The 144,179-nt window shown below is 42.9% G+C and overlaps 1 protein-coding gene across 1 annotated transcript; it reads left to right on the top strand.

The window, feature by feature from the left end:
- The first annotated feature begins 27,361 nt into the window (after positions 1-27,361).
- Positions 27,362-122,718, top strand: HS3ST3A1 (heparan sulfate-glucosamine 3-sulfotransferase 3A1). The gene is made up of 2 exons (XM_032432163.1): positions 27,362-27,960; positions 122,097-122,718. Exons 1-2 carry the CDS (start codon positions 27,362-27,364, stop codon positions 122,716-122,718), a joined length of 1,221 nt encoding a protein of 406 aa, XP_032288054.1.
- The last annotated feature ends 21,461 nt before the right edge of the window (positions 122,719-144,179 follow it).

The raw sequence follows: 144,179 nt of genomic DNA, 5'->3' as shown, positions 1-144,179 counted from the left end.
TAAATAACAATCTTGGGTTAGCTTTTTAGTTGGGCAACCACCTGCTTGGGTTGTATCCCTTTCTTCTCTCCTCCACAGATTCATGCATTTACCTCACTGTGGGTCCTCTGTGGGCAATTCATCTGGGGGCCCTTACTTAAACAATGACATGAATTAGGTAATATTAATTTCTGCTATACACACACACTACACTGGTAAGATCCTTTCAGATCCTCTTCAGTTGCCTCTGAGCATCACTGATCCTGGAGGATTTTAGCCCCTGGTCAGTTGCTAGTTGGAATACATGTGTTCAATACCTCCTTGACATCTTCCTGCCTCTCATTTTGAGCACTAATACCTTCAGGGGGATTTAAAATGATGTTGGCGTAACCTTTACTCTAAAGGAGCTGGCGGCTTCGTGAGTCTAATGCTCAGCCTCTATTTGAATCTAGGCTTTGGCTTGGACTTCTACCACCTATTTCACGGCGTGACTGAAAAGACCCTTCAAGGGGAGTGGTGTCCTAGCACCATCTCAACCCCAGGGGCCCCCACTTCCTGCTCTCTGGGCTGTGACCTTCACCAAGAAGGTCATATACCTTGCATGCATAAAACAACTACAACCAAAGTAGATACGACTCTTTACTACAACTTAGAACACATTCCTTGACAGTCTTTTATTTGGAAGGTTCTGAAATTTTCTTATTAGAAAACAAACAAATACATTTTTTTCTTTTGAGAGAAAACAATAGAGACCTAATGGTTTTATATTCATTCTCACCCTGGGGTGGGAGTTGGGGGGGGGGGCGGAACACATCGTTTGAAAGTTTTTACTTTTGGGAGCTCATTCCAGGGATGCAATGAACAAGGCTCGATTTTGCAGCTGTATTTCATGAAGTGTCATTATCTTTCTGCGAGAGCAAACTAATGGATGGCTGGGAGGAAAGAAACAATTTGGAGGCAATTAATTCTGCTTCAAGTCCCAATTCACCCAATGCTAAATAGCACTTGAATCCTGATTCAAGATTTAGAGCCCAGCAGCCTGTGGAAGTCAGCCGGGGCTTCTCTTCCTCACTCCATTCTGCAAAAAGCCTGCCTTTTGTTTTACTTCCTCTTGGCACTGTGCTTGCGGGCAATTAGATCAGCGATGGGGCTGGTCCTTGTTCAGTTTGCTGGGGCCTCAGGCTGCTTTATGCCCTGATTTATGGCATGAGGGAAGCCTCTGGTAAGCTGGTGCTTGGTACTTGCTCAATTTGTCCCAGCCACAGCAGGACCCATGCTGCCATCTGCTTGTGACACCGGGGACAAAAACACACAAGGCAGGAGCCTATTTTTGTCCTGCTGGGCGATGCTACTGCTCAGTATATGCTCTGCACTGAAAACGGAATACGTGAGCCAAAGATGCTTCATGCACCCCGGAATCATCCTAAATGGGAGCCATGGCCCACGGCTGGCCCGCAGATACCGCTGCCGAGACTCCAAAAGCATTATCTCCCATTTATGATTTATAAACCCAAGGGGAAATGGTTGTGAAGTCAATGCTGCTGAGAGATCAGCCTTCTCCCAGGAGAAAGGTGTCTGCGAGCGGGCCTCCGGGAGCAGCGAGCGGAGTTTGCGGACAAGAAACCAAGCCCAGGTCAACTGGACTCCCTTTGCATCAGTGCCTTCTAAACCCCTTGGCCAGCAAACCTCCGCTTGCTCTGCCTTTATGGTCTCACGCCAGGGACCTCGGGCAACTTAGTCAGCATCTCGGTGCCTCTGGCTTCTCATCCTTATGCTGGGGACGCTGTGAGCATTATGATGGGAAGGTTGTAAACAGTACCTGGCACATCATAAAAGCTCAGTCGATGTTAATGATCATTTCCGTTGTGGTGTTTCCAACTCACACCACCATTAGTAAGCCAAACCAGAAGCGAGGAATCAAGCAAATCCAGGTGGCAGAGCCCTGAGTTGGGGTTTAAATCCGGAGACCCTTGCTTTGCAGCCCCCAACCGAGATCAGTAGGAGATGGATGGTCTTCAACCATGCAGGGGCGATGGCTGATGCTTGCTACTCTAAGTGCCAGGCACGGTACATAGGATTGCTTGTATTAACTCTTGCCAGATGCCAGATGCCACAGCAGCTCTGGGAGGTCGCTGCTGTTTTGATCACTATCTCTGTTCCACTAATGAGGAAACTGGGACATGCAAACACTAAGTAACCTCCCCAAAGTCACGTGGCTAAGAGCCAGAATTCTAAGGCTGACAGACCCGCTCCTCTCCCAGTGACTGCTCTTAACTACGCCTCTACCCACCACTCAGAACTAAGGAAATGTACAGCCCCGGGAGCACAGATGGTCAATCTCGACCTTCTGGAGCTCCTAGCACCCAACTCCTTCATTTTGCAAAGGAGGGGACTGAAGGTGAAGCAGAGTTACTTGGATAAGGCAGTATAAGACAGTGCAATAGGGCAGCCTGGAGGCAGAGAGACTGAGAGTCCCAGCTCATTTAGCCTTTCTAAGTCGCGTCTTGCCGTGCTCCCACATCCTGGTGTCCCACCACGTGCCTGCCTCACAAAGCTGCAGGCAGGGCCATCTGGGATGACAGGCTCGGGCACAGGGAGCGCTCTCTGGTGGTAGGAGCGGCTGTCCTTGCCCCCTCTTATGCAACTGAAGTGGTAAAGCCTGGGGAGTCCAGCTTCAGGATTCTTCCCACTGCTGTCTGCTCTCTGAAGAATAACAGAAGCACAGAAACCAAAACGTAACCAGAGATCTGGGGAAGATCAACCTTGAGTCCACCCTACATGGTTCCCAAACACTCAGAGCCCTGGGTCGCAGAAAGAAGAGAGCTCACATGTAGGAAGAAAGCTCACCTATAGGAAGAGCGCCACCTGTAGGAAGAGAGCTCACCTGTAGGAACAAAGCTCACCTATAGGAAGAGCGCCACCTGTAGGAAGAGCACTCACCTGTAGGATGAGAGCTCACCTGTAGGAAGAGCGCCACCTGTAGGAAGAGCGCCACCTGTAGGAAGAGAGCTCACCTGTAGGAAGAGCGCCACCTATAGGAAGAGCGCCACCTGTAGGAAGAGAGCTCACCTGTAGGAAGAGGGCCACCAGTAGGAAGCACTCTCCCCGATAGCCCAGTCCTGAGTCCAAGTCCTGTCCCCTATTGTGCCTGCGACTTGCAGTCAGAGAAATCAGTGGGCCTCTGGGCATTCACTGACTTGCCTTTCCCAGATCCAGGACTCAGGTTAAATGGGTCCTGGTAATTACCAGATGTCCGTTCTCTTAAGGCTCAGTTCAACTCAGAGTTCATTGCCAGATGCAGGGCTGGGGTTACACAGATGCACAAAGGGAATTTAGAGGGAGATGGGAGGCTGGCAAGTGTCCGATGATCACTCAGGGCCATTGGTGGGGAAGTTCAAGCCCAGCGATGTGGGAATTCAGAGAATAGTGTGGTTAGCACGGTCTGGGGGAAGGGGGAATGACGTCCGGCAAAGTGTTGGGCACTTCATGTATGTGATTTCATGTACTTCTTAAACCATTCCCAAAGAGATGAACACGTTTAAATTAATTTCACAGATAGAGCTTAAATGAAGAAAGTCATGTACTCACAAGGCCCGGGGCTAGAAGTGGGAACTGAGTCTCTATGGAAGCAAGAATCCAAACCTTTAGTATTATATTCACATTGCTTCTGAGCATTTATGAAATACTAGCTGTGTACCAAGTACTCTGTGATGCATGCTGAACATGTTACCTTACATAATCCTCAAAGAACCCTTTTGAAATAGATGTTATTAGTCCCGATTTCTAGTAAGAGGAGGCTTAAGTAACTTGCCCAAGATCATATAAGAAGTAAAAGGGCAGGATTTGAACCTGACTTTGTCTAGCTCCAAAACCTCGGCTCCTTTTACTGCACCCTGATTTTTCCCTATAATTTTTTAACAAACATTTCCAAATTTGATCAGGAGTTTAATGATGCATTGCCATCTATGCAAATGAGCATATTCCTCATAGTCATTACCAGACTTTTCCTTCTTGGGAAGCAAATACTACCTCTCTAACCCTGTACAGATGCCTGATTACATCACTTCCTGGGATAGAGGACTGCCGTGTCAAGTAGCTCGGCGATGCGGTGACCTTCGTGTACCTTTCCTATAAGCACCCCCTCCAATCCCCAGTGAGACTAACCTCCCCTCCACCTGTGTCCTACCTCCCATTAACTAACAGATCCCTGACTTTCAAAGGCAACTCATGTCTTTCCAGATACTGTCTCAGGTTCAGGAACTCCCCCAAACTCTATCTCTGTCTCCAATCTCTCCTTTGACTTTGAGATCTATATATATAACTTCCTATGGAGCAGCGCAGGAGATAAATCTGGACAAAGTACCACAGTGCCACAACTGAAATATGTAGAATGTAGAGTGGAGACGTAAAGACTTAACTGGTTTAGTGATTTTCTGCTGAGGTTAGAGAAAGGTGACAAAGAATGTACCGTCTCATCCTGACTCTGGGAAGAAGCTTCTGGGTCTTTTCTTTAAAGGCAGAAAACACTTATTTGTCAAAGGAGACTTTTTTTTTAATACAAAATCCTTGGGACTCTTCAAAGTTGTTGTTTTTTCCTTTTATCTTTTTATCTCTCACTTTTTTCTTTTTTCTTTTTCTTTTTTTTTTTTTTTTAAGCTCTCTGTTGTATTTGCATTATCAAAACTCTCTCCTTTGGCTCTCTCTCTTTCTCTTTCCTCAACCCAGTAGGTGATGGGACATCAAGAACAACACCAGCCAGATAGGAAGGAAAGCAGATCAGTCCAGAATATCCAAACTGGCCCCGCTCCTCAGTTAGGGTGACCAGTTTGCCCCCGGGGGAGTTTCTCAGTTTTAGAACTACAGGACCTGCTTCCTGGGACACTCCAACAGCCTCAGACACATCAGGATGGTTGGTCGCCCTATCTTACTGAGATGAGAATACACAAGGATCTGGATGTACAATTCATGTAAACACTAAAAGGCTTTTGCCTGGATTTCCTTTGCAATGAGGAGAGTATCTCCGGATCAGAATGCCCCTGGAGGTGTATCAAAGACACCAATGATTGAGCCTGCTCCGGAGTTCGGATTCAGGAGGTCAGGGTAGACAGAGAACCTTCATTCCTGATAAGTGGTCATCTGGTGCTGATGCTGCTGGTCCAGGCACCAGCCTCCAGGAACCACCACTCTCCAGCTCCCAGAACTACCCTGCAGAAAGTGCAGGACTCCTCCAACTGAGATAACGCCGGAACCATCTTGCCACTAAGCCTGACCTTGTACATGCCCACTGAGCCATTTTATTCTTGCTAAAGTCTTTATTGTTCAGAGACAGAGAGTGAGAGCTAGACCCGCAACATCGCCACCATTGATTAATGAGCCCCCTGCCGCCCTTGTGGCTTTGGGAGACTCTGGCATGAAGCTTTTGCCCTCAGAGCCCTCCATTTGGGGGGAAAAGAAAGAAGAGGTCTCTTTAGAAAGGCTTGAGGGTGAAGGCTGGAGGGGCTGGGCAGGGCTACAGCTCACTGGAGAAATACCAACCTGACCCTCTCCAAACCCACAACAAAACCTTTTCTTGAGTGATTAGCCCCAGAGAAAGGTGATTTGTTAAAGCCCTGGGTTCACTGCTTTTGTGTCCTGGGCTTAGGACATCTGGCAGGAGCCAGAGAGCCCTCTGATACTGGGCTTGAGCCCCATTCTCATCCACTGGACTGTGCATCATTGAAACACTGGCTACTCATTCTCATGCTAATCCGTGAACCCGGAGAGCAGATGTGAAACATTTCGTTCTGTTCCTGCTCAGTTGTAAAGAACTAATGCCACTTTTTTTAAAGGCAAGGGCCGAGTTGGGCTGAGAGAGGGGTGAAGGTGAAGGGGGAGAGAGAAAGGAGGGGACCGGGGTGAATTCCAGAAAGACATAAAAGTTTACTTTAACGATGGTCTCTCCTGGTGGGCGAAGCCCTACAGTTTGTGAACTTGGGCCAGATCAACATGAGACGGGAAATGCAAATTACTGTCAAAGGCTTGGGTACCTCCAGCTTGCAGAGTGGGTAATATTTATAGCACGCAGAGACAGAAAGACCTCGAAGGTTCTCCGCAATGTGCTCCCATGAGGCTTTTCCTCTCTGCCTTGCCCCAAAGCTTTATCTTCTGGGGCATGGAGACTTCATTGCCACCCCCAAAGATCTGCTTGACAAACTGCTGGCTCACTTCAATTCTTTTCTATTTAGAGTGCCATTTGAGAATGGAGGCAAGCTTAAGTGGCAGGTGGGAGTGGTTCAAAGGAATATATCTGTATTTCTCTCTGTCTTTCCTCTTCTCTATGGACAGAAAAATATGTATAGATTTATAGAGAGAGGAGCAGATAAATAACTCCTTAAGCTGTCAGGCATTTCATACCGTTATTCCTATGTGCTTCATTGGACCAAAGTGCCTATACTATTGATTACATTGTAAATCTGTTAATGACAACATTGATTCAGTGGAATATCTAGATTTGTTTCCTACACTGTCATCAGAAAAATTCTCAGGGAGAAAGACTTATGATACATTTGCTGATGGCAGACTGTCCCTCTTGCCCAGGATTTGTGGCCTGTTTAATGCATGCCACAGACACAAGCCGACATCTGCAGAGCATGCCAACTCAGAATTGTTTACAGCTCTCACCTGAATGTCCTCTGCACACCGCCCCTTGCATCACTCACTTTAACAGATCCGCTGTGTCAGGAGCCCCTCTGCATGCTAAGTGGCCAGACATCCACCTTCCACCTTTGCACCTTTCTAGAAGTCCCTTAAATCAGTGTTGTCCCAACTTCCCTGGTGATAAAAATAACCCAGAGGGCTTGTGAATCAAAGAACTTCCGCTGAACGTTTTTAGTGGACCTGGGCGGGCAGGGGTTCTAGCTCGTCTAACAAGCGTCCCAGGGGAGTCTGCTCAACAGAAAATTCTGGGTCACATTGCCCACACTCTTTGAGTGCGTTTGTGGACAGCCTCTGGGGTGAGCAGGGGTCTAACCTACAATCTGAGCTGCTCACCCTCCACCCCTTCTCTCGTGATGCTCTCTGTCTACTTTGCGGGTCCGGTGTTTTGGGGATCATCTTTGACCTTTGATACCTTGGGATGCCTGTTTACACTGTAGGGCCCTTCCCTGCAGTTCTTGGCTACTTGTCTCCTGATACCTGGCTCTCTGTTCTTTTTCCTGTAGGCGGCTCTACGATTAGAAGGAGAGGCACAGGGACATTTGGTGATTACGTTTGATCTTCTATTCTCAAGATTTGCTTTTGTTTGTTTCGCATTGTTCAGCTCAAGAAAGGTCTCAGGTGTTTTAAGTTGATTCAGTTCTGGGTGTATCTATTGTAGAGAAGACCTCAAGAACACTAAAGACATAATCAATCTTTCAATTCTTTCTTCTCCGTTTCTTTCGTCTTCTTTCTCATATCTTAAATTATCTTTCTCTTTTCTTCCTGCCACCTTGGAATGACTCCTTGACTTTACTCTCAATTTTCTAATTCTATCTTCTTGAGGGTAAATTTTGTTTTTACTGCTTCTAATGAATTTTAGATTTTTTTTTCACATCTGGGAAGCAATGTCCCAAGGAGAGCCACCACACAGGGAGACCCCAAGAAGGTGGTAATTGGACCACAGTACGACACGGCTGTTGGAGTCACCACCTCATGATTGCTCTGTCCCCGAGTGGGGCCCACACATCAGAGTCCTTCTTTCCTCATGGGGATTGTCTCTCACTAGCCTCCCTCTTGTCTGTACCTGTAAACCAGATACACACACACACACAGATTGCTTCCAAATTTCCAGAATTCTCAGACATTTATAAATATCTAGCCCTACCTCTGGAACAGGTGCATGCTACTTCTCACAGGGCTATTGGGCTCATCTAAACCAGAAGATGTAATGAGGCACCTGTTCAGGGGACCCCAAACATCCATACATAGATCAGGAGGCCCCCTCTTCATCCTGAACTCAAAGAAGATCTCAGAAAGGGGTGTCCGAAAACTTTACCCACTGGTATAGGCAACTCAGCCAAGATGCCCTATGCCCCACTCATTGAAAGAGTTGTCATTTCTTCCTGGACCCTATTCATCAATTATTTCTGCCCATATTTATTCCTACCTGGATGCCATTACTTATGCTATTCCCCTTGCTTGGAAGGCCTCTCTTCTTCCTTCCACCTATCCAAACTCTAAACATTAAAAAAAATATCTATTCAACCCTCAGATTCTTCCAGCCCTCAGGGAGCAACTTCTCTGCATTTCTAATCCTGTATAATTTTTATCACATAATTTGTATTTAATTATATATAATTAAAGTATCATAAAATATCAGTTCAGGTATGTATTTTCATTAGATTCATGAACACTAGAAATTCCATTTTGGTATTCCTTTGGCCAAATTCTATTTCTTTGATGGGCATTTATTTTCTCCCTTTTATTGTTCTGTATTTTTTTTAGATTTACTTATTTATTTATTTGAGAGAGAGAGAAAGAGCAAGCATGTGAGCAGGGGGAAGGGCAGAGGGAAAGGGAGAGAGACAATCCTCAAGCAGACTCCCTGCTGAGCATGGAATCCAATGTGGGGCTCGATCCCAGGACCCTGAGCGGAAATCAAGAGTCAGCCCCTCAACTGACAGAGTCAACCAGGTGTCCCTGTTCTGTATTTTTTTAAACTTCTACACCCAACATGGGGCTCAAACTCACGATTCCGAGATCAAGAGTCACATGCTCCACCAACTGAGCCAGCCAGGCACGCTCTTCCTTTTATTGTCAACGAGCTTTTCAAGTGTCTGTCTTCTGTCCCAAACTAGATTGTAAATTAGTACATCAGGCAGTGAAGACTTACCAAACACCCACCATGTGTTGGGGAAGCGTGGTTAGCAGGGCAGACTTATTATCACTGCCATGGAGTGCATAGTCTTCCAGTTTTCTTCAACTAAAAACCATTGTTTTTTCCAGGAGAATTGCATACTTTAAAGTCTTGTATTCCTGTTGCTAAGATAGCCTCGAAACAAGATATAAAACACACATCCCCTAAGTTTGGCTAGAGGGTGTTCCCATTGCTATGCCTAAAGAGTGAGTAGAGTGAAATGATACTAATTACAATATTTACCATTTATTGAGTGCTTGCTATGAGTCAGGTGCTTTATGAAGCCCTTTATATGTATGAACTCATTTATTGCTCACAATGACTCACTGAGCTGTTAACACACAGACACATTAAGAGTTCTCGTTCTTTCCTTCCCTCTAAATGGATATTTTAGGACTTCACAGTTTTAAATTTTTATTTATTTTATTTTTTTAAAAGATTTTATTTGTTTATTTGACAGAGAGAGAGAGCGAGAGAGGGAACACAAGCAGGTGGAGTGGGAGAGGGAGAAGCAGGCTTCCCACTGAGCAGGGAGCCTGATGCGGGGCTCGATCCCAGGACCCTGGGATCATGACCTGAGCTGAAGGCAGACGCTTAACCGACTGAGCCACCCAGGCACCCCTAGAACTTCACAGCTTTGATAGGCTTCCCAAATATAACTTCTTGATTATTTTCCTCATCATAAGAATCTGCTCTCTTTTTTTTAGGGATCCTGGGCATTGTTTTAAAAGAAATCTATTTCCCTTCCAAAGAAGTATACAAAATGTTATCTCAAAGAACAAAAAGATGTCTAAATTTCTAACACATTTAAAAAAAATAAAGACTTTCCAAGTTTAGCAGTATTATAATTTCTCCCATTTTATTCCCTTCCGTGTTTAAAAGAGTAGCACACACAAGTCAGGGTATTGTCAATGGCAGGAAGGGGAAAAAAGAGGAAAGAGGACCTGAAAAGCTCACCAACATGAATGGTTATTTCCACTTCGCAGGCATGTAGAGGGCGGTGTAATATCATGGAGTGTTTAGGGGCACGGACCCTGGAGCCAGACTGTGGGTTCAAATCCTAACCACCTCCACATCATTTAACCTGCTTGCACCTCAGTTGCCCTATCTCCAAATGGGACTGATTATTTCACAGCATTGTTAATGAAGATCAAAAGACTTGATATGTGTGAAGAATCTAGAACAGACTTATGTAAACGTAAATTACTCTTTTATATAATCCCTCAGTTCCTCATCTGTAAAATGGGGATGTTAGATATTCAGTAAAAGGAGGTGGCTGTCCTTGACTCTTCTATCTTGCATTGTCCTTCCCCCTCCAACCTCTGCATCTCACGTCTATATTATTTTTATTCATAGCACTCATTCAATATTTGAACTTATTTATTTCTTGTCTTGTTTTAAATCTTTCTTCATACCACCTCTTTGGTGAAAGCCAGAACTGCCCATCATGTTCATCATTACTCCATTCTTGGGACCTCATGTGTGTAAGGCACATGATAAATGCTGGCTAAATAAACAAAATAATAATAATAATAATAATAATAACTACTGTTATTGATATAGATGCACAGGACTAAAGGACTCGTGTAGATTTTCATATATTTAACTGTTTTTTGTATTAAAAGAAGTTTTTGACATTTCCACGAGGATGATCGTCCCAAATATCTTACACTCTAGCACAACGTTGGCATGCCTTTTTGTCTTAAAATTCAACAATTCATAATGTATGCATTCTTCTGTAAATAGGTCTTATTAACATAAAATATGTCTTAAACATCTGTTCTTATACCTCTGTACTTTAATAATAATGATCTACTTTTAATCATGGAGTATTGATGACAAAGGGACTCATGAAGGGGGACTTAATCATGGTCATGGATAGATTTTAGATTAAATAGAAAAATCTAGCTTTGCTTTCAAGAGATTATTGGCCAGTCATTATACCTACCAAGAAATCTAAGTAGAAGTTTTCCTTAAAAGTCTCCTGACTTCTGACTTCGGCAGTCACTAGGAGGCAGAGGACCATGGGAAGGAGAGAATGTACGAAGGAAATAAATGGAAGACATTCCAGTTTTAAATTTATTCCCTGCGGAGAAAATACTATTTGGCATTGAATAGTGTCGATTCAGTGACAATTTGTTTCATTGGTCCTTTTTTGGTCTCATTATGCCCCAAATTTCTATAATGTCACATTGAATTTGATCAATAGTAGCATTTGAACCAGTTGATCCGAATGATCATTCTTAAAAAAAGCTCTTTGTCCACCTTATCATGCTAAGCTCATTTTCCTCCAACCCCACTGGTTCTTTCTTTGCACATTTCTTTTTGGACTCCCCTTTCTTTTCCCAGTCTTTATGGGAAACACCATATGGAACATCTACAGTCTCAGAGCTTGGTATTCTTCATTTTTTAATTTATGCTCTTTCTTCGGGCCATGATTAAATATACTTCCATTGTTTTAACTATATTCAATAAGCTAGTGGCTTCCATATTTATATCTTCAGTCCCAACTTCTCCATTGAGCTCCAGATTTGTGTCTATTTGACATCTCCATGTGGACGTCCAATGAGCATCTCAAACTTAGCAAGACCAAAACGCTACTCTTGATTCTTGCTTCCAAGCCATTACGGAATCTGTGTTTCCCCATTTATGTAAGTAAAACAATCATTCTCTGAGTTGCTTAGGCCAAAGACCTAGAAGCTAGCCTTGATTCCTCTCTTTCCCTTGTGCCCCACATCGAATCCATCATCAGATCCCATTGGCTGTATCTCCAAAAAACATTTCAATGTCTTCTCTTATTAGTTCCTTCACCAGTAGCACCCCACTCCACAGAACATGATTTCTGTCCTGGAGAAGTGTAAGAGTCTCCTCATTGGTATTCATATGCTTTCTCTTGTCCCCCCAGACTTTATTCACCATGCATCACTAGAGTAATCTTTTAAATATGTAAATAGTATCATATTACTTTTACTGAAAATCCCTCAATGGTTTTCTTATCACACCTAGAATAACCTCCAAACTCTTCCCTGTCATAAAAGATGCTAAATGATCTAACCCATACCTTCAATGTCATATGTGTTCAATGAATGAATGAGTAAGTAAATAAATAAATGAATAAATAAAAGCAACAGAGTTGATGGTTATGATTGGGGGCTCTGGTATTAGATTACCTGTGGTCATATTTTGGGTCCACCAACTAATAGTTACGGGATCTGTTAGATTTAACTCTCTAAGGACTGATTTTGATTTTAGTGATAGAAACTAGCTGAAATCAAAAAAGAATTTATTAGCTTGGTAAATCAGGAAATTCAAGGGATTCTTCTGGCTTCAAGTATATTTGGTTATAGGTACTCAGATGGTATCATTAGGAATTTTCTCTTCTTTGCCATAAACCACCACAGATACCTCATTATTGTCTTCAAACTCAGAAAATGGGAGTTGTACTTCTCAGTTGCCTTTCTGAACAAAAGAAATAAATGCACAGAGCTCCCGGCATGCTTAATAAAAGGGGGGCATGAAACACGGGTGCACTAAATAAGAATTAGAATTATAAAGAGATATCATGCTTTTTAAAATTATAATTGAATGCATATACAATTTGAATAACTTGATAAATAGAATAATCTTAGTGTGCTTTTCATGTTTATTACACAAATATCATACAGATAAAGCATGAATACATTATCACAAAAAGAAATCACACCATTAAGTACAGCAAGAGAAAGAATGTCTCTTTTCTACATTTCTTTGCTTGCATTCTTCTTAAAAATAACCACTTTCAGGAGTTGGGTGTTTATCGTTTCCCCCACGGATACATTTACAAATGTATGGATTTATGCTTTCTGTGTTTTATGGAAAAATTCACACGTGAGTTAATATTATCCATACCACCCTGAAACGTACTTTTTCGCTTAAGCAAATGAGTTGATGATAAATCTAGTGTTGACATATGGATCTATCTCATCCAATGTTACAGCCTTAGAGTGCTTCTCTGGAAGGTCTGCCTTTTAAAGTATTTAACTACTTCTCCGTTGATGGACATTCAGGATGTTAACAATTTTGTTATTACAAACAGCATGGAAATCGAGCATCTCTGTCTATGCATCTTTGGATACAAATGCAAATATTTATTTAGAATAAATTCCTGGAAGGATTTATCATTTCTGTTTTGATAGAGGGTGGCAACTTGCCTTCATAGAAGTCAACACCAATATAGTTTTCACTCTGCAAATTGGATGAGGCCACCTCATAATTCATTCCATGCATTTCACTGCTCCCCAACAGCAATCTCTACTCTTCATTGATCAGAAGAGTCAAGGAGAGAAAGCTGCCCCCTCAGTTGTACTCCCTCCTGACTTGGGAATATTTGTAAAAATTCTCAGGATTATGTCCATTCACCAGGATGGTTTCTGGGGATTGAAAGGCAGAGATAGGAGCAGAATCAAGCTTTATCCCCCTGCTCTGCTCTAAATGAATCAGGTTTCCTCTCTTTTTCTTTCTTTCTCTTTTTAATTGATGAATTTTGGAATGGGAGAGAGGTAGGTTGTTTCTTCATTTTTACTCATTTCTGCAGGTATTGGGAAAGAGATTTTCTGTGAAGACATTTCAATTTTTTAAAAGATTTTTATTTTATTTATTTGAGTGAGAGAGCACAGAGGGAAAGGGAGAAGCAGATTCCCCACTGAGCAGGGAGCCCAATGAGGGGCTCGATCCCAGGACCCCGGGATCATGACCTGAGCTGAAGGCAGACGCCCAACCAACTGAGCCACCCAGGTGCCCCTTAATTTTACTTTTTAAAAAGGGTTTTTCAGGGGCGCCTGGGTGGCTCAGTTGGTTAAGCGACTGACTCTTGATTTCAGCTCAGGTCATGATCTCAGGATCCTGGGATCAAGCCCTGAGTTGGGCTCCTGCTCAGTGTGGAGTCTGCTTGAGATTCTCTCTCTCCCTCTGCTCCCCCCCACCAAATAAATAAAGCAAGTCTTAAAAAGAGTAAAAAGGGTCTTTGTAGATGGTTCCTTGGTCAACCATTTTACCTACAGATATTGCTTCTTCTTTTAATGCAATTAAGTATTGATCTGTCCTGATGGTTCAAAGCAGGTTAAACCAAACGTCATTACTGATATTCAGCAGTTTCGTAACCCACGATTTTATATCTGACAAATCTTTAAGAATCTCTGTTTTTCTGCCTATGCTTTTCTCTGTAGTTTGGCCACTGATGGGAGTCAGGAGCTGTTGCCAGGTGAGGTGGGCTGGTCCCACAGCAAGCAGTGTGGCTGGAGGAGGCAGAGGAAGAAGGTTGAGCATCATTTCCCGTCTCATCACCGTGATGAATTGCCCTTCACTTTTTGAACCCACTTGTTGACTGTGGCATTGGGACCACAATGGGTCTCACCTCTGAAACAATTTTTCCCACACTCTTTTGGACTGCGCTTGGCTCCACATAACTTATCTATTTTTCTGTCTTGCTTTGGTGCATTCTGCAACATTTCTGGTCTCCTTGTTACATTTTTTTCCTTTTCTTTCCCCCCTGTAAGGTAATTGATTCACTTTGAGTGGGTGAAAACATGGATGAGTGTACTGTTTACCATCTTGATCTCATTTCTCATGAATGATTTTAAGGAATCATTACTAATTCAAAAAATGCTAGAAATTCTGACTATAACAACCATGAAGAAAAGTTTTAATTGTCATTGTGTACCCTTTTCTATTAGGCTCCAGAGCTGAATTGCCATATGGATAATTTTGATATTACTCTCAAGAAATATCTAACCCATAAATTATTTATACTCTTGCAGACCACTTAAAAAATATAGAAAGTTTTCATGTCATTTTAGAAAGCCAGCTCACTCATACTAAAAACACCTGACAAAAATTGAACACAAAAAAATTCTGGCTTATTTAAAAAAAAATTTTTTTTAAGATTTTATTTATTGGGGTGCCTGGGTAGCTCAGTCAGTTAAGTGTCTGCCTTTAGCTCAGGTCATGATCCCAGGATCCTGGGATCGAGTTCCCGTGGGAGGCTCCTTGTTCAGTGGGGAACATGCTTCTCCCTCTCCCTTTGTCCCTTTCTCCCACTCGTGCTCACTTGTGCTCTCTCTTTCTCAAATAAATAATAAAGTCTTTAAAAGGAAAGAAAAAAGAACTAAAACTGCCTTAAAAAATCTACAAATGCAAGCAAATAAAACCTTAGCAAAAAACAAACAATAGCAAAATAAAATAATAATAGCAATACCAAGGCGGCCAATGTGAGTACACTTCAATATTAAAACAAATTGATGTACCATGCATGTTACTAGATCATAAATAAATAAATAAATAAATAAATAAATAAATAAATAAAACAAAGCAGGACAACCCCCACCCCCAAGTATCTCAGTATCAGTAAAGGGCCTTAAACAAAATCCAAACCATTTACAATGAATGTGTATTTTTAATACTAGAAATAAAGTTAGCTAATCCTTTAGTGAGATGAAGAATCCATAGTGGAAAAAAAGACAAATGCCATACTTAATAATCAAACTATAGAAGCATTTCATTAATAAAAGCAGAAGAAAGATGTCTGATATTTTTACTATTATTTCACATTATTCTTACAGTTTTTAAAAATTTTTTTAAAGATTTAGTTAATTAGTTAATTAATTAATTTAGAGAGAGAAAGAGGGAGAGAGCAAGGGGAGGGGCTGAGGAAGAGAATCTCAAGCAGACTCCACACGGAGCCCTATGGGGGCTTGATCCCATGACTCATGAGATCATAACCTGAGCTGAAATCAGGAGTCAGACACTCAACCGGATGAGCCACCCAGGTGCACTGTATTCTTACAGTTTTAACCAATGCAACCTGGCAAGAAAAATGAATGGGTTAGATTTTTGGGAAAGAGGATTTAATAATTATTATCAACTAGAAATGAGGTAATTGTCTACTGAAAACATGGAAAGTAATAGGTGTGCCCAGTAAAGGTGCCAGTTACTGAATATATTTGGAAAAGTTCATAGCCTGCTTAGATTCAGGGGAAAAAAGTCATGAAAATATCATGGGGGAAAGATTCATTCACAGAACAATCATTCATCTAAATCACTTACGATCAACCACAGCAAACAATGCAGGAATTTTATGAAAGCAATGAAAAATTTTCCTGTGTCATGCAAAAGAATAAGGCATTCCATGTTCCTTGAAAGGGTTATAATGTATCATATTACAAATATGTGAATTCCCCCCCCCCCCCCGCCCGTAGCAATCAATAAATGTAATGATAGACCAATAAAAATGTAAACAGCATGTTTTGGAGGTGACTGACCTAAGAAGCCTAAAATTGGGGGGAGAATAAATATGTGAGAATAATCAAGACATCTGAAATGATAGCGTTTGGAGTCTTTGAGTGAAAGTATATAATAAATACTATGACAATATCATGGGGTTCTGATGACAGTGACAGATCCTTGGACCAAAATAAAATGTCCCAGCACAGATTCAAGTATGTATCAATTTAAATACAAGATAAATGTGTCTTTTCAAGTCCCGGGGGGTGGGGGTGGGGCGGGAAGAATAGGTATTAGGAAAACTAGTTCATCATTTGGAGAAAAAAAAGTTAGATGGTTACGTTATTACAAACAGAGAAATTGATTAGGTAAGAAGTGCTCTCAGAGGATCTCTTTCTTGGCAACTCTCCCTAGTTTTGCTCTTGCTACCCATCTATGAACAAAAACAAAGAGACGTAATCATATACAAGCAAAGAAGGGACTGTTTTGGAAATCACTATACAGCCATGTCTAAAAATATTATTTTGTCCTGTGTAAAGGGTCTTAAAAAGTCACGTTCTTATATAGGCTGGGATGTGAGTTATTCTAAGTCCTTTAACAGAGTGACACTTGTGTCAGAGGTCAAGCTATAAAAAGCGTAGAGGTGAGCTTGGGCATCTAGTGTTTAACTAGTAAAAATAAGCATTTTCTTTGCAATTCCAGCTAATATTATTCCAGCAGTTAAAGGGCAGGATGCTAACGAGAAGAGGCGATCAGATAGATGGATGAGATGCTCCTTTACCTCCAGGGAAGTGACATTGGCAAAATCCGTCTCTGTTTCTCATCTTCTCTCTCTCTCTCTCTTCCTCTCCTACATCCCTTTCTTCCTTCCTTCTCTCTCTCCCCCTTCCTCTTTCCCTCTCTCTTCCCTTTCGCTTCCTGGAAATACTGCAAAAATTACGGAGGTGATCAGAGACTCAAGAAGATCAACTTCCGGTCTTGGAAAATGAGGATGAGAATGAGCAGAAGCTCCCAGAGGAGAAAGCCTGTAGGAGTTCTACCACTTGAGGACGTTTCTAGGACACCTACAGGTGTGAACAAGATGCAGCAACGCCCTTCTGAGCTACGCAACTTAGGGCATGTTTCACCATCTTCTTTGAGCCTCAACTTCTCCATCTGTCAAATAGGAATAATATGGGAGAACTAAGGGAAAGCCTGGTTGTGAGTCACTTAACACAGGGTAAGAGCTCATCAGTATTAGTTATTATTATTAAGCCAATTGCATTGACGCATGTCTGTTGTGGTTTGAATTGTGTCCTCCTGAAAGACATGTTCAAGTCCTAATCCTTAATTCCTGTGAATGTGATCTTCTTTAAAAATAGGGTCTTTACAGTTGTGATTAATATTATGGAGGGAGTGTGGCTTTGCTGACAGCTTGATTTCAAACTTTTAATCTCCAGAACGAGGAGCAAATAACTTTCTGTTGTTGAAAGCCACCCAGTTCGTGGCCATTTGTTATGGTAGCCCTAGAAAAATCATACAGTGTGCAATAGTCAATCTTGTGCTTTTAGTTGCTTAGTGATACGACTGCAGAAGCTATATTATTGTGTAGAAAATAATAATCAGAACTAAAAAGAAAGGGAAAAACCTTCTGCAGAAAGATGTGCCATCCATGGGTGTTTTAAGCCATGCCTTCTAGGGTCTCATGAGAAAACCAAGAGTAGGGATCTATACCTACCTCCGTGAGTGCAGCAAGGACAAAAATCTCTTGCTGGGAAGTCAGGCCAAAGAAAACTTTCTTGTGCTTTTGAAAACTGAACTGAGTTTCCATTCAAGCGCCCGTGTTCCTAAGTGGTAGAAATGTACTCTCAGTCTATTCTCTGTAATGTCAAGGTCACTTCCTGTTCACCTGCCCCCGAAACCCTTACCAATCTCTCGGCTCCCACCCGGTGTCTCCTGTTTGGTCTTAGAGTGCCAAGACATCATAGAGAATCTGGGCTTTGCCATTGTTACCCACCCCCGGGGGCAACTGATGAGCCGCCCTTTTGCCCTACCTGTCACTAGTCCTTCCAGTCAAGGTCATATTTTATGCCTTGTTCTAGATGGCCAGGCTTCTCCAGATTCCACTCCCTCCTCCAGACCCTGCTCCCTCTGTTACTCTGGGCCCTTCTCCAAGCCTCTAGAGCTTTGGAGAGACCCCTAAAGAGTTGTCGTGGGTGCTTCGTGAAAAAGAGCACTACAGCCCTTGTGAATCCTCCTTTGCTCTCAGATTCTCTCAGGCTCAGTCTATGTCTCTCCCCCAGCTCCTGCTGAATGGATGCCTTGGAGTGGAAGGGACAGGACATGGGCTTCTGCTCAGAAAGCACCAGCACACCACTCTCTTCCTTTCCCTCTGATTTATCCCCCTCTCTTACAACACAAAGAAAAAATATAGATCTCCTATATAGGTGGGGAAGCAAGGAAACTCACCCAGACTCCCCTTATGTTTCAGATGTATTATTTATATCCTATATCCTTCTCAAGTTCCCTCAAAAGATTAACTTAATTTTTACCTGCTACAAAAGTGTGTGTCATCTTTAAAATAAAAGAAAGCACTGATATTACAATCAAACAAAAAAAAAATTATGGACTCAGTGTCTTCTATGTTGAGAAAAGAAACTGAGGACAAGTAAAATAATCACATAACCCTCCATGAGCCAACTTATAACTCTACGTCACTTATTTAAATAGGTCCTGTTTTTCAACAAACATTTGTTTCTTCCGATGCTTTGCCAGGATGGTCAGCCTACTGCAAAAATGTCTCTTGACTCTTTTGCATGCTAATTCAGTTTTTGATAGGGTGTATTTCAAAACCTGCACCCCTTTCTTTTCACATGGGATAGAATCTGAAATAATTGAGCCAGAACAGAAGCAAGAAGAAGCTCGGGGAAATCTTTATGTAATGATCAATCTTCCCCGTTATTTTTGGCCAAATCAATAATTCATGAAAATTACCATTTGTCAGGTCCTTAGTTAAAACCCCATCCCTTGGGGGCGGTGGGCCCCTGGAGAAATAATAGAACAAAGGAAATCCCAGATACTTCATGAAATGTCCTCCACCTGGTCTCGAAGTAAACCAAACCCTCACTATAGGCAGCTGAGGCCCCAGTATGTTCACAAAACATGTGTCCTCCCAGGTTCCTGACAATAACAAGCCCTATACAGTTTAGGATTATATTTCTGGATCCATGTGCCTCAGAACAATGAATGTTACTAGATAGGACACGGGTAAAGGGAGTCCATGGTCCAAAAGGCTTGAAAACGTGGGATTAAGCAAAATCTAACTGTCTTCTTTACTGAAAAGTCATCTCAGAGACTATAATATGCTAATATTTAACAGGAATGCTCAAGACTTCTTCATATTGCCCTGTAATAATTTCTGTTTGTTTGTTTCTCAATCTGGAACAACCACCATGGTCCTCTCCAGCAAAACTCAAATTCCTTCTTCAACAGGGTCCTTCTAAATTCCACTTACTTTGGGAATTCCTGGTCATCTCTCTATCTGATTTGAATTCTCAGTAACTCACAGCTTGGAAATCATGAATTGTTAGTCATCATCTCACTTGGATTGGGAAAACCATTTTTCCCCCAGTAGGAGATGAATGAGGACCACATCTGATTTAGAGGATAATTGAGAGTCCCTATGACCTCCTTTCAAGCCTGCCTCACCGTTTGCTGACCACTGACTCGAGACCAAGACCATTACTTCAGTTCTGAATGGGACTTGACCCAGCTTCCATTCTGGCTACCCACCCCACCCCATCTCTCCAGTCCTGCTGGCACATCTCCAGATCAATTTAGAGCGAGAAACCAGCCTGCCTGACTGCAGAGATAGAGGGAAAAGCCAACTGGCAAACAAACACCAGACCAGCAATGGAAGGACAAACTGAATGGCAATACTTGGAGTGGATTCTGACTTCTGCTTCTCTTTCATCTGCTGCATCTACTCTATCATGTTTCTTGCTTTGTGAGATACTTTAGATTTTCTCTTCCTCTTTGTACCCCCTACCGACACTGCAGTTTGGGATTCTATGATTTTACGGCTGCTATTTATTTAATTACAGTTTCTTCACCACGTTGTCTGCTTCAAGCTTTTCTAACTTATCCGGCATTCTGTTCTCAAAGTCATTTTCTAAAATGCTACATTTATTAGTCCTGGGGCTGAGAACAAGAAATCGGGCACTTACTTGAATTTGAGGTCTGAAGATCCTGGACTTTCTTTTCTTCTTCTTCTTTTTTTTTTTTTGTCTCTTTGTTTTTGTCTGTTTTGATTAGAAGTAAGTCCAAGTTTGTGGGACCAGGTAGTTTTATATCCCAAACAGGGCTGTGTCAACCTTCTATTCTCTCGATACGGTTGTGATTGAAATATGTTCTGAGAAGCAAAAGGTTTCCATTCGTGAATGGTAAAGCTTTTAAAAACTATATTGGAATGATGCGCACATATAAGTCCAAGCAACAGATATTTTTGTTGCATAAGAGTCATTGATTATTGGGTTTCAAAAGCAAGCCTTCCTATATTATAGTAAAAAGAAATAGTAAAGTGTTAAACCTCTCATCAGGCAAATACAAAGACGATTTAAAATGTCCGGATTAGCTTATTGTGTCTGAGCTACACTTTCTGGAGTAGGCTCGGTGGCGACCAGTGGCTGGTGTGTGGGGGCGGAAGAGCAGGGACAATCAGACATCTGGTAGGTCTCACCTGGTGAGCACACTCAGTATAGGCTGGGGTCATTAATAAGATCACTGGTGGGTGGTCAGGTGGCAAGAAATTCCATAGGGTGGAATAAGAAATGACATCTGATGCTCTTGAGACAAGACATGCTGCCTAAAATCTCAAAGAACATTGGACATAACAGAATTTAATCCAGTGTGGAGATGAATCAAACTTGGGCTCAGACTAAGTTTCCTGGAACTGATCTCTCTCCCTGGCTCACCTGCGTATTCCTGTGTTGACTTTCTCCTCAGGCAGGTTTCTCCCTCACAGAATAAAGTATGGCGGCCAGCAGCTCAGGCTTATCTCCTGCCCACATAGAGCAAGGGTGCAGATTTCCAGTAATCCCAGCACAGTCCTGTCCTTGAACCTCTGGGTCTGGCTTATTTACTTGCAGTTTGGAAAATCAGATGCTACCCAGATTGGAAGACAGATTACTCTGACATCAAGAAAGTCAAGGGGTGAGTTTAGTTGTATTGAGATTTTTATGGCATGAGTGTAAGAAGGAGTTTTTGCCTGGAGGAAAACCCAGGTGCTGTTTTTAGACAAAGGGCAGACAAACATTGTAGGTAACCACTGCCTTCCTATCTCAGGTCTGAATTATCAGAGGTGCTTTCTGGTCCTTCCCAGGACCTCACACATGTCACAGGCAAACTTCGTTCTGGAGACTTTCAGCACCCATATAAGTGCCCTTGACATTGATCAAGTGCTTTGTCCCCAAAACACTGTCTTGCCTTCTGACAGGAAATTGTCACCATGAATTACAAAGTTGCAATGACTATCATGCAGATGATGTCTCCTGGAATGAATCAAGGTGGGTAGAACCTATATATTCAAAGTATGGCCGGCGGCTGATATTCCTTTGGTCCTCACATTGCCCTTTCTGATGAATAGGGGCATTTTTCGAGGCTTTTTTTGACCAAAGTTGATCCTTTGGGGACTTCAAGATAATTCCTAGATGCAAAATGTCTGATGCAAGTCTTGAGAGGGAGAGAACTGAGGGTAACAGCATGGGATGAGAACACGAAGAGAAAAGGAACATGGCTTATTTGGTGACGTCATTCTCAGGAAGGGTGAGTCCCTCAAAGAAAAGACAAGAGGTATGTCGTTAAATGGAGACTAGCATAATGCAGAAGCTTAAGACAAGTTATTAAAATCACACTTCTGCTTCTAGGAAACTTTCTAAAGATAATAGACTAATAGAAACGCTTTTTTGGGGCTAAAATCAGTCTAAATAAAGATTTGGTCACAGTTATTAATTAAACATTTATTGGCTGCCCGTTGTGACTGCCACATTGGTACTTACACTGCGTGATCCAAAATATCATGCTCCTGCCCCAACCAGTTCCTCAGGACCCATTTTGAAATCTACCACCTCCACCAAGCCCCCCTCCAAATTTCTAGTTAATTGTTGATCGTCACAATCAATGACTCCGTTCTAGGAGCAATCGGTCACTGAGCTGGCATCCCGCCTTCTAGTCTTGACCCTACCGAGAAAGCTTTTTTGGGAGGAAGTCTTCCTAAGAAAGCAAGTATTTTCCTGTTGATCTCCACAGATGTCTGATAAAAGTAGACTCTCAAGAAAATCACACAAGGCCCTCAGCAACTAGTTCCTGCTTTCTTCTCTATCGTCATTTCTGTGTTACTTCTGGTTCCCTCCAATGGCTTCCCCAGGCCAAGCCCACGCTTCATTCATGCCGAAACACAAACAGTTTACAACACACAGCGCCCTGTCTGGACTTGACTTTGCTGTGAGGTACTCTCAGACTGGAATGCCCAGCTCCATTCTTCCTTGCGGTCATTAGTTCATCCACAGATCTTTATTGGGCATCTCCTTGCACCAGGTGATGCTACTGAGCAATGGTCTTGGGCTCTGTGGAGTGCTCATAGTCTAAGGGGGAGGCGTAGCATAAGCATGCACTGGTAACATTACAAACCCTCATAAAATCTGGAGGGAAAACTACTGGGGCCTCGGAGAATCTGTGCCAGGAGATTTGCTCAAAGCAGGGGCGGGGGATGGACATGGAAGGCATCCTTGAAGATGTGTTGTTCCAGCTGATAGCCGAAGGGTGAAGGGGATGCGTGTTATAGGTAGAGACACCAGAGACCTTGAGACAGGAAGGGGAGGGCGTAACCAAGCACTGACAATGAATCTGGGGAATGTGTAGCACAACGTCTGGTACTTGAGTTGAATACAATGCAAATTTGCATTCTAAGGACTGTGTGCGTGTTTTGTCGCATTAAGATTATAAACTCCTAAGGCTCCTGTTTCCCCGTTTGTGGGACATACTCTGCCTTCCTGGATCCACTTTATCCCCTGTTCCTGCCCCAGGAAGAGGCTGACCTTCATCTATTACATCACTGGGCTCCTGGGGTCTCTGGCTTCCATGTTGGTGTGGCCAGTGGGATTGGAAGGATAAGGAAGGAGGGCTGGGAGTGAGGGACAGGCAGAGAAGGAATAGGGCAATGGAGGGCCATAGGGAGGGCTTCTGGGGTAAGGGGAGGTAAAAAAAAAAAAAAAAAAGGTCCAGTGAAGCACCCAAATTCATTGAGCAGAACCATTCATGGGTCCCTTATTATAGGTGGCCAAAGGATGCTCTCTGTATTCTCCACACTGCCAAAAAGTCTTAGTATTTTTAAACAATTATCTCTATCTATCTCATATATACTGACATCCACCTCTCTCTCTATATAGAGAGAACTCTCTATCTCTATATAGAGAGAAATTATGTATATAACATTATACAGAAGTACATATAAATAACATAGATTATATGTAAATAACTAGCCAATATATTAATCATGGTCATCTCTGGGCAATAAAAATGGAAATTTAGGTTATGTTTTATTCTTTATACTTTATTGTGTATCACATTTTTAAAATAGCACGAATTCTTGCTTCTGGGGCAGGTAGGAGAAGGGCACTTGTAAAGATATTCCTCACTCTAAAATGTAAACCCTCTGTGGGTGGTGCATGAGAGAAGATAAACGATCTCTGTACAGTAGAGCAAATGGGTTTATGGGATCCACGGCTGGGAAAAGCCTGAGGGTAGGACACTGGGTGGGGATGGTGGAGCAGGAGTGGGTACCCACTAGGGAGAGAGAAGAAGAAGCTGGAAGTCACCAAACATCAACGTCACCTATTCACCCCTGAATACAAGACCAGCTTTATGGTAGCAAGAACTCTTCCCGGCAGAACCTTATCACTTTTAAGGATAACATGGAAGGACAGGAGAAAAGGGAGAAGTAAGAAGAAATTGCAGCAAAGTCCACTGTGCTCCTTGGTATTTTCATGACCACTGTTCCTCTTTGAAAGCACCCATTTAATAATGATTAGCTGCAATTGTTCTCCATTCTAATAAATGCATCTGAGTGGATCAAAGACAAAGCATATTCTAACCAGTTGTGGAGAATGACTCTCGCTAATGTTATCCAGAGACTTTAATCAGTCTTCTCGGTGTTTTTCTCAGGATCAGACATAATGCCACATACCTCTCCCCTGCTGTTGTGCCAAGAATTTTTCTTTTCCTGACTCTTAGCCTGAGACATTACACTTCTTTTGTAAATAACCCCCCCCCACCATGAGTTATCCTGATTAGACACTGACAGATACACCTCTCTCACCAAAAATAACATCCCCATTGATGCTGTCCAGCGTGGCAGCCACTAGCCACCTGTGGATATTGAGTATCTGAAATGTGGCCAGCCCCAATAAAGATGTGCTGCGAAGGTAAAATACACAGCAGATTTCGAAGCCTTGATACGAAAAGAAAGAACATAAAGTGACCTCGATCATTTTTATATTGACTACATGCTAAAGTCACATTTTTTAGATATGCCAGAGATATCATTAACATTGATTTCACCTGCTTCTTTTTACCTTTTTCAAGGTGGCTGTTAGAAATTTTAAAGTTGCCTTTAAGGCTTGTATTTGTGGCTCAGAATTTATTTGGGATGTGCACAGCTGCCCTAGACATTGTGAATGATCCTAAAACCATGTCTCCTACACAGTGTAGGTCTTTAACCCCTGCCTAAAGAAAATACCTATGTTTGAAATGTGAAAGCATAAATGCATGATCTTGTAACCTGTTGGAGCTAGAAGGGAAAGTGGAGATCATTTTTCCCAGGAGGAAACCAAGGCATGTTTATTGGCATTTATGAGACTGCATAGGCTTTCAGCCTCACTTCAAAATGGTCTTTGTTTTTATGTATTCCTTCTGCAAATCAGACTGAAATATCTAGAGAAAAACTTCAAAATATATTAAAGCTCAAGACAGTATTAACACCGAACTGGTTTGTCGATATCCAATTTTAGGACACAAAGAGACAGCAGACCTTGGCAGGCCTCGCTGTTCATCCTTGTAAAAGTTCATTGCTTTAAAGCATCAGAAGCTCAGGAGCTCTTGGCAGCTTTGTAGAAGAGGGTGGGATTGGTACTTCATAAACATAAAACCGTGTCTAGCAAAGGCACAAATACACCAGCTCCACCCACGCACAGAGTTAGAATCACCAGATGCTCTTTAGAAGGGTCTACCAGTAGGACTCCCCTGACGTCCACTTCCACGGTCAAATAGAGCACAGAGCGCAGGAAGGCAGGCGAGAAGAAGGTTGGGAAGTCCCAGCAGTGGGCATCTTGTGAGGCACAGGGCAGCATCTACACTGGGCCCAGCAAGCTGCCAGTGTCACTTACACGGGTTGGTGCGGAGCGGTCAGCCTCCCGCCCACATTGCCAGGCGTCCTGCTGAGACAAGGAAGCTAAGAAATCAGCAACAAATCGAAACGGAATAAAAAACCACCCCATGCGGGGTCCACGGGCCACCTCCCTCCATTAAACAGCAAGGTGATTTGTATCCTTTCCTGACCTACTCTCGGAGGAGCGCGTGAAGAGGATATAGGGTCGGGGGGCGGGGGGGCAAGAGAAAGAGGAAACCGCTGTTTAGGGAAGGCTATTTAACTCCTTTACCGAGACGCGTGCGCACACGCGCGCGCGCACACACACACACACACACACACTCCACCACAAGCAACATAAAAAAATTCCTTCATCAAAAACTGCTTATAGGGATGTGGAATCGGAACTGATTTTTTTCTAAAACTCCTGATTTCTCTCCTTGGTTCCTTTATTGGGTCATTTCCTAAGAAGTTGTTCCTTTCTCGGTCCTGGGGAACTCTCGATCATCCCAAACTAATACAAGGCAGAACAGACACAAGGAAAGACAAAATAAAATACTGCCGAGGGGCGAAAGGGCTGGGCTCCCGGGCCGCCGCGGACAGTGGAGTAGGTGCAAGTCGGAGCCGCGGGGAGGAATCCAGTTCGCCCCAGACAAACGGGGGCGTGGCGTGCAGCGGGTACCGGCGACTGCAGCCGACAAAACTTCCAAAGGGCCCGGGAGGTGGCAGGGGGCGGGGCGGGGGGGCAGGATGGAGCGGCAGAGGCGGGAGCGGGGGCTCGGAGGGAGTCGGGGCTGAGCCGAGGCTGCGAGGTGGCTCGGGTGGAAGTCAGGCCCCCGGGGATCCGGCCGGCCCTAGCTGTCAGTCAGACTACCCCGGAGCCCCCGCAGACCCCCCGCTCGCCGGAAAGGGGGCGAGGCAGCGGCGGGGCAGGGAGGGCGGAGTGGGGAAGGGGCGTCGCCCCGGTCGCCCCCGCCCTCTCCGATGTCATTGGGCCGACGCGGCGGGGTCCGCGCCACCTTTTCTCCATCCCACCCCGTCCGCCCCACTGTGCTCGTCCGGGGTCTGGTGCGGCCCGGGCCGTTGACGTCACCGCCAAGTTTGCTGCCCTCCGCGCCCCACGTGTGGCGGCGGCGACGGCCCGGAGACGGCGGGGGAGCGTCTGCGAGCGCAGTGGCGCGGCCGCTGACAGGTCCCGCGCAGCCCGGCTCCGGCACGCCGCTCCCAGGTGGGGACCGAGGGCAGTTTGGAGCAGTCGGGCGCGCTCGAAGAGGTGTGCACGGCCCACCGCGGGCCTCTGGTTGCCGCTGGGGCGGAGAGAGTCGGTGGGACCTCGTAGCCGGGCGCAGAGGGCGCGCCCCGGCGGCCACGGGCACGAAGGAAGGCACTGTCGCTCGCCGCTGTCCGCAGCGCACGGAGCTCCGCGGCCCGGGAGCCTCGAGTCCCCTCCGCGGGACCGAGCGAGGGATGCACGATCGCTGAGCGGGGATCCGCGCCGAGAGGCCGCTCGGGGCCGGGGCTGAGACGCACGCCTCCGCCTCCGCCGCCGCCGCCAGGACCCCCGTTCCGGGCGACTTTCAGGGAACCGGGGCGCCGAGCGCGACCCCAAGGCTCAGGACTCGGGCGAGTCTAAGACGATGGTTTCTTAAGCACGGCACCACGACCCCCTCCCGCCCCCTCGACCGGAGGCAGGGATCTCGCGCAGAGGCGCCGGGGGCTCCGTGGCCCCGGCGCAGCTCGCACGGCCGCAGGGACGCACGGGCGATGCGGGGCCCCCCGCAGGAGGTCGCGGCACCTGGCGGAGTCCCGGCCTAGCATGGCCCGCGCGCGGCCCGCCGTCGCCTCCGGCTAGGATGGCCCCTCCGGGCCCGGCCGGCGCCCACCCCACCTCCGCCGAGCCGCTGTCCCGCAGCATCTTCCGGAAGTTCTTGCTGATGCTCTGCTCTCTGCTCACGTCCCTGTACGTCTTCTACTGCCTGGCCGAGCGCTGCCAGACCCTGGCGGGCCCCGTGGTGCTGCCGTCGGGCGGCGGCGACGAGGCGGGGGCCCCGGGGCGAGGCGCCCTGGCCGGAGGCCCGAGGGAGCTGGCGGTGTGGCCCGCCGCGGCGCACAGGAAGCGCCTCCTGCAGCTGCGGCCGTGGCGGAGACTCCGGCCGCCCGCGCCGCGCCACGACGGCGAGGAGGCGGCCTGGGAAGAGGAGTCCCCCGGTCTGGCCGGCGGTCCCGGCGGCTCCGGGGCCGGGAGCAGCGTGGCCGAGGCCCCGCCGGGGACCCTGGCCCTGCTGCTGGACGAAGGCAGCAAGCAGCTGCCGCAGGCCATCATCATCGGCGTGAAGAAGGGCGGCACGCGGGCTCTGCTGGAGTTCCTGCGCGTGCACCCCGACGTGCGCGCCGTGGGCGCCGAGCCCCACTTCTTCGACCGCAGCTACGACAAGGGCCTCGCCTGGTACCGGTGAGCTGGCGCAGGGCACGGCCGGGGGGTGGGGGTGGTGGTGGGGGGGGCAGCCGAAGGGCGGGGTGCGCGGGTTGGGGGGGCCCCCAGCTCCCCTCCTCCCGGTTTCCTGCAGTGACTGCTCTTGAGTTGAGGGGTCTTGTTCCCCACTGTGCCTTCTGCTTCCAGGGAAGTGGGTGTCGGGGGAGGCGGTGGGAGGGAAATTTTGGCCTTCACGATTTTTTCTTTAGTCTTTGGGATTTCCTTTTCCTCACACGGCCAATCCCATCTTTTTCTCCTGCTCCATGAAAGTAGCCCTGTTGTTAGCTAAAGGGGGGGTGGGGGGAAGTACCTCCTACGTGAGAAACCTGTTCGTCGATTATTAGCCTTGCAGCCTAGTCCATGCGTTCCCCAGAGCGCCTGTTTCTATTTCTTCTTTATCTGCTGAACCATCCCCCCAGGGCTCCTGCAGTCTTTGCCATCAAGTATTCATTTACCTTGACCTTTTGCCAGATCCTTGTCCTAGGTGGTAAGTAATATCGAGACTCAGTAAAAGTGTCAAGAACCAGAGTCTAGGTAGTTGGGAAATACGTGTTCGAGCAAGTGCCAGCAACCAGACAATGCGCTCTAAGGAAGGGCTTCCTGGATAATAACTTTTGTTTGTGGTGAGGAATGAGTTTTGGAAAGTGTTTGCTAAATTTAAAGGGAATGGTACCTTGTGTTTTTGGCCTGGCTGAAACTTTCCTAAAGGTCTTCAAACAATTCTCTTCACACACGAGTTAGGCAATTTTTTCTTCTTTAAAAGAAGAAAAGGGGGAAAAATAGGGACACTTGGTTACATTGTGAAAAAGCCTCCTAATAAAAGTTTAGGAAACAAGTCTGATTTCGGTTCTTAATCTTAAATTTGCCAGACTTCTCAAATTTAGACCACCTTTAATAATGGAATCAGCCAAACTCCAATAAATCCTGGTGTCACCTGGATTTTATTTGCCATAAAATATTGGCCTGTTTTCTTTTCTCTGAGAACAACCAAAAGTCATGTGGCCAGAATTTTCATTTTAGAAAGTTTTATCTTGTTCATTAAGTATGCATTCTCTTCGTTATTTTAACAGAAAGAACATTACAAAAGTGACAGCACAATTTAGATGTATTTCAAAAGTCCTCTAAATAAATAATTCATCTCCCAAGCAGAAATGAACATGATCTGACAAATTTATTTACTTGAGGCTCGTCAGGTACACCCTCAGATTGATTTCGGGAGCCGAATTTACAGTAAGCCAACTTAAGAGAAAACATTTGGTCCTAAAAGTCAAGTTCAAACATTAAACACTTTTAAAACAGTAACTTTCCATTTGTTGGAAAAAAAACAAACAACCTTCCCTTAATATAGAATATATATCATTTAAAATCATCAGCCACTTAAAAAAATCGCCTTGTGTTTCTGTCATTTATGTTGTATCCTCTGGGAAGTTCTTATAAAAATGACCTGTTGAATCTGAAAACAACAGGTCCTTCTTTTTAAGCACAAAGGCAGCTCTGTTTTTTCCATCAAGGACACAAGAAAGAAGTGATTAAAGACCCCTAAAACTCTTATCTATAGCAGTTTGCATTGAATTGGGCCTCATATAGTGCTGTAAGGGAACACATTTCAAGGCAACTTCACGAAAGGTCCAAGACAACGTTTGGCTCTGAGGTGCCATTAAATACGGTGAAATATTTAGTACTAAAACCCTTTATTTTCATTTTGCCGTATAGTTCTTATTTCCACAAAGTACGATTGTTTCTTCTTATTCCAGAAATGAGTATTTGAGGGCGCAGGATATCTACAGACTTGGATCTTATTTTCCGTGAGCCTTTGTAAGCTCACGGAAGAGAAGGAAGGTTTTAAGGTAACTAGAAACAGTACTAACAAAAAAAAAAAAAAGAAGAAGAAGAAAGGAAAGAGTCAAACTTTTAGGTCACTCTCTCTTTTGGAAACGAGATGCACGCTGTAAAGTAAATTTCTCCTCAGATTGTTTATTCCAGCAGAGGAGTGCTATAAAACAATTTATGGTGGTTACAAAAATAACTACACGGTAGACTTCATGGTTTGGTGAATTTAATTTTCTAAGTGTCGAAGCAATGTCTTTGTTTCACCATTTGCAATGGTTTTTATTGGATGCATAAATTTCAGTTTAACTCAATTACATATAAAACTTATTTAAAAAAAAAGACCTCCACCTATGCAGGCTGGATTATGCGATTATTTAATGAAATGTTGCTACAGTTCTCTTTCATCTTGGCTCTGAACTTGGGAGTTTGATGTTTGTGAGACAGACCGAAGACTGACTATGAAAAAAAAATCTCTTGCACGGAATACTACTTAACCTATATTAAGTGCACGTTACTGCTTGTGTTTAGCCAATATTTACAACTAGGGATTCGGTGAGACCTTCCTGAGTCAACCTTAAATTTGTAAGAGAGGATTTCTACCACATACTGCTGACTCCCCCAGCTCCCCCCCCAACATGAACAGAAAGAAAACTCCAGTGTTTGCACCCTGAAGTGAATTATGGAAGAAAAAAATGTGTAAAATATTTTTTAGATGCTCATTGACATGGGAAAATCCTATATGTCCAGCCGTGTTTTTTGCCCCGTGAAATCTCACAGATGACCATAATAGTTCACTGTGGCAGTGCCCCCTACTGTCCAGACGAAGGGAGAAGTGTGTTGTTGTTAGCAAATAGGAAAATGCCATGGAGAGTGAGTTTGAGAATGAAAACAACCAGGAGACCATGGTTGGGATGTTTCGGTAAATTTCCCTCACTGGGAGAAAACATAATTGCACCCCACCCCCCACCACTAGTATAATCAATTTCTTCATTTGAACAGATTTGTAGTGAAAACAAGAAAGTGAGTGTTTTCAAAATCTCTTAAGAAAGGAAGTTACTCTCAATTGTTTTAAAATGTCCTAATATTCTTAGAACAAATGAAAAAGGGCAGGTGTTTGATTCCAGGAAATTTGTTAATGATAATAGAGGATGCTTGAGTGGAGTCTTCTGCATGTGAAACTCCACCCTGATGGAGTTTTAAAAAAAACATTCCACATTACTTAATTTAGCAAACGCGATAGCAGGACAACAAATGTCTGTGGCTTGTGTGTCATGGGAAAGCAAAGCTTCGCGATGAACAGTCTGCGTTTCCATTATATGGGTGGGGGGTTCCTAAAGGAAAGTAGGGAATTGTCGCATTTGCTTTAAAACTCTGGAAAATCTTTTCTGGAAGTCAAATGCCTTTGTTGTAGTACAAGAGCAGGTGAGCTCAGAATTGAATAAGAAGGCCCCTCTCTCCCTGTGTATTTCTGCGCCAACAAGAAGGTGTGTTGGGGTGGTTTTTTTTTTTTTTCTGTAAGACAAAAGATACCTATTTATAAAGTATTGAAGATACACGTGTACACGCACATATATATGTATGTATAACACTTTATTTTCTGTAACATTTCCGTCTCATCTCGAATTTTGGGGCAAGATAGTAAGTGTTCCACGTTTCTAAAAGTGCCAGCACATTTCTTTCCTACGTTATGATATGTTTTCTTTAGCAATACTGGATAATTTGAGTGGAGAAGAGTATCATTAAATTATTTTACTCGATAGCATCCAAGAAGGTCAAAGATCACTCAGCTTGGAGTTGAGGAGTTGGTTCTCTGCCCCTCTCCTCCCCACCCCAGCTGCATCCAAATTTAAAACTTTCTGGCCTTTACCGATCATTGCCTTGTTTTCCAAGTCTACTGAAGAGGCAGACGGAACAGAGGAACTTTCGGTTCCTATCAGGAGAAACCGGCCTTTCTTAGCAGCTGGGAGCAGCTGCAGAGTACCTCCATGTGCAGTTTCCCACCCTCCTGAGCCACAAGCTCTTTCTGCACGAAGGGGTGGAAATGAAATTCGAGCCAAGGGAGCTGCAGAGTTTGGCCACCCATGCAAGGTCATAGGGACTGAAGTCCAGGGAGAGTTCCTCTGTCCTTAGAGCAGAGTTAAGAACAGTGGGAAGGGATGTGGGATAGGAGGAAAGCGGGCAGAAGTTGCTTTGGACCACGAGTCCAGGGTGCTTGTCTACAGGGGGAGAGGGTGCAATTTCTCTTATGCATAGAGTTCCCAGGGGCTCTTTGGGACTATACACTCTCTATCCACGGAGAGACTGCAAACAGCCCCCTCTGAGAAGCCCCAGCGCTGTCATTTTGTTAGCTGAATGTCTCTTCTAGGGGCTCCCAGCAATACCAGTCAGACGGCCTCGTTCCTCTGAGTAGGTGTGTGTGTCCAGGGGTGCGTGCAAGAGCAGAGACACCGAGTAGATGGGCAAAGTGGTGGAATTAGTAACAGGCAAGTTCTTAAAGTGTCTGTCGAACTCTTGAGCACTCTCAGACACCCAGGATATGGAACAGGCTTTGGGACTGGTGAGTCCAGGCATTGAAAACAACAACAAAACCCACGTTTGTTACAGCCTGGAACTGAAATCGCTCGCATGCTCCAGTATTCCTTTATAACAATGAGATTTATCGTGTGCTGATAACGTTTTATGTGAAAGGCATAGCTGTCTCCGAGCGAAAAATCTTCCATAATATTGTGATCTGCCCTTCCCTTAAAAAGAGAACCCTGTGGCCAGAATATTTGTCTCATATACATAAGTCTGTTGATTGGCCAGGAAAGCATATGTTCCAAATCTGTATATCGGAGGGGGTCATGGGAATAAAATAATAAGCCTGTGCAATTAATGACATTAGGCACTAACCTTACATAGACCAGATGCTCACATTGGGAGGGGAAGAGTGTTGCAGAGCAAACAAACCTACTTGATCTAAACAACGAAAGGGCCTCCCATCTCTAAGGGATGCATGTGAACAACTGCAAATTGCAATTACCATCAGTCAAATTGCCCGGTCCTGTTGGGAACTTTTACACACTTAGCACTTTTCCTTGGGGGGGGGGCATCTTCCTCCCCCAAGTCATAGTAACTTGGCTGATAAAGAGCGTCCTCTCTTGGTACGTTTCCCAGTGATACTAGACTCCCCGCTTTTTGAAAATTGATCTCTGCTGAGGTGATGAGTTACTGAGATTTCTTGTGGAAGCTATGCCTTTAATGCGCAATCAGAGTAATATTGTAACCACATAATGTTGCAACTCCCTAGTCCTAAGGTCTTAAAAGTTTGAACAGCACTGTTGCTAATTTGATACAGTTTAAGAATCTCTATGGGGGATCCTGATACAGTTAACAGATAAACTTGGGTGAAACCAGAACTGAAAAATTGAAGAAATGAGGAGTTCAGTAACCTGAAGCATCTTCCCAGTTGTTGGTCTCTGGTGATGCAACTCTTGATTTTTTTTTTTTTTTTTTGCGCATTGTCATGCAGTCAAGACTACCATGCCATCCTGTGATCCCTTGAGGACTGTAGCCCAAACGTTCAGATCTGACCTCTTTCAGAAGCTGTCAGGTGACCGTGAATGTTAAAAAAAAAAAAAAGAAAGAAAAGAGGGAGTGTTCATTAAGAATGAAATTTAGTACTTGCCACAAGGCGTGTGATATTCTTGCATAGTTGAAAAATAGAATCCTTTCCTGCAGACTGTGGAGGGCGACCCACTTTGAAGGTGACGTGTAGTGCCATCTAGTGGGAGGGAGAGTCAGCAAGGGACCCAAGCCAATGAACTTGGAAAAACCTCAGTTATCAGAGAGTGAGTGCTGTCTCAATTAGGGAAAGCGGGGCAGGTCGCCTTCGGTAGCACTTAGAGCGTGGATCGTGTGTTTAGCGTGACCACGCTGTGCTTTTCATCCAGGTCTGAGCTCACTCCTTTTAGGCGGGGAGTTTATTCTTCGGAGAGAAATAAGAGAGACTTGCCTTCACCATAAACCTGGGAAACAAGATATAAATGATTAGGAGGTTTATATTGGAAAGGTGCATGAGTGGAAAGGAACGCCAGATGCCCCAGATTAGTTTCGTTAGTGTGTTTTGCCTCTGTTTCTGAAAGCCAGCTTCGAATGAAAATACTTCCAGATGATTTTATTTCGACAGTAGTGATGCAGGCTTATTCCTTCCCCCGAGTTGTACAGGCTCTGGAGGAGGGTCCCATGATTCCTAACAGGCAGCACACAGACGCCTGTTTATTTTTTTATTTTTAAAAGATTTTATTTATTTATTTGACAGAGAGAGACAGAGAGGGAACACAAGCAGGGGGAGTGGGAGAGGGAGAAGCAGGCTTCCTGCTGAGCAGGGAGCCCGATGCGGGGCTTGATCCCAGGACCCTGGGATCATGACCTGAGCTGAAGGCAGACGCTTAACAACTGAGCCACCCAGGCGCCCCACAGAAGCCTGTTTAACCCCGAATGCACGGAGACGCATTATGAAGATTCCACCCACGAGGGACAGTGTCACGGGAGGCTGCTTTCAGAGTCCCAGCTGGAGAGCCCTTCCTGGGACTGCCGCTCCATGCCTGGGGAGGGTGGGTGGGGGGAGAGGAGTGGTGGTCAGGTGAAAGTTACGCAGGGGGGCAGGGGGAAAATAGGAACATTACAGAGGAGACATTGGCTGGCCCCACTGTAGCCAGGTGATAAGGTTAACACTGCCTTATTATCACGCGGAGATCATGCACCCCTGGGGTATGCTAGTGAGGAGGGCATCTCACCTGTAGGGCGTCCTTCCCTCAAATCGTCTGACCAGCCCAAATGGCAGGGCAGCTGAATAAATCCCTGATCGGTATCCTTAAAACACGTCAAGATCATGAAAAACAAAGAAAGACTGATAAATGGTCACAGATCAGAGACAAGAGACTAATCACTGGTGAGTAAACACGGTGGTGGCACCCTTGATTAGATCCTGATGGAAAAATGGGAATTTGATCACTGTATGAGAGTACAGTTGGATCACTGTATGAGAGTAATGTGACATGCTAACTTTAGGGGAATCTGGGTGGAGGGTCATCTGAGAATTGTCTGCACTTTTTTTTTTGACAGAGAGAGCATGAGCAGGGGGAGGGGCAGAGGGAGAAGCAGACTCCCCGCTGAGCAAGGAGCCCGACAAGGGACTTGATCCCAGGACCCCAGGATCATGACCTGAGCCGAAAGCAGACACTTAACCGATTGAGCCACCCAGGCACTCTTTTGCTATTTGGGTTTTGTTTTTTGGTTTTTTTTTGAACAGTTTTAGTATCTGATATTACTCTAACACCAAAGGAAAAACAGCCGTATCCACAAAGAAGGGAGGAGATGCCTCATGGCATCAGGGGATGAGGGCTCCTACTGAAGGACTCCTCTGCCCACCAGCTCTGTCTCCACCCCCTTCCTTCTTTCCTTCCGAACGCCCCCAGCGCAGGCCTGCCAACTTCCCCTGCCCCTGCCGGCACCTGTTGCTTCCAGACATGCTCATCTTTCCCTCAGCTGACTCCCCAGTAAAATTGGCTCATGGCTCCCCTCCTACTCTCTTGTCCCTGAAACAAACACAGAGACCGTTTCGTTTTTTCTTTTGCTTCTCTTTTTTTATGGCTGGCGCATGTAACGTGAAGACGGTATAAAAAGTTACCCACCCTGACCGAATCCTACTCGTGCTGGAGAGCCGAAACTTCGATGATGCCAAGGACAGGTTTTTGAGAACACAAAGAACTGCGGTTAGGGGTCAGAGGCAAATCAGTCGTGGGCTTCTGGCTTTTTGGCTACAAGACGGGAGGAGCTGTTGTCGGGTGGGGAAGCTGGTTATGGGGTGGAATGATTGCTCTTTGTGGCTGAGGTCCAGCACAGCCCAGATCTTCTCAGCCAGCTTACCTATTCTGTCTGCTCACTAGACCTGGTGCTTTCACCTTTGTTTTATTAGACACTGTGGCTTATGAGACCAGAGCAAAACAGACGCGGACTGATCACAGGGTTCAAGAATAAGGAAGGACCAGAGAAAATCCAACTTCTAGAACACTGGATAACCAGGACCTGGGCACCCAGGGTGGTTCTTCCCGCTAGGGCTGCTGAGCCCCGGATGCCCACGTCATTAGATTCAGGCGTCCCGTCTGGGGGGCACCCTGGCATTTTCTGCTTCTGTTTTTAAATACACAGTTGTGCATCTGAGATTCTGGTTTACCAGAGTAATGAAAATCTCCCTTGAAACATTTCCTTTGATATTTTTAACAACTGTAAAAATAGTGCTATCCACATTACATCTTTACTTAAAACAAAACCGCGCATACTGCATCTGGAGACGCAGAGAACTTAGTGTTGCCTTTTCATCATTATTCCCTTATCTTGATTGGATCAGTTTTTTTTTTGTTTTTTTTTTTTAGAGACAGAGTGGCGGGTGGTGGGAAGGGGCAGAAGGAGAGGGAGAGAGAGAATCTTAAGCAGATTCCACGCCCAGCACAGAGCGCAGAGCCCAAGCAGGGGGCTCCATCTCACGACCTTGCGACCATGACCTGAGCCCAAATCAAGAGTCCACACTTAACCAACTGAGCCACCCCGGTGCCCCATTGATTGGATTAGTTTTATGAACCTGTTTTGTGTGAAGGACCCGCTACTAATGCTTACGTAGATAAGAGAATTTCTGTGATTTAATACCATTCCCTACTTGGCTGTTTGGCATCTTTCCATCTTAGTTGCTCTACGCTTTTCTTCATGCATTTTGAAACTTTTTTAGAAATAGCAGAATATTTGAACCCTGAAGTGGACATTTGATGAAATATATCATCTTAGTCTCTATTTCAATTATTTCTGCTCTGCTCTTTGTTATTTCCTTTCTTCTCCTAACTTTGGGCTTAGGTGGTTCTTTTTCTAGTTCCTTGAGATGTAAAGTTAAGTTGCTCATTTGAGATCTTTCTTTCCTCTTAATGTAGGCTCTTGTTGTTATAAACTTCCCTCTTAAAACTGCTTCAGGAGCAGATTGTTCAATCTCCATATTCATGATGTTTCCAGTTTTCCCCTTGTTTATTGATTGCTAGTTTCATACCATTTGGTTGGAAAAGATACTTGACATGGTTTTAGTCTTGTTAAATTTGGTTAACACTTGTGTTGCAGACCAGCACGTGATCTGTCCTGGAGAACATTCTGCGTGTGCTGGAGATGAATGTGTATTTCTGCTACTCTGGATGGAAGGGTCTGTGTATGTCTGTGAGGTCCATCTGGTCTAAAGGATTGTTCAAGGTCAATGTTTCCTTATTGATCTTCTGTCTGGACGATCTCTTATTTTAGAACGAAGGTAACAATTTAGTGACGTTTGGTGAGGCTTTACCTTGTGCTGGATGTTACTGCATGTAGTCTGGATATTTTATTAATATGATGACTGTTACTAGGTAGATCCTATCACTTTTTGCCTGCCCAGGAAACAGAGGCCCAGAAAGGTGAAGTAACTTGTCCAAGGTCATACAGCCAAGTAAATAGTAGAGGTGGTATTTGTAGATCTTGTGAGTCTGTTGGTCTATATGGAAAAACCAAACCACTTGTGTTTTTGCTCAACTTTTCCCTCTCCCTCTCTTTTTTTTAGAAAAGTAATCTGATGACAGAATCCATCTTTATTGGGCATAGCAGAAATCCTGGCCATTTGCTTGGTTTCCCCCCCACCCATTAAATATGGACAATGACTATGAAAAAAAAAAACCCCACAAACCTCTTAACTATGAAGTGGTCCAAATGAGCAAGTTTCCTCCTAAACTGCTGTATGGGAAAGCCAAAATAGTGTGGGACATGCAATCGGAAGGCTGCTCGCTGTTCGTGGCAGTTGGGGCCAGGTGAGCTGCTGGCTCTGTCTCGTTGCCCCGGGCATCACGCAGTCCTGGGCTCCCAGTTGCCTGTAAGAACCCCCCGACCGCCTGCCTGTTCCTCCTGAGCATGGCTGAGTCACTGCCAACATCCAGATTTCTCACTCTTTGCTTTGTGTGCACCTTTTTTTTTTAAAACATTTTATTTATTTGAGAGAGAGAAAGAGCGGGGGGGAAGAGCAGACAGAGCGGCAGGCTCCCCGCTGAGTGTTCAGCCCGACGCGGGGCTCGATCTCAGGACCCTGAGATCATGACCTGAGCTGAAGGCAGATTAATCGACTGAGCCACCCAGGCTCCCCTGTGTGTGCACCTTTTGATTGACATTCCTTTTTTTATTACTTTAGGTATGCTAATACTCTCAATCAGGGCACAACCTAATTGTCACCCCAAAGCATGATTCTGTCTATCTTCATTATTATTTTATTAATCACCGTCATCATGAGAACCAAGCCCTTTACTCTAGTGGTCAGGTCATTGCTACGTAAGACATGGCTGGTGATGTGAATTTCCTTTGGTTCCAGCCAGATAGAAGCATAGACTCTAAAGGTTGCTGGAGTTATGGAAGATATCTGGGAGATAAAGATTTTCTTGCTTATAAAGGAACCGCCGTGCCACGCTCGACATTCAGCTAAAAGACAAGAACCAAGGGCTTCTAATTCCACGGTACCATTCTGGAGAATACAATTAAGAAATAAGTCCATGCTCCAGAAGATAAAAATTCGGTTTTGGAGGTTTGGCAACCATGACAGAAACATTCCGGAGAATGGAACAAGTTAATAGCATTATGTTTTTCTCCTCCCAGAGTGGGTGAATTAAAGCCTTGAATTGATTTGGGTCAGTGGTCAATTCATCTTTCAATGGCCAGTTTTCATCTCAGATGACTTCCTCAATATTTTGATGCGTATAGATTTGGGGACCCAGCTAGCATGATTGGCCTGTGGATCCTCGTGAGTAATTTGTGTTTTATGGTTGTTGCTTGCTTGTTAAAGATTAGTGGGGGAATCCCAGTACAGACAGGAAGAAGTTTTCTTTTTTTTTTAAAGTTTGCTTTTTCTCTTGAGTGTTCAGAGTAGGAAGTAATCAATCAAATTATGGGAATAAAATTCCTTTTCCCTTTTTCAGGGTTCTTACTTGGATTAGATCTCTCCTTTCGATAGGAAATATCAAAGTTGGCCAGGTTGGTTTGAAGGACAAAGTCAAAAACGATGGATGCGTTTGGTACAGTCATAAATCTTTGTAGATTCTTACAAAGTTCATGTAGTTAAAAAAAAAAAAAGAACTGGATTAAGCTGTAACTAAAGTTAATTGCGTGCCTCATCACCTTTCCAAGCTGGAGCCTCTTTTGTTCTAACTTGATAGTTTAAAAAGTTCTGGCTCTAGGAAAATGCTGCAAAGATGAAATTATTTGGGGGGCGCCTGGGTGGCTCAGATGGTTGGGTGTCTGCCTTCGGCTCGGGTCGTGGTCCCGGGGTCCTGGGATCGAGCCCCACGTTGGGCTCCTGGCTCGGTGGGGGGCCTGCTTCTCCCTCTCCCTCTGCTTCTCTCCCTGCTCATGCTCTCTCTCTCTCTATCTCTGTGTCTCAAATGAATAATAAAATCTTAAAAAAAAAAAAAAGATGAAATTATTTCATTTCCCAAATAAAGCTTTTGAGTAAACAAAATCTGGCATCTTTTTAATTTTTTTAATTTCCTGGTGGACTCTAATTATTCTTGTCGTTCTTTCATCAAATGCTGTGGGTTTTTCTTCTCTTTCTTTCCTTTTTTTTTTGTGTAAGAAATAAAAGCTACTTGTTTTTCTTTCTAATGAGATCTCGTTCTTTCTTCCTGGTGTGGGAGGATTTGGGATCACAAAAGTATCCGTTAAAAAAGCTCTCCCCAAAGCCAGAGGGTTACTAGAATGCCTGCTAGGGTTTAATGATGGAAACAAAACAAATTGGATCTGTTTTATATTTATCTTGGGGGGAGGTCATGGGGAGCTAATGCCTATGATGAAAATTCTTCAGATTTTCAGGTGCATTTGCCCTGTGGCAAAGGGTGGCGAGTTGGTAGCAAGCATGGGGGAAATCACTTCTCAGCTCCGGTAAGAAAGTAGACTCATTGTTGCCATGCCCTCTGAATTTTCAAAATAATCTCGGAATACTGACTTTTTAAAAAAATATAATTGAGAAATAACATAATAATCATAAAATACCAAAAGTAACGGTAAAAAACAAAATTCTGCATGGGTGCAGCAGATCAATTTCATCTGAAGGTGAATGGCTACTAGTTTATAACCTTTGGTTTATGGTGAAGACCAGAGGTAGACCATCAAAAGCTGGTGTTAATACCAAGAGTTTTCTAAACTGTGAATCACAAGACATGAATTTATAATAAAATCTATTGTTATTTTTTTTAAATGAAAGGCACCATGATAGGATAAAATAGGAGAGCTGATCCCATGTAGTAAAGCAAGACAGGATTATCTGGACAAAGTTGGTTCCGATATTTATATGCGTAGATGAGTGGGTGCAGAGAGGGTTGGTGGTAAAATGTATTTGTTACAGTGACTCTCGATGGGAAGAAAAAGTTTGAAAAACACTGGTTTTTGTGAACACAAGTCCTGTTTGAGAAATCCAAAATGAATGTGCTTCGGGGTTCCTAGAGAAACTGAATGGGAGTCTCGCTCCATGCTGTGGATTCACCACCTTAGGTTTTTTTTTTTAATATTTGTTTATTTATTTATTTTTTAAATTTTATTTTATTATGTTATTTTAATCGCCATACATTACATCTTAGTTTTTTTCAACCTTGTATGTCCAGGGTGTGAAACTCTGCCTGCCTTGTAAGAGACGAAAAACTGACCTTTGGGCCAGAGGTCAGCAATTTTTTTTCTGGAAAGGGCCAGATAGTAAATATTTTCGGCTTCCCGGGCCCTCTGGTCTCAACTCTTCAGCTATGCTTTTGTTGCTGAAAAGTAGCCTTAGTATGTAAATGAACAAGCATGGCTGTGTTCCAATAAAACTTTATCTGCCAAAACAGACCTTCGGCTCCCTACTGGTAGTTTGCAGTCTTCTAGGGTAGGCTAAAGGCTTCACACATGTTGATTTCCCTTTCTTTACTTAATCTTGTTACCCTCAGGTGAGTACCCTCCACCAACATTCATGGCAGGCGTGAATGCATGATGTTGAAGTAACCTCACACTTGAGATCCGACTCAGAAATAGCAGAGCTTCTTGCGGTCATGTGAGAATAAGATAGTTCACTTCAGAACTGCATAGCAGTGACCTGTGGGAACTTTGTGAAATATGCAGATTTATTCAGGATGGTGGCATTTCATGTAAAGGTGATTTATACGCTCAACTACACACGTTCTATTTTGGAAGAGATACCACATAAACACAAATCAAAGCAGGCTTTGGTCATTTTCCTAAAAAGCTTAAGAATCCGTTCTGATGTTTCCTTGAGTTTGTACTTGAGTGTGTGTTCGGTTTATAGATCTACCCCTGCGTTTCTATTTTCCCTTTTGTCTTCGGGCATCCTGCAAAGCATTTGGAGGGATCACAGGGGACACGAGGAGGTCATACTTCCTCACCTGATCACCGTTACGAGAAAGCATCCCGCCGTGTGGTTGAATTAAACATTGTCTTTGCAGATGAGGGGTGAGACATCGTGTCTGGAACCAAGCATGGGGAAAGAGTTTTGAGAATTAATAATAGCATGTTTGAAGTGATGGACTTTCTTCTAGATCAGCACTGTCTAATAGAAATATAATGGGAGGGGCACTCGGGTGGCTCAGTCGGTTAAGTGCCTGACTCTTGACCTCAGCTCAGGTCTTGATCTCAGGGTCACAAGTTCAAACCCCACGTTAGGCTCTTTGCTGGGTGTGGAGCCTACCTTAAACAAACAAACAAAAGATATATATATATGATGGGAACCACATTGGCCATATTAAATTATCTAGGAGCCACCTTAAAAGTAAGACTGAAGAGGTGAAATTAATTTCAGTAGTAGTTTGATTGAAAGCCAAGACATCTGAAATATAATTTCAGCAGGTAATCAAAAACAAAGCATTCTGGATGAGACATTTTACATTTTTCATGCGGAATCTTCCAAATCTATGCGTTTGATGTTTGCAGCACGTCTTCATTCTGACTAGCCAATGTCACGGGTCCCATAGCCCTGTGAGGCCAGTGGCCACCATATTGGACACTACAGTTCCGCCCCCGGGGAGTGGGTAGTGAGGGCTTCCAGCGGAGGACTGATCCCACAGATTGCCTCTGGTTCTGCTGGGGACACCTAATCCCAGGTGGCATAAGAAGTGTAGAAGATGGCAGACGGAGCCAGGTGGCTGTCTTGAAATTTTTTTTTTTTTTAAAGATTTTTAATTTATTTATCTGAGAGAGAGAATGGGAGACAGAGAGCATGAGAGGGGGAGGATCAGAGGGAGAAGCAGACTCCCCGCTGAGCAGGGAGCCCGATGCGGGACTCGATCCCGGGACTCCAGGATCATGACCTGAGCTGAAGGCAGTTGCTTAACCAACTGAGCCACCCAGGCGCCCCTGGCTGTCTTGAAATCTTGAGGACGGACGATGGAGGCTTGACCTGGAGCTGGGCAGTGGGTGTGGGAAATGGAAAGATTTGCCAGAAGTTTTTTTGGTAGAAGAGATTATAAAACTTCGTGTGGAACGCTAAGCATGAGGGGAGGGAGAGATTGGAGAATATTTGAAGATTTCTAGCTCAGGTGTATTTATTAGTAACCGTGACGGTGGTTAAGGAGCACGGAAAGAAGTAACAGGTACCGATGAGAACAAACAACTGTGTTTTTGGCATGAAGTGGAAAGTGAGTGAGGTCAGGCTTGGGAGCCACGTAAGGCATGATTGTTGAGGTTTTGCCAGCCATCACAAAGCCAAGAGGTGAAAATGTGTAGAGGAATGCAAGGAGTGGGGGAAAGAGAGCAGGACCAGGAAAACATGTTTATATTTTTACCCCACAGGCATATCGTTTGTTTCATTTGAGCCATGCATGCACAAAGTGTATAGAGGGAACTGGGCTGATGTCTATTAATTTCCTTTGAAACACATTTAAAAAGATAAGATGAGGGATGGATGGATAACGTGATAATACAAATATAGATTTTTAAGGAAAATACAAATTTTGAATTTAGTTGGCAGGCAAAGGTGTTTGTCACAGCATTCCTTCCAGTTTTCGCCATGTTGAAAATTTTCCTAATAAAATGTCGGCCGTAGAGGGGGAGAGTTTTAAGATCAGTGGTATCAAAGGCTGTGAAAAAGGTGGAATAGAGGCTTGGGATGGAGGAGTGTTTGTCTCATCAGGTAGGAAGTTACTGGTGACCCTGAGACCAGGTGGGTGGCTGCCGTAGGACAGACGGCCAGCCACCAGTGGGTTGAGGAGTAACATGGACATGTGTCAGAAGATACAAGGAAGGTAATGAACTTGGCCCATGTGTCCATCTCCCTCTTCTTGCCTGGACTGGAGTCAACCCATGGGGACTTGGTGCAATGCTTTCTGACCATGACGGCGAGTCGTCACGTAGATAAAACTGCCCTTTGTGAATGGAGCGTTTAAAACGTGCTTAGTGGGCTTTCATCTGGTTATTGTGTTTGTACATCCTGCCTTCTGCACCGACATGGTTACTTAGGCGTGGTGACTTCATCACGAGTTTCTTCATCAGAGGGTCTTAGCTGGGACTTTTTTTTTTTTTTAATGGATGCTTAAGGCTTTCAGCATTAATTATTGAACACAAGCAGCGTCTGATATGCTTGTTTTCTTGAGTTTCCAAGGCATCGCTGCACCAACTTATTCTAAACTCCATTGCGAGTGTGGAAAGGAAAATTAATTTGCTTTACGAGCCTTCATCTTTTGCACACTTGCTTGAAATTTCCATGAGAGAACAAAGAAATTTAACTGCTTTGTGCTTTCTTGCTCTCTCATCAATGCTGAAATTCTTTTTCAAAGTTTCAGCCCTCAGATATTCTTCCATCAATAACATCATCTCATCTGATGAGAGACACCAAGTATCAGAAGTTTCGTGTTCTGCTCCTCATACTGTCTCCATGGTCACATGCTTCTCTAAGCCAGGGGTTTCCAGTAAATTTCCTGAAGACCCTAAATTTACTGCCCTTTCAGTTTCCCCCCATCACGTTGTCCATTCAATCTTTTTCGAAGCGAAACATTGCCCCCTGTTTCTGGATACTGAACGGCTGTGCTGTCTTCGTAGGAATTTCAATCATCTGCTTCTAGAAAATTAACAAATGACATAACCTCATGAACTGTGTCTTCTACGTACACATTGTCAAAGCCCGTGCCCGGGGTTTTACTCTATATGGCGATGCTGGTTTAAAAACAAGGCATTCGGAGAGATAGATGGTATTTCAAATACGGTTTCTTATAATAGATGATTGATTTCTCTGGGAGAGAAAACATGAAAATTGCTAATCAAATGATAGGATGTATAAGCAATGCTCTGCAAATGTAAAAGATGATGGATAGGAAGTGCTTAGAAATCTACTGGACATTAAATGTCTCATTCCACGTGCAGGCCCTTGATTGTGTAGCAAACTGCATCAGATGGATAGTTTGGTTCTATTTTTATTTTTTTATTATTTTTTTAAGATTTTATTTATTTGACAGAGAGAGACACAGCGAGAGAGGGAACACAAGCAGGGGGAGTGGGAGAGGGAGAAGCAGGCTTCCTGCAGAGCTGGGAGCCCGATGCAGGGCTCGATCCCAGGACCCCGCGATCATGACCTGAGCCGAAGGCAGACACTTAACGACTGAGCCACCCAGGCGCCCCTGGTTCTATTTTTAAAAGCATGCTCACCCTTCATTTATTAAAAAAACAAATAAATAATAGTTCATGTAAATGACTGTTCGTGTATTGGCTTGAATATGTGAATGGTGTATACCCATTACCGTAATGTGCCAACACCGTTGGAAAGGTTGGGTGAAAGCCTTGCCCTTCAAAACAGGAAGTTCTTAAAAACGGAAAAGTAATTAGCTAGGTTAGCAATTTCGGTATATTGATTTGGACATCGGACGTATGTGTGCCTATTACCAGAATGTTGTAGAATCTGCTAGCTCCGTGTTGAAGGTTTGGGCAAAATCATTTTCCTTAAAAACAGAAGTTCTTTTTCTTCCTCCCCAAGGCCTCTAAAAATCTGAACTATTGAACTCAGATTTGAGTAATGATGTACGATGCTTTGCCAAATGGGTCGCTTCCCTTTTTGTAACATCCATCAGGAAAAAAAGGAAGTGTCTAGCCGGACAAACTGTTTCCCAGGAAAGGCTTTTTTGTGTGTTTGCTTAAGTCAAGGTAATTTTAAAATAAGAGGAAAACTTGGTATTGTTATCAGGTGACATTTAGGAAGCCAAAAGGCTTGAGTTTCTGGGTTCTCGTCTGTGGGCACAGAGATAGTAAGACAGTAGTTAAAGGAAATTAGTGTTTTCTATAATCAGAAGAAAGTAATTTGGACTATTTCACAGCATGTGTTCGTATAAAAATGACAGCGATAAGAGATGTTTCACATATTTGCGGTTGTTTAAAACTCTACTCCAACAAAACATAAAATGTATTTTAAATTTTTTTTTTTTTTGGGGGGGAAAAATCTGAAATATTTAGGCTCAGGATGGCGTGACTGGATTTTGCCAGTATTATATTCAGTTCCTGTTTGGAATTCATGGAGCTTGTACTAAATCTCAGCCCTCTGGGATGTGAGCTTGTTTATTCTTATCCCCAAATAAATACCTCGTTATTAAAAAAAAAAAAAAGCATCCTGTCCTAAAATCTCATCATTAGCATTGGAAATGACCCCCGGGTCATCTAGTGCAATACTTATCTGATAGACCAAAGTTTATTAAAACAGCTTCAGAGCTGTTCTCATCATCAAGTAGTGCTGTTGAGATAGGTCTTCAAAACATTGATAAGACACAACTTATTTGAGGAGCAAAATATTTTAGTCTGTCCTTACCCGCTGCTTCTGCATACCCACTGCCAAGCCCATTCGCATCTGTTTGTTCTTTGTTCCTGTGACTAGGTGTTTTGAGACAGTCTGGGGTGTATAGACGACTTTACAAATAGGATTTTATTAGCTCATATTAAAGTTTATTTGCCTATTAGCAAGATAATACAGTCAGCTCTGCTGTGATGCTTGTTTTGAAAACGGGAACGTGTGCCAACGGAATTAATATATTAGGAGCCCATTGTTGTTTGATGCCAATCACATTTGCTTATGCAGATTTTTTGGGCACAAGAAGCGCTGGATGAATGCAGAAAACAGCCCTCAGCTGAAGCCAGCCATGCAGGAACGGGCTTGCGCATGTGCACGCACACGAGCCTCAGTATCCGCCAGCGACCTCCGTTCACCGCAGGCCCCAAGTCACACCCACCCCTGGCTGGTGTGCGGCTGTGGGTCCCATTTTTAGAACACGTTCCTGCTAGCCCTTCACCGTAACCGGCTAGATGCAAGCCTCTGGTGCCCACTGCCACAAGCAAATTTTAGGGCTTCTTCAAGGTCAAGTGTCCTATTTATTGTAGGAGGTATGAATTTCTTAACCGTTCAAGTGTGTAAAGCTGTACTACCCCTGTTATGAGGTTCGTATCTTTTTAAGAATATTGCACGGATAAAGTTGAGAGCATAATACCCTAACTCCATTATCCCCATAAGCCCTATGGTTTTTACTGTGATTTTATATAGTGCGGTGATTTTAGGAATGCATCTGTTGGAGTTAACAGCGCCGCTAACTTGGTGTGCTCTCACCCACTGCAGAAAATGTAGCAAACGCACGAAAGACTGTCCTTGTAACCAATCTGTTTACTCCCAGACATTTTATTCTTCCTCAGGTATTTTTAAAAAATTGTTTACCTAATTTGGTTCAGGGAGTATGTATAATTTCTTATCATTATATCATTTAGGAGTACAGTATAAACATTTTATTCTTTCTAAGAATTTATTTATTTATTTGAGAGAGAGAGAGAGGGCACGGGCTGGGGGTAGGGGCAGAGGGAGAGGGAGAAGCAGACTCCCCGATGAGCAGGGAGCCCACATGGGACTTGATCCCAGAACTCTGAGATCATGACCTGAGCCGAAGGCAGACGCTTAACCCGACTGAGCCACTCAGGTGCCCCTAAACATTTTCTAACTATGTTGTTAGTCCTTTTATAAATACTGCAATGACTTCTAATTCCCCCTTTAAGAACATATCATAGGGGCGCCTGGGTGGCTTGCTCTGTTAAGCATTGGACTCTTGATTTCAACTCAGGTCATGATCTCAGGGTCCTGAGATTGAGCCCCACCTCGGGCTCTGTGCCTCGGGGCAGAGTCCACTTGGGATTCTCTCTCCCTTTCCCTCTGCTCCCGTCCGTGCTTGTGCTCTCTCTCTCTCTCAAATAAATAAATAAAATAATAAAAAAAGAACATACCATAATTTACTTGTCATTTAGCCTTTAGGTACTTTTTAATTTGGGGCTACTATAAATAGCACTCTGATGGATATCTTTGTTGATAATGCTATTTGTTATATGGAGTACAAGTTGTTTAGAACTCCCAGAAATAGGATCAAAAGGTCAAAGGTTATGCATGTTTGATACATTTTGCTAAATTGATTTCCAAAGTGATTGTATGAATTTATACTCCCAACAGTATTGAACAGGTAGGTGTGGTAAAGTTCCTTATGTGTCCATGATTCTCAAACAACAGAGAGAAAAATTTCATTTGATTGGAAAAAGATGTTCAGTTATACAAATGTCTTAATTTATTTTTAAAAAAGATACACAGGGCTGGGTGTCTGGATATTTTAAAGTGCATAGTTGTGTGGTATGGTCAGTGAGTCTCCAGAATAGTCAATATTAAAATATTTTTCTAGGTATTTAGACATCACGCAGCTCATATGTTTTGTATACTTAATGTAAATGGCAGATTTCATGACCATAACAATGGAAAATCAATTTTTTTTTTTTTAAGATTTTATTTATTTATTTGAGAAAGAGCAAGTGAGAGAAAGAGCATGAGCTGGGGCGGAGGGGCAGAGGCAGAGGGAGAAGCAGACTTCCCGCTGAGCAGGGAGCCAGAAGTGGGGCTCGATCCCTGGACCCCAAGATCATGACCTGAGCTAAAAGCATATGCTTAACTGACTGAGCCAGCCAGGTGCCCCCAATTTCTATTTTTAATACATGAAGTAATTCAAATTCACGTGATTGCCATACTTGCAAATAATTATTTATGTTGCTACGGTGCTAACCAGATTCCGGTATGTTACTGTAACAAAACCGTGGTGGAATCCTCGTAACTAAACTTTGAATGCTTACCCGTGATTATTTCCTTAGGATAATTTCTCAGAAGAAAAATATTGGGTAAAATCACATATACGTTTTTTAAGGGTTTTGACGGATAGTGCAAATCTACCTTTGGGAAAAGTTATACCAAATGCTCCTACTGGTGGTGTGAGAGAGTACGTTTGATTGGGTTCTAGATTAACAGCCATTCTGAGAAATGCATGGGTGTGTGTACAAAGAATACATATACAAGAGCTGTTATCAGTATTTCTTAGGATCTTTACAAGAGTCATCAGACATAAAAGTTGAATTAGATTGCGCCTGAACTTGATGCATACGGCAGTCGTCCTGACTGGGGTAGAAAAGCACCTTGTGGTGGAGAGGTCTAGGATCTAGTCCTGGCTTTGTCATTGATTAGTGAACTCACACCAGGCACTTGACTTCCCTGGGACTGAGTTTTTTCACCTGCAAAATAATGTCAGACTATGTGATTTCTGTTCACTCCCTTGGCCCAAAATTGTACCATTCTATGGGTATTCTGTACTGTGCTGTATGAGCATAGGGAAAGCTTCTGGGCTTTTCTGTAATGACCAGTATTCTCAAGCTCCATTCTTCCTTTCTCTTATGAGGGCACAGTTGACTTGGCTGGTTCCCTCCACAGCCAGACCTAAAGGTTCTTCAAGGTGAAAGGCCGTGGGGAAGACAGGCTCCCTGTAGTGAGGCGGCTCGAAAACAACCCCATGGACCCGTTGGAAACACAGCCCATATAGTAGCTTAGAGGATCTCGTCTAATCTAGGCTAGGCTGAATCAGGATGAAGATACCTTGGGTTCCACTAATTAACAGCATGCTGGTTGGGCCATCCTGCCAAGCACAAATATCAATGGCATTTTTCACAGAAATAGGAGAAACAATTCTAAAATTCATATGTAACCATAAAAGACCTTGAACTGCAAGAGCAGTCTTGAGAAAGAAGAACAAAGCTGGAGGCATCATGCTGTCTGATTTCAAAGGCTGTTACAAAGCTGTAGTAATCAAAACCGTGGTACTAGGGTAAAAACAGACACAGAGATCAATGGAATAGTGTAGAGAGCTCAGAAATTAACACTTCTTTATATGGTCAGTTAATTTATGACAGAGGAGCCAAGAAAACACAATCTCTTCCATAAATGGTGTTGGGAAGACTGGATAGCCACATGCAAAAGAATGAAACTGGAGCACTTTCTTATACATCATACAAAAATTGACTCAAAATGGATTAAAGACTTGATTGTAAGACCTAATATCATAAACTCGTAGAAGAAAACATAGGCAGTAAGCTCCTTGACTTCAGTCTTAGAGATAATATTTTGGATCTGACACCAAAGGCAGAGGCTACCCAAGCAAAAATAAACAATTGGGACTACACCAAACTAAAGAGCTTGTGCACATCTAAGGAAAACCATCAGCAAAATGAAAAAACCTACTGAATAGGAGGAAATATTTGCAAATCATATGTCTGATAAGTGGTTAATATCCGAAGTACATAAAGAACTCATTCAATTCCCTAGCCAGAAATAAAAACCAATTTGATTAAAAAATGGGCAATCTGAATAAACATTTTTTTTCTAAAGAAGACATACAAAATGGCCATTGAGTACATGAAAAGAGGCTCAACATCACTAATCATCAGGGTAATGTAAATTGAAACCATAATGAGCTATCACTTCACACCTGTTAGAATGGCTATTATCAAAAAGACAAGAAATAACAAATGTTGGCGAGGCTGTGGAGAAAAGAGAACCCTTGTGCATGTTGGTCAGAATATAAATTGGTGCAGCCACTATGGAAAACAATATGGAGGTTCCTTAAGAAATTAAAATTAGAACTACCATACAATCCAGCAATTCCACTTCTGGGTATTTATCCAAAAAACAAACAAACAAATAAGCAAACAAAAAAACCCAAAACTAACGCAGAAACACCAATTTGAAGAGATCTATGTACCAGCCATAAAAAAAAAGTGACATCTTGCTATTTGTGACAATATGGATGGATCTTGAGAGCATAATGCCAAGTGATAGAAGTCAGAAAAAGACAAATAGCATATGATCCAATTATATATGGAATCTAAAAATAGAAAACGAATCAAGCTTATAGATGCAGAGAATAGATTGGTGTTTGCCAGAAGTGGGGTTGGGAAGGGTAGAATGGGTGAAGGGAGACAAAAGTTTACAAACTTCGGGTTATAAAATCAGTAAGTCATGGGAATGTCATGGACAGCATGGTGACTATAGCTAAAAATACTGTATTTCATATTTGAAAATTGCTAAGAGAGTAGATCTTAAAAGTCCTCACCAGGAGGTAAACAGTTCTGTAACTATGTGTGATGAAGGATGTTAACTAGACTTATAATGGTGATCCTTTTGTCAATATACAAATATCAAATCATGATGGTGTACATCTGAAACTAATACAATGTTGTATGTCAAATATATCTGTTACCCCACCCCCAGCTCCTGAGAATCCGATTGAGTAGGCTTAGTGTGGGGACTCGGAGTTTGCATTTCTAACAAGTTCTCATTTAAAGGATGGCTGGGGGACCATCCTTTAAGTGCAAAGGCCTTTTATCCTCTGTCTAGCAAACCCTTCTGTGAACATCCTATCCACAACAGAGCAAAGTGTTTCCATGGCCCCATCCTGGGAAATTTTTCTAGCCCTCTTAATCTACCTGAGGCCTCTGTTTGCTACTCAACATTGAAGCTGGGAATGAAGCTTAATACTTACAATGAAGGCTTTTGAGGCTTCTGAATCTGCTGGTCTGTTGATAATATTCCAGCAACTAGTATGCTTTCCAGCTCACTCTTTACCAATACAATCTGTCTCCTTTCTTACCTTTTATTGGCTGGCTCCTTGTTGACGCTTGGCATGGTCTTGCACTGTCTGGGAGTCGCTTAGACAAATGCAGAAGGAGCTGAAATCTCTGAATGACCCATAGAATAGGCTGTCAGCTGCACCGGAGGGAGTTGAAGGTTAAGAATGGTTTTCCAGGGCGCCTGGGAGGCTCAGTCAGTTAAGCGTCTGACTCTTGATTTCGGCTCAGGTCATGATCCCAGGGTCGTGAGATCGAGCCCCACGTTGGGCTCTGTGCTCAGTGGGGAGTCTGCTTGAGATTCTCTCCCTCTCCCTCTGCCCTTTCCCCCCACTTGTGCACGCTCTCCTTCTCAAAAAAAAAAAAAGTTTTCCCACTTTTTTCTTTGACACAAGTCACCATAATTAGAAGACAGAGAGCAAGAACTCCCTGATTGGACTAGGAATCTAGTGGATGCAGAATCCTTTATGCATCTCTGTGATTCGGCTCCTTCTTCAGAGCACACCCTTGCTTTTATCTGAGCCACGCAGTTACATTGTCTTGTGAATTTGGCAAAGGATGAAATCAGAACGGGAGTCTGGGAATTTCATTCCTTTCTGACCTCAAGCACCATTACCCGACTTTTTTGAGCCTCCAAAAGATACCTTCTCCCCCCTTAATGCAGGAGCCTGCAATTTGGTGAGGGATTCGGGAAAGAGTCGCAGTATACGGTAGCATATGCAATCCCAGGTGAGAGAGAGCAGATGGCAAATAGAGAGTTTCAGAGCTGAGAGAGCAGGAGAGATCTCTGTGTGGTGGGGCATTGAGGTCAAGCCTCCTGAAGGAGATGAGATCATTAAAAGTGGGTAGAAATTAGATAAGCAGGGAGATGTTGGGAAGAATTCCAGGCAGGGACCACCTCGAAGTGGGGAGGGGGATACACATGGCTACTATTGCAGTGTGGAGGCAGGAGGATTCATTTAACTGGGTGGTGGTTTTGTCTATGAAGAGGATTATGAGATAAGATGAAAAAGAAAAATTAGAACCTCCTGGTGGGGGATCTCGAAAGTTATTTGGAAAGTTCTGAAATTGTTTTCTACCCTGAGCAGGGTAATGATGTATGCCCTTAAATGCCTTAGGAATAGTGATAGGGCCGTGAGTATAGACTGAGTTAATTGAGGGGGTGTTGGGTGTGGGGTAGAGCTCCCACCAACGAACCGCTTCTGTCATTTGGGCTAGAGGAGGTGAAGTGACCCGCAGCAGGATGAAACCTGCAGGAGGGCGAATCATCACATTTCGGCTACTGGTTGGTTCGGGAGAATCACAAGGAATTAAAAGCGACTCGTCCCAAATATTCGTCCTAGTGGTATGGTGATGGGTGAAGGTGATGAGCATGGATAAAGAGTTGTTGTAGATGCACAGAGAGGTCAGGGGGTGAGTTCAGGTGGAGCCTTCATCAGACAGAGAGGGGTCACGCTGCAAATGCAGAGTTGGAGTGATATGTTGGGAGTCAGAGGACAAATCAGGGATAGATTGTACTCTTAAGAGAGGGAGAGTGTAGGAGGCCTTGTAAGAAGCCTTAGTGGGGCCATTGGGCTCCGGAAGGATACTTTAAAATGCATCCAGAGAGGTCAGAGGAGATGGAGGCTCAGTGTAATGTCAGGGAGGATGGTGTTCATCTTAAATGCAGATAAGCTGGAGCTGGGAGAACCAAGAACAATAAAGATCAAATGGGTCTGACAATTAGGAGGTCAGGGTGAGCAATCTGATGGGCATTTGATATTTTGACTGAAATCCAGATGTAAGAGGAAAACCTTTAATGGAGTGGGTTGTACTCTTTCCCCGGGACCTCCCAAACTCCAAGACCACACATAAAAACCCTCTCCTGCCCACTGTGATCAGGCTATTAAGTAGGCATGGTCTTAGGAAAAGGGTCATCACTGTTCTGCAATTCAATGCATAACCTTTTAACTTATTCTTTTCACGTCTCCTATAGCCTTAACAGGATGGTGAGTTCCTTGAGTCTGTGTTTTGCTCAGTTGTGTTTTGTTTTTTTTTAAATACGTTTCCTGTGGTTTCTGGCCCAGTGCCTCACACCTGGTAGAAAATCAGAAACTAGCCGTGGAATTCCCTGTCTCCCTTATTCCTGCAAAATAAGAGCCTGGGTCTGAAGATCAAGCAGGTGAAGTGACCTCAGCAGATGAAGATGACCTTAATCACCATTGGACAGCCCAGACATCTCTTCTAAGGAATCCAGCCTTTATGAACAGAAGCCAGAGGTTCAATAACAGCCCCATATCAGCCGTAGAATCAGATTCACTGGGGCAGCTCTCCCCTCCCCTTGGCTAGCTCGTGGGCTGTCCTCAGCATCCTGACTTATTTTAACCTCCACTTTAAGTTTCCAAACACGTTAGTTACCCAGTTCCCTTCAGGTTAAAGTCCTACAAGAAGGAGGTCCAACTGTTCGTCCCCTAGGAAAGAAAGTGTATAGGGACACTGTGTCCTCAGGACACCTGTGTTCCGCTCCTGAACTTGCCTTGGCTTGTGCGATGGATTGATTTCGGACAAGTCAGTTCCCCTCTTTAGGACTCACTTTTGTCCTCCCCAAAAAGGGTTTGGTGGCTCAGTGCTTATGGACCGTATTTGGTCATCTTTAGGGACATGGTCCCAAAAAGTTCATAGAAGTCAAAAGGACACAGTGAGAGGGTGAGGAGAACAAAGCTGAAGAGACATGAAAAAAAAAAAAAGTCTACCCAGCAGCATTTTGTTACTTAGGGAAGCATTTTCTTGGGAAGCTCTCTCTCTTACGTTTTCTTTTTTTAAATAGCATTTTAGTATGAAAAATTGCAATAGGTAGCAAAGCTGAAAGAATTTTACAGTGCGTGTGTACCTACTTATCGCCTAGATTGTCCTTAACATTTTACTGTACTTGTTTTATCACCTATCTTTCCATCTATTTATCCTCTATTCAGTGAGAATTCTCTTCCCATTTTCATGATCCCTTGGGGCATTGGGAATCCACAGGGCCATGGGAGAGTTAGGGAAAGTTGCCAGTTAACCTCTGAGGCAAATTGGAGTCAGCGGATGGGTCACCAGCGCCATCTTGGATGTCCTCTGAGGGAGGTTTTCTTCCTGCAATCTTCAGAGGAGAGCATTTGCTTGAGTAGGCATCAGCTGTGTAATATAAAATATGAAAATAAAGACACTGTGTTTTTTATAATTTGTTGTTTTAAGTGAGTGAAGTTCACCAAAGTAGCCTCCAGTAGAGATACATACCTATTCCAGTATTGCTATTATGCAGAGTATTGGGGTGAATTTTTTTCTTCTCACAAGAAAACTGGCTTAATTGCTTCTGGAAAAGCACACGCTGATTAGACTCATAATCAACATTTCTCAAAGTTATCCCCCGTCCCTCCTCTCTCCTCCTAGTCATGACGGTGGCTCTCCTCTCACGACCTATGAGTTTGTGTGGGCTGAAGTAGCAAATGTGAGCTCCCTGGGCTTGCAGTTGGCCAAGAAGAGCTTTAATAACAAAGGGACACCTCCTGTCTCTGATGCTGAGCAATGAGCGTCAAATACCTGTATCTCCATGTCCTTTTCTGTGAAGTATGGCCAAGAATTTTTACCTCGTTCTAGTTTGAGGGTTGTTGTGATTGAAGAAAAGAAGGAAGGGAGGGAGGGTGGGACAGGAAGTTTAGGAACCTAAAGCTCCTGTAAATACATTAAAATTTCAACTGTATTGAAATAAAAATCATAAGGCAAAAAAAATATGACTGAAATACATTAAGAAGCTAGTGTGCTAGAATTAATATATGAGTGATTATTTTCTCTTCTTGTTTCCAAAATTATTTATAATGTGATGCTACCTTTATCATTAAAAAAATGGTGCATTGGGACTAAGCCTCCATTCTTATCATTTCAGGACAAAAAGCAAGAAGTGATCCCTGTAGTAGTTGAAGAAGAAAATGACCAGTCATTTGGGAGAGAAATTGAAATATTATAGAGATGAACCTCCTTTGCCTAATAGCAGTGACTGCTGATTTATGCCTTCCATATCCTAAGAACATTCCTTTGCACCCCTGCAAAGGGAAAAGAGCTGGAATCTCTCAAATGTGTTGAAAATATTTGAATGTCAAAACTTCTAGCAGATTTTATCACTTTTGAGCTATAAGAAGACTTTTGTGAGGTGAGATTAACTGTTGGGTAAGCTGCTAACTGCTGTCTTCTTCACTGAGCTACTTTCCAAGCAGGATTAGTGGTGACTCCCAGAATAGAATTTCCAGTCTCCCCATCTAGGACACAGTTTATGTGAGCAGGAAGGTGGGAGGAGTGTGGAATGGCTAAAGATCCAGTTTAGATTTCTAGAACACGCAATGTAAAAACCAGGGAGATCATGGAGGAGGTGTCATTGAGATTCTTGGGTGTGTACGATTTAGAAGTTCCATTTTTACCTTTTTCCCTACTCCCGTTTTTCCAAGGGATTGAATTTACATCTGATTTTTACTTTTGGTCTTGTCGTCTGTATTAAAGTTTCAGAAGCTGAGAGTTGTGAAAAACGAACGTTTTTAAAAATCATGAATGGTTACAGAGGGAGCTAGAAATTGCTGGAGCCGGCAAGTCACAGCTTGGGAACAGGAGCAGTGAATGAATCATCTGATTCATTCCTGCATCATCTTAGAACATTAGGCTTTGTGCACATAGCAGTCTTCCTTGGAGGGCTCATGTTGTTGCACGGCTGTGTTTAATGCACAAGGCTGCTGGATGCTTAGCCTCTCCACTCATGAGATGCGGGACAAATACAGCCTCGTCATTAAAACCTTTGATTATCTCAGAAACACTTCCGGCGATGAGACGGTCGGAGTGGAGGAAAGATGCAGTCTACTTCCTGTCTCCCTCCGACTATTAACAATAAGCACATAAGAATGTTGCATAAAATATAACAACAGCCACAATAAACACAAGGGAGTTCTACCAGAACAGTAAGTAGAGCCCGGGGCTGCAGGAACCCACAGAGGATAAGCAGGAAAAAGGACCTGCAGGCGAAAGGCTGGGGTTCTGCGATTTGACCTGGGTTTGCCAGGAGATATAGATTTTGCCCCACACGCAAAACCAAATGCTTTGACACACTCCGTGCTCTTTGACCCCATGGCTCACCTCCCAGCTCAGACAAAAGTGCTGAGGAAGCTTTCTCTCTCTATAGGATTTTGGACAAAAGAAAAAAATTCACCCACAAGGAATTAAAACCGAAGCTAATAGGAGTTGTATATTTGCATGTGGTCTGAGTTTATACTTCCTGTAAAGTGGGAGAACCACAAGTTGAGAAATCAACTTAAGAATGATAGAGCAGGAGGGAAAGAATGAAGGGGGGGAAATCGGAGGGGGAGACGAACCATAAGAGACTATGGACTCTGAAAAACAAACTGAAGGTTCTAGAGGGGAGGGGGGTGCGAGGATGGGTTAGCCTGGTGATGGGTATTAAAGAGGGCACATTCTGCATGGAGCACTGGGTGTTATACGCAAACAATGAATCATGGAACACTACATCTAAAACTAATCATGTAATGTATGGTGATTAGCATAACATAAAAAAAAAAGAATGGTAGTCAGGACCATGGAGCCCCCCCACCCCCCGTACCTTTGGCAGAGGAAAAACTGAAACTACTCTGGATGATTTTCATTACTTGGTTCCCTTGATTTCATAACTTCCCCAGAATGAACAACCACGATTGAGGATGAGTGCACCATTAACAATTTCAGTCACTTGAGGAAAGAAATCAACCACGAGGGAGAGGCTGTAGCCCTAACAAACCCCAAGATGGACTTCAAAAATCGAATACTCCAGGGCGCCTGGGTGGCTCATTTGGTTGGGCATCTGCCTTCAGCTCAGGTCATGATCCCAGGGTCCTGGGATCGAGTCCTGAGTTGGGCTCCTTGCTCAGCGGGAAGTCTGCTTCTCCCTGTGCCCCTCCCCCTGCTCGTGTTCTTTCTCTCTCTCTTAAAAAATAAATAAAAATCTTTTAAAATATTGAATACTTTAAAAGGTACAAATATACTTATTTCAAATTATTAAAGAAGTAAAATAAAATGTAAAAACCATAATGAAAAACACATGACAGTGCAAAGAAGATTTGAAAAAGAACCAGAGAAAAGATGAGATAAAAAGTAGACTTGAAATGAACAACTCAATGGATAGGATAAACTGCAGATTAAAGGAGCAGAAAAACACAGTAATAAATAAAAGATCAATCTGATAAGTTTTCCAAAAAGGATAGCCAGACGGCTGAAAAATAGGAATAACTGAAATATTTGATAAAATTATCAAAGAGATAAGGAGATAGTAAAAACGGGCAGTTTGGAGGCCAAAGAATAGGCAACGTAGGCCTAAGATCCATAAGATTTCCAAAGGACGGAACACTGAGAACATGGACAGAGAGTTAACTACACACAGCCATTGACCGAGACCACTACTAGATGACATACTTTAGCAAGAAAGACTTGCATCCAGAAGGAAAATGTGGTGTCATAACAGCAATGTTAAGGCAAGAAATTGTTAAACGTGGTAATACATACATCTAAATGAGCAATGAGTACAAGATTAACAAAGGGAATAAACTGGATTGTTAGAACGAAAGAAAGGTGAAGTGAGGGTGAGTGTCAAGGTATTTTAAAGTCTTTGTATTGATTGCGAGAAGGATAGCAATATTAAGTTTTCCATTTTCTTTTTCTTTTTTTAATTTTAAGGGTCATCATAACTTTTCCATTTTCTTAAGTCCATCATCATACACAACATTTCACGTAACCACTAAAAGAAAAAGAATTGCAAGCTGTAGAGACAATAGAACAAAATACAAATAAACTTGATCGTTGCAATAGAAGTTAAGGAAGGAGCAAAGAAACAGACATAGGAAATAGAAAGCATCAAATAAGATGGTAGAAAACCAGTGCAGATTTATAACTTATCAAAATAAATGTAAATGGGTTAAACTCAAACATTGAAAGATTCTCAGACCTATTTCCTCAGAAAAATAGGTCTCTGTCAAAAACAACCTGGGTCTTTGGAGAAGATCCTTATTGCCTTCAAACTTCAGCAGTACATTCCACTTCTTGTGTTTTCCACACCGAAGGATAAAAATACATGTTGCTGTGCACAGGCATAATAAAATCAGCATATAGAAAAAAATGTCATTAACACATGTCCTGAAGTGTTGCTGATGGAAGAACAGCTCTTCTTGGATTAACATTAAAAACTTTCTAAAACTGATTCTAAACTCTTTAGCTTCCTACAGAGCAATGGTAAGGCCGCTTTTTGGTCAGTGGGATGGGTCCAGAATTTCTTTGCATAAAAGAAGGTTGAGCCATTCCTTCAATGATAATTAAAAAAAACTATAACCCTGGCACCAGCGGTAATAGATGAGATTTTGTGATTTTTTTGCATTGCCATCTGACAGTTAATTAAAAGCATTTAAAAAGTTCAGAAACATATACTCAGGAAAGGAAGGAGCTCCAGCCATGTTGTCCAGGGACAAATGTCCACAGCCAGAAAAAGAACAGTGGTTTTCAGTTGAGCATACGGACATATGTCTTGAAGGAAGGGCATTTTCTCATGCTCTCCTGGGCTAAAAAAGCCCTCTGGACTCCACTTACTGATTCCTAGAGGCAGAGAGCATCAGAGCTGGGAATAACCTTCTGAATTTCCAACCCATCAAGCTGCTATCGAGATGAAGAAAACTGTATGTCCCCCCCAACCCCCCGGAATGGGATCAGCAGATTAGCGGGACATCTCTGACATGTTCTTCGTTTGCCCAGATTCCTGATACGACATGACCTACAGAAAATCCTCCTCAAGTTGCCCTGTCTCCAGCTGACATAAGGTCTTCTAATATGCATAGTGATTGAGTGAATCATGACCTTGGTACGGACCAACACACAGATCCCTCAAGTTTCTGAAAGAGCAGAGAAAGTGCTGCCCCCCTTCGGTGGCAGGTGGCACCCCGTCATCTCCCTGCTCACTTTGTGTTTTGATTTGACTCCCTTTCAGTACCCCTGCCACCCTGAAAAGATCGTGTCTCTAACCTGCCCCCAGGGTTCCGGTGGCATGTTTGAGAGGTTACTAAACTGCCTTCCTTTCCAAATGGGATCCACGCATCCCTGGAGGAAGTAGGGTCTGAGAGGTTGGGGAATGGGTTCCCTTCCCTGCCCCTCCCTTTTACCTTTCCTCTGCAGCAGGCCCAGAACAGATACATGTTTTCCCACTTTCAGCTCAACCCCTGAGAATCAGTGGGATCTTGTTTAGGGCCCTTTTAGGTCTGACTCGACCCCTCTACTCCAACCAAGCAAACACCAGCTGGCTGACTTAGCTTTTTCAGACTCTGTATTCGCTCCTGATACACAATCTCCTCGTAAAAAGAAGCTAAGGCCTTCCCGGCAGCAGAAGTTAGACAAAAGTCATCTTTTTTATGAACTCAGATACTGTCCTATCATAGTAAATATAAGATGGTTTACGGTCGCGGGGCACATCGATTGGCTTCATAAAGCCTGACTCCTGGAGCTCAGCTGGGTGCCTTGATATTTGACTCTGGATGGAGTTTAGCCCAGTGGAAATGTTTGCCAGCAATTTCCATCAACGTAGAAAAACAGGACTTACAGCCCATAAATTCTCTGCTTGGCCGGGGGTGAGGGTGGGAGTGGGGGAGGGGAAGGGTAGGTATGGTGGGGCCTCGGGGGGAAGGGCCTGAAGACAGAGGATGTTCAAGGACTACCATCAGGATAATGTTTCTTCAGTTTTTGAATCTGTCTTTCACGCTGGACATTTTTATAGGGCCATTCAATCCCAGGATGTAAGGGAGATCAGAGGGGGCGGGAGGGGGCCGCAATGTCAGGAGTCGGATAGGGTTACTGTCCTGGCCCCGCTGTTGCTCTCTGTGTGTGCCTGGGGCTGCCACACTGGGGACAGGATGTGAGGTGTTCAGAGTGGCCTGGGGGTGTCCCCACCTCTTGCTGCTCGAGGCCACACCAGGGTCTGACTCCTCTCCTGGCATGTGGCCGGAGTCCAGGGAACTCTCGCACATTGCAGGGTTCCCCTTCCTTGGAGACAAAGCCAAAATTACTGCTCGCCCGTTCCCAAACAGACAGGGTGGCCATGGCTACGGGTAGACGGGAAAGCGGGGACCGTCACATCTGTCCTGTGTTCTCAGTTTTGGGTATTTGAGACCGCACAAGCACTTGTCTTTGCTGGAGGATCCAACTGTCTGCGAGGGACACTTGGGTGCCTTTGTCAGCTGCCAATTTCTCCTGCAACTGAGCTCCCAGGCCCAGTGCCCACCCATCACGGCCAAGGACTTCTCTGAGGAAGCGGCCTCTGGCCCCACCCCGCCCAGCCCCCGGCATCGCCAATCTGCTCTTGGTTCCTCCTGGCCCACCCCTGCGATCCCGATATTCGTGCTGGCAGAAGGCACGGCTCTTTGGGGTGCCTCTGTGAGCAAAAGGGCTGCCATCTGCCCACCGCGTGCATCCTGCTAGAATCCCCCAGTGTCTCCAGCCTGGTGGGAGGTCTGCTGCCAACACTTTGAGGCCTGGCCCTGGCCTGGCAACAGCTTAGGGTGAATGCCTGCAAGAAAATCAGCAGCAGGGAAAGAAAAATGCAGGCTAGTGTTCGATTCAGAGACGAAAGACTCCGCGCTTGTTGGAGGTGGACAGAAACGCTCAGCTGCGGCCTGCCCGTGCCTGAGCTCTCTTTCCTCCACGGCCTGGGGTCCCCATGCTGGATGCTTAGTAGAATCCCCTGGGGAGCCTGTCAATCCTGATGTCCTGGCTCCCTCCCCAAGATTCCTATTGAATTGGCCCGAGGTGGGCTCCAAGGCGGCCGGGTGTCATTTACAAGGTCCCGAGACAGCTCTAATGTGCACGAGAGATGGGCACCTCTGCGTAGATGAGTATGAACAGAAATAGCAATGTGGCAGCAATTGGCTCCTGGCCTCGTAGCGACTCTGTTAACACCCTCAACCCCCCAGAGGCTGTGCATGTTCAGGTTTGGGGCTCTGCCGGATGATATTGCTAGAATTTCAGTCGGGAGTTCACCAGCCCCTCCTCAGCCAGTGAGCTTGAGGAATGCCACCGTAATTTCCCAAACGTTGGCGTCTTTGTCTTGAAAAGAAGAAGAAGAAAAAAAAAAAAAAACATTTACAAAGTTGTCCCCGAAGTATGTGAGTTCAAAGTCAGGTTCTTCCCTGGGACTTGTGTTGTAGTTGTACTTTGAGGAAAACAAAATTATAGTATTTAATTGCTTAGAGGTTTTTATCCTTGGTATTGAGTGATGGAGCTGTATTTTTGCCCTGAGAGAGGTCAGCTCCCCTTAGCGTGGGCAGAATACGCAAGGGTATCCAGACTAATGAAAACCCTATATTCTTTTTTTTTTAGTTGTAAATATCAAGATTTATTTATTTATTTTTATTATTATGTTCAGTTAGCTAACATACAGTACGTCATTAGTTTTTGATGTAGCGTTCAATGATTCATTAGTTTGGTATAACACCCAGTGCTCATCACAACGTGCCCTCCTTAATACCCATCACCCGCTTACCCTATATTCTAAACCCAAAATCCAGACACGTGTTAATGACAAAAGAAATAATAATAAAAAATTGTCTTGATGTTAAATATCCAGAGTAGGATCATGGTGTGATTATGTAGGAGAATGTTTTTGTTCTTAAGAGATGCACTCAGGGGCACCTCATGGGTGGCTCAGTCTGTTAAGCCCCTGCCTTCCCAAGCGTCATGATCCCAGGGTCCTGGATTTGAGCCCTGAGTTGGGCTCCCTGCTCAGCGGGGAGTCTGTTTCTCCCTCTTGCTCTGCCCCTCTCCCTGCTTATGCTCGCTCGCTCTCTCCCTCAAATAAATAAATAAAATCTTTTAAAAAAAGATGCACTCAGAAGTATTTAGGGACGCCTGGATGGCTCAGTCGGTTAAGCATCCAACTCTTGATCTCAGCTCAGGTCTCAGTCTCGGGGTCCTGAGTTCAAGCCCTGAGACAGGCTTTAAAAAAAAAAAGAAAAGAAATATCAAGGGGGTCACCATGCCTGCAATGAACTCTGTTACGGTTCCACAAAAGAATAGATACGTTCTCCACACAGCCAGAGGAAAGTGTGGCAAAACCAAAAAACAGACAACAATTGGTGATTCTAGGTGAACAGTATGTGGGCACTCACGCTTACTACTCTCCTCTAACTTTGGAATTTTTCAAAATAAAAATTTGGGGAACCAAAGGGCTGATAAAAAGAAGTTGGTGGTCCAATTCTAGAGAACTCTTAGAGGGGCAACTGGGTGGCTCAGTCGGTTGAGTGTCCCACTCTTGATTTCAGCTCAAGTCATGATCTCAGGGTTCTGGGATCGAGCCCCGCATCCGCCTCCATGCTCAGCGGGGAGTCTGCTTCTCCCTCTTTCTCTGCCTCTCCCTCTGCTCCTCCCCCTGCTCATTCTCTCTCTCTAAAAATAAATAAAATCTTAAAAAAATAAAGTAACGCTTTGAAAAATGAATATTGTTAATTGAACAATCCAAGCAAAAATAAATAAATAAACTATATTTTTATATTGCTTACGAGTCTCCTCAGTTACTTTAAGAATAGCACGTTCTTTTTCTTTTTTTTTTTTTAAGATTTTATTTATTTATTTGAGGGAGAGAGAGTGAGAGAGATCATGAGCGGGGGAAAGGGTAGAGGGAGAAGCAGAAGACAGATGCTTAAATGACTGAGCCACCCAGGCGCCCAAGAATAGCGCACGTTCTTACATTCTGGCCCCATACTGTGAGGAAGAATATACTAGTTGCTGTCAGCTCCTCACTGTCTGTCAATGGTTTGTTAATTTCTATAATTTTGAAGGATACTCTAAAGATGACAAATTACTGAAAACCGTATATATACGTACATGTGTATATATATAACATGTATTATGTTCTTAATGTTAACTTAGATAATAATTAATAAATTACATCAATATTAACATAATAGATAACCATCTAGAACTAAGGTTTGGATATACAAATATTTGAATTCCTAGATGTTTGGGGAAGGGCTTGCCCGTTGATAGGAAATGTCCTTCCCGAGCTTCCCTCGGTGACGGTGCTCAGCTGAGGGGCTAGGGGATCAGCAGCGATGCTCGATGCCTCCCGCAGGATCCTGGCTTGGGGCCACGGTGCCCAAGTGTGGGCTACTTTTTCAGGTTTGCATCCAAGTCCCATAGAGGCGACAGAGAGGTTTTGAGTCTTACCATTCCTCATTGCATTTTCCCTTCAGCTCTTACTCTTCCACTTTACTCATTATTAATTTTTGTTTTTTGGTCAACTTTGCCTTTAGTTTACTTTTTAAAACCATTTGATGCCACTTTGTTTTAGATGTATCTTTTCAGAACAACGTATTGCTGTATTTTTTTTAAATGACAAATACCAATCTGATAGGTTTCCTTCACTTTCCTTCATTGATGTCACTGTACTTGGTATATTTGGCCAAACAATCATTATTTTCCTACATGGACTATGATTTTTATTCACTTTCTAAAACTAATTTGAATAGCATTCATCGTTTTGCTTCTGCTGCTAATTATCTTTAATATTTTTTAAATTGAAAATACATTTCTTTTATAATCAGGACACAGAGAGAAAGAGTTATCTATTTACTCTCCCTCTATAAAATGAACTCATTTCCTGCTTTTACTTTTTACCACATTTTCTCTACCTGGTTCCTTTTTTTTTTTGGTTTTTGGTTTTTGTTTTTTTTTGCTGTAATAATAATATTAACAACTATTATTAATCGAGAGCTCCTATTTCCAGGCTTTGGGATAAGAGATTTGTAGTCATTGTTTTCCGGAATTGTTACAATTACCAGGCGAAGTGGGCTTCATTATTAACCTTTATAGAAAGGGAGAAACTGTGTATCAGAGAAGCATTGCACCCAGTCTAACGTCACACAGCCTTTAAGTGCTAGAGTCAGGCTGTGAACACAGATCGGTATTCTTCCTGAGCTCAAACCTTTAACTAGATTACACCCCCTGGCATCTTATTACTACTTTTCAATGACATTGCCATTTTTTCAAGAGCTGTTTTTAGCATTGGCATTTTGTAAACATTTTTATGATCATTACGTAGACTTTTGTGTTTGCCTTGTTTTGATAATCAAGTCTTTTATTCTTGATCTCTCCATTATTCCATTCTTTAAGAAAATACATATAATATATCAAGTGTACAGATGACACACATGATCTCTCATGTACCGGATTTGACATTTTGCCATATTTGCTTCAAATGTAGATGCAGATGGACAGAGGTATTTTTAAGAGACAGAAACTTTGTAGTTATATGTAAGTCTCTTCTTGCCTCTCCTAGATTCTACCCCCTCCTTCCCTCCCTCCTTGAGGAAACCACCATCCTGAATCTGTTTTTGAGTCATTCGCTTGCATATTTTGATATTTTTATTACTTACATATGCCATAAATGAGAACTGCTATTGTTTTTGTTTTTGAATTTCATCAAAGATATTCAACATCGTTACTTTTATTTTCCTATGTATTTGTTGTAGTGCTTTAGGTAATGTTTCCAGCGTTTCATTGTGATTCTTTGCATATCAGTTTCTTAAAAATCCTCTCTTAGCGAAGTCTTGGTGGAATATAGCTTTCCTGAGTCGTCGATACTTTCTCCAGAAATTCTGCCGAAATCGGATTCCTGGTCTTTACGGCACTTACTTTGTGACACAGATTTCTTGAACAACTTACTGTGTCTTCCATTCAGGTAACTTGTAGGGTTCTGTCTTTATTCTTAAAATTCAAAACATTCACCAGGACACATTGCATGATTGTTTTTTTTCAGCAAGCGCTCCTCGTCCGTGGCTAATCTCTTGCTATCTCAGATTGCAGATTGTCAGAGCTTTCTCTAGAACATGAGTTTGGCCTCTAACCATTACCTTTTCAACTTGTTTGGCCTCTTTTAATGATTTATTACCTTTTTGACTTGTTTGGTCTCTTTTAATGCTTTATTTCACCTATCCCCTTCTTTCTTTTTTCTTTTTAAGATTTTATGTATTTGAGAGAGACCGAGCGAGTGAGAGAGAGAGTACAAGCAAGAGGGAGAGGGGCAGAGGGAGAGGAAGACGCAGACTCCCCACTGAGCAGGTAGCCCAACATGGGGCTCGATCCCGGGACCCTGGGATCATGACCCGAGCTGAGCTGAAGGCAGACACTTAACAGACTGAGCCACCCGGGTGCCCCTCACCTGTCCCCTTTTCATTTCTGTCTTTAGTCTGAACGTTCTGCATTTCCTCCCTGCTTTTACAGAGTCCTTGTTCCATGTTGGGCACTTATCACTTAAAACTCAGTTCAGGTTTTGTTGGTTTGCTGTACATTTTTTTTTTCCTCTCCAAAATGTACCTTTGTTGTCTCTTTCTATTTAGGGCTTTGTTCCTTTCCTTTAATTCTGTGGCTTCTCTTTCTAGAGCTTATGTCAGTGGTTATCTGTTGACTCATACTTGACTGTTGAGCCTTTAATTTGCTCAAAAGACAGGGTGCATGATTCACCTCAGATAAACAGGAGGTCCAGTTAATGGAAAACATTCGAATTTAGTGATTCAGCAACTGTGAGGAAGGGAAAAGAGGCTGAAACCCAGAGCACCCACGGGGAAAAACATCTCTGGGCCGTCCCTCTGACCTCTGGTCATTTTTGTGAATCTGCTGAACAAGATGGCTGCTTTCCGCATGGGCTTCGGTTCATTGGGAGTTTGTGGGTTTTGTTTGATTTGCTTGGCTGAGCCCTGTCCCTGGGTATACGATGCAACCGTGTCTGATCTTCCTATTCTGGCCGCTACCTTCAAGTCAAGGAAATTTTCCGCTGTCCTGAGGGTTTTCTGCTGGGTGCAAGCACCAATACCATTGAGTTTCTGAGTGGTTTTTGTTTGTTTGTTTATTCTAGGACTTCTCCCTGCTTTCTAACCCTCTCTTAATTGAGGGGGATTCCAGATGTTTTTCTAGGGCAGCTGGTCTCAGTACACTACGGTTTCTGGGAAGGTACAAGGTACCATAACCCCATGACCAACCCTAAGCTTGATTCCATCCATATCCTCTCCACAGAAGGACCTGGACACTGAATGTGGCTCTCCGTGAGGAGGGAGGTTTCCACACATTGTGATCTTCCTTTGGTCATTTCGCCTAAAATGGATGAAGGATGTGAGAAGAAGGGGTTTTTCATGAAGGCAGAGGTATCTTTTACCTTCATGATTTGTTCTTGTGCATTTATTAAATACTTAGAAAAACTTCTCCAAGAATGCCCGCACCTTCGTCTCTGTTTTCAGGTTCTTGTATATAACATAATATAATCACATACACATTTAACTCTTCACACATCCGGGGCTTAACTTTCCTGCCTGGTTGAAGGTGCAGATGGAACTTTGTTTCTTATTTCAAATAGTTACATGGTCCTCCCAGCACCTTGGGCTGAAGATATTTTCATTTTCACTTTTTTGCTAAAAAGTGCCACATCTGGGACGCCTGGGTGGCTCAGTCCGTTAAGCGTCTGCCTTCGGCTTGGATCATGATCCCAGGGTCTTGGGATCAAGTCCCGCATCTGGCTCCTTGCTCAGCGGGGAGGCTCCTTCTCCCTCTGCCTCTGCCCCTCCCCCTGCTTGTGATCGCTCTCTCTGTCAAATAAATAAATAAAATCTTTTTTTTTTTAAGTGCCACATGTAGTGGATTCATGTCTTGTTTGGGTGTTAGGTCTTAAACTCCACAGTTAGGGAAAGTTCTTAGAGAACACATACCCGAGAATCTCCTTAAGCTCTGGAGAGCTGGCTGGGGAGGGGTCCTGCAGGAAGCACGTGGGCCTATGGAGGAGATGTGGACAGCATGAGCACCCCTACCTGACTTCCTAGGGCCTGCACTCCCAGCTGAAAGTCAGTTCGGATCCCCTGCCCTATTTTGCTTGTGTTCTCTTGCTGCCAAGTTGAATCTGTCTAAGTGAAATGGGTGTTTAACATGTCACCCCTTTAAACAAGGGAGGATGATGCTTCTCCATCTGTCTGTTCTCATCCCCACACTGCAGGAAGCCTTCGGTGGGTTTAGAAGAGGAAGGAGCTGGGGAAGGCTTCCCGGAGTAGAATCAGGGGGAGGGTGAGCTCCAGGCAGACACAGGGCTTAGCTAAGAAGGGTGAGGGTTCGATCTTTGCTCAGGGAGCCATAGGTGTCCTAGATCAGCAGAAATGTGGGTCGCAAGCTGGGGAGGGGTGTGAGATAAGGCTAGAGAGGTAGGCAGTCTGGGACTCCACAGGGGATAACGGTGAATTCCACACTGAAATGTTCCATCATGATTTGCTCATCAGCCGGGTGCCACCGAATGATTTTAAGTAACACCATCTTCAGGGGAATTAAGGAAGACAACTCTGACAGCACCCAGATGCAGGACGGAATGGAAAGGGGGGTGGTCTGCCTGCAGGGAAGTCACTTAGGAGGATATTGCCATAGTTTAGCTTCAAGATAATAAGGCGGTCCTGGAGTTGGACGGATGGTGAGGGAGGCGGCATCTGTTAGAACTTCAGGGATGGTATCTCATCCCTCAGGGATGGCATCTTTTCCCATGCTGGAGGGTATTGAAAATCTGGTTGAACTTTTCCCCCTTCTTGCTTGAAAACCAGAACCCCGGCTCTCTTTTCGAAGGAAGGCTGAATGTGCTTCTAACTAGATCGGCATCATGGGTTTGGGACTTGACTGGTTCCTAAGTCGCCAGCACTCAGCAGGGAAGGCACTGATCAGGGGGTGGGGCCGCTCACTGACCCCCGAGCCTCCACCAGGGACCACACCCCGGTGACATCAGCACCACGCAGGACCTCGCGCTGTGGGATGGAGGGTCTGGTGGTGGTGGTGGTGGTGTCCGGGAAAACTTAGTGGATTCGCCATGCCCCTTGTGAGCACTTGTCTTTCTCATTTTTATTTTTAATAAGCTTGATATATTTTTTACATTGCTCATTTGCTACTAAAATTGGAACCAGTAGTGCAATAACTGGCAATTACCTCTTAGAGTGCTGTGAATTTCCCCGCTGTTCTTCTGCCATCAGCGGAAGGCTCGGAGCTGGGCAGACTGCTGTCCTGCCCCGAACACAGGCTAGCCACTCAGTAGAAACGCCCAGAAACAAAAGCAGAACAAGGAAACACCCCCCCCCAAAAAATAAACCTACAATCAGCTGGATAAGATGTCTTATTTGTGAAGCAGGAAACCCCCTGCTCTGGTTAATTCGCCAAGAATGTTGTTTTTTCCTTTTGAACCTCTGATTTTCCTTGCAGTGTCCAGCCCCCCTCAATCCTTGTCAGCAGCATCGTGCGTGTATCTTGGGGTCTCCTTCTCCTTGAGATGTTTGCCTAGGGTTTTTGTAGGAGAATGATTAGGTCATCCATTGCTCTGAAGGGCCTATCCGTAAAGGGCATCAAAGGAATAAAATTCCCTCTGGATATCATTTTAGGGGAAGTTTGATAAAGATGTGGACAGGTAGGCCAAGAGTCTATTAACAGTTTTAAAAGGAAGTATTTGGGGCGCCTGGGGAGCTCAGTTCGTTAAGTATCCTCCTTCGGCTCAGGTCATGATCTCGCGGTCCTGGGATCGAGCCCCGCATCGGGCTCCCTGCTCAGCGGGGAGCCTGCTTCTCCCTCTCTCTCTGCCGCTCCCCCTGCTTGTGCTCTCTCACTCTCTCTGTCAAATAAATCTTTTTAAAAAATCTTAAAAAACAATAAGGAAGTACTTGAGGGGCGCCTGGGTGTCTTAGTCCGTTAAGCGTTTGACTCTTGATTTTGACTCAGGTCGTGATCTTAGGGTCGTGAGACTGAGCCCCGTGTCGGGCTCTGTGCTGGGCATGGAGCCTGCTTGAGAGTCTCTCTCCCCTTCTCCCTCTGCACCTCCCCCTTTGCTTGTGCTCTCTCCTCTAAAAATAAATAAATAAATAAATTAATTAATTAAAATGAAGTACTTGAAAGAATAAGGGTGGGTGTTAGGAATAAAGTGCCTAACTTTTTTTTTTGTTTTGAGAACTGAGTCCTATTTCATGTGCTTATAAAGAACTCCAGGAGCACTGAGAATGTAGTAATTCAGCTGGCCATGGCACCTCAGAAGAAAGATCTCTAAAGCCAAAGGGTGCTCTGGACGGGAAGTTGGTGAGATGTCATCTCTGAGATTTTTTTTTTTAAATAGATTTTATTTATTTATTTGACAGAGACACAGCGAGAGAGGGAACACAAGCAGGGGGAGTGGGAGAGGGAGAAGCAGGCTTTCTGCTGAGCAGAGAGCTCCATGTGGGCTCAATCCCAGGACCCTGGGATCATGACCTGAGCCGAAGGCAGACGCTTAACGACTGAGCCACCCAGGCGCCCCTCATCTCCGATATATTTAGGGAGACTTGAACTGCTGCTTAAAATTTTGTTCCATAGGTGGTTTCTTGAAAAAGCAGTCTGATCTGGACAGGACCCTGCATCAGGCACAGGAGAGAGGATATGAGTTTTGTCATCTAGGAGAGAAAGCATGCATGGTATCATCCTCAGAGGGATCTTTACTGATGCTTTTATAAAACCACTGGCAGAGTGATGGCTTATGGGGCTCCCACATTAGCAGGGGCGGCTCCTTCCCGCAAGCAGGGGCTGTGCACAGACCGGGTCCGTGCAGGTGGTCTCCTTGGCCATCCTGGGCTGCACCTGTTGTGGGGCGGGGCGGGGGAGGGCAGCAGCGTGTGTCCTGTCCCGGGACTCACAGTGCCCCCTACTCACTCTCCTGTCCCACCTGCACATGGAATGCCCGCAAGAAGCCGGAGGCACGGAATGGGTTCCAGCTCCATGACTCAGCCTGAGAAACAGTCTACTCACTTGTTAACAGGGCTCTGGAATTTGTATGCACCCTTGGGTCAATAATAGTTTGTGCTTATTGTGTAGACCCTGCCCTGTGGGAATAAAAAAAAAAAAAAAAGAATTTAAGTTAACTCGATTATGGGAAGACCAGGAAGTCTTCGACCCTAGGACCCGGAAGTCCAAATGACACTAAAAGGCCACTTTTTTGGCAATCGATAGAACGCGGTTCTCCCTGATAAAGGGGAAGGATTATGCCTGAGTCAGGAACCACGGAGGGAAGATCTCCTTGACTGGGTTTGCTCAGGGTTCAAATTGTTTGCTTGCTGTGAAAAGGTAAGCCCTGGGAAGCCCTCACCCTAGTCTACTGTTTTGAGTCCTTCTCAAGTACAGTGGCTGCTGATGAGGCTGGATGATGAAAAGTTTTAGCTGTACTTTTCTTTGTCTTCATTTGCATTTGAAAGAGTCCCCCAGACCCACCTCCTGAGATGTTCATAACAAATGCAGCACTGAAAAATCCTGAAGGTGGATTTTAACACTGTCCCTCCAGCCAGTAGGCAGAGTTCTGGAGAAAAATACATTTCAGTACACATGGGAACTCTTTTTTTTTTTTTAATGTATATAAATACATTTACAAATGAGGTGACAGAGCCAAAGCCAGCCACCTAAGAAGAGACAGAAAGAGCCCCTCCCCCAATGCACGTATCCCCATTTGACATTGCCCTTGAGAATGCTTTCATGGGGAAGCTATATTGATCAATGCCGCAATCGTATTTTGCCCTGATGTACCTGGCACTTACATTATAAGTCCTGTGGTCAGCCAAGGGAAAATTAAAGTGTTCAAGAAGCAAATACAGCAATTGCCGGTCAGACAGCCATAAACTGAAGTCTAAATCAAATCAGTAAGTGCCTGTCCATGGGCATCTCTGGGCGTGGGGAGAGAAGGAGGACTGAGACAGGATTCTCGACTTTACCAAAGCCTGCAGCCGAGTTGGTTAGAGTAGACTCAGACCTGGAATGTTAAATAGTAATTCCTGAGTTAAATCAGATATGGAAAACACAAAAGCAAACAAGGAAGTGCCACAAGGCAAATAGATCTTTATGATAAAGTTGCATGGAGGTTGGTCCTTCACTGAGGAGGGTTCTGAACGATGAAGAAGGTTAAGAATGAAAAACTAAGGATGGGAAGCAGTTCATGTACCACATTAAGATGGAAGCAAATGCAATTTGTTCAATAGAATGTCTTAAAAAAATTCCTTTTTTTTTTTTTTTTTTCCAGAGAATGAGAGATCTATTTAAGCAGGAAGAAATAGTTTGGAGCCTGAGAGTGAAGGATTCTGGCTAAGCAGTTTAGAGTTACCTGGGTGCCCTTTGCACAGGACAGTTAATCTACTGCTCTGTGCATGGTGGGAGAACCCTCTCTTAGTTTGGGAAACAGGCTGTTGGAGCAAAGAAATGGTGATCCTGTCTTTCTTTAAAATGTTGATAGTTTGTTCATGATGGGTAATTTTTTGCACCAATTTTGATTTTTTGAAAAATCTTACATTCAAATCTTACCTTGATTACTGAATTTTTGGGTGCCCTCTCATATGGCATACCTGTGGAAAATTGTGCCCTTTTCTCAGACTGGTCCTGGCCCCGAATACATCCCCAAGTTTGAATGTCTGCATAAACAGAGGTTTATTTTTCCTCTGTTATGGGCCAGGAGACTCTGCTCCACAAGGTGATTCAGGAACCCAGGTTGCACACCTGACACATGCCTCCAAGCTTGCTCTGGGGCTCATCTCCATTCCAGCAGCCAGAAATGGAAGAGAATGTGAAGGATAGTGGAGGGGAGGTTTTCACAGACCAGGCTTGGAAGTGATGCATGCCATCTTTGCTCTCCTGCTGTTGGCGGAAGCTCAGTCACATGCCGCACCATACTGGGTGTGTGGGTGGCAAGTGAAGAGTAGCCATATTCTCAAAAAGCAAAGGGGATTGGCTGAATGGACCGCTAGGAGACTCCTCTGTCACAAGTTCTAGAAAGAAAATTTAACTGGAAAAAAAAATACTAAATTTCAAGAACAAAAAAAGAAAAACTTAAACTAATGCTATTCTAAGTTTGGTTCTTGAGTTCTCGATTTTTTAAAAAAATTCTACCACCATTGGGTAATAGTAGTATACTGATGGATTACTAATAAATAGGTTCAATTATCAAATAAACTTCTAAACATAATGCATGTTAGCATTTTAAAGCTCTGAAAATAAATGAAACAAGCTTGTTTTAATAACTTTATGTTCCCCCAAACATATTTTTGAGCATGGAACCTTCTTTTCATAGAATATCTGTCAATATCCTTTGGGCATTTTGGGAAATGGTCTATCTAGAGGAAAGGAAAGTTTTCAGATAATCAATAAGAAATGAACAGAAGATCCTCTAAGTACCATTAACCATTAACAGTCCAGCTCTATTTGTTGACAAGAATTTATGAAGAGGGGCACCTGGCTGCTTCAGTTGGTAGAATAGGCTACTCTTGATCTCAGGGTTGTGAGTTTGAGCCTCATGCTGGGGGTGGAGAATACATAAAAAAATAAGAATAACAAAATCCTTCTTTTAGAAAGAAAATTTTGGGGGTGCCTGGGTGGCTCAGTTGGTTAAATATCTGTCTTCAGCTCAGGTCATGATCTCAGGGTCCTGGGATCGGGCCCCGTGTTGGGCTCTCTGCTCAGTGGGGAGCCTGCCTCTCCCTCTGCTTGCCACTCCTCCTGCTTGTGCGCTCACTCTCTCTTTCTCTCTCTCACCTCTGTCAAATAAATAAAATCTAAAAAAAAAAAATTTATGGTGAGTTAAGATAGGCAAGTTTTGTGACTTTTTGCAGTAAATTTTCTAGAGGCTAGAATGGAAAAAAGACCTGACTAGCAAGTTCCAAGTATGACAACTGATAGAGCAAATAATTAAGTCTTCGTGGGGATTGAGTGGATTTGCATATGGTAGCAGTGATGAGTCCAGCTACAGAACCCAACAGAGTGAGGAACAATGAAGTTGGTTCATGGAGAGGGATCAGTGTCAGGGAAATTTCCCTGAGGTCAGAGGATTGTTGAATGGTGGTGAGCCAGAGGATGCAGCAAGAGAAAATACCCCCGTAAGAGGCAGAGACTGAGTGATGCTCTACCTTAACTGTGTTTGTGCCTTTGTTGACGGGTGACAGGTGTAGAGTGGAGGCTATCAGTGAAGTCTTAGTCAAGATGGTAGACCAATGGTCAAGGTTATGGATGGTTTCGTTAACTGAATACTATCTAGATGTTAGGAAACATGGTGGTTATATATTATGGACTGAATGTCTGCATCCCCCACCCATCCCCTAATTCATACGTGATGATATTTGGAGGTGGAGCCTTCGGGATGTGATTAGGTTTAGATGAGGCCATGACGGGGGAACACCCAGGTTGGTATTAGTGTCCTTATGAGAAGAGGAAGAGACAGAGCCCCCTGTCCCTGTACCTTGAGAGGATACAGTAAGAAGGCGGGCCACAAACCAGGAAGAGCACTCTCACTAAACACCAGCTCTCCTAGCACCTTGATTTTGGACCTTCCAGCCTCTAGAACTGTGAGAAAGAAAAGTTTGTTGCTTCAGCCACCCAGCCTGTGGTATTTTGTTATAGCAGCCCGAGCTGATGAAGACAATATATGAAAGCAGTACAGCTACAAAGTCATTAAAGACAGTGGAAATGGCTATTGGAAACCAGCAGAGTATGAAAATGAGACTTGGACTTGTTAGTATAAATAATGGGGACTTTAAAAGGCAAGACGTGGTGTTAGATGCTGAGGGGAGAGATCCAGCTGAAGACTCCTTTCCTTCCCCTGCGATGGATGGGGATGGAGGGTAGGCCTCTATGTAAGAGACATGGTCATGGAATCTTATCAGAATCTGGAATAGAATAAATTCATCACTGAGTCTGATGCAGATTCCGTGAGGGCTTTCTAGGAAACCTGCAGAACGTGAATTCCCCAGTTGAATACGTTTGCTAAATGTTGCATATCATACGATCTTGGAGTTTCGTACTGCTTATGAGCCCATTATAGGGTCTGGAAGCCCGAGAGTAAAGATTAAACACATTTATCTCAACTCTCCTCAAACTTATTTGCTTATGAAATCCACTTTTTTTCATGGTACGTGTATTTTCGTTCATTGAACACATTATTTACCAAATATCTACTAGTCGGCACTGTGCTATGAAGGGTCGGTGTTTTAGAGAATGCAGTTGGAGAGATGACGATCTTGTCCAATCTCTCCATTTTTCAAATGAGGAAATTAAGCCTATGAATAGTCCGTCAAGAGAGAGGTACAATTCCTTCCCCCAGGGAGGTCAGTGGGGAAAATCAGTGGCAGGATAATGGAAATTTGAGAAGCGTGATACGGAACTGGGAGGAACAAAATTTGGGAAGCAGCTGCATTTTTTTGAAGATAGAGGAATAAGAGGAGGTGAAAGTATACACATCTTAGTGGTGAGGAGAGGGTCTACCTGGTAGACAGGGTCATGACCTTAGTGGAAAAGGACTGGTGGAAATTAAGTAGAGAAATACACCTACATAATCCCCTTCCCAAGCAGCCCCCCAAATGGCAAGAGGTTGGAGATGAATATTCATCTGAAACTCTTTGAGTTACTGTGCTACATGCTCTGGGTGACACAGACACGAGGAAGAGAGCGTCCCTTGCATGGAAGAGAGGACTTTTCCATGACCTCATGGAAGATGTAATGCAGCCTCCGACCCAGGCTCACCCACCTTCCACATCCCAAGCACAGTTGGGTTACTTGAGAGATCACCAGACCACCAGCTCTAGGGCCAGGGGATTGAGACAGGAAATATAAAACCTCCTCCCTGCAGAGAGATGCTTTGCTCCCACGTAGAGATAGGGAGAAGGGAGAAAAGGTTTTTCAAGTGCTGAAGAAGGCTACCCAGTGGAAGAGAAAATTCAAGAAATGCAAGCTCCGCCATGATGACTAGCAAACCCTGGGACGAGTTGTTCACAGGGTGAGCAGAGCCTTGATGTTTCCATTCATTGTGCACGGTCCCTCTCGTGCTGCTTTCATTATTTGAACACTATCTGGTGTCATTAAGATATCAGTGTTATTTAGGTATATCTGCATTGGCAGTTTAATTATGTCTGGGCAAGGCTCGGTATTTATTCATGGGGATCTTGGGGAGTTGTCAGACACCAGCCTAGAGATAAAGATGAGGTGCCTGGAGAATGCTAATGCTCCCCAGCTTGCTACTTGACAAACCCACATGCCAGTTATTACCAAACTGATTATTTCGATCATTAACAACACATACATCAGCCTCCTTCACCCGAGATTGCCGCACGCATTCATCTTTTCATAAATGGTTATCTGACAAGGGCGCTGAGAATTGATGTTCCAGGGAGGGATTGCCCGATGCGGGTCAGCCATGGGATGCAGCAAGCTGGACACCCTGTTAGCAACACCCTTTCATTAATCAGATTAGGAACAATAACCCATGGAGGGGGCACTATGTTCCTAAACAATAACCAGTCGGGGTGCCTTTTTGTTGCCCATGGTAGCGGTCGCATTGCTACAAGGAGTGGGGCACAAGGAGAGGCTCCGGGGTTGCGGGCGCACCATCTGCTCCTGATAGCTCACCTGAGTCAGAGCCTCCTGACATCACTTCTTTGCAGCAACGTGAGCCAAGCAGAGCAAATAAAGAGGCTGGGGCTGCACCAGTCATTGCGGGGCCTGCAAATGATGAGTGAGAGCCTTGGGGGAGAGCGGAACCGCTCCCAGGGAGGGAGTCCTTTCCTCCGAAGGAAAAGGCGGAACAGACCATTTTGCCCGAGTGAGAAAGGACCTCCTAGACCCGTCTGATGAAGGATCGATGTGTTTTTCTCTGCATCCACAGCTGGTTTGGATGGCATCTCATGGGGAAGGACCTTCTGTCTAATTTCACCTATGCCTTTTGTTTTTCTGAACTGACACAGTTTCAGAGTTTCAGAGTTTAGCTTTTTATTTATTTATTCATTTATTTATTTATTTTTAAGATTTTATTTATTTATTTGACAGAGACACTGTGAGAGAGAGAACGCAAGCAGGGGGGAGTGGGAGAGGGAGAAGCAGGCTTCCTGCCGAGCAGGGAGCCCGATGTGGGACTCGATCCCAGAACCCTGGGATCATGACCTGAGCCGAAGGCAGACGCTTAACGACTGAGCCACCCAGGCATCCCTGAGTTTGTCTTTTTAATGAATCAAGATAGTTCCCTTTTTAATAAATGCACACTTCTATTTTTTAAGCAAGCCCAAAGCACGCAGAAAATATCTACCTGTCTGCTTATATATATATATATATATATATATATATATATATATATATATCTGTCTTTGGAATGGTTTTATTTGGTAGCACGCACAGCACGATGATGACGAGGATGATGTTTCCATTTAGACAATGTTCCGCTAATACAGTCTGTTTTGATTTTCACAAAAATTGGACTTGCTTTAAAAAAAAAATAGATTTTGGAAACTGAGGTTAAGAGACCTGATGCAGCTTGCCCAAGATCACAGTCTGGTTAGTGTTAACCGTTCCTGAGAGATCTCCTTAGTCTTCTTTGACCACCTTGACGCCATCATAGAGCCATAGAAGTGCGATGTTACAAAATCCTATTAAATGGTGATTCATGTCAGGGCGTCTCGCTCTTTTTGGGTATATAGCTCATTTTTTCTTTTGAAGACCTTTAACAGTTAAATACTCTTGTTTATAATAGAGCCAAAGTCTTTATCGTTCCCCTCTCCTTCTAGACTTCCTCCGAAGTACGCATAGAAAAAGTCTGATTCTCCATGCGGTAGCCCCTCAGACATTTAAAGACAGACATAGGAGCCTAGAATTGTCTCCCCTTCAGGCTGATTCCAGGTATGGAGGGACGTGGTGCTGTCTCTGTCTTCTAGGGTGGCCATAATGAAGTACCACAGACTGGGTAACTTAAACCACAGAGATGTATCGTCTCCCAGCTCTGGAGGCTGGAAGTCCAAGCTCGAGGTGTTTGCTGGCAGGGCTGGTCTTGCTGTGTCTTCACATGGCTTTGCCTCTGTGCGTGGCACCCTGGGGTCTGTCTCCCTTCTTTTTAGGAGAGTCTCTAAGTCTTATTAAGACCTCATTTAACTTTAATCACCTCCTTAAAAGCCCTGTCTCCGAATACAGTCACATTGGGGGTTAAGGGTTCAACACGTGAATTGGGGGGCGCCATGACTTGGTCTGTAATAGGTACAATTAAGTCAAGGCCTCCGTTTCTTCAACCTACTTCGTTACCTGTACAGGAAGCCGAAAGCCAGCCCCATTCACAGGTGGAGAAGGACCTGAGCTGTATGTCTATGGTTTGACTAGCCTTCCGGATCTGTGTCCCCTGTGTGCATTCTGTGTAAACAGCCAACGGACGGCTTCTTGGCCGTGACGCTCAAAGACTCTGCTTAAGTCAGTGTTGAAAACAATCAGGCCTAAGGAAGGGGCTGTGATTCCACGAAGGGAAGAGAGCGCTCAAGGAACACGAGTCTCTTAGAGCTGGAGATTCTGCAACGCAGGATGGAAAATGGGAAGGCTCACCCTCTCCAATCTCAAAGCAGCTGGGACTCAGGCCTTGTTTTCTCAGAATCTGTTTGGGAAGGTGGTGAGGGTAATGATAGCAACCGGCCCTTCCATTCCCAATGTGGCTACCAAGAGTGAGTGAGACAGTGATGAATTACCCAAGATGAGGTTAGAATAATTTAATAAAAAGAGGTGGAAATGGGGTCTTTAATTCCTAACCTTTTGAGCTGTGGCTAAAATCCATTAATAGAACATGGATTAAGAAGTCCGAAGTAAGATTAGTCAGCATCACCCACCAGTGAATCACTCTGGAGCTCGGGTCAGGATTAACATCGGAAAATTCTTTAAAACTTCACGGTTGAGCTTTTTTTTCTTTTTTCCCCTGGCTTGACTTCTTTTGTAGTCTTGGCCTTTTTAGTCAGGGAGATAGAAAATGTTTGGCATCCATTCAAAGCTCGTTCAAACCACGGGGTAGAACTATAAAGGAGGCCTTTGGGGAGATGAAGGGTCAGTCTGAATAGTTTATATCATAGCTTTCAGTTAAAAAAAAAAAAATTCTTTTACAGCATCAGTATGGAGAATTATGTCACGATATATAAGTAGATTCAGCAGGACTGACAAATCCACATGTGTTCCCTTAAGCAGTAGTTTTCAAATATTTGACGACCTTAGGACTCTGGGCCCAAGTGAAATTTTACACTGAAATAAAATGGAACAAAACCAATACAAAGAAAGTTATTTTTCTCACATAAAGATGTGGGGGCTCAGAGACTTTAGTGTTTCCGTTTCACTCTTTTGGGTAGCCCTTAATGAGAACAAATGCCAAGATTGTCCAAGAAGATAGATTGAACACTTTTTCTCTTGGAGATTCTTATTCTACGGTGAATTTCTCCCCGTGAACCACAGAACGTGTGTGAACGACTGCCGATCATTAAATAGTAAGTCACACCTCTCCCTGAGTTTTGAAAAATATTTTGAAAGCGATGTGGTCTTCCAACATAAATGGAGAGATTAAAGGAGGTGACTTTTTCCCACAGCAGGAACGTTTAAAACATGGACTGTTTAAAACAAACTGCTAAAAAAAAAAAAAAGGTGAATTTTACCAATCGAGAGTGTATTTTCTTAAATCATCAAATCAGACACCGTTGAAGATGGAGGAGACCCTGTATATCGAAATCAAAGGGGATAATTACATAAAGGTGCTTTGTAACCTATAAAACATTTTGCAAGAGAAAGTGTTGATGGTGATGATGTTTACCTCCTTTCCTTTAACTGGAGCTTTCATATTTGTTGCTAAACCCCTTCACTGGAGCTCAGGAAAGGAAAATAATCATTTGGAAAATAATCGAGTGGACTCTCGTCTTACGTAGTTGGTGGTGAGTTTCTAAAATCAATACAAAAAAAGTGAAAATAAAAATAAAGCCAGTATAGGTGCTGGCTCAGTTGGTGGAGCATGCGACTCTTGATCTCAGGGTCATGAGTTCAAACTCCACATTGGGCGTGGAGGCTACTTTAAAAAAATCCTGAAAAAAAATAAAGTCCGTATAAACGGCAAAGATCCAACAAAATCAAAATGATCTCTGAGAATCCTTTGGAGTCTTAGAAACTCAAAGACCTGTTACTTTTGTCTCTGGAAATTTGGCTGAGATGTTCCTTTTCCTGTGATGTTGGAAGCCAAGGTCTCTTTTGAACCAAGCAAGGTGGCCTACGTCTGTTCTGTGCTTTGTTCTGTGTGACCTTGATTGGCTGAATATGTGGAGGGGATTGCACACGATCTGATTCCACTGTACAGATTTCCTGCTTTAGCCATGGACTGATGGTGATAGAACTGTCTAGTAACTTAAATAAATTTGAAATCAGGACATAACAAATATGCAGTGATGTTTAAGGAAAAAAGTATTCTTTGGCAGTGTTTCTAACCTGTGAAGTGAAATTATGGAGAATCACCGTGACTGCTCCCTTCCCCCCCTACAAACCGGCCATTAGTACCCTCCTCTGAGCTAGGATCTGGATTTAGAAGAAGACTGAGAATGGTTACGGCCACCAGTGATGGCCACCAACAATTCCTCCCATCTGCATTCCTACATTCCACTTCTCCCATCGAGAGGCAGAATCGAATTATTTCCTCCCCCTTGGAGCTGAGCTGGCCTGTGACTTGCCGTGACCAGTAGAATGAGGCAGAAGCAATGCTGTGTTGGTTCTAGACTTAGCCACGTGGAGGCCTGATGGCTTTCGCTTTTGCTCCCCTGGAGCCCTGAGCCCACCATATGTGGAGGCCAACCACCCCGCTGGAGAGAGAGAGGTCTGCGAGCCCCCAGCTCTTCAGCCTCCCAACTCAGGAGTCAAGATGTATGAGGGAAGCCATCTTGGCCATTCTTGCCCCAGCTGAGCTCCGGGATGAATAAAGCTCAGTGACTATGACTGACATCCCGTGAAGCAGAAGAACCACGTAGTCGAGCCCTTCCTACAGTATAGAAACATGAGCAAATGAATGCTTTGAATTATTGTAAGCATTATGTTTTGAGTGCTTTGTTAAACAGCAGTAGATCATTGAGACAGTTGGCCAGGAGATTTCTAATAGATTGTGTTTCATAGACTCTTGCCGGCTCTTCTTCCTTCTTCCAGATCAACTCTTCTGCTTTTCTAGCCTCGGATGCCGCCCAGACTTTGGTGAAGAAACGTAAAACAAACAAACAAAATAAAACAGGAGGGACCTCCCCCGGGGAAAATTCTGTAGAAGCTTCCCTTCTGCTCAAACATGATGGAGCCGGAGGATGTGGCTGCTGTGTCTTTTTTTTTTTTAAAGATTTTATTTATTTGACAGAGAGACAGCGAGAGAGGGAACACAAGCAGGGGGAATGGGAGAGGGAGAAGCAGGCTTCCAGCCAAGCAGGGAGCCCGATGCGGGGCTCGATCCCAGAACCCTGGGACCATGACCTGAGCCGAAGGCAGACGCTTAACGACTGAGCCACCCAGGCGCCCCTTGGCTGCCATGTCTTGATGAGGCTCTCAGCTTTGTAGGTCACCAGTGCTGGGCATAGTTTCATAAATTTCCCTTTCCATATTATTTTACAGGTGTTTGGTTTTCAATTCCTATTGCAGAGGGAGACAGGGACAGGTGGTACACAATTACTTTCCAAAGGATTATTAAAATCCTCGGGGAGAAGGAGGCAATGATAAGGATCAGAAATGGGAAATCAGATACTTACAGGGAAAGGAAGGGTAAATGAATTTCTAGGAAAATAAAGGGCTACCATGAAAATATCAAGAAACAACTTCTCAGTGGCTTGCAGAATGGTGAATCTACCTGTCCTGGGCTACTCAGTGGTCAATCCTGATAGCTGGGAGTAAGTCAGTCATAGAGCCGTGTCAGCAAATGATAAAATGCATTTTTTTCTGGGAAAAAAAACAGTGGAATCCCCATCTGTAAACACAAAGGATGGTTTACTCATGCAGGACCACAGTGAGCTTAATTCCATGAAACACAGTTGCTAGATGTCTTCTGTTGGCTAGGAAAACACTATAAAATTGATGTGTCACTTAAAATACACAAATATAGCACTTACAGGCCAAATAGATATTTCTTGATAGAAAACACCTTTTAAGAGCTTGGCAGAGCAAAGCAATCTGCCCATGAATGTTTATTGTATTAGTGGAAAACTCAGTCAAATCCAGCCACGTTGTCACCCAAGGAAGCACCAAAGCCCAGATTTTAACCTTACTGAAATATTGATGGCATAAAGTGGAGACTGATGAGATAAATAATTCTTACGACTTTCAGTGCCTTGGAATATCCTACCTGTGCAGTAGAGGAAAATGCTCTCCCCCCACCCCCAACTCCTCCCTCGAATCTCTATCTGGGGCAAAAGCCCTACCCTCTGTTGACAAGTGTCTGGTGGAAATTTTATAAGATTTTTTTTTTTTAGTGAGGCACCAGTTGTCTTTAATACTTGAAAGAAAATTGAAGCGAAGGATCCAGTTACTCCTCTGAAAAATGAATGTTCTCCCCCCAAGCTTTGGCCACTGCTGGTATGCTTGTTTTAAAACTGAATTATAGGCGTAATACATTTTCCAGAGACACGGGCATTAATTTTTCTCGAGCCCTTCAAGATCGGGAGGACAGAACAGGAGGGAGCAGAGAGAAAATAAGATAATCAGAGTTTCACGTTGATTTACTCATCTGTGTGCAAAGGAATGGGGACACGAGGGAGACTATTCCAGGGGCCTAAAGGAGAGAGGGGGGGATTGCGGGGAGAAAGCAGAGCGAAGTGTAACAGGGCGGCCTGCCAAACAGCAAGTCCCCTTGTTGTTCTTAGATGATATAAGATTACTATATTTCTCTAGCTGCTTTATAAAAATCCATATGCATAAAATTTGCCCCGTGATGCCGAAGTAGTGAGCGAAGGCCAGGCTGTGGATCCAGGAAATGACTATGTTCCTAACCTGCCTGTCCTTGGGCTCATTCCTTTAATAGAGATCAAGTGGGTCTGTGCAGAGCCGAACGGAGTCTACGAGTCCAGCATGTTCCAGGCCGGTCGTGCAAGAGAGGTTGGCTCCCAGCCCGCCCGGGGCAGTTGACGCCACACAGAAGTCTGTGTGTGTGACCCGTCTCACAGACCTAATGTCAAATCACTTAGCAGAGGTGGGAGAAGCCCTTAAACCAGGAATCTGTGGCGTCCTCCCTCCCCTTAGTTCCATGTGGGACCAGGTTTATAATTTGCGAGGCTCGGTGCACAATGGAAGTGCAGGGCTCCGGGGTAAAAAACTGAATTTCTTTTTTTTTTTTTTTTTTTGGCTGGGACAGCAGAGCATAAAACAAAGAGAGGAGCTCTTCTCAGCGTGGAGCCTGGGAGATGGCCTTGGAATCCCGCCCTGAAAGCTCATCCTGGCTCCACGACTTTGTGATAAGAATCTTCTCATCTGGAGTTGTCAGTTTCCATGTGTTAAAATAAACCCCTGGTGGCGGGGGTGGGAGGCGTGGTGAAACCTTGGTGAAGTCAGTTAGCAATTTTACTAAGTTGGATCCGCTCTCTTTTATGGAATTCAGGTGTTCATTCCAAAGAACCTCTCCCCATCTTGTTCTTCAAACTGTGAATCTGTGCAGAGATGTACCTATGGGACCCTCTTGGGTACCCAGGAGGTGGGAAACAGAAAGCTTGTGGCCGTTATTGTCTCGTAGACAAAGAAGAACTTAGGTTAAAAAAAAAAGAGCATTGGGGCACCTGGGTGGCTCAGTCGGTTAAGCGTCTGCCTTCAGCTCAGGTCATGATGCTGGGGTTCTGGGATCGAGCCCCGTGTTGGGCTCCCTGCTCAGCGGGGAGTCTGCTTCTCCCCCTGCTTGTGCTCTCTCTCTCTCTGCCAAATAAATAAATAAAACCTTTTAAAAAACCAAACATTTTGTCATATCCGTAAGATAAAATCAGGTCCATTCAGTTGCCTTGAAACTTACTTTTTGCCTTTCTTCTAAGACAACTTAAGCCTCTTTTCGTCCCCCATACAGAAATTAAGCAAAAAAAATAGCGTAAGCTCGTCTGTCTTAGAACTGACTTTGAGGCAATGTTGGCAGGTTTATCTATTTGAAAAGAGACCTTGAAACCCTAGTGCCTTCTTTAAAGCCTGGGTTCTCAAGCTGAACCACAGGGAGATGACAGATGGGATTAGGATGAAGTATAACTTTTTTCTTGCTCTAACCATGAAAGGATCACTAAACCTGAGCATACAGATTTGGCTTGTGAGTTCTGAGAAACATCACTCCGTGTCCGACAGCTGGAAACTGAGTAACTCTGTGGTTCTCCAGGTCACCGGGGGAAGGTTCTGGAGTCCCCAGAAAAACATGCCAAGTCTTCCGTTTCTGGTCTTGAAGAGAGAACCTAATACAGTTCTGCAGATCTGCTTTTTTTCCCCCCTTTTCTTGCCCCAGATAATAGATAGTGGGTCGGTAAACCCACTCATTAGCATAAGGAAAGCAATTTGACATTAACTTGCTATTTTGTAGGAATGGATGTGTTTCTGATCTATAGATGTTTTGCTTCTTTTGCAAGAGGGGAACACCAGATTTGGAAGAACAGAAGCCCTGCAATACATTTCGTCTACTTTTATACATTTTTAATTTTTTTTCTATTCATGTCTAATAAATACAGTTGACCTTTGTTACCCACAGGTTTGTCTGTGAATTCGTCTGCTTGCTAAAATTGATTTGCAACCCCCAAATTAATACTTGCTGTGCTTTCCGGGTCATTTTTGGACACGCCCAAAGCAACAAGAAATTTGAGTCACCCTGCATGCGCATTCCCAGCTGAGGTCAAACAAAGCGACTTTTTGCCTTCCTGTTTCAGCTCTCATATTGTAAATAATCCTTTTTGCCATCTTATGGAGTGCTGTGTTTTTCACATTCTTGTGGGGTTTTTTGTTGGTGGTGATTTCACTGTTTAAAGCGCCCCCCCTCCCCGGAGTGCTGAAGAACTACCTATTGTTTCTAAGTAAAGGACGGCTGTGATGTGTTCTATGGAGCAAATCCGTGTGTCAGAGAACTTTGTTCAGCATGAATTACAGTGCAGTTGGCTGTGAGCTCAGTGTTAATGTGTCAATAGTACATATTAAATAAGGGGGCTCTAAACAGAAACACATAAAACGAGATTTTGTATTAATTGGTTGGCAAAAGTATGACCAGAGGCTCATGGGAACCTAACCCTACATTTCCCCTGGGATCAACAGTCTAGTATTCACTAATTCAGCACTCCCAGGGACTTTATAGAACATAACGACCTCAGATAATGAGAATAGACTATATGGGTTGAGAGCCCACCTTGGTCAGGAACCCTGAAGTGCAACAGAATGTATCCTAGTCTCATGGAATGTGTTTAGTGACAATAGTTGGGCAATAAACCAACTGTAGGAACAAAGACTCAAGTTGGCCCAGCTCCTAAGTGGAACAACCAGGATTTGGACCCGATTCGATTCATTGACTCCCCGAATTCATTCTCCCACGTGCTTCTGTCTATCTAGATAGTCAAGGAGAAGACAACTCACGTGCGGTCAGTCTTGGACCCAGAAAAGGAAGGTACCAAAATAGATATTTCTGGTTGGTTTTCTCAACACCACGAAGTCCATCCTAATTTCTCCCTCTGGCTTGCTTTGAGGTAGCTGTAAAAATATGTTCTCAGAGAAGCTTTTCTAGAATTTTCAGTCCTTAATATAAGTCCTTTCTCTTCTGATTTGTTGCAGTAAATATAAGACAAGAATTTTAAACAAGAAAAGAACTTTATACTCTAGGATACTCTGTCACAAAACAGCATTTAATGGGTTTGGTTTTTTTTTTTTTTTTTGGTTATTGTTGTCCTGTTTGACCGATTTACAGACCATATCTAAAGCATTAGGAAGTTGTTTCTGTGAAAGTAACATCTTTTTATCGTGTACAGATTCCTCCTATTACTTATTATTTTGAATTAACCTATTTGCGATGGACGTAAGCAGGCTCAAATAACAGATACAGAGTGGTTTCCCCTTGACTTAAGAGAAGTTTTATAATTTTTCAGGTTATGAGTTATTTGGGGGTTTTGCTGTGGTTACTGTTGCCTTTCCTTGAGAAGTCTGGGAACTCTTTTTAGCTTTTTTAAGATTATTTATTTACTTATACGTCAGAGAGCGAGAGCTCACAAGCAGGGGGAGCAGAAGCAGAGGGAGAAGCAGGGTGCCCGCTGAACAAGGAGCCTGACAAGGGACTCGATCTCAGGACCCTGGGATCATGACCTGAACAGAAGGCAGATGCTTAACCAAGTGAGTTGCCACCCAGGCATCCCATGGGGACTCTTTTTAAAGTAGGGTTTGCGTGTCAGACCTTTCCCTTCCAAACGGAACTGAGGACAGTGCCAATGTTTCCATGTTCTTCAAAGGTCGCTGTGAGGACAGAGCGGAATAATTTATAAAAATCACCTTCAGCGATACCTGTATTATAGCAGGGCGTCTTGCATATTTGTTCCTTTTCTACTCCCCTTTATTAAGCAGTTTATTTGTCTTTAGCAGTGGGGTCCTTTATAAGGCAAGTGCATAAATGAGAAAGCCTATCTTGCACAGCTATTACCATATATAATAACTCCACATGTGTGGAATTCTCTATAGCTTACAGAGCCCCCTTCTTACTCTCAGACGTATTTCATTCAATGTAATCCTCACAGCGTCCCTGAGAAAAGAACAGAGCAGGTGCCATTGACTTCTTTTAGCTAAGATGATAAGGCAGGTGTCCACAGAGGATGAGGTTATTGAAGATAAGATCGCAGATGTCCCTAAAAATAACTCGGTATAATTCTTCCATTATCATCACAAGGCCAAGTGTATATGTCACCATATTCCTCGCTAGCTGCAAATGTTTCTTAGAAATATTCACAGTCACCAAGACTATAAAAACCACCAGAACTGGACTCCAGCCTGCTACTGTTTGATGTTCTTATCTCGTGCTGCCCAGATGGTCCAGATTTCACACTTTGATTCGAGGATGCCTGAGCATGGCTGTCTTTCCCCATCCTGCGTATCCTGTCTGCAGATACCGGGGAATTTTCTTAATCCTGTCCTACGCTCCGGAGATCCAGATCCCTTTTTTGTGTGGATCGCTACCTTTCCACCTTCACTCTGACCCCTCGGGCTGTGGATGCTTCTGGAAAGCTCATTTCCCGCCATCTGATCGTCTCCCTTCTCCTCGGTGCCAGATCTGCGGTGGCGTGCTTCTTCTGGAATTGGCTTTTGGCCCCCCGACGACAGCCCGAGGACCGTGTATGGGCCAGTTTGAGATCTTGCGAGTGCAAGGGAGTGCAGCTACCCCCACTCGAAGCTTCACAGCTGATTCAGAGACGTCACTCCCCGGTCAGCTCTCTCTGTGGCCTCTCCAGGTCAGCGTGGGCTGGCTGGGCTTGCAGAGAACCTCGATTCTGAACTCTAATTACAGCTGCTGATTCAGGCCTGGCCTTCCGATCATTCATCTTTTAAGTGTTCAGCTTCTGAATCCCATTCGGTTCCCTGTCTCCCTCTCTTTCCTACCACCTCCCCTTGATGTGGCCAGAATAGTTAAGTCAGACAATTAGTAAATGCTGAATCATTGAGTCAGTGAATCAAAGCAAGTGTCTGTGAGGTATACAACTTCCTGAGTGGGTTTAATGGAAGTCTAAAGAGATTTTTCACAGATTCATGGGTTTTCAAAGGAGAAATTTGCATATTAATAAGAAGCTGTTCAGACTGATTCGCTTAATGTGTTTGGAGTAAGTATAATTAAATGTCAAGGGAGATATATCATGAAGTAATGAAGCTGAAGCCAATTTATCAAAAATAAGGTCTAGGGAGAGACATTTCAAATAATAAACAGTTCTCTAACCTTCCTTTTTAAGGTGATTTGCTTAGTCTGGGCCAAGATTTACATGTTTTTTGAGGCTCATGCAAAGATTCTGAGAGCGGAGTGGGGGGTGGGGTAGGAGAATGGACATTTTTCCTATTCAAGTTTATAACAGATTCAAGGAGGTCTTTCCTGTCTGAAACACTTTTAAAAGGGGCCAAACCTATTTAGTTTTTCTCTCGCAGATATTGAGATGTGGTTAGGCTCGGCGCCCCCACCCCATCCCCTCACATACAGCTACCATTTGCAAATCCCTGTTCCAGCCAGAGGAAAAGCCATATATGAGGGTGGCTGGTCCCTCAGGAGTAGCACCTAAAACAGAAATTGATGGGAAATTGAAAACCCAACCCTGGGTTCTGGATTCTGAGCCTTGAGCATGTCCGAGGAGTCGGCCATTCTTGGAACAAAACTCAATCCACGCTTTGCTCTGAATTCACTTAAGAGAGAAGTCATGATAAAATTACACGGGGCTTTCTTGTATGCTTTATTCCCTAAGTGTTTGATTGAATTAAATCAAGAAATTCAGGCTTGTGCGGTAGATGGATTCTCTTGAATCCTCGATGACACCAAAGTGACCTTGGGAGAAGTTGCTTTTAACTGGGTCAAATGGAAGTTAATACTCACTAGTGTTTGATTCTGTTTATCGGGATGTAAAAGCCGGTGGGTCATTTGCTGGGCAGAACAGAGTGAGCAGGACCCTCCCTGAGGTGTCCGGGAAAGAGAAGAGGATTTGAGTCAATGTTGTAAAACCACTGGGTGAAAGAGAGGAAATGCCTCCTTCATACTCTTTTGTCCCACTAACCATGTGAAAAGTCACATTTAAAAACTGAGAGATTGAGGGGCGCCTGGGTGGCTCAGTCGTTAGGCGTCTGCCTTTGGCTCAGGTCATGATCCTGGGTTCCTGGGATCGAGTCCCATGTTGGACTCCCTGCTCAGGGGGGAGCCTGCTTCTCCCTCTCCTTCTGCTGCTCCCCTTGCTTGTGCGCGCTCTCTCTCTCAAATGAATAAATAAAATCTTAAAAAACAAAACAAAATAAAAGCCTGAGAGATTGAAAAGTGTTTCCACTTGCAATGACTATGGGTTGCACTGACTGTGGCCACTAGAAGGGTTAGGCAGAGGATGCCCTGGTTCAGGGATCGAGGTTTTTTGAAGCACCATTTAATTTGGGTGGTGGCAGATTCCCCCCACACGTTCCACAAAGCGAGCTGACAGTCCATTTTGTCCTACGTCTGGACGGATCGTGGTACCCAGGGTTGCCAAAAGTTAGTGAATGTGACCCACTGCCTTTGAAATCTGTGTGTCTTGGGTTTAAGTCCCAACCCCCTTCCCGATCCCCTGGGTAACTCTGGACAAGCGGCTTAGCCTCTGGGAAAGTGGAAATCATAACGTCTGCCTCGCTTTGCTTTTGTCAAGAGTAGAGATGGCGTATGTGAATTACCTTCTTTTAATTATGGTGGTTTTTATCATTTGACCTGGGAGCCCATGAAGCCATTCTTTTTGGACCCATCATCTGCGAGCATCCTTAAAGTGACCAGAGACATGGGACCCTGCAAACTCAACTTCTTTTCAAAGTTAAAATAAGAATAATATTGTAGGTGGGATTGTGTATATGGAACCAGGAGAATTCCTTGGAAACTTTGCTTTGGATCTATTCAGAGCAATGAAAAGGAGGGCATTTCTTTCCCAGTGATCAAGCCCCTGGTCATGTCTCTTTTCCAATGACTGATTTACCTTCTTGTGTGTGTGTGTGTGTGCGTGCACACGCGTGCGTGTGTGTGTAGATAGATAGATTAAAGTTGTGGTTTTAAATGTACCACTAGGATTCATTCTTAAAATTAAAAACAAACCCTATTGCCACCTCTTACCATAAAATAGAATCCGTGCTGGTTGAATGAGGGAGGGGGCTGCCTAGAAACCACCTGCTTACTCACCCTCGCTTAGTTGGGTTTCCCAAAAACATTTCCAGGGATCCTCAGCCTGGTTTGAATGCATAGCTCACTGGCTTGCATTTTCCCTAGTTTTCCCGGTGTTGGACAGGTTTGTATGATTGTTTTAGTGATGGACAATTTTTATCACATCACTGAAACTTAAAATGAACCCAAGAATATTGCACTGCAGTCATAAATGTTCCTTAATTTTGCAGAATAGGAAATTCTTTCCCTAGATAGTTGTTCAGCACCTCAGCAAACTGTAGGTCTGGAACTTCTCTTTTTGATCACAGAAACAGTAAATTGAATATTCACGTCTCGCCATTCACTGGACCCTCCACAACATGACCAGTTGGAAGGACTGTCCGCATACCTAGCTAGAGACAAACCCCGTTAACTTCATCCGTGAGTCCAAAGGCAGCAAGATCAAGAATAAGTTCAAGAATAAGTTCAATTCTTTTGTTTACTGCTTTCCTATTTTGATATGAAATGCTTTTGAAATCCTCAAAGTCAGCCTACAAAATGTATTCCCTATAATGTTACTTCTGTAGTCTTTGTAGGTATCATGAAGGAAGGAGGATTTGAGTGGCTAATGAATTCTTTGTTGAATGGATTTTTTTGACAGTGGACTTTTCATAGTTGTGTTTGTAAGGTTCACTGCGACAAACCAAATGGGATTTGTCATAGGCGGTGTTTCCCCAGGACAATGACCATGCCAAGCATTTGTCACGAAAATCCGTAGGACTGTGTGTTTCTTGGAACACAGTTTGGGAAGTGCTACTTTTTAAAAAAAAATTAAAGCAAATTGTGATATATAAAATCACAGGATGGATGAACTTCGTTGTTGGAATTTGATCATAGTCTTCAGGAGGTTAATTTAGGACCTATGCAGGTCCTTTTCTTCTCCTGAATAAGTAGACAGAGATAGGAATATTAACTGCCTATTTCTTTCCTGAAAACATGGGCCTTGGGACTGAATTTTACGTGATAGATTGGTGTGATGCTATGATTGATTTTTTTGTACCATGGGACGAGCAATTTATTTTCTCCCTAACAAATGGCAGGTGCTATTCGTTCAAGGAAACCACCTACATAGAAGTAAAATATCTTTTTTTTTTTAGGGTTGTCAAAAGTACTATGCTATGGAATTTTCCATATTTTATTGCTTTGGGTACCTCATTAGTTTCCGCATGGTTACCATTTCTCTATATCGGAGTCTGCAAACCAGTAGGACTGTTCATATAAGGCATTTGTGACAGCTGTATATCTTGGACCCCATATTTTCCAGCCTTATGTCACCAGACCACCCACCTGCCCCCACCATTGCACACACCCGTACTCCATTCCCACGGATGACCCACATCCAGCCATCTTTATATCCTTGTGCCTTCGTGCATGTGTCCACCCCACTGACTGAAATGTCTGTTTTCTTTCTTCTACCCCCGCACTCGTCCTTTAAAGATAAATTCAAATGCCACTTTGTTCGTGACTTTGCTTACCCCACTGTGGCTCTGGTGGTTGGCCTTCCTTTTTGGAGTTAAATGTCACTTTGTTTGTAATTTATGCTTTTGTCGCCATTTGGGTTTGCCACAAAGCAGATCCTGAGAGGGAGTGAGGAGTATAAACAATGTCTTGGAACACTGGAACAGGAAAAGGGAAGGCAGCTGGATTGGGCAGACCCAACCCAGACCTGACAGCCTCCGCCAGCCCCACCTGGAGACCTGGAGTAAAGATTGCTCCTCAGAGGAGGAGCTCTGTTCCTGGGCCGCCATCTTGTTCAGCCACTGACCAAGAGTCGCTTAGAGCAAAGTATGTGTTCGGTGGTTGAGATTCACCCCAAAGAAGGACTCCAACAGCAGGAAGCTGTCAGCTGATTATACTTCCCAGAGCTGGGCTGCAAGTCCTTTTATGAAGGAGGATCAGAGTAGCCCATCTCTTTGTCTTCCATCTTTTTGCTGCCTTACTGGAGTTTTTATTCCACGACCCGCATACCCGGAATGTGAGACCTCAGAGGGCCTTTCGAGGTCATGCAGGCGACGCTCCACATCTTACAGACAAGGAAACAGAACTCTTTATCATCCCCACTGGATCATGATTTCCGTCATTGTATGATCCATACTGAATAAAATCCCAAATCAGAATCTGGTGGGTCAGTCCAGCTTCTAATCCCATTCCAGTGACATCCAAGTACCCATTTACCTGGTCACCCAGGAAGTACTATCCTTTCGTGGGGGCCAAAAGGAATAAATGCTGATGGACGTCGGGTAGAAAATGAGGAAGTTATTAGTGATATCTGCGGTAGGCCATCGTGATTCCGTAACATATTAAAACAAACAAACAAAAAACAACGTTGACACTAAATATTAGTCTTTTATGACTCGAAGTCCCCAAATTACAGATGATTAAGGGACCTGAAACTCACAACAGATCAGCGGCAGCCATAGTTGGGAATCTGAACCAAGTTTTGTTTGTAGAAGGAAGAAAATCAATGGGCAGAATGGGAGTGAATCGCAGCAGAGTGTTTTCTTTCTGTTTATCAGTAGCATCTGCTAGAAGCCCCAAGGGCTCCAAGGCTGTCTCAAATGCACTTTTTAGACTCTGCTCTCACTGGTCTCAGTGCTCTTTGTGGGGGTGGGAGTGGGGGAGGGGGGCTCCGCTTTCCCACAGGGGTCTGCCCCCCTCTACTGGTGACCCATAATGCCTTAATTACCAAACCCAAAGCAGGTGATGTCTGTCTCCTCAGTCCTGAGGGCCCTTGATGACTCAACTCCCTAAAAGGGAACGCTTTCCACATCAATAATTAAACAGAGCAATTAGGGGAATTTAAAAAATATAATTAGAATCAACTCCGAGTCCCTTGAGCATTTTACGTCTCTTTCTTTTTCATGCTCCATTCCCTCCCTCCCCTTCCCCTGAAGTGTCATTTTGTGGACATAGGAGGCCTCTGTTCTGTCTGTGTTTTTAAAGCTCAGGCAGAAAAGGGAGAAAAAATCGATTGGAGGTGATGAACGTGAGAAGCGGCAGGTAAATGCAGACCCAGACCGCCCATTTCCTGTTCTTGTGACTTGTCACTTTCTCCTTCCAGCCAGCCCCAGCTCTTGGGGCTGGAGGAGTGGAAAGGGGGTAAGTGTTTCAGGCTGGCAGGGCAGGTCACCAGCAATGCACCAAAAAATTCATAAACTTCTCTAAGATAGAATGTGGGGAAATTTGGATTGGGGAGAGGGCAGCCAGTGAAGGGAACAGAAGGGACCACCTGGATACCCATACACTCAGACACTGGGACCTCAGGGAGGGCGTGATGCTCTGCAGTGACCGGGGGCAGACCCACGTCTACTCTGGGGACCACTTGGTCTACACCAAGTGCCAGGATGGATGGAGCAGCATTCATACCTGCAGTCCACCCATGGGGCCCTGATCCTGCCCCCCAGTGGCAGATCGGGGCTCAGCACAGCTCATTCCTGGTGCTGGCTTCCACTGACTTGACTTTTAATTAGATAAAGTAAAGCCCAGATAATCTGTAGCATTTCTCTTCTCCCTTCCTCTGGCCCTGATGGATCTCAGTAGGAACTCAGAAAAACAAAAGCCATCTCAGCCCTAACTTGGGGCAAATACAGACTCACCTCTGGTACCCTGTAGGGGCAGCCTGCAGACACGCAATCAAACGTAAGTCTCAGTCTTTTAAGAGAATATAACCAGTTGGAGGAATCGCAGTGAGCCTCTCCCTTCCTCTTCCTCCACGATGTAGAGAGCTTCAGTGTGAAATAGGAGAAAACTTGAAAAAATCTCTCATTTATTATCTCAACAAGATTTTAGTCTTCAAAGGCCGACCAAATACCAAGCAGAAGTAGTGAACACGGCCCTGCATGTATCCTGATTCCAAAGAAAAGTTTCCCGAAGGGCGAAGGGGGAAAACAGAACAAAACAAAATCTTACAATCATCCAGACGACAAAAACAGATACCCCCCAAAGAAGATAAATGAAGCTTCTGTGAGATGTCTTCCTTAAAATATTGTCTTCCAGAAAGCACTAGCCTCATATTACAGAGTTTTGAGGGAGAAAAAGGTTGTGACTTAAGAATTTTTAACCATTCAAATGACCTCAAATGGCTAACGTAAAGAAAGTTAATAGTAAAAACGAGTGCAGAGATTTATATAGTAGAAAAGGGAATTAATAATTTGTGATGGCTATTTGTTGTTTGTATGAAAACAGTATGAAATAGTGTTTACAAATAGAAGAACGGGCAAAGCTAACTCAGGTGCATGGACACATGTATACACACACACACACACACACACACACACACACACACACACTTCCTTGAAGAAAAAGAAAGGAAATAAAAGTAAGCAAGCTGGCATGACAAAATTTGCATCAGACAGTGCAAAATCCAAGATAAAACACTTAAAATGAAACAAAAAGATCTGTTTTTAATAAGAGTACAACCCGTAGCTTAACTTTCACGAACCTTTATGTACTAGGTGGTGTAACCATGAAGCATCAAGATAAATGAAGGGAAAGTTGTTTTTTAATGTAAATAGATTTTATGGCTTTGGGTTTTTTTTTTACTTATTATTTTGAAATAATTATAGATTTGCAGGTTGCGAATAAGTGGACGGAAGAAGTTCTTGTGTACCCTTCACCCAGCTTCTCCCAATAGACACATCTTGCATGTTGTAGTACGAGGTCTTACCAGGAAGCTGGCACTGATAGAACCCACAGAACAGAGATTGCTTAAAAGATCACAATACTGGTAAAATATTCCAACACATCCATTTGAATCTTTGCCAGAGCAGTTGGGGAAATATGAATAAACACATGGAACTCTCCAAAATACACTTAATTTTTATTTTAAAAAAGAGGTATCAGAAGGCTACCTATCCTACAAACAGAAAACAGGTGGTCTTTTCAGAAGCCCGTGAAACATTTGTAGAAATGTTTATATACGTGGCCATAAAGAGCATAGTAAATATCCTGAAAGTTTAAATAATAATAAATTCACACTTTGACCGCAAGTGAAAAATAATAATAAAAGGGAAAATAAAATTAATAGAATGTCAGGATTGAAAACTATTTTCTTTAAAATCCTTGAATTAGAGAGGAAATCAAATCTTCGGTTAAAGGTTATTTAGATAAAAGCCAAGTGATAAACTAAATACCTATCATACTTGCAGAGTCGGTGATGTAAATAGAACGAATGCGTGTCTGTATATTTTAAGATCACGCTTGGAAGGAATGAGCAAAGTCAACATTCAAATCCAAAACCTGGAAAAGGAGCAAAATACAATAATGAGAATAGATATGGCCAGAAATAGTGAAGACATTAGGAAACATTCACTATATAACTTTATAATAATGAATTTGAAATAGACTAGACATAAATTATCTACCAAAAGACACCAATCAGCCAAACTGTCTGCAGGAAGCAGAAAGACATCAGCTATTGAAGGACAAGTCCAAATGCAATTAAAAACAACCAAATAAGAGCAGACAAAACTAAGCTCCATGTAAGACTAACTCCCATCTCTTATCTGAAACACCAAAAAGCCTGCCTCACCACAAAGGGCACAGAGCCTTAGGTAAATTTCTTTCTAAGGGTGACAGTAGTCACCCTCCTTACCATGTCTTTGCAGCATTTGGTATTTAACACTTGATCAGGACCGGTTTTTAAAATACACCCTCCTTTTGTTTCCCGTTGACTCTGCCCTCCTCCTGTGCTGTCTTTTCTTCCTGAATTTACCCGTGGGCCCCCAAAGGTCCAGGCTTTGTCCTACCAGTTACGTCCTTTGTCTCAAGGAAACGATCCTATTTCCCTCTCAAGAAAATAAGGGGACTGGCCTGATTCTTTGTGTTTTCCTTATTATTTCACCCATTTTCTGTACAACTACACAAGCAGATCTTGAAATCATTTTTTTTTTTCTAGAAAGGAGCCTACAGAAGAAGGGAATGGACAAAACTTCGCTTCATCTTTTGCACCAGCCTAGATCTTAGAGGCTGGACCCTGGAGACTCCTCTCTGCTTTATGAACCTCCTGCCTTGTGTAACTTCTCGCTTTTTACCATACCTTCCTTCCGCCTCTGGTTCCTGTCTTCACCCCATTTCTGTTTCATTTGCAAGCACTCAACATTTCTAGCTCATTCCAGATGTCTATTTCAGCGCAAGAACGTGCTTCACCACTGCCTACAAAACTCCATTTCCTTCAGTAATATGGCACAAACCAAGAGCGTCCCCTTTTGTACTCACTGTGTGTGTGTGTGTGTGTGTGTGCACCTGCACATATGTGGTCTATGAAACCTGACTTGAAACAGCTTTGTTGTTAAGCATTATTTGAACATTACATACTTGTTTCAATTTTTACAGGTTTTTGTCCTGTGTCCCTAACTGAACAAAAACCATTTCTTATACGACTCCTGATACTCACCAACTAATTCTGTGTGATCTGTCAGCAAAGTGAGACATACGTAGGTGTTATTTACTAGGTTTTGTAGCAAAATAGATGATAAATCCTGACACAGAGGGGTCTGGCCTCACACATTGTCCTTCACCACATAGTAAAGTCTCACTAACCTGCTGGATGACCTGTGACGTTCTGTTTTGATAATTTTGTGTATCTACGGTGCAGATATATTACCACAATTGCCTTAATTTGATAGGAAGACAAAATTTCATCAGTTTCATAGAAAACTATATTAAAAACAACTCAAAAAAAGCATGCAGTAAACTATTGAGAAAAAATTGGAGATTTCTAAGTGGGAGACGAATACCCATCTCTTAGCAGTAACACAGATAAATATTTTTTGAGAGTCAAGATACTCTACCCGTATTTTTCTAACTTTTAAAATTATGATTCACATTATTTGTATGCATACACATCCAAACAAGTATGAAATATATGTTCATGAAAGAAGACTTTCTCTTATTTGATTCTGTCTGATAATTTCTCTCCTATTTTCTTATATTCTTTTTAATGCAGGTAACAATTTTATAAAGCAGTGATTCTGAATAGAGGGTGATTTTGCTTCCCAGGGGACATTTGGCCATGTCCGGAGACATTTTTGGTGGTTGTCATGCTCTGGGGATGGGGGGGAGGAAGTCACTGGCATCCAGTGGGTCGAGGCTGGGGAGGCTGCTCAAACCTCACAATAAACCGCACATTACATGGGACAGCCCCACAACAAAGAATTACCCATCCCGAAATGTCAATAGTGTTGCGGTTGAGAAACCCTGTTCTAAAGAGTTGTACGCACAAATCTAAAAACTAAGCTTCTAGGCTAGCATTAGCCAAGAAAGGGGGAACGTTGCCTATAATAATACACCAGGGTTCTTCCCAGAGGAGTCGTAAGAACAATTTTTGTCCTTATGGGGACCCCATAAAGTAGACCCATTTTTTTCTTATTATAGTGCTCGGTAGACTCTTTCTTAGAGTTTATGCCAACTTGTGAGGCTTGGGTCCTCAAAGCCACGCAAGGCACTTTGAGGTTAAAACATTAACAAATGCGTTTCTAAGTGTCCCTGAAAGCTGATTCAGTGCTCGGGGCGATTAGCAGTGTTGGATCAGAGCTAATGAGCTCTGGTGCCAGTAGTTGGTATTTGAGCTTAGTGGGGCATTAAGACCCAATAGCAGTCAACTTCTTTCCGAACTGCTTGGGCCTCTGTGTCTTCAAAACCCAGTGGTGAGAGAATTGCTGACATGGCAGTTTATTCTCCATCAGGCTAATTACTTCTTTTCCCAAGATCAAGACTATATTTGGGCAGCGCCGAGACCTCTGAAAGCAGAGAACATCCTGCCTACTGGGGCAGGGAAGCCGAGGCAGGTTTTGTGCCCCTCAAAAGAAAGAGGCGATTAGCGAAGGATCTGAAAGCAGGATACAAGGTGGAGCGACTTCTAATGTGGCCTGGAGAATATCACGGCCAGCAGGCATGTTGTGGCTCTAACCCAGAAGTGTGGGTTTTGGGGCTGTGCCACGGTGGACAGCTGTACTGTGGAGAAAGGGGACAACAGAACGTGTGTGCACAATGGAGAATCTGGAAGGAAGCCTATGAAGTTGCTTTTATTTAAAAGGTTTGAGCCTGTCTGAACAAGCTCAGTAGAGCGGGACGTTGTTCTAGTGTTTCTGTGAGTAGTGATCTCTTTTACCTATCTGAATGTCGGGGCGCTTGGATGGCGCAGCCGGGTAAGCATCTGCCTTCGGCTCAGGTCATGAACCCGGGATCCTGCGATGGAGTCCCGTGCTTAGTGGGGTGTCCGCTTCTCCCTCTCCGTCTGTCCTGCCTCCTCCCCCTGCTCATGTGTGTGTGCTCTCTCTCTCTCTCTCAAATAAGTAAATCAAAATAAATAAATAAATAAATAAATGGGACTATTTTGCATCTTCCTTAGCATTCTTAGCTCTCATCACTATGGATTGCTTCTCCAGACATACGGTGGTTGGGGAATGTTCGAGAGGCTGCTCTGGCCTAGAGGGTGGGGTCCTAGACATTTGTCCCTATTTGATTCATATAATGTTGGGCAAATTATTTTATGTCTCCTAGTCAGGTACTTGTAAGTATAAATTTACATTTATGTTTAAATGCAAATGTGGGTGTATGGTTGGGCTGGTTATCATCCATGAAGGTGTGTTTCCCCTTGACTATATTATGGCTTTAAGGGGAGTGGGTCTTAATGGAACTGTCCTGACTACAGCAGATCTTTTATATCTCCATTCAAATAGACATTGGAAAATAAAAGCATGGCAGGAAAGGGTCCTTAATAATGAATCAAAACTTTTTGATTGTAAGAGATATGGAGAGGGGCGCTTGGGTGGCTCAGTCCATTGGGCGACTGACTCCTGATTTCAGCTCAGGTCATGATCTCAGTGCCCTGGGATCGAGCCCCCAGTGGGCTCCACCTTCAGCAGGAAGTCTGCTAGAGATGGTCTCCCTCCCTCTCCCTCTGCCCCTCCCCCCACTCACACAGGCGCTCTGTCTCTAAAATAAATCGTTAAAAGAGAGAGATGAAGAGTGTCAATAGTAATAGTGCCATGAGTTCTTTATTGATCCTTTGCCAGACTTATTTTGAAGGCAGAAGTAGGGAAATGATGGCAAATGACTGAATTTGATTTTCATAACGAGAGTACTTTGGTTATTTCCACTAAATGGATGGGGAAACAGAGACAGAAATTAAGATACTTATGGGTCACCTACCTACTAGAAAATGGGACCAAATACTTTTAGTCCCCAAACCTGACCCATTTCCAAGGTATTTTCCCATCCTACTACTTCTGAATTCTGCGCTTCTCACCGAGGGATGATCCCCTGAGATTTTGGATTTCTACAGTTACTTTAAATGCCTTGCGGACAGTGAACAGTACTTGTTGAAGCTTAATGTGGGGAGAGCAATCCAACCAAATCAATAGTAGTTTGTAATTACTTTCTTTTTCCTAGACTTGGTAACGGTTAAGCATTAACCACATCTTCTCCTAGAGCGTTGGTATGAATGAATGAAATAATGATATGCATCAGTATCCAGCCACCTATAAAACATCTGGTTTATTTTGATCATCTGAAAGTCCAAACTAGATCAACTTCAAGGAGTTTAAGAGATCAGGTGGCTGTCACTGGGCCTAAAAATACACATGCCATCATTATCATCATCATCATCATCCCCATGCTTCATACTTACAGATTATTTGCTCATTGGTACAGCATTTCGGGTAGCTTTAACAATGTCTCATCATGGCTTCTCCCATTCATAGTAGACACGATGATTAGCTCAATGACCCCACCCCCAGCAGGAGCCACTTGCATCTTTTTTTTTTTTAAGATTTTATTTATTTATTCATGAGAGACAGAGAGAGAGAGAGAGAGGCAGGCTCCCTGCAGGGAGCCCGATGGGGTACTCAGTCCCAGGACCCCGGGATCACAACCCTAGCTGAAGGCAGACGCCCAACCGACTGAGCCACCCAGGCGTCCCCACTTGCATCTTTACAAAAGAAAAATGGGCTCAAAAGCAGAGGTTAGGGGCTCGTTCACTGATGTTCTATTAGTGTTGCAGACAGGAGCTCTTCTAACTATTCTAACACTTTTGCAAATAAAGTAAGCACTGTAACCATTTAGACCTACTCTTCAGGCAGCTGCCAGAATCAGGACCTAATTTCTTATCTAGCCTACTTCTGGCATTGAAAGAACAAGTTAAAGAAGGCAAATGAATCAAATCAGGAATAGCAATTCTGTTTCTTAGAGCTTACAGCAGGCCTTTCAGTGTCTGAAAGTACAAGTTGACTGACAATTCCATTCCCCAGAGGTAACCACTGTTAATAGTTGGGTGTGCATCTGTCCAGATATTTAGTAAGCCTATATTATATACAAATGCAGTGTATTAGTTATCTATGGCTAAAATAATATTCCATGGCATTACCACAAAACCTCAGAGACATAGAGTTCTTTATTTTACAAGGCTGCTGGGTTCCATGCTTGGTTTGAGATCTGAGCCGGCCTTGTTCATGTGTCTGTGGTCAGCTGTGAGTCGGCCAGATGGCTCTTCTGATCTTGTTTGGGTCTGCTCACATGTCTGGGAATCAGCTGGCTGAAGGCTGATCTAGGGTGGTCTTTGCTTGGATAACTCGGGTGACTCAACTTTGTTCTATTTGTCTTTCATCCACCAGAAGCCTGGTCCAGACATGTCCTCACTGTAATGGCCAGGCACAAGAGCACGAGTGAAATAGACAAGAGCCTTTTCAAGGCTCTCCTTGAAATAACTATACACTCGCTAATGTCCATGGGCCAAAGCAGGTCACATGGCTGAACTCAGTATCAGGAATGGGAAAAGAGATTCCACTCATGATGGAAAAGTTGCAGAATCCATGGCAAAAGACAAGGATTGGAGAGAGGGGTGAGAAATTGGGGCCATCAACACAAATCAGCCTAACAATCACTGAAACATACTTTAACACACAAGCATTGTTTGTTTGTTTTACATTGTATGTTTTTAAAAATATGAGATAATATCCCATCGCTTTATGGCTTATACTATTTTGAAATTTCAGACTCAGATTTTGGTGATCTTACTTAACTTGAAATCAATTTGAAAAGATGTAACTTGATCTTATAAACATTGCAAAATGTTCCATTATATGGGTGTACCAGAAGATTCTATCCAGTCTCCTGATGATGGACATTTAAGTTGTTTCCTGTTTTGGAGACTTTCTTGACAGAGCTATGGTGGACACCCGTTTGCATAAATGCTTGGGTATTTATACTGATATTTCTCGAAATTGAACCAGTAGATGTAGGACTGTAGGATCACTCACACTTAATCCTGCACCAAGACTGAGCCCCTTGGAGTTCCCTAACGTGCCATGATATCTTAGACCTCTGTGTCTTCAAACACTTTCTCCTAGAATCCCCCTGCCTCTCCTACTTGACTTTGATAAACTGTCATGAAACCCATGATAAAGAGAGTCTATATATAATCCATGATAAAGAGAGTCTACATATAACTGGTGATGGGTTCCCATATCATGCTCACTCTGCAATAACCTCAGGTCCCAGCGTTTGCAATTGAAGGGTTCTGAAGGCTACTTAGAGTTTTGCTGTCGTGAGCATTCTCGTCTGCACTCAAGCACCACTGTATTTAGGGAGGCTTCTCCACGGTCCATATACAGATCAGGTTCTCCTTCTCTGAACTTCTCCCACTGAAATACATTTGCTATTATGTCTTTCTCTTTGAGAACAGGAACATTGCCCTTTTGTCCATAGAGTTCCATATTCCAGAAGGGTGCTTGGCCAAAGGAGGCACCCAAAAAATGTTTGCTAAATAAAAATCTTACACTTGAGGTCAGACCTAAAGTTTTACCCTATCATAATAGTTCAATAAATATTTATTTGTTCAGTCATTCAATAAATATCTTATTGAATGTGAATAGCGAGTTGGAAATGTTTGGAATGAGAGAATGGGGAGAACGTGAGTGTGCCTTCTTGAAATGGAATGGTGTTTTTAGAGAGTCTGATGAGATTTCAGACTTTTTACCCAGGAAAATGCACATATGCTCACCTTCATATTTTTATATACACTTAACAGTGGTTTCGTTACCTCCCGATACTCATTCTTGGAGCTTAGGTTAAAAACCTCTGCCCTCAGTTGGTGGGCCCTTTGTCAGACTCAGCTACACAAAGGGCAGATCTGAGGACTTGAGGTTAGACCATCATCATGACTGACCCATCATAGCCTTCATTCTTGCCTCATGCCAAGTGTACAGGTGGCCGGAATATATGGATTCTGTCATATCTATATCTTCATCTATATTTTTGGTATCTTCCCTACCCCTAAAATATTTTTGACACTCACATGTTATTTTGATGAGATACATACGAATGGAAACATCTATCACAAATATGCCTCACGACTTATTTGACATGACATAACCATAATTCTGTGTAAACACACGATCTGTTCAATTTATTGGAAGAAAGAGTTTCAAAAAACATTGCCAAATAAGAAATACGATTTTTGCATCTTAAGAAACATTTTAAGGTAGATTTAGATAAAACAAAAAATCAATAATTCATTTAAAATAGCAAAAAATAGAAGCTATTTAGGGATAATAGCAACAAGAAGTATACCCAACTGCCTGTAAAAAGCTTTACTGAGGATTTGTGACCAAGAGTTTGTAGACATGGTACCCAAGAGCATAATCTGTGAAATACATGGGTAAATTGAACTTCATCAAAATTAAAACTTTTGCTCAGCCAGAGACACTGCTAAAAGAAAGACATTACTGTGTGGTATCACTTTTATGGGGAATCTAAAAAGAAAAAAAAAAGTGAAACAGAGAGTAGAAAGTTACCAAGGGCTTGAGGTTGGAGAAATAGGGAGAGACTGGCAAAAGGGCACAAATTCTCATTTACAAGGTGAGTGAACTCTGAGGATCTAATGTAAAACCTGGTGACATAGTTGGTAACACTTGAAATTTACTAAGAGAGTAGAACTTAAACATTCTCAACAAAAACCAAAAAGAATGGGTGAAAAAAACCAAAACAACGTTCAAAATTTAATCATCACAGAATAGTCAAGCAATTATGAAAAGAAACATGAAAAGACAAACTGCAGACTGGGAAAACATTTCAAAATTCCATAGCCAACAAAGGACTTCTAGTTAGAATATACAAAGAACTTTTAAAACTCAGCAGTAAGAAAATAAACAACCAACTTAAAAAATGGGCAAGACTTTCACAAACATTTCAACAAAGAGGCTATTAAGCAAAGGAAAAGATATTCAAAAGAAAATGTAGATGAAAACACTGTGAGATAACCACTGCATATCTATAAGAAAGGAAAAAAAGAAAACATAACGATATTAAGTGCTGACAAGGGTTGGAGCAAACGGAACTCTCATACATTGCTTTGGGAATGTGTATGGGAGGGCCACTCTTTATTTAAAAACAGTTTGGCAATTTCTTGTGGAAGTTAAATATATAACTCATCAAATGACCCAGAAATCCAACTCCTTGCTAGTTACCTGAGAGAAAAACTGCTATTCACACAAAAACCTATGCCAAATGTTTATAGCAGTTCTATTCATGATTGTCAAAAGCTGGAACCAACCCAATTTGTCCTCAATGTGTGAATGAATAAAAAAGTTGTGTTATGTCCATACGATGGAATACTACACAGCAGTGAAAAGGAACGAACTCTTGATGCGTGCAGGGACTTGAATGGATCTCAGAGGCATTATGCTGAGTGAAAGAAGCCAGGCTCAAAAAGTTATAGGTTATAATTCTGGGGCACCTGGGTGGCTCAGTCTGTTAAGAGCCGACTCTTGATCTCAGCTCAGGTCTTGATCTCAGGGTTGTGAGTTCAGACCAGTGTTGGATTCCATGCTGGGCATGGAGCCTACTTAAAGAAAAAGGTTATATGTCATAATTCCATGTATATGCTATTCTTAAGAAGTCAAAACTATAGTGATGGAGAACAGATCAACATTTGCCAGGGGTTAGGGATGACGAGAGTGTAAGACTACAAAGTGAAAGCACAATGTTGGAGCGATGGATCTGTTTTAAACAAACCTAGATACGTATTGAATTTCATAGAACCATGCTCCCAAAGAGTCAGTTTTACTATATGTCCATTTAAATATAAAATAAAATTTTATTAGGAATGTAAAAGAAAATCTGTGTACATGAAAGCCATGTTGTCTTTCTAGATTGACAGACTCCATATAGCAAGCTGTCCTTTCTTCCTGAATTAATCCTTAACATTTAATGACATTCCACTGCCAATTGGACATGAAGAGGGGGAGGGAAGTTGATGAGAATATTTTATAATTCCTTCTTTTGGAAGAAAACACAATCAAAAATAAGAATAGAATACAGAGGCAATTTCATGTGAGATTTGAGACATATCCTAAAATTACAGTAATTGAAAAAGTGTTCTCCTGGTGCCAACATAAACATAGAACAATATAAAACTTTTAATGCACAGCATGAAGGTTACATAGGAATTTAGTATATGGAGTAGTGGCCTATCAGTACTGGATAAAAAGCCCGTTATCTGTCATTTTTAAAAAAAAGGGAAGAAATTTAGAATTCAGTGTCAGCAAGCATTTAATGAATTTCAAAATAAAATTAAAATCAGAGATGAATATTTATTTAATGTTAACAGAAGAACAGCCTTAGAAAACATCGTGAAGACAAAGGAAAGGTCGTAAAGAAAAAATCTGACAGATTTTAAAATGTTAAAAAAATTTAAATACTGTAAACAAAGAAATGAAAAATGATAAACTGGAATATTTGTTACATTAAAATGTATAAATATTGTTAATGTAAAGAAAATGCTTAAGGTCTAAGAAAGATTAAGCATCCCAGTTGAAAATAATAGGCAAAAAACAAAACAAAAAAACATAACCAGGAAATGTCTTTTAAGAAAATCCTGTACCTAAACTATCTGGGAAATGTTCACTAGTTTTAAAATATAAGTATTAAAATATAAAAAAAAATTTCCCTGTGTTTTTTGGCAGTAATTGTACAATATTATAATACACAGCATTAACGAGTGCATGAGAAAACACAATCTACTGAAGTAGAATTAAGATGTTCAAAAAAATATATTAAAATTCAAAGATAAAGTGTAAATACCTTCCTAGAAGGCAAGTTTGCAATGCAGTTTTAAAACCTTTACAATATACAGGCCTTCCTTTCCATGTCAAGAAAACGATTAAACAGTAGCATGTTTAATTTTGGAAACAACGTAAGTGTCCCAAAGATAAGGGTTTCACTAAACACTTTATGGCGATTCATATGATGGGATACTGTGCAGCCATTTAAAATGAAGCTGAGGTGTATTTAATATCATGAATGATGTTTCCTGTTTATTCCTAAGTGCAAAAAAGCAGTTTAGAATGGTGTACACACAAAATGATTTCATTTTATGAATCTGTTATGAAGGACTGCAGAGTCTAGATGGATGTATTTTATTTTACTTTGTTTATTAAAGATTTTATTTATTTGACAGAGAGAGACAGCGAGAGAGGGAACACAAGCAGGGGGAGTGGGAGAGGGAGAAGCAGGTTCCTGGCCGAGCAGGGAGCCCGATGCGGGACTCGATCCCAGGACCCTGGGATCATGACTGAGCCGAAGGCAGACGCTTAACGACTGAGCCACCTAGGCGCCCCATAGACATATGTATTTTAAAATGCTACGTCTGAGTGACGGGTGGGTGGTTTTCCTTTTTAGGGTTTTGTGCTTCTCTGATTTTTCTCATTTGTCTATGATTAACCTTTTTACTGTGTGCACATTTTATTTTCTGGGTTTATATTAAAATTTTGTATTATTATCATATAATATAAATATAATGTAAATTTCATTTAAAATGCATTTGGAATACAGCTGTTTTCTTCACAGTCTCCCCGTAGATCCTGTGACTCCCCCCCCCCCCCCCCCCCCCGCCCCGTGCTGAAAGAAGAGAGTCTCCTTCCTGTGCAGTCACTCAGATCTAGTGAGAGCAGGTCTCTGGCATCTCTGTGGTGGTGGACATCACTGAGGCCTCGCGAACTGCTTCATTTGGAAAATTCCAACTCCGGGGGGCCCTCAGGCTTGACTGGAACCAGAGCCGCCTCTTTTTTATGAGGACTCTTCCAAGTCCTGGGAGTTCCTTCAGCCCCAAACTCCCCAAACAAGAGTACAAATGGAGGCCCCACATTCCTATGTCTAAACAGTTAAAGAGAGAGAAATCAAGCTAATAAACTGTTGAATGAAATATATTCTATTCTCCTATATTCCTTTCTAACAGCGGAACAGAAAAATACGTTTAAGGGCGCCTGGGTGGCTCAGTCGGTTAAGCGTCCGACTCTGATTTCAGCTCAGGTCATGAACTCGGCGTCATGAGTTTGAGCCCCGTGTCAGGTTCTGCCCTGGGCATGGAGCCTGCTTAAGATTCTTGATCTCTCTCTCTCTGTCTCTCCCGCCCTCTCTAAAAAAAAAAAAAATAGTTTAAATCTATTGTTTTTACATGTCTGAGAGTTTTGGCAAAATACCAAAGATGACTAGATTGCATTATTATGGCTCAACTGGGTATTCTGATGATGATGGGCCAGCAATGTTTTGATGAGTCATAAAATTAGGACCCACACAAATCATGAGCTATTACATACTTAGGGCAATTGGTTTTTATGCTAATTTCAGCTAATTATGTTACAATCAAGATTTTTATATTAATTTTGTTCTGTTGACAATAATGATGCAAAACAGGGATCAGCAAACATTTTTTGAAAAGGTCAAGAGAATGTTTTAGCCTTTGTGGGTGCATGGTCGCTGTCACCACTTAAGTTCTGCTGTCGATGTAAGCGGCCTTGGACAATGGGCATGGCTCTGTTTCCCTAAGACTTTATTATAAAAATAGTTGGGTTTGACCTGGGGGCCATAATTTGGCAACCTTTTGTCTAAGGGATTTTTTAAAGAGCAAAGGTACATATTTGGACATCTTTTGATCCCAACTGTAAATTAGAGTAATTGTAAAAATTAAAATGATTTTTCTTAGTTTTTAGAAGTGATTTTCCTTTGAAAATATTCCCAAGTTCTCTATCGAAATCCAAAGATAAAATATTGGATATCATGAATAAATATCAAAATGTGAAATTAAAAAAAAACTAAAGTCGATTTTTTAAATTAATTTTTTAAAATGGTGATTAAATTTAAACTTATTAAACATTTTCAGGAAATTGGAACTATTCTGAAGTCTAGCTTTCCGTGTCCATCTGGCTGCCCACGGAAAGACTTCAGTCTCATGCTTTGCCTCTCTTCACCTTGACCTACATATTTAAAAAGTATTGCATAGCACCATTTGCTTAATAGTACAAAATGTCCCTCACGTCTGGGTGCGACTTGTGAGCACCAGGCTGGTGTGTGAGTACCTACGGGACCATGATTTGGAACAGGCAGCGAAGCAAAGGAATGCTCATTCCTTTGCTCAGTAACACTAGCAAATGATATTTCATATCAAGAAAGTACTCCATGCTCTCTGCTCTGCACTATTTGATACGTGACCTTTCCTTTCCCTCCGCTAACCACTTCCCTCACTCAGATCTTCCCTAAACCAGATCCGCGTCCCCCGCCAGTGTCCGCAGTGACCCAAACCCATGTCCCTTGTCAGCATTCGGACATTTGCTTGGAAGACACAGGGCAAGAGTTTGGGAGAAGCTTCCCCTGGGACCTGAGCAGTGTTGGTCACGAGAGTGGATGCTCAAGGTCATGGGTTGCCTAAATGGGATCATAAAGTTGTATCTATAATAGGAGGACTTCCTACGTTGCGGGGCTCTGAGAAAGGATGCTTCTTGTCTAAGGGCACTGCTCATGCTGTTCACCAGGGTCCCTGGTGGAGTGGCGATGGCACATCCACACTGATGGACTGTGTCTAATGGACGCTCATTGATTGCTTTCCTGAAGTTTGTTTTGTTTGCATGCCTCATTTCACGATGATGTCCTATTTTGGAGGGTTTCTTTATAGCATGCAAGTGAGATGATTTTGGAAGTTCTGTTGGTGGGACAGAATGTGTTGTGTCTTTTTCTGCTGTTCAAAACCAGGGAAGCTGGAGGCTGGGTCACCTGCTGGCAATTTTATTTATTTATTTTTATTTATTTATTTGAGAGAGAGAGAGATGAGAGAGCACACACAGAGGGAGAAGCAGGCTCTCCACTGAGCAGGGAGCCTGATGCGGGGCTCGACCCCAGGACCCTGGGATCATTACCTGAGCCGAAGGCAGACGCTTCACCAACTGAGCCCCCCCAGGCACCCACCTGCTGGCAATTTTAGAAAGAACATCCAGGCAGTCCAGCACCCCAGACCATGTTAAAACCACAGCTTCGCATCGCTTTTCCTGTTTTAATCTTAAAAGACCTATCCAATTAGCACCTGCTCTGTGTCCAGAACCTAAAAACCCAGAAGGAAAAAAAAACCCAAAGAAACCAAAAGAAGCAAACACCCTACTGTTGCCAAAACGTAACAAAGGACCTTCCTTCAGGTTTCTCTGCATCCTGCCCTCTGCACCTGTCTTAGCCTCCCCCACTGTCCTAGGTTTCCATCGCCAGGCAAGGAAAGCACGGTTCTTCCCTTACCTCCAGCAACACATATGCAAAGAGCTGGTAATTCCAGGCTAGGAGGGGGCTCCACTTTGAAGCCGCTGTCCACGGTAGCACACAGCTGAGAGCCCGGCTCTCCCACGAATTGTTTATAAAACTCCTGCCAGGGCCAAGATGGGCCTTGATGGGGCATAGTGGTGGCGGCCACCACAGAGAGGGGAGAGGTGGCCACCTTCGGCCCATGCCTGCTCACGTCCATTTGGAACTCCATCTTCCCCTTCTGGATTGTTCATCTCCTGACACCGGTTCAAGTACCAGATAGGATGACGAAAACCCGATTCTCCTTCTAATCAGGGCTCAGGTTCAATGTCACTTTCCTGAGTCAGATGCACTGGGGCTTGAAACGCGAAGGTGGTCCAGCCCTGTGCATCTTCTATTTCTAGAATTAGGGAAGAATGCTCTGTCACAGAAAGAGCGTGAACTAGGGGGATGGTCAGTGCACCAGAATCTAAGCTAAGCCTTGTGTCCCTTCAGCTGCCTGACTTCTCAGAAGGAAGTCTGAGAAGTCTTTATAACATGCAAGTGAGATGATTTTGGAAGTTCTTTCTGCATCGGAAATGAAGGGGCTGGATTAGGGGATTTCTGAGATTTCTCCCGTTCTCACACCCAGTGGTGCGGCTGCCTAGCAGAGTGGTCCTCCCACTTGTCTTTTTCCAGAATATTCTTCTCCTCTTTTTTTTTTTTTTTAAAGATTTTATTTATTTATTTGACAGAGAGAGACACAGCGAGAGAGGGAACACAAGCAGGGGGAGTGGGAGAGAGAGAAGCAGGCTTCCCGCAGAGCAGGGAGCCCGATGCGGGGCTCGATCCCAGGACCCTGGGATCATGACCCGAGCCGAAGGCAGACACTTAACGACTGAGCCACCCAGGCGCCCCCATTCTTCTCCTCTTAATCCCACCTTCATCTTCTCTTCTCAGTAATCAGTCTCTTCTCCTACCCACTCTCCACCTCCCTCTCCCTCTCCCTCTCTCTTTTCTCTCTCTCTCTTTCACACACTTCTCAGGGTTTGTAAATATTTATCAGACTTTAGATCTTGACTAATTTAATTATACGTCATCTCTGCTATTTAGAGTCTTTTTTTTAATAACTAGCTGCAGAATCATTCATGAAGACTTAGTTCTATTCTGACTGTAGATGTTCCCTCAGTTTCTTATACACGGACTTCTTTATTCTTGAGCTTTTCATTTTGCTCTGTTGTTCAACTGAAATGAAACTTCAGGGTTTTTTCCCCCTAGGTTACCTCGATGCTAAGGTTTCTGAATCATTGCATATCCGAAAGTGTTATTTTGATACAACTTTAAATGAAATACAGCTTAGCTCAGGATAAAAGTTTTTCTCTTTTGAATCTTTAACGACCTTTGGGCACTTCCTATGAAAGTGTAATTTCAACCCTCCCACCCCTCGACCTTCGTTTTTCAAGTAGCTAGTTCTAGCGTTACTGCGTTTGTCTTTCTCTATGAATGCCTATGAAATGCTTTCTTTCTTTTCAAACACTCCAAATTTTGCAAATACTTTTCAAAGCCTGCCCCTCTACGAGGGCGGGAACTAGGGTGGGGGCTCCAGTAGCACAAATTTGAGGAAGGGGGTGCCTACTCTCGGGGTGGGGTGCCCGTGTTCAGTTCTCCACAAAGAACAGGACAGAAGAATTATCGTCACTTTTTAATTTGGTGCTTCAAGAATATCTGAGATCCAGGGGCGCCTGGGTGGCTCAGTCTGTTGAGCGTCCAACTCGTGATTTTGACTCAGGTCATGATTTCATGGGTGGTGGGATTGAGCCCCTCGTCTGTTGGGCGGGCTCCATGCTCGGTTGGGGGGGGGTCTGCTTGGGATTCTTTCTTGCCCCTTCCTTCTGCCTCTCCCCACCTCAAATAAATAAATAAATCTTTTAAAAATATATTAAAAAAAAAGAATGTCTAAAGTTCAGAGACAGACTCACTATGGAGAGGCATGACAGATGATTTCTTAGGTTCTGATCATCTTACAGAGTTGTATGTGAATTTCAGTTTTTAATGTTGTTGTGTTTTTTTTTTTTCCTGGATATTTTTTGGCATCTTGATAGGACATTGGGAGAAGCACATCAGTTCCCAAGAGCCAGACCCCTTTTTAAAACAGAGTTTGGGATCCATGGATATAGAGTTTAAAATCATATTTTAAATCTTACAGACACACGGATTCCCCAGTGGAGTAAACTTGGAAGGAGATAACCAGAGGGTGAGGCAACAAGCCTTGGAAAATATTGGTCTGTTTCTGTATTTGCTCAGAGTCAATGAATGAGGTAATTTGTGGCATGGCTTGGGGAAACTAAGGTCCTAAACAGACATGAAGGATTCGTGCTTGAATTCATGATCTAAGATAATTCTTGCTCCTTCCCTGTCAGGGTTATTCTCCTCTCTGACCTGGATACAGATGTATTTTCTGCCCTTTCCTGACGTTCCCCAAAACCAAGAATCCTTGACTTTTCTCTCCTCCCATGGAGCGCCAAGGAACATAATGGGCTTTTGTTTGTTTGGTTGGTTGGTTGTTTTTCAAATAAGCTTTCTTCCTTTGTCATAAAGCCTGCGGAGAGTTAGAATGCTTTCTCTTTCTTCACTTGATCATTCACAGTTTCACCAGGAGTCGCCCATCAAAGGCCCTGGGATGCGTACCAGCCTTTATGCTTGATGTTGACTTGACGTACCTTAACGAGGGTTTGGTTATAAGAATCGTACATCTAGATTGGGTCAGCGTGGGAGCGGTTTCAAAAACATAAGTCTTCCTCTCCTACAGAAGCCAACTCAAACACCAGCTCGAGGGAGTTTTCCTTCCAGCCTTACAAGTCACGTTTGGAGTGGGGTCCCACATCATAACAGCAGGAAAAGAAATACTGATGTGGTTGGACCTTGGCCCGAGGGATGGTGGGCTGACAGCACTGGGAGTGTGCTGACAACTTCCCCTGCTCCAGGCTCACGCCATCGGGGACCCCTGGGAGCCACCTTCTCACCAGGGCCATGCAAAGAGCATGTTTTTCCTAGAATTTCCTGCTGCCGGAGGCTTCTAAAAACAGACACGTTGTTTCTGTTTGGTTGTATAGACGAAGCAAATGTGTGCGTGCAAGAGCCAGATTTATTGACTCCTCAAGGTAAATTACCTTTGTGTTACAACTCGGGGGCCTTTTCCTTGCAGCATGTCCTTCCCGGACGGAAGAAAGCTCTCAAAAAACATGTTCTGTCTCTTGCCTGTTTGCAAGATTCCAAGCAGAATGATTTGCACTCTGCGATGCATTGAATATTCATGTGTGTTGAAAGAATATCGACACTGGCCAATAACATCCACCCCAAGAGTCCTGCTCATGCTACCTGGGTGTCTGGGGAGGTTCCAAGAATACACACGCTAGAGCTGAACAGACCTGGATTTTCATTCACTCTTTCACTCATCACTGTGTGTGTTCGGACAAGTCGCATGACCTCTCTGAACCTATCTCCTCAACCATGAAATTATGTTAATAATTCCAGCTTTTCACTGCTGATAATGACGCGAGAAATCTACATCAGATCTGGGTCAATGGTAAATGCTTTAGTAAGTGTTCATTGGCTTCTGTCTTCAGACACCACCATTTGAATTCTTGGTGGCCCTGGGTGTTAGTTACGGTTAACATAACCCTACCTGTGAAACTTCATTTTCTAGCAGCGACATCTTATTTTGATGTTTCGGGCACAGAGGAGGTGTGGGACAGAGATGGGTTCTTCTTAGTCACTGCCTTACTGGATACTTTGAGACCGCTCCTCTCCTGGACTTCCTGGTCTTTCTTCTGCCTCCAAGCGCTAGGGGAAGAGCAAGGGAGCCTTCCTTTGGACTAACCTTATTCTTTCAGACTTCATTGATTTTGAAATGAATTCTGTTGATGTAGATTGGCCCTGCCTAATGATTTATACAAATCTTTGGTTTTTTTAAGATTTTATTTCTTTATTTGAGAGAGAGCGAGAGAGATCACAGAAGGGAGAGGGAGAAGCAGACTCGCCGCTGAGCATGGAGTCCGATACGGGACTCGATCCCAGGACCCCGAGATCATGACCTGAGCTGAGGGCAGATGCTTAACTGACTGAGCCACCCAGGTGTCCCTGATTTATACAAATCTTTTGATGTGATTGGTGGGGTCACACTTCAGAACAGAGCAGTTGTGAGGCTGTGCAGAGTTGTAAGCCTGGCATGTTAATAATGAACTTAAGTCCTGCCCCGTACATGGAGTCTTGGAGGTGGGAAGGTCCTAGAGACGTGGAGGACAATAGTCTTACTGTTTTGCTTATGAAGAAGCCAAGGCCCCGAGAATGAAAGTGATTTGCTCAAGATCACACAGTTTAGGAACAGCAAAATCAAGATGGATCCACATTCCTATTCCTAGTTTTTTTTTTTTTTTTTAAAGATTTTATTTATTTATTTATTTGAGAGAGAGAGAATGAGAGACAGAGAGCATGAGAGGGAGGAGGGTCAGAGGGAGAAGCAGACTCCCTGCCGAGCAGGGAGCCCGATGCGGGACTCGATCCTGGGACTCCAGGATCATGACCTGAGCCGAAGGCAGTCGCTTAACCAACTGAGCCACCCAGGCGCCCCGCTAGTTTTGAGTTTCCTATAAAACAGTGTTGTCTTCGTGGAGACATAAGTGATCCTTCGGTGTCGTATTTTATAATAAAATCAATAATGTTTTGCCCTCATCAGAATTCTTAGGCAGAAATCCTAACTTTTAAAAATTAGCCTCAGGGTACCTGGGTGGCTCCGTCGGTTAAGCGTCTGCCTTTGGCTCAGGTCATGATCCCAGGGTCCTGGATTTGAGCCCGGCGTCAGGCTCCCTGCTTCTCTCTCTCCCTCTCCCTCTTCTGCTTCCGTGCTTATGCAAGCTCTCTGCCAAATACATAAATAAAATCTTTTAAAAAAATAAATAAAAATAAAAATTAGCCTCAACTCTACTTACAGAGAAACACTTATTTTTTTCTCTTTTAGAGAAAGGGGAGCCTATTTCTTTCTTCAAAATAACTGTTTTTGGCGGGGGTCGTTTGTTTGTTTTAGTAAAATTCCTGTCATTTTCTATGTGTAAAACTTGGGGATCTTCTTTGAAAACTGCTTTGTTCCCATCATAATTCAGCTGTCCAGCGTCATCAGAACACCCCTCCCTCTCCCACATCAGCCCTCCCCCCACCCCGCCCCGAATCCAGGTCTTTAACTCCTCACTTGGATCCTGTTGGAAGAGCCTCCTACCGCACCTAACCACCTGAGTTCTTTTCTTCATCCACTCCAGCTGGTGCTTTGGTGTGGGGTTTCCTTTATCCTTAATCTTAAAATCATCTTCTCGGTCAACTTCATACAGCTCCCCTGATGACAGATTCCTTCCTCTGTATTCAGGTCAGAGTTTGGCTCTGCTGGGGTCTTCACAGCCACCCTCTGGACAGCTTTCTCAGATTCTCAAGTTTTCCATCTATTGAACCATCTTCGCTGTATTCTCATCCTATCCCTTTCGTCTGCTGACGTTCTCTCGTCCATTGCGATGGAAATGACGTTGCACCAGGCACCAGGGCACCCATTGTCACCTTCCGTATACTGACTGTGGGAACTAGTGCATGCTGCTTAGCCTCTCTGAATCTCAGCCTGTTCGTCAGAAAAATTGGGGAGCGCGATGCCTATCTTCTCTCTCATGGGCCGTGTAAAGATTAAAGGAGGAAGCAATTGCTAAGATGGTTTGCAAACATAATGCAGTCTTCAGATATCTCTGTACCCCTGCCCACACTCTAGAGATACATCCACTATGATGCCGTGAACACCACCGTGCTTATAGCACCGTGAGAATCAGTGGCCCAGGTGTGGGACGGAGATTAGGTGGCTCCTGTTCTGATAACTTGGGCAAAGGGGAAAGGGTCATTGAGAGGACCACTGATTCCTACGTATGGGAGGTCAGCTTCTTTTCCTTTATGATCTAAATTTCTTTGAGTTGGAGATGTAGTTGGTTTAGCAAATGCACTGTTTTGAAATGTGTGTTTTTCTTGGAGAATTATGGGGAATTGGACCATTTTTTTTTTATAAGTCTTGGAAATTTTTTATTGAAGTATATAACCAAATTCAGAAAAGGACACAAATCCCACATTACAGATTGGGATATTCCCACCTCTCCAGAAACACCTTATGCCCACTTCTGGTCACTCATTCCCCCAAGGGTAACCACTGTCCCCGACATCTAACACCGTAGGTGGGTTTTGCCTGTTTTTGAACTTCGGATGAGAGAAATCATATAGTACGTACATTTTTGTGACTGGCTGTGTTTTTCAACATTGTGTTTATGGGATTCATTCACAAGTGTTGAGTCACTCATGCCAATTCTGTATAGTATTTTATGTGTATCTTATTTATATATACATATACGTATGTGTATGTATTGTTTATATCATCAAAAAATATATACACACATATATACATATACATACATATATGTATATAAATCTATTTTTTTAAAGATTTATTTATTTATTTGAGAGAGAGGGAATGAGAGAGAGAGAGAGAGAATGAGAGGGGAGAGGGTCAGAGGGAGAAGCAGGGACCCCCAACTCAGGACTCGAACTGGGGACTCCAGGATCATGACCTGAGCCAAAGGCAGTCACCCAACCAACTGAGCCACCCAAGTGCCCATATCTTTCTATTTTTGATGGGTGTTTAGGGAGCTTGCCTTTGGGGCTGTTACGATTAACTATGAATGTTCATGACCATGTCTTTTGATGAACATATGTATGATTTCTATCGCGTATAGTCCTGGGAGCAAAATTGCTGGGCCATATGTATACATATGTGCAGCTTTGGTAGATAGTTCCAAATAGTTTTCAAAAGCCATTATGCCAATTTATACCCAGACCAACAAAGAATCAGTTGTTTCACATCCTCGCCCACACTCGGAATTCTGTGTGGTTTTTATTCTAGCCATTCAGTTGGGTGTTTGCTATTGTGGTTTTTTTTTTGTTTTTTTAAGATTTATTTATTTATTTATTTATTTGAGAGAGAGAATGAGATAGAGAGAGTATGAGAGGGGGGAGGGTCAGAGGGAGAAGCAGACTCCCAGCTGAGCAGGGAGCCCGATGCGGGACTCGATCCCAGGATTCCAGGATCAGGACCTGAGCCGAAGGCAGTCGCCCAACCAACTGAGCCACCCAGGCGCCCTTGCTATTGTGTTTTAATTTGCATTTCCTTGATGACTAATAAAGTGCCGTACCTTTTCATACATTTATTGACTATTTGGATACTGTTTTTTCGTAAGCAGTGCCTATTCAAGACATTTGCCCATTTTTCTTTCATGATGGCTAGCTTTTTTAACTCATCGATTTGCAGGAGCTCTTTATGTATGATGGGTATAAATCTTTTGTCAGGTATATGTGTTTTAAATATTTTCTATCATTCTGATGTTTGCCTTTTTACTCTCTTATTGGTATCATTTGATGAACAGAAGTTCTTATGTTTAATATAGTCTGGTTCATCATTCTTTTCTTTGTGGCTCTTCCTTTAAGAAACTTAAGAAATATTTGCCCCCCTCAATCATTAAGATGCTCTCTTAGGTTTCCTTCCAAAAGTTTTACTATTTTATCATTCATATTTATATGTACCATCTGGAGTTGATTTTTCTACATGGCGAGATACCAAGATTTATTTTTCCGTGTGAATAACCAATTGACCAAACACCATTTACTAAAAATACAATGAGGGAGGAGAATTTTTTAAGGAAGAAGTACCTCTGGAGAGGGTCAGTAACAGTTCCTGTGGGAGGGTGGGGGAGCAGGAAGACAATATGAGGGCAGAGGGAATTCAGAGCACATGACCCAAAGGAATACGAAAGGTGAAACACATGAGGTGGGTTCTTTTTTATTCTTTTTTGAATGTGCAATGAATTTGTGTTGTTGAGTGCCATTGAGGGCTGCCTCTTGGTAGTGTCCCTGACCATGCAGGTGATGGGGATGCAGACAGTGGTGGTTTTGCCTCTAAGACTATCAGTGAGGCGCTCTCATGGAGGCAGATCTGTCCTATCCGCAGTGTGGCAGTGGGAAGGCCTTCTGGGTCACCTTAGTACTCCTACCATGAACTACTCAGTTGACTTAGGGCTTAAGTAAAAATAAACTATTTAGCAGGTGTCTCATGGTTCATACTTGGCCATATCCTATACCATAGACCACTAGAGAGCTGTTCGAATAAGTGTAGGCCCATAGTGATTCATCCCAGTGTGACATGGGATCCAAAATGAAATCCCCAGGACATCTAGGAGGCATACTATCCCGGGTCACATGGAAGTGTTATCAAACAGATCCCTTCTGGGAATAACTGTGCCACATGGCATAGGAAGAAATTGATTCCCCTTAAGAACTGAGCTCCCCTTTCTTCCACCGTAACAGGCAAATAACTTGGCTTTGCCAGTTCGTGGCCTTCAAACCAGGCACTGTTCTGCCTGAATGTCATACATATAGGGTCTCTAATGGACAGGTGGGTGGATGTCCCAGGAACATGTCAGAGGGGCTCTGTCCTCCTCTGGACCCTTGTGATCTGGACTAGGTGGGTTTCTCTTGGCAGCTGGAAATACTTTCTTAAGAACAGTTCTTGGTATGTTCCCTGCCCTAATGGTCATGTCAACACGGCTTACGGTCCAGATTCCTCAGCCCCTTGGCTTGATTTTTTGGGTGAGGTGAGTAAGCTGAGATTGGAGAGGCTGAATGACTAGCTCATGGTTACCCAGCCAGCAGTGGGCAGATGCAGGCCAAAAAACATTATTTCCTAATCAGACAGCTCCACGATATCGCATAAATTATTATAGTCCCCTTTGGTCTAGCAAGAGGAAAGCAAAACCACAGCACAAACCTCTTTCAGTACCTTGTGCTAAATGTTTAATTATCTGCAAAACCAAAAAGGCTCTTTTGTTTAATTAAATTCTATTGATGCAATTGAAGACCTTGTCTTCTTGGGGAGTTTTTTTTTTTTTAAAGAAATGATAATACGATAAAATAGACATAATGTTTATGTTTACCATCTTAACCATCGTTAAGTGTACAGTTCAGAGTTGCTGAGTGCATTCACATTGTGGAGCAGTCTTTTTCCAGAACTCTTCATCTCACGAAACTAAAACTCCGTACCATTAAACAACTCCTTCCCCCTCCCCCAGCGCCTGGCAACCACAACTCTACTTTCTGTCTGGGCCTCATATAAATGGAATCACATAATGTTTGTCCTTCTGTGATGGGCTAATTTCTCAGAGCAGAATGTCCTCAAGCTTCCTCCATGTTGGAACAGGTGTCAGAATTCCCTTCCTTTTTAAGGCCGAATACTATTCCATTGTGTGTATGGAGTATATTTTCTTTATCCATTCATCTGCTGATGGACACTTGGGTTGCTTCTACTTTTTGGCTGTTTTGTTCTTTGGGGAGAAAGAGCACATGTGTGCAAGCCACTTTGTAATAATCCTTAATTTGCTTGTGAGATCTCTTCTAAACCCTTCTTTGACTTCCTCGGGGGAAAAAAAAAAAAAAGCTTTCCTAATTTTTCCTTATTCTGGTTTCTAGCCATTTCCCCATCCATCCCCATACCTACTATTAATGTTTCCAGATCCTCATCACTATTTAGAGGTGAAGTTGGGATAGCCTTACCCAGTTAGCCTGGAAATTAAGGCCTCCTACAACCTACCTCTCCCATCATCCAATCCAATTTCTCACTCCCCACCCCAACTTGTTCTGTCTTTAGGGAAACTTGACGTGTCTTACTATACACACTTTTCTTCTCCCTTAGCCTGTCTGGTATCTCTTCTGAGCTTTCATGGTACTGGGATGGCTTTTTCTCTGCCCATTTGGTCCCAAGTCCTTAGCCTGTCTGGTATCTCTTCTGAGCTTTCATGGTACTGGGATGGCTTTTTCTCTGCCCATTTGGTCCCAAGTCCTTAGCCTGTCTGGTATCTCTTCCAAGCTTTCATGGTACTGGGATGGCTTTTTCTCTGCCCATTTGGCCCAAGTCCTAACACAGAGTAGAGTCACAGCGTATGTCTCACTCAGGTAAGGAAGGACGATTTGCAAGTTCTCCTCAACACTTTGAAATACGGTATTCCAAATTACACCTGCATTTCCTTTTATGTGATAGATGAGCTCTACTTTAAACATTGAAATTCAAATTGCAGTAAGAAAATGAATAAAGAAATTAAAAAGGAGATGACTATTTAAAGGATCCTGTTGTGAGTCCTTTTACAATGTAAGCTTCATTAAGGATTTATTTAGACTATCACTTCCTCCTTTTTGAAGAAAGGTGGCTTGCAGGTGGCTTCCAGTTCGCTGGGACTCCCCACCCCCACCCTTCCCCCAAACCATGCCAAACCAGTCCCGTTTTCCTCATCCTAGAGATGACAGTCATTAATGCGTTTTTTTCTGAAATCCCATTTTAGCTGTTTCCTCTTCAAACGCCTATTTTGGATACCTCTTTCCCTTACTCTATTGAGAGAATGTAAAATATGGTTTCTTTTTTCAGAGACGTTAGTGGGATTTCCTCTCATGCAGCACAACCTCCAGTCAGAATCTGGGTGGAAAGGGCTGCTGGAGATGTGGGTGTTCCCCTGAGGCAGGAGAGAGAGGGAGATTGAGATCCCCAACCAGTAGCTTCTGAGCGAAGTATATTCTATCTTACTGGCCAAAAAAAGAGGTCGAGTAGTTAAAAGTCAGGAGAGGAGGCAAGAATGTGGACTTTTTTTCTTTTCCTTTTTTAATCACCAAATATTCTTTCTTATCACTTCGCTGATACTTAATGTTTGCTTTTGCTGTCCCCGACGTTTTTCACACAGTTGATCAAATTTCCTTCACCGAATCATTCCAACAATGTCTGGGTGGATCTCCTGGCTCATCTTATAAACGTGCAACCTAAGCTTCCAGAGTGGGTTGGCCTCGCCCATTTCTCAGTTCTCTGTGGGGAGATGCACAGTGACGAGGCCGTGAATTCATGTCACGCAGTGACACCAGTGTTAACGTGGGTGGTGACAGCAATCTGTGTCTGCCTTGCGGCAACACTGAATTTTGGTTGCTGCTTAGTCTTCCCCAGAGCTTAAGGCATATTTCGGGAGTGGGGGTGGGTGACAATAAGGGTTCTTTTGCAAAAAGAATTGCAGCTTTCTTAAAACAACAACAAAAAAGCAAGAGAAATCAGATATCTAATTATCATGTCCTTCCCCAAGGAAAAAACTAAACATAACCAGACTAAATATCAAAGACGGCAAAGATCTGAGAATCCCGGCATCCCTGAACTAGCTCAGGGTCAACGGCTTATTGCTACAGATGTTGAGGAATTTTTGCCAAAAACAATGACAATGGGAAGCAGAATGGGTCTTTTAAAAGTTCTTATATAAATTCCAGTTAGGTAACATACAGTGTAATATTAGCTTCAGGTGTGCACTAGAGTGATTCAACACTTCCATACATTACCTGGTGCTCATCACAACAAGTAAACTCCTTAATCCTCATCACCTGTTTCATCCATCCCCCCCCCACCACCACCCCTCTGGTGACCATCAATTTGTTCTCTATATTTAAGAGTCTGTTTCTCGGTTTGTCTCTCTTTTTTTCCTTTGCTCATTTGTTTCTTAAATTGCACATATGGGTGAAATCCTATGGTATTTGTCTTTCTCTGACTCATTTCGCTTAGCATAATCCTCTCTAGCTCCATCCACATCACTGCAAATGGCAAGATTTCATTCTTTTTGATGGCTGAATAATATTCCATTATGTGTATATATCACATATTTATCCATTCAGCAATCAGTGGACACTTGGACATTTGGCTATTAGATAATGCTGCTATAAGCATTGGTGTGCATGTATCACTTTGAAAATTAGCGTTTTTGTATTCTTTGGGTAAATACCAAGTAGTGCAATTGCTGGGTCTTAGGGTAGTTCTATTTTTAACTTTTTGAGGAACCTCCATACTGTTTTCCAGAGTGGCTGCATCAGTTTGCTTTCCCACTGGTGGTGCAAGAGGGTTCCCCTTTCTCCACATCCTCACGAACACCTGTTGCGGAACCAGAATGTTTACGAACCAGTTGATGTGATGTCTGAGACACACTTTAAAGTAATTCATTTGTGGAGGAGAGAGTAGAAATGGAGGGGGTTATGAATGAAATGAAATTGGCCACCAGTTGTTTTTTTGAAGTCGGATGTAAGGTACAGAGATTTACATTATAATTCTCTCTACTTGGGGGTGTGTTTGAAATTTTTCTTAATATAAAGTTAGCAAACAGTATAGGTGGGACGAAATTATAGGAAATCAACAAAGGCAAGTTCACATAACACGAAGTACATTATTTTACCACAAAGGCAAACTAGAAACTCATAACCAAATTATGGTAAAGATGCAGTAAACCAACCATTAGAATTAAAAATAAAAGCAATCCTAGATTACACCTGGGCCAAAAAGGACATAAAAAGTACAAAACGCAATTACCTAAATAAGTATTTATGAAAATGACAACAGAACGTATCAAAACGTGAAATTTGACGAAATTTGTAGGTAAAGGGGGAAATAATAGCCTCAAAATGCTTTTATTACTTGTGAAAAAGGATTGAAAATCTGTGAAGCATCCTGTTAAATGAATTAGAAGAACAGCAGAGCATAAATAGAAATAAAGAATAAAGGGAGCATTAAGAATCTAAAATGCAAATAAGTATATTTAAACAGATAACAGAATCTAGAAAACAGAAAGAAAGGCAGAAAATGGGAAATCCCTGGGGACTATAAAATTACAGTTCAGACTGTTCAGGATGTAACTCACTGCTCAACTGGGTGACTTATAGAAACATATTAATTGCCAAAATTGACAAGACAAGGCAAGGTATTTACAAGAAACCAATTACCATGAAAGAAACTGAAAAGATATGTTTGAAAAATCTTGTTTCTTTCCTATCCTTACCCTCAAAAGCATCAGTGTAAGATGGCTTTGTAGGTAATGCCTACCAAATTTAAGGAACAGAAAATTATTTTGCCGGGCGCCTGGGTGACTCAGTCTGTTAAGCGTCTGACTTGATTTCGGCTCAGGTCGTGATCTCAGAGTTGTGAGATTGAGCCTCATGTCAGGCTCTGTACTCAGCGGGGAGTTTGCTTCTCTCTCTCTCTGCACCACCCCCCTCCCCCCCGCTCACATGATCTCTCTCTCTCAGGTAAATAAATGTAAAAAATCTTTTAAAAAATTAATTTGCTACTTAAACTTCTCTAGGATAGAGAAAAATGTGAAACATCTCTCAACTCATTTTATTGGTGGATTAATTCATATTCTAGCAATTGATTAAGCTATTGATCACAAGAAAAACTATAGGAACATCCTATTAATGAATATGAATGAAAAATCCAGAACAAAATAATGGTGAACCAAATCCAGGACGATATTAGAAGAACAATCCATCAGAGTCCAACGGAAACAGCTTGTATTCCAGGAATAAAAGTCAATCCAGTATCAGAACATTTAGAAGTTTGATTCCTCTCACAATGGATCAGAGGACAAATTTGGTGTAGTTATTGAAATAAATCCCCAGCTACATTTATTCTACTATTGATTTGAGCCACAGCTATTTCTTACAAAACTTGGGATTAAAAAGACAGTGCCATAATATCAAATAGTGGATGTAATGGTAGTACATTTAAATTGGAAGAATAAATAGGTTTTATCTCTCCTGCTCATCCTTTTTGACTGGCCCTGAGACTCACCAGTTCTCAGTAGGGTACTGTTTGCTTGACCTAGTGGGAACATCTGCTCCATCAAGACTCCAGTGGCATATTTTTCTTTTGACAGGGCAAAGTGATCCTAACCTTCATCAGGAAAAATAAGCAGAGAGAATCAAGAACGTTTTGAACGGCAAAGAGCTAGAATTCACTTTGTTGTGGGAAAAATACGATAATAACAACAGTTGAGCCCATGTCCAGACGAACCACAATCTGTAGACTGTTGTAGTGACGGCGTTTCAAGTTATTCAATAAAAGATGGATTGTTTAATAAGTCTTGTTTGTTACAGGAAAATTCAGAAACTCTAAATTTAGAGAAGTAATGTTGTGTACCAGGCAGTGACATTATGTTAAATAGAATTGCTTTGTTTGTAAGAAAACTGCAGAATGGGCTCGGGGTATTTTAATACCATTTCCTAGTAGTATGATCATGTTTATTACGATAGTCTAATTTACCTAAAGGATTTGATGAAGGTGATTTTCTGACAGCATTGTGGGTTACTGGTAAAAATAGATAAAAAACTACATAGCACTTACTCTGTGCCCCGCACTTTCCTGAAGTATTGAAGGATATTCTATTAACTTGCTTAACTGTCGCAACAACCATATGAGGTGGATATTACTATTTCCCATTAAATACACAAGGAAGGAAGGGCGCTTGGGTGGCTCAGTGGGCTAGGACTCTACCTTCGGCTCAGGTCATGATCCCAGGGTCCTGGGATCGAGCCCCACATCGGGCTCCCTGCTCAGCGGGAAGCCTGCTTCTCCCTCTCCCACTCCCCCTGCTTGTGTTCCCTCTCTCGCTGTGTCTCTCTCCGTCAAATAAATAAATAAATAAATCTTAAATAAATAAATAAATGCACGAGGATCAGGTGCTCAGTTGGTTGAGCGTCTGCCTTGGGCTCAGGTCATGATCCTGGGGTCCTGGGATCCAGCCCTGCATGGGGCTCCCTGCTCAGTGGGGAACCTGCTTCTCCCTCTCTTCTCGGCTGGTGCCCTCTCTCTCTCTCTCAAATAAATAAATAAAATCCTAAAAAATAAAAATAAATAAATACACTAGGGACCCGAGAAGCTTGTGCAACTTCTCCATCTAGGAAGTGGGAGGGTGGGCACCAGCAGTTCAAGCACCCTCCCCCATCCAGAGTCTAGAGGACGCCCCCCTCCTTGGCAATGAGCTCTCTCTGTACAGCAGGGAAAGTCGCTCCCTTTTCAGGCTCTAACAAGCCCTTTTGCTTTCCTCAGGGACCTGATGCCGAGGACCCTGGAGGGGCAGATCACCATGGAGAAGACACCCAGTTACTTCGTCACCCGCGAAGCGCCCGCGCGCATCTCGGCCATGTCCAAGGACACCAAGCTCATCGTGGTGGTGCGGGACCCGGTGACCCGAGCCATCTCGGACTACACGCAGACGCTGTCCAAGCGGCCCGACATCCCCACCTTCGAGAGCTTGACGTTCAAGAACCGCACGACGGGCCTCATCGACACGTCGTGGAGCGCCATCCAGATCGGCATCTACGCCAAGCACCTGGAGCACTGGCTGCATCACTTCCCCATCGGCCAGATGCTCTTCGTGAGCGGGGAGCGGCTCATCAGCGACCCGGCCGGCGAGCTGGGCCGTGTGCAGGACTTCCTGGGCCTCAAGAGGATCATCACCGACAAGCACTTCTACTTCAACAAGACCAAGGGCTTCCCCTGCCTGAAGAAGGCCGAGGGCAGCAGCAAGCCCCACTGCCTGGGCAAGACCAAGGGCAGGACCCACCCCGAGATCGACCGCGAGGTGGTGCGCAGGCTGCGCGAGTTCTATCGGCCGTTCAACTTGAAGTTCTACCAGATGACCGGCCAGGACTTCGGCTGGGATGGATGACCATATAATTTAAAAAGAAAAAAAAAATCAGAATATAATATATTTTTTTACCAATCGGTAGAGAAAAGGCAGTTTAATATTTGTGCTGAAACTGTTTGTTTCAGTATCTTTTTTTTTTTTTGCAATGAATGTTAAGAGCGTGTTCTCACCTCCTCCCCCATCTGCCTGGATAAACAAAAAAGGAAAACCTCACTCACCGAAATACTTGGCAATTTTCGATTTCTGTTTTATGTTTTATATGCACAATTATAAACTCTGAGCATCGGTCACCATGAAAACTTTCAAGAAAGTCCTGAGGGTAAATCAGTCTCTCTGTCTCTGCCTCTGCCTCTCTCTTTCTGTCTCTCTTTTCACAGGTCCCAGATAAAACGCTCTCTCCTTACATTTCCTTCTTTTTTTTTTTTTCCTGTGCCACTTCTTCAAAACCATTTCCCAATTAATAATACTCTAGGTTTGCCCACGATTATTCAGTTAACCAACAGTGCTTTCAAATAAAACACCTTCTTCCATCTTTGTGTGATGTGATAGAAGAAGGTAGCACATAGAGATTAAGATCCCCATTTTAGAATAAAGAACCGAGTCTCAGGGAGGTTGGGCAAAAACCCCATCTTCCACTTGTTCCCTTTTTCATGCCCCTTCTTCCAGAGAGAATGAGAAGTAAGACAGCTGTACTTTTAGAAACAGTTGGCTAGTTTGGGGATGATCAGAGATAGGACAGAGAGGGTTTCCTATTTATTGCCTTCAAAAGTTCGAGGCCAGCCTTGTGACACTCGGTCATGAGGAGTCACCAGTGTTCAAGGACACCACTCAGACCTGGGCACAATATCTTTTAAGAGCCAATCTTGGCTCGTTGAAATGGCCTGAGCTATGGAACTCTCAGCTTAGTTGAGGTTGAGAGAAATTACTGGATTCTTATCTGGAGAACGAGATGGACAATCACACTAGGAACAGGACAAAAAGTAGTAGGATAACTTACTTAGTTGTGGTTTTGACTTTTTTTTTTTTTAAAAGAAAAACCCACTTCAGTAAGAGCTTACAAGTAGGAATCTCATTTTTCTTTAGCTCTCTTTTAACAAAGAAAATCCACTTCTCTTTTTAATACCTCATTTCTAATCTTGGAGCCAATACTAAAAAGATGAATAAATGTCATTATTTTTCATGGGTGGAGGACTATCACTTTGTCACTTTATTTTCCCCACTTCCTGTTTGTACCAAGAATAACGGAATATTCATTAATATTTGGAAAATATTCTAAGAAATACAGATGTGGGTAAAATGGAGGTTTTTCTTCTCCCATCTAGTTCTCTCATCCCCCATTTAAATAGCTCAAATAAATCAATAGTTTACTAAAGAGTATTCCTTTCCTCTCTGAGTGGGCATTAACAAGATTAGCATTAATGGGAATTAAATTGGCTTAGAGAGAAGCACATGTGCACGAAATATATAAAACATTTATAATTAGTCTGTCAGCAACATTTTATTACAGGTTTAAACCCAAGAGGAAAATGTCTCCTATCTCCTGGAACTTTTCCATATCTGCCAAAAATTTAAAGGAGCAGACACTACGGTATTCTTAAATAATTATTCTTTATTTCTCCAGTGTTGTCCAAAGAGACTAAAGTTGCTGGAAAATATGCAGAGTGCAAATGTGCATCAACCCTAAATGCTGCATCAGGTGAAATAAGTCTTTCCTGAGAGGCTTAACACAGGATTAAAATGCAGGGAAAAAATTATTTAAGTTTCTAAATATTCCAACATTGCTCCAAACCTTTGAATTTCTGTATGAATATCCCGTTTATGAGAGTTAAAAAGAAAAAAAATCCCAGGTCTCCTTTGCCCAGTTGATTTTAAGGTGCCCTTAATTTTCCAACTCAACACCCTGTTTTCGCTGTACTTAAATCATCACTTTTAGAAACAAGATACTCATCTTAAACTCTTTGCATCTTTTCTCTTAACTCGTTTCGTTTGTGCCTCTGATCCTTTTCTAAGCATTTGCTTGGCAATAAGCAAACATAGCTTGCACAAGGAAAGGAGTGCATCTAACAATTGTATTGGGCAATTTTCCTCTTTGTGTTAAGACATAATAAAAACGGAACTGAGTTCAAAGCACCTCTTCTATTGTAGATTTTTTGTTTTGAAATTCATATTATTTAAATAATGAATGACTCTAGAGCCTTCCAGGAAAACCGTCTAACCTCTAAAAGTTCATAAGAGTGTCAGAAGTTCTAGATCCCAGCAAAACATCTACAGATCTAGGGTCCACATACTCGAAGTTTCTTCCAGAACAGGAATTGTACTTACTCCTGCTATGTGTGGCTTCAGATTTCCTTTGTCCATTTAGCTGTACCAATTAATAGGTTTTGTTCTTGATTTGAACATCTTAGCCATGCTTCCTCTGAGCCGTCTGCTCCCCGGCCATGCCTACTGACCACCTACACTCTTCTTAGAGGTAGAGCATTCTCTCTCTAGAAGAGCAACTAGAGGTCTGGAGCTTTATCCTGAACAGTTTGCTCGTGAGGCCCTGTTTATGGTGTAAAATTCTGTAGGTAAGTAACTTTTAGGGGAAATTCATTTATTCTAATGACTGGAGCTTGATAAGCTGCTAGAGAATGGATATTTATTACTCAAGGAGTATTACTCCCACTGTACTTTTCCTAATTTCAAAGATCTTCAAAGTCAGAATAAACCTAACAGATCAAATCGCCATTTGGCCCTTAAATCCTTTCTTTAACTAGTTGCACGGGGGGGTTCAAACATGAACGTGTCTGGGAATTCTCACTCTTGATTTTTCTGTTGTTGTAAAGAGGATCAGTATCTCCTCAACACCTTCATCCGGTTCTGCGGGCTGAGATCCACCAAATCTGTTACACGTGAAGATACTTACAATTCAACGTGTGAATACATAAAGGTGCGTATGTAATAATGGTACATTACATTCACCTAGCAGATTACCTTTTCATTGTCCCTTAAACCAACAGCTGCTCTCCACTCTCAAAGAGTTTGACTTTCCAGATGAGCAAGTGAACACTTAGGAGAACAGTGGTTCTCCACAAAAGACGACTCTGCCCCCTGGGGGGATCTCTGGAGATACTTTGGTTGTCCCAAGGCTGGTGGAGTGTAGGGCGCTTCTAGTGGGCAGTGTGATGCCCAGGAGAGCCCTCCCACAGCAAAGAATCATCCTACCCAAAATGACAGCAGTGCTGAGATTCCTGGTTTAAGAAGAAGTAAAGCATATACCAGCTAGTGCATGTCTGAAACAGGTCTAAAAACCAGATTCTAATGAATGCTTGGCTGAGACTTCTTTCCCTCATCGCCCTAAGTTTTTCTCTTGCAAACCTTTCTTTCTCCCTCTCACTCCGTAAGTCATTCCATCATAGTAAGCAGATGAGTGTTTAACGTCATGCCTTGCCAAGAGGAGTGCGAACGAGAAACTTCGCTGAATTGGGTTTTTATAGCCGAGATCCACGAGCTGTTTATAACAAATGGATAGTTGCATTTCTGTGAAGTGGAATCCGTCAACTTTGAGTGGGAACATCACATGCCGATAAAACATTTTGGAAGGTGTTTTCAAGTTCAAGTCCTGCAGTTTCAATTTGCCTCCAGGACCGTGCCGTTGAAAGTATTTCTTGTTACCTGACACAACCATCATGTCAAGAGAGACAAGTAAATGGGTCCCACTTCTGTTAAACAGTAGAATTCAGACGGATGTGTTAGGGCTCATGAAGGGCCCCGAGCTGTTGAGTAATCGCAAAGGAAGGCACATTCTTTCTGCCGTATATTCTAGAAACCCCAGAATTTGGTGTCTAATTTCCATAGAATCAGGGAAGAGAAGAGCTTAGGATCACCAAACATGGGGAAGTGTGGCTGGGATTCAGTCCAGGAAAATTCTTCTTGTAGAAGTAAAAGACCCTACCTATTCTCCTGGTGCATCCTGTAATCACTGAAGAATGAGCCTTTTCAAACCCAAACCTCAAGCCCTGTTGGGGAAACATCCCATTATAGCCTATCTGGTCCTTGAAACACCTTCAAAGTGCAAATGGGTTTGCGTTCAGTCTCAATTCTATGGATGAAAAAGAGAGGGAAATTTATAAACCTGTGTGTCCCATCATGGAATGTTGGAATGGTAGGCCTTCCCTTTACAGCTTGAAGAAAAGGTGAACTTGGAGATAATCACGAGGCAGTACAACTTTATACAGAGTCATAAAATAGTGGATTTTAGCTATGCCAGGAGGAAAGAAAACTGAAAATAGAAATTCTAATATATGAACCCATTGTGGGATATTAAGAAATGTCAGTATGTCTCAGACTCCGTTTCAGTTCCTTTTAACTGTCCATTGTGTTCCTTTAATAGCTACATGCTCAACAACTTAGTCTCCTTCAGTTTTACTGTCAAAATAAAAGCTAACAATAAATGGGGAAAATACTTCCTGCTATGAATCCTTTCCATCCCACAATTCCCGGGTCTGATGTTTTAGGTGCATCTGAAGGATCAGATATGATGAGGTATGCTACCCTTTATTAGCCTTGCCTGACTGGGATGTGATCAGGCTGGATTTTTAGCGCGGTGCTAGCTGATGACTCAGAAGAGGACGTTTAGGGCACCGTCTGGTCCACATATGGACAAACTATAGTCTTAGCTTCACGTCCTTCCCGAAGTCACTTTCTAGTAAGCCCCGAGTTTTTACCACCCCTGGGGATTTGTCTTCATTGCAAACAGGACTAATGTGCCTTTTTCCCTTCCCACTTCCTCTCCGTGCTTCCTACACTTTCTAGTGCCTTCTCTCCATGTCCTGCCTGTGTCCTGTGAGTCCTCATATCTCAGCCTCTACCATCCTGCACCATGCTCAGTGGTGTCCACTTCCTACCTCAGATTCCTGGGGGAAATTGCTCTCAGCTTCGGCACCTCTAGAGAAAGGAGTCAGACTGCTGTGGATACCAGGATGGGTGGAGACCAGATGGATTTAACTTTCCCCAAGAGTGTTTATGTGAGGAAAAAAGGGCCCAAAGGAAGACGGACGAAGCCAAGTACGCAAGTACCAGAGCACATTTTTTTGACAGGAGAGGGAGGTGCTGTTGGAAGGACACTTTCCAGGAAGGCTTCCAGTGCCCCACCCCTCACCATACACCTGAAGAACAGGGTCGGCACCTTGGCGTTCCAGTTCCGAAGGCATGTTTGCCTCTGGTCTGAGCAGTGGCGTTTTCGCAGAAAGTCTTATCTAAGCTCATATTTCTTTATTTCGAGCCTGCAACAGCTGGTCAACCAGAGAACAGAAAGAAGCAAGAAAACTTTCACTGCCATTTTTCAGCACGAACGAAAGTTCTCGATCGCCTCCCATCAACTGATGCCTTTAGAGTTCGAACCCAGTTCTTCTCTCAGACTGTTTGATGTTACTCTTCAAATCCCAGATCAGTGCTCTGTTAGCAAAGACCCAACTATTCCATAATAACAACAACTTACTTTATATAAAATGATTCAAAGCATTTTTACATCCAACTTTAGGCTGGAATAGCTTCTCTGTTGTTGGTTTTCCTTTCTTTCCAGATAAAAAAAAGAAGTTTATATATTACCACATTTTTTCATTTCTCACAAATCACATTTCCCCCCAACTGAATGACTTGCAAATCATATCATTTCTCTTCTGTGTGAACTTTTACCTTTTAATATTTGCCTGTATCCAAATCCTTCAGTGAAAAGTAATCTTGTGCCTTTATTTTTGTGTATTCCTCCTTGCTTTTCAACGAGACTCAGAATTGTGCCTTCCTCCACTTTTTGCTAACCATCTGGCCCCAGAATTATACCTTATTTTTCATTTCAAAAGTTGGCCTTCAATATACCTCCTTTTATCCCCTTTACTTTTTCTGAGGTATCTCTCAATTTTAGGAAAAGTTCTCTTTAGAGAAACATCTCCTTTCCACCGGCTTTCCAGCATATGGCGTTTGAAACTTTCTGGGGCTGGAGCTGTGTTATCCCTCCTTACCCACAAAAGCGCAGAAGGAGCAAACAGCACTGGCTTCCAACTGTAAAATGATTTCCGTATTGAACACCCTCTCGCTCTTCTACCTAGCCATAAATAATGAGCTCTTTTTCAGACTCTTTGGCCCCTGCTATTTGATGAGGCCATCAATAAAAAGTTCTGTATCAATGGAATGATAAACTCCACTAGCCCGAGCCATATATAATGAATACCCAGAAAAAATTGGAAGCAGATATGTTTTTACCAGCCGCATCCTGCCCTCTAACTTGAGTTGCAAATCTCCCACGTGGTATCGATGCCCAGTGTCTGGTTTTCACATCAGTCCTTCAATGTGTGCCCTGAGGTTTCTCAGCCAGTCTGTTCTCTGCTTTTCCATGCCCGTTTATTCACTGAATTTACTCTAGCTCTCATTTGTCCAGCCTGATGGTCATCCATTTCACTATCACCTCTTTATTCCTACTATCACCACTATGATACTTTCTAGGTGTCTGTGTTGAGTGTGCTTTCCCCAATGTTCTCGCATCTTCACCAACACCACCTTCATCAACTACTTTATTTAAAATGTTCATCCATTCGCTGTTTGAGTCCTGAGATCCAGCCACATAATAAATCATGTGATTATGTATTCATTAGACTTTCCTGGCATGTCACACTTCTATATACCTTGAAAGGAAGCCAAGCTTTGCCCAAACCGCCCATTTTCTTGATCTTACTTTTTTTTTTTTCAAAAAATGGTGTTCCTTTAATCCATCAGCTCTTCCTGTGCCTTAATGATGAAACCCTATGTCTTGTGGATAATTTGGGGAATAGTCTTGATTTGACCACAAATAAGGAAGTCTTGCGTGAATCATTCAGTACCACTGAACCTCAGGGGGTTTTTTAGTAAATAAAAAAAAAGATGCAGAGAATAAACTGTATTCATTGCAACTGAAATGTCTGGAAACGTTTTATGGCAGGGGCCATCACTAATAATAATTTTTCTTCTGTCTCTTAAAATGGTTATCATTAGATCAATCACTTTACCTATTTCCAATAGGCCATTAGAAACTATAACCAAAATGTATTTTTATTAGTAAGATTTAGTGCAAGCTGGCCACCAAAATTTTGTTCCCTCTATCACTTGGGTCACATTTGTCAGTGTTGGAAGAGTGGTGACTGCATTTGAATTGTGAGTTTCTTCCTACTTTCCTTAAAGTCCAGGCATTATCATTCCTTCTCGACTCTGAGGCTGTATCTTTCCGGATCCTGAAAAAGTTCTGTTGGGGAAAAAAAAAAAAAGTCCTGAATCACAGTTTCTAAATTGGGCCTATCTTAATCCATCCATTTTAGCCCCTTTAATTTACAGACCACCCACCACCTTGAACAGTAAAATATAAAGAAACTCATTCATTCTTGTGCGAACCATTGCTTCCATCATTACTTTGATCTGGTCCAGATAGAACATGTCTTCCCTTGGACATCTGCTATTTTCTGCAAATTTTTATATCGTGGTTTTCCCCAACTCCTGCCCCCTTCCTTGTTTTTGCAGAAGAAGGAGGTGGGAATCTTCCTCTTTGAATCCTTGAGTGCACCCTTTATAACCATTTGAAATTGGAGATAGTGTTTCTTGCCTCCTGATCAACCATCAAAGTGCCTTTTGAGTCTAGGGTTTGCAGAAAGAGTGTCATCGAGTGACCAGAAAAGGCAATTATCTGTTGCCTTGGCTCCTTGCCTATATGATCCCTACAATGAAATCCAGCCAGCTTTCATTTGTGGGAATTTACTTAGGTCCCAAGGTGTCTTCTGAACTTCTTTTTGCAAAAAAGGGAGGGTCACTTAAAAAAATTTTGGTAAAAAACATATCCCATAAAATTTACCCTCTTAACCATTAAGTGTATAATTCAGTGACATTAAGTAGATTGGAAATGTTGTTCTGCAACCATCACCCTCAACCATCTCCAGAACTTTTTCATCATCCCTAATGGCAATTTTGTACCCATTGGACAATGACTCCCCATCCTACTGCTCTCAGCTCCAGGTAATCTCTATTTTACTTTCTGTCTGTATGAATCTGACCCCTTTAGGTACCTTCTATAAGTGGGATCATGCAACATTCATCATTTTGTGCTTGGGTTATTTCACTTATAATGTTGTTCAGGATCATCCACATGGTGGAATGGGTCAGAATCTCCATTTTTAAGGCTAAATAATATTTCATTGTATGTATAGTCCACATTTTGTGTATCTATTCATCTGTCAGTGGACACTTGGGTTGTTTCCACCCTTTGGCTATTGGGAATAATGCTGCTAGGAACACGGGGGTACAGATAAGTGCTAGAGTCTCTGTCTTCTGAGCAACCACCAAACTGTTTTCCACCGTGGCCATGCATGAAGTTTCCAATTTCTTTACATCCTCTCCGATACCTACCTACCTTCCTTCCTTCCTTCCTCCCTCCCTCTCTTCCTCTCTCTTTTTTCTTTCTTTTTCTCTCTCTTTCTTTCTCTTCCTTACCTTCCCTCCCTCCCTTCATCTTTCCTTGCCTCCTTCCTTCCTCCCTCCCTCTCTTCCTCTTTTCCTCTCTTTTTTTCTCTTTCTCTTTTTTTCTTTCTTTCTTTCTTTCTTTCTGTCTCTCTCTCTCTCTTTCTCTTCCTTACCTTCCCTCCCTCCCTTCATCTTTCCTTCCCTCTTTCCTTCCTTCTTTCCTTTTCCTTCCTTCCTTTTTTTAAAAACTAATTGTCATCCTAGTAGCTATGAAGAAAAAGGTTTTTTTTTTTCTGTTCTTATTCCTTAACTCAAAGTCTTTGGATGCCCTTTTCCTTCCTCTTCTTCTTCTTCTTCCTCCTCCTCCTCCTCTTCTTCTAAATCCTCTAGGGGACTTTTAAAAAAATAATAATATCCAGACTCACTTCTCATTTTCCTTGCCCTTTTGTGTCCTCCTTCCCCTTCCTTGTCCCTCAGATGAAATCCGCTTACTCCATTTCTTTCCACAGCAGGAAACTGCTCCTCTACTTTCTTGAACTGCTTCCTCTTCTTTCGTTCACACTTCCCACAGCTTGGAAACCCCTGATTGTCTATCATGAAAACATATGGTGGCTTCATCTGGATGGACCCTGATTCGTCCCACATATCTGTCCTTTTCATTCTGGACTCTTGAAGTTGACCAACTGTAACTTTTTCCTCCTCATTGCAGTAAGCGTGTGGTAAGGACACCCACATTCATGAGCCCACACGCGTGCTCACCCACAGCTTTCCCCCAAAGACCACGTTCAGTCTCACCTTTACTCCAAGTATTGCCAGATTCTTGTTTCGAACACTGGAGATGCTTTCTTGTTGGTATAAAACACTCAAGAGACCCCTTCAACCTCCTCTGGACTTGAATGAGTGAGTGGTCCAGGTCTTTGACTACCAGCCATGACCAAGCAAGTTCCGGAGAGGAAACACGATTTCCTTCCTGCCACATTCCTTTTTCACGTCATATAGTCATCAATACAGTCTCAGGGATGACTTGTCAACCTCGCCAGAATTGTAAACACAGCCAGTACTTCTTTCCTGGGTCACAATTTCTCCTTTATTCTGAAGGGATAAGCAAAATTTAAGCCTACTTAGTAGGATCACTACGAATAAAAGTGATTCATCGTTTTCACTTAAAAAGAAAAACAACCAAGTGTTACCACGAATGAAGAATCTGCATGAATTCTTGCGGCTGTCTCTTAAAAAATACATCTCAGAAAAATGCCACTAGGAACAAATTCAGAGCCACCAGGTTCACAGCCCAATCCTGTCTTGAGATGGGAATAGATGCCTACATCTTAAGTAGACAACCACATCCACTGAGGTCCCACCTGCCTTGACATTTTGCTCAACTTCTAACAACTAGGCTCATTTTGATTTTCTGTAATCAAGCCTTCAATCTCAAAATACCACCCAGTACCTAAGTGTTGTTTCCTCCCTCTACAGTTGGGTTTCTGCCTTTCTACCCTCTTCCTCCAGTTCCTCCAGGCTCAGGAGGTGTGTCCAAGTCTGTCTCTTTGACTGCATTCCTGATGTCTGCTGCCAGACCTCCCTGGCTTTATCTACCTAGGCAGGTCAGGTGATGGGATAGTAAATTTCCTTTTGAGTTTGCCTGGGCACCTGACCTGTGCCTTTAATATTCTCTATTTATTTGATTATCTTAGTGATGTCATTGTTGACCTATGTGAAAGCCAAGGGAAGCCTAATTCTAAAGAACATGTTTCAATGACCATGGCTGATTTTCATACATTTTCCAAGACAAATCCGTTTTCGCTCTCAAATTGAATGTGTTTCTTTTAGGAGTTTGAAGGGTAGCTTATGTGACTTTAGCTCCTCCTAAATTCATTGCTATTCCCTGGGTGGCTGTTGATTCTCTTGAAGGGTGTTCTTGAAGAAATCTCCCGTCTACCTGGATGCACAGACAACAGTGCTTTCTGTCCTCTCCTGCCTTTACCCTCAAGCAGGTGAATTTACCATGAAGGAAATAAAGCTCCAGCTTCAGGTCCCTTATTGGTGATAAGACCCTTAAAGAGACTTTACCCAACTTTAGAGCTGCAGTTTTATATTCCTTTCTTAAAAGAACACCTAAAATTGTCTGAGTTTCAGGCCGCCCCATGAAACCTGTCTCCACATCTGCCTGTGTGATTCTTCGGGAGGATAAATTTGCCACATCAGCCAGATATGATTTCTTCCCCTTCACCCCCCTCTTGACAGCACATCCCAAATTCCATCCTCCTTCAACCCCTCAGTTATATTGTCCAGTTCCTCTTCCTCTCTCTACAGCATCTGGTTGTAACTCTAACTTACAGAAAGGCCTATGGATCCATGTTAGAAACAATGCCAAGGGGTGCCTGGGTGGTTCAGCTGGTTAGGCGTCTGCCTTCAGCTCAGGTCATAACCCCATGGTCCTGGGATTGAGCCCCTCATCGGGCTCCTTGCTCAGTGGGGTGTCTGCTTCTCCCACTCCCTCTGTGATCTCTCTCACTTTCGCTCTTTCTCAAATAAATAAATAAAATCTTTAAAAAAAGAAGAAGAAAGAAAGAAAAGAAACAATGCCAAGCCAGTGCAATCAAAGTGCATTCTCTCAGCAACACTTGAAAGGAATGGTAACGATGCATTTTAATTGTAACTGATAGTGTCAGATAAAACTGATCAGCACAGGCCTGAACCCATGGTGATCAGGACACTAGATATGTTAATACAACCAAAAAAATAAAAATCACTGTACACCCTTCTGAGCCCCTTTTTCTAACATAAATCTTTATTACTGAAAGTTAGTGTAGATTTTTAATTAAGAGTGTGTGCCTTTGGGGGCAGCTAGGTGACTCAGTTAAGCGTCTGCCTTCAGCTCAGGTCATGATCCCACAGTCCTGGGATCGAGCCCTGTGTTGGGCTCTCTGCTCAGGGAGAAGTCTGCTTCTCCCACTCCCTCTCCCTCTGTGATCTCTCTTGCTTTTGCTCTCTCTCAAATAAATAAATAAATCTTAAAAAAAAAAAAACGAGTGTGGGTGTTTGATTTGAATTCTAAATTTGCCAGTGTTAGCTATGTGACTTTGGGAAGCATACTTAATCTCTCTGATCCTCAGTTTTATAACCTGTAAAGAAGGGGTGATAACAGTAACACAGCATAAGGCTGTTAGGAGGACTGAAGTATTACGAGAAATGCTTATATCAATGCCTGGGACGTAGTAAACAGGATATAAGTTTCAGCTTCTATTTAGAAGGTTTATGCACTCACTCCGTGTGTTCCAGAAAATGACTGTAGTTTGCATGAATATGTTTACATACACATGCATCCTATCTTCCTATGCACTCCCAGGCCTCTGCACACAGACCGCGCAACTAGGGATCACCGCATTACACTTTAATATTGTTTTCCCTTGAATTAAAATGTGGTTCAGGGGGCGCCTGGGAGGCTCAGTCAGTTAAGCGTCTGCTTTCAGCTCAGGTCATGATCTCAGGGTCCTGGGATCGAGCCCCGCATCGGGCTCCCTGCTCAGCGGGGAGTTTGCTTCTCCCTCTGCCTCTGCCCCTCCCCGCCACTTGCTCTCTCTCTCTCAAGTAAATAAATAAAATCTTTAAAAAATAAGAAAATAAAAGACAGCTCAGATACACACAGAAGGTTTCCAAACCTTAAATCTGCCTAATAACTAAGTAGAAATCAAAAGGAACAAGGAGGAAAAAGAAAAGAAAAGAAAAGAAAAGAAAAGGAGCGAGGGATAATTTAAACTCACTGAAGGAGTTCATGTTTATCACTCCATAGTTGCATCCCCATATTTCGCAGAAACAAGTCATGGACAGGAAGGACACCAGCTTCCTCATCAAGTCATCCAACAGAAGGTGAACACCTGGGAACCCCAGCTGGCTCCATCGGGAGAGCATGTGACTCTGGACCTCAGAGTCATGAGTTTGAGCGCACCATAGGGGTAGAATTTGCTTTAAAAATTTTTTTTTAAAAAGAAGGTAAACACTTGGGGTTACTTGGTAGAGTGACCCACGGGTCTCCCCACTGCAAAGTTATGAGGCTCTGGAAGGAGCACCCCCTAACCAGCCCTGGAGTTTTGCTCTGTCTGGCACGATCCTGTGACTTTCCATAAATTCTTCGAGTTTTCATTTGCTCTTCAGGGAGTAGATTAAATGGTTTTGAAGGTCCCTACCAGCTGTGAGCAAATATGAATGCAAGTTTCATCAAACTGTTTGCTTGGGGAATTCTAGTTGATGATACATTTCACTTGTAGAACACTTTAGGGTTTGCACAAGTCTTTTAATGGCACAGACTACATTTTTTTTCTTCTTGTAAGAAGATTTTACTTATTTATTTGAGAGAGAGAGAGAGAAAGAGCGCACCACCAGGGGGGAGGGGCAGAGGTAGAGGGAGAAGCAGACTTTCACTGAGTGAAGAGCCTGACGCTAGGCTTGATCCCAGGACCCCGAGATCATGACCTGAGCCAAAGGCAGACAGACGCCTAACTGACTGAGCCACCCGGGTGCTCCCATTTTTTTTCTTTTGCAGTCAGTGTCCCTAAAGGTGGAATATTCCATCTTCATCACTCTACACTTCTAAAACACCTAAGTTCAACAACACTTCCTCAGTAACACCTTGGTAGCAACATGGCAGAGTATTTTCTTCACTTAAAAAATCATTTCATGGGCACCATGATCAGGTAGATTAAGTCGTCTATGCCACACCCCACTTCCACAACCGTCTAGTCTAGAAACAACTTAAACACAGATTTTTTATTTTCATTAGCAGAGGAAGAAAGATGGAGATAATGAAGTTAAAAATCTGTTGATTTTTTAAGTGATAAGCTTTAGGGAAAAAAGCTTGATGGGACATGATTCATATCCTGGCAAGGGTGCTATTCAACCCCAACTACTATAAAAACTAAGTGAATCAGGTCAGACTCTATTTTGGCTCAGGTCATGATCTAAGGTCCTGGGATGGAGTCCGAATCACGTGGTATTGCGCCCGGCTCTGCAATCAGCAGGGAGTCTGTTTCTTCCTCTGCTCCTCTCCCTGCTTGTGCTTGCTCTCTCTCTCTCAAATAAATAAATAAAATCTTTTAAAAACTAGGTTATTCAAATGGGGATGCTCTGTTTGTCAGAATGTTTTGAGGTCATGGAACAAATTCACACCTACAGTTGCACAACTTCAACATGATGAAAATGGTCTTTAGCAGTGGTTTCATAAGATGAAGATATTTACCATGAAGTAGGACTTCTATACTATGAAATAAAACTTTACAAGGCTCCCAGCTTTTATAGACTAGGGCGATTAGCATTTAATGTATCTATCAAGTTGGTTAAACAGTTTTAGCTTCCCTGCCTTTTCTTAAATTAAAAGTTGTAGCTTTCCAAGGGCAAATGTGGGCTTCCCAGGGATTTTTTGTAAATATATTAAGGTTCATAAAAAACAAGCAAATTAATAGTTTCCCTTAATGGTTTGGTTCAGTTAAGCCAATTGTACATTTTTGTTTATTTTCTTCCCCCTGTAGTGGAAAGGGAACTGAAAGATCATTTGTGGTGGTGGATGGTGATTTGATGCAATTTGTTTTCTCATATTTCTTGAAGTAGTAATTATATTTATGCATATGCTATATTAAGGAGGCACTCTATTTGAAGTTCCAAGTTGTTTGACTATATTTGATGATCATTAAAATTTTTATAAAGCTCCTTTCAAAGCTCCTTTAAAATATTTTTCTATGACTAAGTCATCAAAAAGGTAGCTTTTATGTGCTTCAAGTCTTTGAATTTTTTTTTAGTATTGCAAATTTTGTCCCATCTGAGAGAACTCACCAATTTCTTTCTCTGAGGAAATGTAGATTCTTATCCTGTTTTATGTCCATCATTCTTGATTATTTCTTACAACAGTTGCAAAGGTCTTTTATTCAAAATGCTTCTCTGAGAATTTTCTTAATTCTGTGACTTTTCTACTCTAGTAACTTAAACTGGGAACTGTTTTATGTATTAAATGTAAATTCACTGTGACAAAACTACCAGGAAAAGTATAGACAATAACAACAAATTACAAATTTAAACTTAAAGTTGGAAAAATCCCATTTTAAATGTATTTATTAAATTGCATCACAACACTAGGTTTTCTGTCTCCTCTTACTTAGCTTTTTTCCTCATGAGCAAAAATATGTATGTTTTCTACAATAAAGGTTTAAAGAGTTTAAAACATCTGTCTTCACATAATGTTTTGTTGGACATTTTCCCTTCAGTGTTATTTCTGTTTAAGAAAATAAATTTGGCTTGTGTTTTTATTTTACTTAATAATAAAATGCTCAATTTCATACAACACAGGTTAGTTGCTCTCATCTATTGATGCTTATTTATAGAACATAATGCTTAAGGATACCAATATTACTGCTGGGGTAAACATTATTTCAACACTAAAGTTAGTCTTATGTTCTTTAAAATGAAAATTATAAAAACTTTAGACTTGCATATATTCTTTTCTTTCCTTAAAATCAACTGTGTCTAACTTTCTTTCAATTCAAAAGCAAGACATGGCAGGGTTTGGGGTTTTTGATAAAGCAAAAATTAATATTAGTTTATTTATGTTTTATTCATTTTATTCTTTTGGATTTCAAAAATACTTTTTAACAGCTCTATTGAAATACAATTGAATATAATAAACTATACATGTTTAAAGCATATGATCTGATAAGTTTGAGATATGTAAAAGCCCATGAAACCATCATCATACTCAAAATAACAAATATACCCAACATTCCAAAAAGTTTTCTATTTCTTCTTATAGTTCTATCAGATTTTGTTTCATACATTTTAAAGTTCTGTTATTAGGTATATACACATTTAGGATTATTATGTACCTTTGATGAATTGGCCTCTTTACCATTATGAAATAGCCTTCTTTATCCTTGGTAATATACTTTTCTTGGAAATATACTTTATCTAGAATTAATAGTCATTCAAGGTTTTTTGATTAGCTTGGTAAGTCCTTTTTCCTCCCATTCTTTTTCTTTTAATCCATTTGTGTCAAAATATTTGAAATATTTGTCTTGTAGGTAGTATATATTTGGGTCTTCCTTTTTTAGCCATTATGACAGTCTCTGCAATTTAATTGAGGTAGTTAGACCATTTACACTTAATGTGATTATTGATATAGTTAGGTTTAAATTTGTCATCTTGATATTTGTTTACTATCTGACTCATCTGTTCTTTGTTCTTTTCTTTGTGTATTTATGCCTCCCTTTGGATTAACTGACTATTTTTTATGATGCCATCTTGTCTTTGTTGGCTTTTGGAGTGGATCACTTAGCATAATGAGTTTTGTTTTGTTCTTATATGAGATGTCCAAGAAAAGTGGGATTGTCACATTGTCTAGTCTTTATAGTTTCATGACAAAAACAAAAGAACTGTGTTTCTAGCATTAAATCCTACCTTCCATCTGCTTGTTATTATGGTTGATCACATGTGGTTTAAATGAACATGTGTACATACACACACACACACACACACACACACACACTTTATTTCTCCACTGCTCTCATTTGGTCTTGTACATCTCTAACTCTGTCCTGGGATCTCATCACTTTAAAAAGAACTCAGACTTAGGAACCTTGGGAATTTGGGTCACTAAGCTTACTTCCAAGGTTTGTATATTAGTTTCTTAGGGCTGCCCTAACAAATGACCACAAACTGAGTAGGTTAAAACAGAAATTTGTTCTCTTACAGTTAAGGAGTCCAGAAGTCTGAAATCAAGGTGTTGGCAGAATTGGTTCCTTCTGTAGGCTCTGAAGGAGAATCTGTTCCATGCCTCTCCTACCTTCTGGTGGTTTCCAGTATCCTTGTCATTCCTTGGCATATCACTGAAATTTCTGCTTCTGTCTTCATATAGCCATCTTCCCTCTCTGTGCTTCTGTATCCCCTCTCCATCCAAATTGCCCTATCCTTATAAAAACACGAGTCATTAGATTCAGGGCCCACCCTAATCTAGTATGCCTTCAGCTTTTCTTTTTTTAATTGAAGTATAATTGATATGTAGCATTATCTTAGTTTCAGGTATAAACCATAATTATTCAATAATTGTATACATTGTGAAATGATTACCACAATCAGTTAACATGCATCCTTTAACAGTTAATCTAGTTAACATCATACATAGTTAAATTTTTTCTTATGATAAGAACTTTTAAGATCTCCTCTCCTAGCCAACTTTTAAATATATAATACAGTATGATTAGCTATAGTCACCATGCTGTAAATTACATCTCCATAATGTATTTGGAGGTAGAAGTTTGTACCTTTTGACCAATTTCACCCATTTCATTTACTCCCCACCCCCTACCCTTGGCAACCACCAGTCTGGTCTCTGTATCGATGAGCTTATTTTTTTGTTTGTTTGTTTGCTTGCTTGCTTGCTTAGATTCCACATATAAATGAAATTATGTGGTATTTGCCTTTCTCTGACTTATTTCATAATGCCCTCTAGGTCCATCTATATGATCAGAAATGGTAAGATTTCATTCTTTTTTTTGTGGCTGAATAGTATTCCATTGTGTACGTATTCCACATTTGCTTTATTCTTTCATCTATTGATGGACACGTATGTTGTTTCCATATCTTGGCTATTGTAAATAATGTTGCAATGAACATGGAGATGCATGTATTGTTTTGAGTTAGTGTTTTCATTTTCTCTGGATAAATACCCAGAGGTGGAATTGCTAGATCATATGGTAGTTCTATTTCAAATTTTCATCACTTTTAAATAGGATGACCTCATCTTAACTTGATTACATTCTCAAAGACCAAATGGAACCTTATTCACAGGTAACTGTGATTATGATTTCAACAAATCTCGTTGGGGAGACATAATTCAATCCCAAGCAGTACATAAATTCAGAAGACTTAAAATAAATATTTACTGAGTTACACCGAATTCACCATAGACCAATGATTTGTTCTTTCTGGGTTGCGTGTGTGTGTTATCTATTGCTGCAGAACAAATTGCCACAAATTTATTATCTCATAGTTTCCATGGATCAGAAGTCCAGGCACAGCTTAGTTGGGTCTTCTGATTGGAGTCTCACAACGTTGCAGTCAGGCAGGCTGCCTGCATATCTGGAAGCTAGTCTAAGAAAGAATCTGCTTCCAAGCTCATATAAGTTGTTGGCAGAATTTTTTTTAGGAGCACCAAAGACCCAGTTCTTGCTGACTAAGAGCTGGAAGCCACTCAGCTCTTAGAGGCCACCACAGTTTCTTGCCCTGTAGATTTCCTTAACATGCCTGCTTACTTTATCAAGCCAGCAAGGAGAGTCTCAAGAGTGAGTCAGCTAGCAAGGTGAAATCTTATATCGTGTAACATAATCACAGGAATGAGATCCATAACCTTTGCCATATTCTGTTGGCTAGAAGCAAGTCCTGACCACACTCAAGGGGAGGGGATTACCCAGAGGCATGTACACCAGGAAGTGGGGATCTTGGGGGACCCATTAAAGTCTGTCTGCCATATGTTTCCTTGCCTGATGAATGAAGGGACAAAAGGTGGTGTCAGGGTTTCCTTCAGCCCTTGTATCTAAATGTCTAGGGAGATCCTTCACCCCTAAGTTTGCATCTGCTGGTAACCTCTTTCCCCATCCATCACGTCCCACTTTTGACTTCTAAGCACAGAGCCATTTATAACTGTATCCATGTTTTTGTCAATGAAAGACCCAGACTTCTCAACTACATTTGCTAAGATTGGTAACCATTCATAGAAAGGCTTCTTCAACCAACATAAGGTGACTTTTAATTCCTGCATAAAACAAGACTTTCACTTTCCTCTGAGTAGAATAACTTGAATTTATAGCACTCTTGACTTATTTATTTTTTTCTTGATACACTCTCTTGTGGAGTCTCTTGAAGAATAAGAACACTTTCTTTGCTGATCTGAGGTTATCCTCAAGTCCCTTGCTTCTGAAAAGGTGAATTACAGAGCTATGACTTTTTGATATAACTTACTGATGGTCGAGAAGGTCCCTATCCTGGGCTGCTTTAATCAGACCCGGTCTCCACGTGACTCTTGCTTAGAAGGCTTGTTTCATAATCCTCCTCTTGTCATTTGCCACTGGATTCCCTTTGCTTACCCTGCCACCTTCTCTTTCCTCCTCTCTTCTCTCCTCCCCAGCTACAACCAACCCAGTCTTGCTGCAGCTACATCATTCAAATAAAACAGTAGCAAAATAACACACACACACACACACACACATGCACACACGCACACACACACAAACCCTGAAGTGCCCACTGCCTTTCTTTATCTTTTCTCATATCCCTGTTGGTGCCCTCCCTCTTCATCCTGTCCCAGCACCGCTGCAGCTAATTATACACCCACCCTCCTTTTTACAATAGCATTTCTAAGTTAAAATGATGCTCTCTGGGAGAGAAGAGCTCAGAACTTACATGTCCCTACCTCAAGTCTCCTGCTGAGCTGCCACTCTGGTCAGTGCCCATACACTTGGGCAGCCTTCTTCCTCCCCTTCCTCCCCATCCCCACCCCCACCCAGGACACCAGGCTCTTTAACACCTGGGCTAATTTGACAGGGCAGCTCCTGAAGCCCTAATACCCTCTTCTCTCTTCCTCAGCCTGCTCTACGACTCCATGCTCACCCCCACCCCACATCTTGTCTCATTGGTGAGAGAAAGACGTTCTCAAACCTGAGATACAGCAATACAGAGCTAGATCAGTTTTCATTGAGATTTCAGTTAAATACTTCTGACTGGGGGCCAGTATCTGTTGAAACTCTTCCTTGAACCGCCAGCCTCACAACAGTGAACCCATTCCTCAGTGCAGTAGTATTTGACTGTACCTTCGTAGGATGGATGGGATTATTTTTTTTAAAGATGTATTTATTTATCGTAGACTGAGAGAGAGTGGGGGGGAGGGGCAGAGGGAGAGGGAGAGAGAAAAATCTCCAGCAGACTCCCTGCTGAGTGCAGAGTCTGACGCAGGGCTCGATCTCATGACCCTGAGATCATGACCTGAGCCAAAGTCAAGAGTTGGAGGCTTAACAGACTGAGCCACCCAGGTACCCCTGGATAGGGTGATTTTTGGTGGTGTGAGGGCAAGAGACAGTGTAGTGCCACCACAGAGGAGCTTCTCAGAATACATTAGTTAATAAATGACTTTATTGTCTCAAGTCACTAGTGAAGTATCAACAGAGTTGTGCGAATGGAGATTATGTGGGTCACCTGCCCCGTATGCTCCCTCCATATCCCACAGAAGACGTCACTGATTGATCACAGTACTTTGACATATCAAACCCCAATTTGCCCTGAAAATCCTCCCCCACCGCATGCTTTGGGAAGCTACTACCAATTGATTAAAGCTGAAATCTCTTTGCCATCCCTGCTTTAGAGCTCAGGGTATATAAAGGGATAAAATGCAGAAAGAGGCTTATAAAGGAAACGGACAGGATTACAGGGATCTCAAATGACAGCTCACTCTTTCTTACAGTATGATTAACTTCACCACACTTCAGCCTCCCAGCCCTATAACTGAAATACAGGTACCCAGAAGATATCTGGGTACACTGAGATCACAGAACCAGATTATAGTGTTTTGCTTCATTTTCCTTTGCAAAATAGGAGTAACAATGGTTTCAAATCTGTAGAATTATTGTAATCATCCAATAAAGTTATGTACATCAGATTCTTAGAGTAGTGCTTGGTATGGAATAAGTACGTGATATATACTAGCTGTATACATTGATACTGATATTACTTAGGATTTCCAAGAAGTTACCTTTAGATGAGGGTTGGGAAGTATCTTTTCCCACCAGCACAGCCTCCCTTGTGTGGGCTGGGAGGAATTCTGCCTCTGCTTCAGGGACAAGCCATGGGAAGGAACCGGCAAACTTGCTTACCTCTACATTCACCATGTCCCAGCAGAGTGGCTATGTCTGCCGGATCCACAGCGTTGTGTGAATCATAATAAACTTCCCGAATGCAACCTGACCCTGGCCCCTCACTGTGCTTCCCGTTAACTTTTACTTCACCTCAGAAAGACCTTCGTGGGAAATGTGGTTTTAAAAGTGTTGGAGGAATTTGTCATGAGGGACTTCTTTAGTTACAGAGCCCAAGTGAAGTAACCAGGGCAGGAAATACATCTGTTCTGCAGGACCGGGTTGCCCCAGTGGATGCACAGCTCTCCAACTCCGAGGGAACTTTTCATAGTGGCATCCCCCATCATAACTATCTGCCCCAATAAATCCTGCACCTAGGGCTAGTTAAAACCCATGGTATCCAGGGATGGAATGCTTGATTCATTAGTTACCGATGAGGCTAAGAGTCAAAAGACCTGCCTTCCCTTTTCTGCTGCATTACACTCAAGAGCAATTAAGAAAAGCAATTTTGTCATCATGCTCTTGGCAATGCATGGCAGTTTCAGTGGGCTTAGCTGTAGCTTTGAAGCAAAAAAAAGGGTCCTAGGTTTCTATCACATATTCAGGGTGAAGCGGATGACAATCACTCTCTCCACCTCTTTGCCTATCTTTGTCTCCATGTCGCTGCTTAAAAAGAATGGTTGAACACTCTGACCTCCTCTCTACAGAGCAATGAAAGTTAGAGCCAGCTGGCCCTCAGGGACCTTCTTGTGGCACAATGGGGTCATGCTTCAGGTCCGCGAGGCTTGGGGGCAAGGTGCTATTCAATCTGGCCGAGGGATCGGAGGCTAAGTGTTGCCAACAGGCATAAGGGAGCCCCCCCCCAATTTATGAAGTGTTCTGAGATATCAGCTTCCATTCCAGACCTGGAAGGTACATCATTTCCTCCTCCTTGTTCCTTTGGACCATTCATCATAACACTCTGAAGGGCCGTAATAGGGAAGGTAGATTGATATTGAAGAATTTGGCAAATCACAGTGTCTTTGTGTGTGTGTGCGCACGCTCTAAATAAAAAATATTTGAAAGCAATGAAAAAAAAACTCAATGAACTCATTGATTCCAATTACTGCCACTAAAAAATGTTCTGTTTCGATCCTACTTATA

The sequence above is a fragment of the Phoca vitulina genome, unplaced genomic scaffold, assembly GCF_004348235.1.
Source record: "Phoca vitulina isolate PV1807 unplaced genomic scaffold, GSC_HSeal_1.0 scaffold47, whole genome shotgun sequence".
Lineage (NCBI taxonomy): Eukaryota > Metazoa > Chordata > Mammalia > Carnivora > Phocidae > Phoca > Phoca vitulina.
This window is presented reverse-complemented; position numbering and strand designations above follow the sequence as displayed.

What these genes read in the sequence shown, in the direction of transcription:
- HS3ST3A1 (XM_032432163.1), top strand. Translation starts at nt 27,362, where the DNA reads ATGGCCCCTCCGGGCCCGGCCGGCGCCCACCCCACCTCCGCCGAGCCG. An exon ending in AAGGGCCTCGCCTGGTACCG is followed by an intron (nt 27,961 to 122,096) that starts GTGAGCTGGCGC and finishes TGCTTTCCTCAG; the next exon opens with GGACCTGATGCCGAGGACCC.